Source organism: Vipera ursinii (genome assembly GCF_947247035.1).
Source record: "Vipera ursinii genome assembly, chromosome: Z".
In the NCBI taxonomy this organism is placed as follows: Eukaryota; Metazoa; Chordata; class Lepidosauria; order Squamata; family Viperidae; genus Vipera; species Vipera ursinii.
Genome location: NC_139517.1, coordinates 26,261,914 through 26,382,463, shown reverse-complemented (window position 1 = coordinate 26,382,463; position 120,550 = coordinate 26,261,914). Strand labels below are relative to the sequence as shown.

At 40.1% G+C, this 120,550-nt stretch overlaps 6 protein-coding genes and 1 long non-coding RNA gene across 10 annotated transcripts; 6 read left to right on the top strand and 1 right to left on the bottom strand.

Annotated features, from left to right (window-relative positions):
* The first annotated feature begins 5,361 nt into the window (after positions 1 to 5,361).
* On the top strand, positions 5,362 to 19,879 carry UBE2M (ubiquitin conjugating enzyme E2 M). Of its 2 annotated transcripts, none has more exons than XM_083377905.1 (7): positions 5,362 to 5,570; positions 5,882 to 6,099; positions 7,037 to 7,131; positions 9,552 to 9,590; positions 12,183 to 12,286; positions 14,014 to 14,077; positions 18,021 to 19,879. In XM_083377905.1, exons 2-7 carry the CDS (start codon positions 5,991 to 5,993, stop codon positions 18,159 to 18,161), a joined length of 552 nt encoding a protein of 183 aa, XP_083234031.1. In that variant the 5' UTR covers positions 5,362 to 5,570; positions 5,882 to 5,990; the 3' UTR covers positions 18,162 to 19,879. The 2 variants fall into 2 exon arrangements, 1 of the variants encoding a protein (XP_083234031.1); XR_014494240.1 differs by lacking the exon at positions 5,362 to 5,570 and adding an exon at positions 17,499 to 17,614 and having other exon boundaries at positions 5,608 to 6,099; positions 18,021 to 18,151.
* A 3,276-nt stretch (positions 19,880 to 23,155) lies between these two features.
* On the top strand, positions 23,156 to 34,891 carry CHMP2A (charged multivesicular body protein 2A). Of its 2 annotated transcripts, XM_083379276.1 has the most exons (7): positions 23,156 to 23,402; positions 23,950 to 23,989; positions 26,285 to 26,481; positions 26,572 to 26,751; positions 29,149 to 29,279; positions 29,519 to 29,580; positions 31,351 to 34,891. In XM_083379276.1, the coding sequence occupies exons 3-7, from the start codon at positions 26,314 to 26,316 to the stop codon at positions 31,470 to 31,472; spliced, it is 663 nt and encodes a 220-aa protein (XP_083235402.1). In that variant the 5' UTR covers positions 23,156 to 23,402; positions 23,950 to 23,989; positions 26,285 to 26,313; the 3' UTR covers positions 31,473 to 34,891. The 2 variants fall into 2 exon arrangements, with proteins under 2 accessions (XP_083235402.1, XP_083235401.1); XM_083379275.1 differs by lacking the exon at positions 23,950 to 23,989 and having other exon boundaries at positions 23,157 to 23,402.
* A 3,042-nt stretch (positions 34,892 to 37,933) lies between these two features.
* LOC310650330 (natterin-3-like) lies at positions 37,934 to 80,255 on the top strand. The gene is made up of 8 exons (XM_083379232.1): positions 37,934 to 39,374; positions 40,203 to 40,273; positions 43,424 to 43,497; positions 47,791 to 47,951; positions 56,759 to 56,845; positions 61,315 to 61,471; positions 77,585 to 77,711; positions 78,977 to 80,255. The coding sequence occupies exons 6-8, from the start codon at positions 61,460 to 61,462 to the stop codon at positions 80,002 to 80,004; spliced, it is 1,167 nt and encodes a 388-aa protein (XP_083235358.1). The 5' UTR covers positions 37,934 to 39,374; positions 40,203 to 40,273; positions 43,424 to 43,497; positions 47,791 to 47,951; positions 56,759 to 56,845; positions 61,315 to 61,459; the 3' UTR covers positions 80,005 to 80,255.
* On the bottom strand, positions 52,790 to 58,466 carry LOC310649256 (natterin-3-like; the record flags this gene model as incomplete). Its single annotated transcript, XM_083377560.1, has 3 exons — positions 52,790 to 54,039; positions 56,181 to 56,307; positions 58,461 to 58,466. The coding sequence occupies 3 exons, from the start codon at positions 58,464 to 58,466 to the stop codon at positions 52,988 to 52,990; spliced, it is 1,185 nt and encodes a 394-aa protein (XP_083233686.1). The 3' UTR covers positions 52,790 to 52,987.
* A 6,981-nt stretch (positions 80,256 to 87,236) lies between the features above and the next one.
* Positions 87,237 to 90,693, top strand: LOC310650368. The gene is made up of 3 exons (XR_014494353.1): positions 87,237 to 87,355; positions 89,101 to 89,259; positions 90,584 to 90,693. It is a non-coding gene; the product is annotated as an uncharacterized lncRNA (long non-coding RNA).
* A 14-nt stretch (positions 90,694 to 90,707) lies between these two features.
* LOC310649255 (72 kDa type IV collagenase-like) lies at positions 90,708 to 96,542 on the top strand (the record flags this gene model as incomplete). Its single annotated transcript, XM_083377559.1, has 5 exons — positions 90,708 to 90,745; positions 91,019 to 91,189; positions 93,376 to 93,531; positions 96,175 to 96,339; positions 96,466 to 96,542. Exons 2-5 carry the CDS (start codon positions 91,111 to 91,113, stop codon positions 96,540 to 96,542), a joined length of 477 nt encoding a protein of 158 aa, XP_083233685.1. The 5' UTR covers positions 90,708 to 90,745; positions 91,019 to 91,110.
* LOC310650329 (epididymal sperm-binding protein 1-like) lies at positions 96,313 to 114,949 on the top strand. Of its 2 annotated transcripts, XM_083379231.1 has the most exons (10): positions 96,313 to 96,339; positions 98,869 to 98,998; positions 102,476 to 102,640; positions 103,421 to 103,588; positions 104,206 to 104,370; positions 105,444 to 105,608; positions 105,821 to 105,985; positions 111,680 to 111,817; positions 112,914 to 113,070; positions 114,814 to 114,949. In XM_083379231.1, the coding sequence occupies exons 2-9, from the start codon at positions 98,962 to 98,964 to the stop codon at positions 113,048 to 113,050; spliced, it is 1,140 nt and encodes a 379-aa protein (XP_083235357.1). In that variant the 5' UTR covers positions 96,313 to 96,339; positions 98,869 to 98,961; the 3' UTR covers positions 113,051 to 113,070; positions 114,814 to 114,949. The 2 variants fall into 2 exon arrangements, with proteins under 2 accessions (XP_083235357.1, XP_083235356.1); XM_083379230.1 differs by lacking the exons at positions 96,313 to 96,339; positions 98,869 to 98,998 and adding an exon at positions 99,268 to 99,380.
* Positions 114,950 to 120,550: the final 5,601 nt, after the last annotated feature.

Here is a 120,550-nt window from a genome sequence, read left to right as displayed (position 1 = left end):
CCCAAATGAGAAACAAAAAGAGAAACAAAAGAGAAACCTAAAAACTAATTTTCTGCAGAAGAAAATTGTCTTCAAAAGTTTATTCTCCATTCAAGCTGAGCAATATGTAATCGCAGAAAATAGTCCTTGACTTAACAACAGTTCATCTGGTGACTGTTCAAAGACAATGGCACTGGAAAAAGTGACTTATGACTGTTGCAGCATCCCCATGGTCACATGATGCTTGGCAACTAGTTCTTATTTATGACAGTTGCAGTGTCCTGGGATCAGCTTTTACAATTTTCTGATAAGCAAAGTCAATGGGAAAACCAGATTCACTTAACAACCGTGTTACTGTGTTACTAATTTAACAATTGCTTGATTCACTTAACTATGGTAAGAAAGGTCATAAAATGGGGCAAAATTCTCTTAACAAATGTGTCACTTAGCAACATAAATTTGGGGTCCTAAGTTGAAAATTAGCTGTATATAAAGTGACTCTGGATGATGTGGACAGGATTATGCGTAAACTGAGTGCTACAACCTGTTTACTGGACCCATGTCCCTCCTGGCTGGTTTCGGCCGCCGGGAAGGTGACAGGCTGGCTCCAGGCAGTTGTCAATGCTTCATTGATAGAGGGTGTCTTCCCTTCCACCTTAAAAGGCGGTGGTGAGGCCCCTCCTCAAGAAGCCTGCTCTGAACCCGGCCTCGTTGAATAACTATTGTCCTGTCTCCAACCTCCGCTTTGTAGAGAAGGTTTTTGAGTGTTGTAGCGCGTCAGTTCCCGCAATTCCTGGATGAAGCAGACTATCTGGACCCGTACCAGTCCAGTTTCAGGCCTGGCTACAGCACAGAAACGGCATTGGTCACACTGGTTGATGATCTCTGGCAGGCCCGGGACAGGGGCTGTTCCTCTGTCCTGGTCCTACTTGACCTTTCAGCGGCTTTTGATACCATCGACCATGGTATCTTGCTGCAACGGCTTGAGGGGTTGTGAGTGGGAGGCACTGTTTTTTTTTTTATTGAAAAGTTTTAAAGTACAATTTTCCTTTAAAAATCCCCCCTTCCCCCTCCCTCCTCCCCCCCCACCTCCCCCCCTCCCCCCCCGACTTCCCAGAGCTAAATACAAGGTATATATATAAAAAACAATCATAAACAATCATATACTAACAACTATAAACTCTAAAATCCATCACTCTCTAGCTTATATAGGATAAACAAGCCTTAGTAATATTGAATATGTATAAAAAGAAACTAAAATACGAAAAGAAAAAAAAACGAAAGAAGACTTATTCAAATGCTACATAAAACTTCTATCAATGCAAGATATATCCGTTTGATATGTGCAGGTCCCTGATTTCTAATTTGCTTTATCAAATTTTCATCAGTGATTGTAAATCCATTTTTCTGGTCTTCTTTCCACCTGGCCCGTAACTGAATATATTGAAACCAATTTTGAACAACCTTCTCTTCTCGCAAGAGGCTATATGATTTCAAACACCAGACATTTCTTTCCAAACTTAGGATCTCCTTGTACGTAGTCACATCATGTTTGAAGCCAGCATGTATATTTTCTATTGCGTGTTTTGGAATTGCCCACAATGGTATCTTGCAACTTAACTTATGTCTATACTTCTTCCAAACTCTCAGCAATGCCTGTCTTAAAATATGCACCCTAAACACGTTGTCTACCTTCTTATCATACAACAAATATGCATGCCAGCCAAACAACAAATCATGGCCCTCAAGATTTAATAACCTCCCTTGCGTCAAATTAATCCAATCACTTATTCCTACTAATGCAGCAGCTTCATAATATAATTTAAAATTAGGCAATTTAAGGCCACCTCTCTCACGAGTATCCTGCATAATCTTAAGTTTAACTCGTGGCTTTTTCCCTGCCCACACAAATTTATTGATACCTCGCTGCCATTCCTCCAGATTAGAATCTTTCTTAAGAATCGGTATCATTTGAAATAAAAATAAAAATTTAGGCAGGACATTCATTTTTACTGCTGCAATCCGTCCCAACAAAGACAGTTGCAACTTTTCCCAACTCTCCAGTTCTTTTTGAATTTTCCCCCATAGTTTTTCATAATTATTTTTATATAGCTTTGTATTAGAGGGTGACAAAATCACCCCCAAATATTTAACCCTTTTAACAATCTCAAATCCAGTTAATCCTTCTAAGAGAGCCTTTTGCGAAACTGTCATATTTCTAGCCAAATTTTTGGTTTTCTGTGTATTAACTTTAAATCCAGAAACCTTCCCATATTGTGTTATTATCTCCATCAGGTCCACAACAGAGTTCTCTGGCTGGGTCACTGTAACAACCAGATCATCTGGGAGGCACTGTCTTACGGTGGTTCTACCTCTCGGGCCGTTCACAGTTTGTATCGGCAGGGGGACAGAGATCTACCCCTAGGCCCCTCTTGTGGGGTGCCTCGGGGTCAGTTCTCTCCCCCCTCCTGTTTAACGTCTATATGAAGCTGCTGGGTGAGATCATCCATGGCTTTGGGGTGAGGCATCACCAATATGCGGATGATACCCAGCTGTTCCATCTCCACCCCTAGCCAACCCAGTGATGCCCTTGACGTGATGTCCCGGTGCCTGGAGGCGGTGCGGGTCTGGATGGGAAGGAACAGGCTCAGGCTTAACCCCTCCAAGACCGAGTGGCTGTGGATACTGGCATCTCGAATGGTTCAACAAGTTCTATCTCTTTTGATGGGGGGGGAGGCACTGCCCCTTCAGAAAGGGCCCGCAACTTGGGTGTCCTCCTGGATTCACGGTTTAATTTGGAAGATCATCTAATGGCCGTGACCAAGGGGGGCCTTTGCACAGGTTCGCCTAGTGAGCTAGTTGTGCCCCTTTCTGGACTGAGATGCCCTATGCACGGTTACCCATGCCCTTGTCACTTCTCGCCTGGATTACTGCAATGCTCTCTACATGGGGCTGCCCTTGAAGTGCACCCGGAGGCTTCAGCTGGTGCAAAATGCGGAGTATCTCAGGTGCTTATGGGAGTATCTCGATGCTCCCATGTTACACCACTCCTCTGTGAGCTGCATTGGTTTCTGGTTACCCTCTGGGTGCGATTCAAAGTGCTGGTAATAACCTTTAAAGCCCTACATGACTTAGGTCCGGGGTACAACCTCCTGTATTGATTACTGTAATGCTCTCTACATGGGGCTGCCCTTGAAGACCACCCGGAGGCTTCAGCCGGTGCAGAATGCAGCTGCACAGGTTGTGATGGGAGCTCCCCGATACTCCCATATTACGCCCCTCCTGCGTGAGCTGCATTGGCTACCAGTTGCCCTCCGGGTGAGATTTAAGGTGCTGGTACTTACCTTTAAAGCCCTACATGGCTTAGGTCCGGGATACTTGCAGGACCATCTGCTGCTGGGAACAAATTCCCATCGTCCAGTACGCTCACACAGAGAAGGCCTCCTCAGGGTACCGTCAGCTAGGCAATGTCGGCTGGCGACCCCCAGGGGGAGGGCCTTCTCTGTGGGAGCGCCAACCCTATGGAATCAGCTCCCCCCTGAGCTTCGGATAGCCCAAAACCTCCAATCCTTTCGCCGCGGCCTCAAAACACACCTGTTCCACCAGGCTGACCTAGACTGACAGGCATTTTAATTAATTTATATTTAGTATTTTTAATTCATTTTTTAAATTCTCTAATTTTTTATTGCACTGATGTTCTCAATTTCATTTTATCTTGATTTATGTACTTATTATATGTTTTGTTGTTAGCCGCCCTGAGTCCTTCGGGAGATAGGGCGGGATATAAATCCCATAAATAAATAAATAAAACTTGCGAGACCACCTGCTGCCATTATCAATCTCCCATCGCCCAGTTCGCTCCCAGTCAGCCTCCTCAGGGTTCCGTCGGCCAGGCAATGCCGTCTGGCGACCCCCAGGGGAAGAGCCTTCTCTGTGGGTGCGCCGGCCCTCTGGAATGAACTACCTCTGGAGCTGCGGATGGTCCCTGATCTTCGGTCTTTCCACCGTGACCTGAAGACTTGGTTATTCCAACAAGTGGGTCTGGACTGACTATGTTTTTTAAATTTGGTTTTTTATTGAGTTAAATTGTCATGTATCTATTATATTTATAGTTTAATTCTTTTTAAAATTTTGTATTCCATGTTTCTTAAACTTTTTTGTTGTGAGCCTCCCTGAGTCCTTAGGGAGAAGGATGGCATATATCAACAAAAATAATAATAATAATGGAAGGGACCTTGGAGGTCATCTAGTCCAAACCCCTGCTCAGGCAGGAAACCCTATACCATTTCAGACAAATGGCTGTCCAATCTCTTCTTAAAAACTTGGTGTTGGAGCATTCACAGCTTCTGGAGGCAGGTTGTTCCAACTGGTTAATTGTCCTAACTGTCAGGAAGTTTCTCCTTAGTTCTAGGTTGCTTCTCTCCTTGACTAGTTTCCATCCATTCTCGTCCTGCCTTCAGGCGCTTTGGAGAATGGTTTGACTCCCTCTTCTTTGTGGCAGCCCTTGAGATATTGGAACACTGCTATCATGTCACCCCTCATCCTTCTCTTCAGACATACCTAATTCCAGCAACCGTTCGTCATATGCTTAGCCTCCAGACCTCTAGTTATCTTTGAACTCTTCTCTGTACTCTAGAGTCTCAACATCTTTTTTACATCTTGGTGACCAAAACTGGATGTTAGTATTCCAAGTGTGTCCTTACCAAGACATTGTAAAGTGGTATTTAATACTTCACATGGTCCTCACAGTGGGAGGATTATTAAAACTACAGAATGTGTAAGAAAGCAGAAGAAATCTTGAAAATATCTAAATATATTTGATAAAATGCAAAGACTAGGGTAGGCTCACGGGTGTCCGTATAAGAACGAATCCCCCATTGCTTTGTTAAACATGAAACAACTGGGAAGCTAATTTGCAGGAAAGCGGAATCTATATACGGATTTCTATGGAAACTTTTTGCTGTGCCAGCTAGAAAGAAATGCTTGGCTAATTGAAGCAGAAACATTTCCCGATAACTGCGGCATGAGCACAGTGAAACGTAAAGAGAAAAAACAAAGAGATTTCCTCGAAACTCTCATTTCCGTTATGCACGTGGATGACTTTGTTATGCAGGTTCAATCGCCCTGCGCAAAAGAGGGCTGAGAGAAACATATTTGCTTTTCTTTCAGCATTCATAGGACGTTTACTGAGACGAGATTTTAAACAACTGTACTAACATAAAACTTTGATACTTCCTGCTTTTTTCTTTCTCTCCGGAACGCTTGCCCCGCAAACTGCCATAATCAATTGGGAACCGGACATCTTAGAAAAGCGCTATGACGCTGTGACTCTTGGAGTCCCAGAATTCTAAGTCGAGAGCCGAATGCCGGGCGGAAAACTCTGCCTCAGATTCCTCAGCCGGAAGCCCGAGGAAATAGAAAACAGAAAGCCGAATCGGAAAATCACGAGAGCTCCTTTAAAAATAAATAAATAAATAAAATCAAAGAAGGCTGAGCCCTCAGCTAGAAAGCCCGACAGCTTTGAAAAGCGACACTAGTCTCCAGCGAAGGCAGCTGAGTCCTACCGGAGAGTGGGCAAGTGGGCGGAGCTTGTGAGTATAAGACGGAAGTTACCGACGTTCTTCCGGGAAGGGCCGAAGAGTGCTGTCCGTTGCCGTCCGACTTACACACGGATCCCGCAATAGGAAAAGCAGCACCGGCGGTCGCAGCGGCGGCGTTCTGAGGCGGGCCTGCCCCGGTTGCCTGGCCCTTTCCCTGGCTCGCTCGCCTCCCCGTCTCCCTTCCTTTCCCCCCTCGCCCGGCTTCCCCGCCCTTCCCCGTCCCGTCTCTCTCGGCCGGCCAGGCCAGGCCAGGCCGCGGGAGTCGCCGTCCCCCTACCTTTCCCTCCTTCTCTTTTCTTAAGAGCCGCGCAGTATTGGGCCGGGCCTGGCTGCGGTAGCCAGTGGGACAGGTCGAGGCCAGGGTCAGAAGGGCGAAAGAACAGTTCGCCGAGCCACCAGAAGCCAGCCAAGATGATCAAGCTATTCTCGTTGAAACAGCAGAAGAAGGAGGAGGAATCGGCTGGCGGCACCAAAGGCTCCAGCAAGAAAGCGTCTGCCGCGCAGCTCCGCATCCAGAAAGGTTACTGTTTGTGTGTGTGTGGATAGGATTAAAACTGCCCACCGAGGGCTTGCTTGTCACCGTGGATGATCATCACCGTTTTTTTCATTTTCGTGCCTTAGTGTTTCGGCTCTTGTTAATACATTTATCTAATGATCTCAGCAGCCCTTTAAGGTAGGCCAAGCTTTGGTAAGCGTGGCTGGAAAGCCCTTCTTGCTAATGACTGCTTGATGAGTTCATGGGAAATCATTGAACAGGTCCTGATTCCTTTTGCTGCCAGAACTCTCTTGGAATTTAGGAGTCTGGCTTTTCAGACTCACAAACCCAGGGTGGTCTGATTTTCTTCATAGAATAAGTTATAAACACACTATAATGACCTAAAGTAATTTGTAGATACCTGAATACTTTCTCAAACTGCATATTGCTGATTATTTTGTTTCCTTGTCCTTCCTCTACAACATTTTGGCTATTGAACAACTCAATTTTTTATTAATCTATCTGGGGCACATGCTGTGTTTTATAATTGAGGTAGGTAAAATGAGGACCCAGATTGTTGGGGGCAATAAGCTGACTTTGTAATAATGCCGCTTGGCGGGGGCCGAAAGCCCTAATAAGCAGGCATATACATAGAATGAAGGCTATTGCTAAGCACATTGGTTTGTGCTTAAATTGTAAGCCGCCCTGAGTCTTCGGAGAAGGGCGGGATATAAATGGGATTAAAATAAAATAAAAATTAAAATAATTTCAAATATTTTGTTTATTTTTTTTCAAATCCATGCCTATAACTTCCCCCCTTTTCTAAAAGTTTTCAGAGAAGTATCAGTTTTTAACTAATGACCAACCTAAAGAGCAATTATATATTTTGGTTTGGGAATAGAGGCTTTTCTACTGATTTAGTCAAGTCTCTCTAGTCAGCTGTATTTTCTAAACTGGCAATTTCTTCTGCTTTTTCTGACAGATATAAATGAACTGAATTTGCCGAAAACATGCGAAATAGACTTTTCAGACCAGGATGATCTTCTCAATTTCAAGCTAGTTATCTGCCCTGATGAGGTGAGTGATGTGGGTATAGGAAGAAACTTTACAATGTTCCTGCATATTGTCCTATTTAAACAATGGAGCCCCCTAATTAGTAAGCTAATAGGCAGTACCCTCTGCTGTGTGACTTTCTCCCACCCCCACCCTTGTATGTTTTTCTCTGTATAAGGGATGATTGATAGAATTGGTTTGGAGAAAAACTACTTATTGAAAATTTTAATCATGAGGGCTCTTGTATTTGAAATCATGAAGATGATACTTTCTGGGATATTCCCTTTTAATGTTCATTTCATCCTGCCATATTTTTTTTACTTTTTATACATAACCTTCTTATTGTCACTGCACCATAAATATTAAACCTGTTTGCTTTTTTGTTTTTAGGGTAGTGTCAGGACCCACCCCAAACCACGTCTTAGGAAGACAAAAACTCTTGGAGCCAAATCTTAGTCCAAAAGGAATCTTTACTATGACATGCTTGGTTGTAGGAAAGGAGACAGGGCTTAATATTTCCACGATGTAAACCCTTATAAAGAGTTCCCGGTTTAACCCCCCTTAATCCCCATTTGGTCAGTCCCCCATCCTTCCTCTCCCATCTCGTGGGAAAAAGGAAGTTAGGACCCTTTTGTTTATTGCTGTCTACCGTGACAAAAAACAGATGCTAGCCCCCCCTTTTGTTTCCCCAGTTCAAAAGGCTTCTCCTTTCCTTTGAAATGCCTATTGCCGGTTCAATACACATCTGTCCTCTTCTCTTCGGGAGATGGCAGAATCCATGGGATATGTTTGAAACATTCCATTTATGAATATGATATAAATGGATTCTGACAGGTAGTTATAGTAAAAGATTTTCCAAAATTGCCTATTTTTAAATTTATCTGTGCAAAAGGCAATATATTTATTTATTTGTTTGTTTGTTTGTTTTATATACCGCCCTTCTCCCGGAGGACTCAGGGCGGTGTACAGAGCAATAAAGTAAGAATACAATAAAGCAATAAAGTGAGAAAATTTTAAAACCCAAATCCATCAGGCCAGGCCGGCTTGTTGGAATAGATAAGTTTTTAGATCACGCCGGAAGGAGCGAAGGTCGGGGGCCATCCGGATTTCAGCTGGTAAGCGGTTCCAAAGGATTGGCGCACCCACCGAGAATGCTCTCCCCATAGCTTGAATGTTATTGGTTAATTTTGAACATAGCCACCTCCCTACTTATAAGAGAATGTGCATGCTTAATGTAGCTATGTTATAATACATTTATTATTGTTATTCCCCCAAAAAAGATTGCAGTGTGTTTTTCAGTTGAATTGTATGGCATATATGTTACATTAAAGATGGAAAAAATTCTGAAAGTGATTTATCTTGGTCTGGTTTTTTTACATCTCAAAAGACCTAGCATTTTAACAGGTATGTAGACTTTTTATATGTACTGTAAATGGCTTTAGCCATACCTCAGGAATGTTTTACCTGTTCAGAAGCTGGTCTTAAGTAATGATTGGTTACTGGTTACTTTGGTTGGGAAACTTCATGAGTGGGATGAATCAGCACTCCAATGTATCCTGTTATATTGACATTCATACCAGTACATGTCTGTTATATTTTTACTTTTGTCCTTGTAAGTCCATTATTGCTTAAAATTCTTCACATTTTGAATGCAATGTGTTTCATTTTGTACATAGGCTAATTTTGTAGGTAGGCAAAATGTCTTCACAAATAGGTTTTCTAAAGCAGGGAGAATTGTGGATGATGAGAAAATAAGGAGACAACATTCTATTTTTAGTCAATCTGATGTGATAACCTTAAAGCACATGTATAAAATACACAAGATGAATCTGTGTGACAGCTTTCCTTGCTGTTTGATCCAGAATATTGAAGCATATTTTTTAATTTATTTATTTAATTTATTTTAATTTTAATTTTAATTTATTGTACAGAGGCCTTTATTTTTAATTTTATCTTAACTTCTGTATTTATTGTATGTTATTGTTGTTAGCCGCCCTGAGTCCTTCGGGAGATAGGGCGGCATATAAGTCCCAATAATAAATAAATAAATAAATAATCCCATTCAGAAGTTAGAATGTTAGCAAATAAAGACTGTCCTCTTTCCAGTACAACGTTCTGTCTGCTACCTTTTTTACTTCTTTACTTGCAGAAATACATGTAAAGCTAAATAACTAAGAATTCCCCATTGTCCATGTATTTTTGGCCTATTCTAGTTTGGGTGGCTGATTGTATTTCCAGGATTTGGGAGTGTGAAGTAAAGAGATATGCCCTAAAATGGCAAACATCTAGGGAAGTTGATGGTTTGTGTTGGATTGGAAAGTGAACTGCTTTGTTGTAACTTTAGTGTTGTCCACCTCCCATTTTTCCATATCTGAAATTTATGAGAGTTGTTTCCTTCTATTTGGAGTCATACTTGCTTAAATTGTCCAATGTTTGTCTTACAGGGATTCTATAAAGGTGGGAAATTTGTATTCAGCTTTAAGGTAAGCAATCTGTCTGCTTGCTATTTAAGACATCTAATAGGTCAAATACTATATATCTAACTTTTCTGATGCACAAAATAACAGGGATAATACTGTTCATTAGATTTCAGCCATCATTGTGTGATTTGGGTAGCAACATATGGATGAATGGTGTCAGCATAAAAACAATTTAATTCAGGGCAGAGATTGGGAATTATAGGTTGCCATAAATCAAATGTTTTTGGGTGCTTCATTGTTTTCTACTTAGAGCTGAGCTGGGTTTAGCTTCTGAAGTGGGGAAAATCTCTTACATTTTTGAGACTCATATCAGTAGATTGATTACTTAATGAGCAATTATGTAGAATCCCAAGTATGCTTGGAACTATGATAAAGATGATGAAGGGGAGTTGACAAAGTTTGCCCTAGATATTTTGCCTGTTAAAGAGTGGTAATAAATAAATCAGTTGCTGAGAATGAAACATTTTGAAAAGAGTACTAATAAATAGTCTTGAATTATTGCTGAAGAAAGCAACTGTTAATGGTTACTGTCTAAGGCACATTGGATCAGCTTCTGCGTCTGGATTTTCAGAAAGTTGAAATGATCTGTGTTTCACAATTAATTGTAAGTTAATTACATTTGAAAAAGTGGACATTGTGTTTGAATATATTATATTTATGACTCATGGATTATTTGATAGTCATTTGCTATACTTAAAATATTGTGTCCCCAAAATTGTCTGTTGGGCACATGTGGTAGTCAGTGACAACCTTCTATGTGATTTCTGCATAAATCATGAGTTTAGAAATCAGATTCATTATTATAATTTTTGTTTCTTAAAATAATACCTGAAGAAATTGCTTCCATGATGTATTAAATGTCTGAAATATAGGCTAGCTTACTAGCCAGCTATCCCATAGTCTTCCAATAATTTGGTTGTGTATATGTTCAGCATATACTTCATAGGTGTATATTGACATCCCAATAGCTTCAATTTTCATTTAAAGAAAATACAGTAATGAATATTAATAGATATCTGAATACGTAGATTGCTTAAAGTACAGGACAGCCAAAAATTGCTTGGATTTGAATTGCTTTTATATATTAGAGGAACTTTTGCCAGTCCTTCTCATAAAAATGCTTAGTGTAAACTATGTGTACTTCCCTTTGTGTCAAAAGTAAGTCTATGAAAATCTTACAACAATTGGGTTAAAATAATGCAAATACAGAAAACTTCAAGTGTGTAGGTTTTTAGAAAGCCTGTGTCTTTAGTTGGAAATTAAGGAAGCAGGAAACTTCATGCTGTAGCAATGTCTGCCATTTCTGTCTTTGGCAATTCTTACCTTTACTAAAAAAAATTATTCAGTGAGTCAGAACTATCACTAGAAATTAGGAAATTTTATGGCTGTTTGTCAGAAGAGAAAAGAAAGGGTCTAATGTCCACATTTCTGGTGAGAATTCCAGGGAGAATTAGTCTTTCCTTCCTGGGGTGACAAAAATGAAATTGTAAGGATCTGTTTCCCCAGGAAAGCAAAACTCTTGTCTCCATTAACATTAATCAAAATAACTTTTACTGAGAGAGAGAGATTGGATGCAGAAAAGTCAGGCGAAATGTGAAGGTCCTGCACAAAGTGCAAAGCAATTCTTTTGTTTTTCCCCAAACCCAATCCCTGCTATAGTAGTCCACCAGCAGCCAATATGATGCCACAGAGATGTTATGAGAACACTGAAGTGCTGGGTAGATAACAGATCACTCTTATGGCATGGTGACCTTGGAACCAGGCTTGAACCAGCTGAGAAAGGAGCTTCTCTGAAGACAGTCCCTGTCCCTAATTCCCTAACAGTGCCAGAAGCCTTTCTCCACCGTAACAGAATGGCAGGACACCTGCATAGTGGACCTGACAGAAATTTTAAAACAGTTCTAAATAAAGTGATTAGAGGGAAGGTACTCTTCTGGGAAGTAACTTGGAAAGTTTTCAAAAATACCCACTACTTTCAATTCAGTGAAAGTATTTAAGATTCCTGTCTTTGTCTCTTAAGTGTTCATGAAAAAATGCTACTGTCTTTGAAACAATTGCATTTTTATTGCATCCTTGCAAATTTTCAGAGTAGTAGGTATGGTTCATTATTTTACTCTGGTTGTCATTTGGATCTTTGTCAGTGTTCATACTCATAAAGATTTGGAGCTCATAATTCCAGCAGCTTAATTATAGCAACTGTTTTCATATTGCTTTACAATCAAGTTCTTAAAACAAAACTGCGTAATTAAAACAGTCATATACTGTAAACAAATGCTTCACACTGAAATCTTGATTGAATAGTGGATATCAATTATCTGGACACATTGCATTGTATACGTTGTCAGAGAAGCCAGGATTCCTCTCTGGTTTCTCCATTCTAGTTTGGGGCACTGGATAACTCAAAGTATAATTTACCTTCTGTACCATTCAAATATGGCAAAACCCAAACCTACTGGCAGAAAATTAGTGAAGAATGGGAAAGTCATAGATCGTTGTGTACATGGCCCAAATTTTTGGCAGCAATCTTGAATGGACGGTATCTAACATGAAAAAAAACCTGACAGAATGTTTTTCTCTTTTGTGTTTTGCTTCCAGGTCGGGCAAGGTTACCCGCATGATCCCCCCAAAGTCAAGTGTGAGACTATGGTGTATCACCCAAATATAGATTTAGAAGGCAATGTTTGCCTAAATATTCTCAGGTACAAAACATGTTCTGCTGTTCTTATATATTCTCTTTTCATTCCTATGTATTTTCTTGTTTGGAGGATTAGAGGAAGTTTTAAGAACAAATGTTGGGGAAGTATCAAACAAGTTACAAAATGTTTTTCATTTTGAACTGAGCATAATGCTTTTTGAGGCAACAAGTATTCACTGACTGCTCAACTACATACTGAATAACGGATGATTCACAGATCATAGGAAAAAGGGGCAGTCAAACCTTTGTCTGGGAACTCTGTCGCCCCCAGAGTTGCCTTTGACCATTACTGCTGAACATTGGTGGCACATTTTTTTCACTATCTTAAGGCAAACACACAAAATTTACTGCAAGCTTTACAATTTATCACAATTTAATCAACTAACAGTCCCTCCAAACTAAAAACAAAATTAGCACCTGTCACTTTGAATCACTGCCAATTCATTGTGGCCCTTGGTTTTCACATAAAATGTTAGGTGTGATCTCCAGATTTCAACAGTTATTGACTGCTGATTACATGAAGTGTTAATACCACTTTATGATACTTTGGTAAGACCACACTTGGAATACTGCATCCGGTTTTGGTCACCATGATGTAAAAAAGATGTTGAGACTCTAGAACAGGGCTGTCCAACTCGCAATGTCAGGTGACATGTTGCGACGTATCTCGATTTTTCCCCCAATGCCGGCAGTGGGGTTGGCATGACACATCCGGCCTATGGGCCGGCAGTTTGACACCCCTGCTCTAGAAAGAGTGCACAGAAGAGCAACGAAGATGATTAGGGGACTGGAGGCTAAAACATAAAGAACGGTTGCTGGAATTGGGTATGTCTAGTTTAATGAAAAGAAGGACTAAAGGTGACATGATAGTAATCTTCCAGTATCTCAGGGGTTGCCACAAAGAAGAGGGAGCCAAGCTGACTCCAAAGCACCTGAAGGCAGGACAAGAAACAATGGATGGAAACTAACCAAAGAGAGAAGCAACCCAGACCTAGGGAGAAATTTCCTGACAGAACAATTAATCAATGGAACAACTTGCCTCCAGAAGTTGTGAATGCTCCAACACTGGAAATTTTAAGGAAGAGATTGGACAACCATTTGTTTGAAATGGTATAAGGTTTCCTGCCTGAGCAGGGGGTTGGACTAGAAGACTTCCAACTCTGTTATTCTGACTTCTGTGCTAAGCTATGTTGGTTGTGTTCAGGCAAAACTACACATTCAATTACAACTTTTGTGTTTATGAATCTAGCTACACTAAGGAGTGTGGAAGAGAGCTTGCAACAATCATGCCAAACCCAATGCCCTCAGGATGTATTGAACTGGCACTGTGCTCAGCTGCAGCCAGCATGGATTAGGGAAGGCAATCTTCCTAGTGGGTGTATTTCTGAGCACTGCTGTTACTGTTTTTTTTTTAAGTATTTGTAATGTTGAACATATTTCTGTTTTTAAAAATCCTCTTATGCCATCATAATTAAAAGTGTGAGTAGAAATAAAAACCTGAAAGAGGACTGTCAAAAATTTTACTCTTGGGATATTGTCAGTATTTAATTATATGAAAATGTAATTAAAAGTGTCTTATGTTTTAAAGGATTTGGAATATTAAACATATTTCAATTTGGATCCTCATAAAATTTTATTTTAACAATGTGAATTTAAATAAATATTTTGTTATTTTTGGGTAAACTTTCCTGAGTCAGTGTTAATTTTTTTCATTATTTTTCTGGCCCACAGAGAGGACTGGAAGCCTGTACTAACAATAAACTCTATAATTTATGGCCTGCAGTATCTCTTCTTGGTAAGTATATGTGGAAAGGAGGTCTGAAACAGTGGCATTAAGGCTAGAGCACTATTCTGCTCAGTCTGGGCAGGAAGATTGAAAGATTGGGGGACAAATGATACAGTAAGATTTTTGCAGCTCAGACACAATTGAGATGAGAGCTATAATTGATGTTTTCATTAAAAGTAATAGTGTTTCCTTTGTTATAGTCGAAGTGACAAGTGTCATCTTAATATACATTATATATAAATTTCACTTTCCATAATAAAACCAACTGTAAATAATGTGAGGTGTAGTTTTAATAATTTGTGTATTGGAGCAGCTCTTTTTTCTAATAAGTATATTGTGGGTGGAGAGATAAGAACATGTGATTATGTCTCTTTAAACTACCAAAAAGATAAAAATACACACCTTCCACATATTTTAAATATAACACCGTCAACTTCAATAATTAATTTAATGGTAAGAGTTGGTCAGAATTTTAGTCCAAAGCGTTAGGAATATACAAAATAGCCTCTCCTGATAAAAGTAGGATTGTTACTACCTCTACTGTGGTGGCGAACCTATGACACGGGTGCCACAGGTGGCATGCAGAGCCCTCTCTGGGGCACGTGTGCCGTCGCCCCAGTCCTAGGCCTTCAGCTGGGTTTTATAAAACCTTTTCGCTTTAGGTCTCCGCAGAGTGCAAAAAAAAGAAAAAAGGTTCAATCAATCAATTTCAACTTCTTGCCGGAAAAAAAAGTTCTCGAAAAGTTGGAATTGATTGATTGAACTTTTTAGTCCCACCCAGTCTGCCATTACCACTGCACCCACACCCACCCAATGGGCCACGCCCCCCCCGGTACCCAATGATACGTAAGTGGGTTTTGGGTTGCAGTTTGGCCACTCAGTTTCTAAAAGGTTCGCCATCACTGCTATAGGGTGTGGCTAATATGAGAACATTTGCATTTAAGTAGAATGCTTTAAATCAAATTTTTAGCTTTCTAATATTGTTTTTCCTGACGAAATCTGACTACTCACAATTAAAAGCATTTGTTTCCAACCAGATGGAACTTTTCTATAATATCCAAAAGTGTGATCTCAAAACTCTTTTTGTCTTGTCCCTCCTGTTTTGCAGTATAGTGTCTTAGCATGATCCTGTTAACTCTGTTCGGTGAATATTACATCAGTGCATTTATTTTTATGGAGTAAATTGGAAATTAAAAAAATATTCGGCATGCTGTATTTCTAAGATGGCATCATAAATTTGACAATTGAGAATGTTCCACTTATTGAAATTTTTATTTATTAAACACAACATTAATTCTTTATGAAATGAAGTAAATATCCATGTGATCGTGTGATATCCTTGAAGTTGTGTGGTGAATCTTACTTCGGTGGTATGGTGGGGCCACACTCCAAAAATTTAGTAGGGTAGAGGCAAAATATGAACATTTCTCTTAGGTTCGATTTAAATTGCTAGATCAAATATAATTTATGTTTTTCTAGTTTTGTCATTTCAATTTGAGAAATAAAAATTGGAACGTTTAGAACAGATTTAGATTTAAATCCCTTTGGCCTAAATATTTATGACTTAGATAAAAAGGGCACCCTGTAACATTGTATAAAGAATGTATTAATAACATTGTCCTTTTTTATCTACAAAAATAAGTTTTAATCATTTTAAAGAAGATGGATGAATTGGGTATTGATATTTTTGATATTTATAGAGCATTGAAGTACAATTAAAATCAGGTTATAAAATGGCATGTAGATTTTTTTTAAAAAAATACACATGTATTTTTATATGTATTAAATAGAATTTTTGACAACCTGACTTGCGCAAATTATATTTATTTATTTATTTATTTAATTTATATACCGCCCTTCTCTCAAGAGACTCAGGGCGGTGAACAGGGCAATACATAAAAGTTAGATACAAAAATTAAAATTAAAATTATTAAAACATGATTAAACAATGCCCATAAATAATACAAATTTAAAATTGAAGTTATTAATAAAAATCCCAACCCGTCCCATCAGGCCAGGCCCGCTTGTTTAAAGAGATGGGTTTTAAGGTCGCGCCGGAAGGAGCGGAGATTGGGCGCCATCCGGAGCTCAACCGGAAGATGGTTCCATAAATCCGGTGCACCCACAGAGAACGCTCTCCCCCTGGGGGCCACCAGTCGGCATTCTTTGACCGGCGGCACCCTGAGGAGGCCCTCTCTGTGGGAGCGTACTGGGCGGAGGGAAGTTGACGCCGGCTGCAGGTGCTCCCCAAGGTATTCTGGACCCATGCCATGAATGGCTTTGTAGGTCATTACCAACACCTTGAACCTCACCCGGAAGACAACTGGTAACCAATGCAGCTCGCGGAGCAAAGGTGTGACACGGGAGTATCGGGAAACTCCCAATACAACTCTCGCGGCTGCATTCTGTACCAGTTGGAGCCTCCGAGTGGTCTTCAAGGGTAGCCCCATGTAGAGAGCGTTGCAGTAATCAAGACGAGAGGTCACGAGCGCATGAGTGACCGTGCGCAAGGCATCCCGGTCTAGATAGGGCCGCAACTGGCGCACCAGGCGAACCTGGGCGAACGCCCCCCTAGTCACAGCTACAATATGATCTTCTAAGGAGAGTTGTGAGTCTAGGAGGACTCCCAAGTTGCGAGCCCTATCTATTCCTGAAGCAGTACAAATTATATAAAGCAGTACATTAACAGAGGGATAGAATCAAGATCAAGTGAAGTATTAATACCACTTTACAATGCTTTGGTAAGGCCACACCTGGAATACTCCATCCAGTTTTGGTCACCACAATGTAAAAAGATGTCGAGATTCTAGAAAGGGTACAGAGAAGAGCAACAAAGATGATTAGGGGGCTGGAGGTTAAAACATATAGGGAACGGTTGCTGGAATTGGATATGTCTAGTTCAACGAAGAGAAGGGTGAGGGGTGACATGATAGCAGTGTTCCAATATCTCAGGGGCTGCCACAAAGAAGAGGGAGTCAAGCTATTCTCCAAAGCACCTGAAGGCAGGACAAGAAGCAAAGGATGGAAACTAACCAGAGAAGCAACCTAGAACTAAGGAGAAACTTCCTGACAGTTAGAACAATTAACCAGTGGAACAACCTGCCTCCAGAAGTGGTGAATGCTCCAACACTGGAAGTTTTTAAGAAGAGACTGGACAGCCATTTGCCTGAAATAGTATAGGGTTTCCTGCCTGAGCAGGGGGTTGGACTAGATGACCTCCAAGGTCCCTTCCAACTTGTTGTTGTTGTTGTTGTTGTTGTTGTTGTTGTTGTTGTTGTTGTTATTATTATTATTATTATTATTATTATTATTATTATTATTATTATAAAAATTCCTCTGGGCTTTTAACTTTCTAGCCTATTGGTAAAAAAGATCATTTCCCAAAAAGCAGTTCCATTTCATAACAATAGTAACTTCCATATATTTACAGTTTGGAGTTGATTGGTGTAATGATATAGGAGGATGATCTTGGGAGATCGGGTGAAGTGAAGCTACCTAGGGAATGACCAGAAATGAGAAAGCATAAGACACAGCTGCCTATGGAAGGTGGAGTAAGAGGCTTGGGAAGGATCCTCCCTAAATTATCAGGCTGTAAAAGTGACTTTGAGAAAATTATACTTTTGAAACTTGTATTATTTTAATGTAGTTTTATAATAAAGTAGAATTAGCTTATCTGATACTTCCTGTCTGGTTTATCCAGTAAGGCTGCAATTCTCAATATACAATTCAGTTTTATAGCCCAATAATTTAGGAAGGGTCTGTTCTTTTGGAGTGGTTTATGCTAGTTGGCAAACACAGGGCAAAATTATACTGAGTGAAGAGTGACTTTTTAAGAGATAGTAAGATGCTGTTGCTTACTCTTGCAGCCTGATTAAAATGGATTCCTTGTACGTGAAAATCTTTAAACTGCTACAAAACTCTGGCATTTAATGGTGTTCTCTTCCCTCTCTAGGAGCCAAACCCCGAAGACCCCTTGAACAAAGAGGCTGCTGAAGTACTCCAGAACAACAGACGCCTGTTTGAGCAGAACGTCCAGCGCTCGATGCGGGGTGGCTACATTGGTTCCACCTACTTTGAGCGCTGCCTCAAATAGAACTGACTGGCTCCGGGCACAAACTTGCTCCCCCTCCCCCCATCTCCTTCTAGCTCTTCTAAGGGACTCAGCCAACACCGCTGCCTTCAAGGGGGCACAGGAGTCAGAAATGGCAGGCGACCCCCTCCATCTTCTTTTTCTCCCTTCCTTTTCCCCTCCATCTGCTCACCTACTGCCCCTGCCAGCCTGGAGCTTCAGCAACCACTGTCTCACCAGATCCTTGTACCTCCCTCACTGCTCGCTCTCTCTGCTGCTGTGGGGTGAGGGCTGAGGTTACTGCTGCTTCTTTGTCTCACTCCTTGTGTTGGGGTAGCCACCTATTCCTGACTGTGTGGGACCCCATCCGTCTTTCTGGGAACTGTGGTTTTGCTGCTAAGAACAAGAAGGCTCCCTATGTGCTCTGGCATTCCTGCAGTGCAGTGTTATTCAGCTGCGAGATCAGCAGGCCACTTGCCTCTCTTTTCCTCTCCTGCTGTGCACCACAGCTTCTGACCATAACTATTTATTAAAGGGGGAGGCTCTTGAGGACTGGTGGAAGGCTAGAGCAGGGTGCTCAGCTGCCTTCACTCTGCCCCAGGCATTGTGGCTCAAGGGTAGGGGCTGAGCCAGGCCTGGGATATTTCTTCTAGGATCAACTTACTCGGGTGTCTGGTTTTTAAGGAAAAGCTAATAAAGCCACCACCATCGCCATCAAACCCACCAATGCTAATAGTAGTAGTAATAAAAGTAACAGGGACACTGCTGATCCTATTGTTGTCTACCAGGGCCTGCCCAACAATGAACTCTACTCTGCCTCTCCAGTGACTCCTGCAAGTCCCTGGCCAACATTAAGCCACTGTCATTCTAGTGTGTCAGGTTATTAAAGGGGAATGTTAGCACATTCAATTTGCCCCTTTGCCTTTCATTTTCTGCTTCCTTCTTCCCTGGTTGGTGCAGGGGTGGAGAGGGCAGGGGAAAGTGATGTGTAATGGCTTGGACATTGGTGACGGTGAAGTTCTGTGCCATCCTGAGAAACAGATAGTCTGTGTATATAGCAGGGGTGTCAAATGCTGGCCCACCGGCCGGATGCATCATCCAGAAGCCGCACCCACCCCATTGCTAGCAATGGCAAAACTCTCCCAATATGTTGCGTGACGTTGCAAGTTTGACATGTCTGTATATAGGAAGGAACTGAAGGTGAGTCCTAAAGAGGTGATGTATACAACATTTTGACAATGTTGATTTTGGCATACTAGTTGGACACATTTCTCCCATTAATAGAAGTACAGTTGCCACAACTGATACAGAATACTCTGCATACCTGGATATCTGAGTGTAGTTGTTAGAACAGAATTAATTTTATGACTGTTCTATGATATAGGATCTAACAAAGATGCCAACTTTCCACCATAATAAATTCTGCTTTGCTATAAAATCCCTTTCACAAACTGCCTCAAGAAAATTGCATTTCTCTACCAATTAGTGAAACTTCCTATTTATTGTAACCATATGCATCCAGTGTAGCTGTGCTGTAAACTTAACCTGGTCTGGCTCTATGCTACAATTGATAAGTCATACAAATATATATTCAGTGCCTGTATATACAAAGAAGAAGAAAGGTTATAAGAAAATCTACAGAGTTCTATCTGTCCATCCTTACAGTTCCCGGTCTCCTGCTGCTTACATTTTGAGAATTGTTCTTTAAAATTGTTAATATGGTAATTAAATTTTCTAGTGAAGAGGTAGTCCTTGACTAACTGTTAAATGACTGTTTGGAGTTACAACAGCACTGAAAAAAGTGCCTGACTGCTTTTCACACAACAGTTGCAGCATCCCGTGGTCATACGATCAAAATTCAGACATTTGGCAACTGGTTCATATTTATGATAGTTGCAGTGTCCTGGGATCATATGATCCTGTTTTGTGGCTTCCTGAGAAGCAAAATCAATAAATTCACTAAACAACCTTGTTACTAGCTTAACAACTGCAGGGATTCACTTAACCATGGCAAGAAAGGTTCATAAAATGCGGCAACACTCACTTAACAAATGTTTTATTTAACAACAAAGTTTGGGCTCAATTGTTAAGTCAAGGACTACGTGCTTTGCTTTAGTAAATGAGCCTTTTCCCAACTTTCCATCCTTTTAATATAGGCACTTATGCTAGTTGTTTCTAAAACAACTGTTCAAATGAGCTCGTTACCATTTTTTATGGTGGTACTAGTAGCTGAATGACGTCTACAGACAATCCTGACTGTGTCTATGAGGTTTCTAGGCTTCTGTTCTGAAGATGCAGGCAGTGGATCTGAAAGTTTAAGACTATAACCTGTCCTGCATGAACCACTACAACTAATGTAGAGGTGTGGTAATCTGTGAATAGTTAATGATTCAGGATTGCGGAAAGGGACAGACTTTTCTAACCTAAAGCCTATAAAAATAATTTACAGACCGAAACAAGCTTGTCTGTTTAGCCTTGGAGTGTCTCAGTAGTTAATAGGCCATGACCATAATAAAGTGCGCTCAGGATGGTGCTTAATTGCTGGTGGTAAAACAAAAATTGCTACTTTTCTGTCTCTTCCCCACCTTTTTCCTCTCTGTTGTTTTTATCGCCTTCGTTTGTGATAGTATAAGGCATGTGTATTAATGGCACACGCTAGGAGCTAGGAGCCAAGAGGGCAATAGGAAAGGTCAGCTGTCGTTGCCACCTTGCTTCAAGATTCTCAAGAGGTTCTGTTTAACTCTTACATCATTCTTGGGGCACTTTGTGCTAACAGTCATACAAAACACTGCATTGTCCTCTGTTCATGCTGTCTAATGAGATCACTGCTTATGTGCATCATGAATCTTTGGCTTGAACTAACTTATTTAAACATACTGGGTCTCTACATTTATGAATGGGTATGCTTATGCATAATCCTGGCCTGACTTGAGTGATGCAGTTGAGATTTAATTTCCCACCATGTCCAGCACACCTGCCAATATAGCTGAAATATAGCTGAGGAGGAGTTGTAGTCTAGCATCTTTTTTTTTAAAATGACAGTGACAAGGATGGAACTAGAAATGTTATCTATCCAAACCATATTGCACTGTCACACAGTATATTTTAGTGCAGTGTTTTTAAGACATGTAATCTTAAAACACAGGTGGTTAAATTACTTTCCTTGTCCCAAAATAAAGAACTGTGTGATGCGCTTTTTGGCTATGAACAGACCTGCAATGTAAATGATAAATGTTTCAGTGATCACTTTGTTCTCTGGCCAAGTGAAGGAATGACTGAAAAACAATATTCTTATCTTTTTGCATAGTTAACATAAATTCCGGCCCAAAAGATGAGATGTCATGGACAAATCCATGTAATATTATTGACAGCACCATGAAAGGGGTTTATCACTTTTGAAAAAATTTCAGAGATCTTTTTCAAGTACTAACTATTTTATTTTATTTTATTTTAATCCCATTTATATCCCGCCCTTCTCCGAAGACTCAGGGCGGCTTACAATCTAAAGCACAATGTGCTTAGCAATAGCCTTCATTCTATGTATATGCCTGGTTATTAGGGCTTTCGCCCCCCCCAGCGGCATTATTACAAAGTCAGCTTATTGCCCCCAACAATCTGGGTCCTCATTTTACCTACCTTGGAAGGATGGAACTACATCTAAGCCTGCTTACCTTTTTTGGAACTCAATGTAGGTTAGCTATGGGTTAGGATGCTGAGCTTGTCGATCAGATGGTCGGCAATTTGGCGGGTAGAATCCCGAGTGCCGCGTAACAGAGTGAGCACCTGTTACTCGTCCCAGCTTCTGCCAACCTAGCAGTTCGAAAGCATGTAAAAATGCAAGTAGAAAAATAGGGACACTACGGTGGAAAGGTAACAGTGTTCCATGCCCCTTTGGCATCTAGTCATGCCGGCCACATGACCACAAAGACGTCCTCGGACAAGCGCTGGCTCTTTGGCTTTGAAACAGAGATGAGCACCATTTGGAAATGACTAGCACGCATGTGCGGGGGAACCTTTACCTTTACCTTTATATGGGCAATGGCACATATAAAACAGAACAATTATGGATTTTGATTTTCCTTCAACCATAGAAACTCCAGAAACTTAATTTTAAGCCAATCATTGAACCAATCTATTTCTCAAGGTGGCAATTGTGAAAAAATTAATTTTTAAAGAAAGGTTATAATACTGAAATTACTATTTTATGGCCCAGTCATATTAAGTCATACCAATTAGTCATACTAAGATATCAATGCAATTGCATATTAGCCTGTCAAAAAAGGATGTAGATGATTCAGTTTAAAAAAAAATCAAATTAAGCTTGCTAATTTGGGATTTTATTGTCATTGCTGCTATTAAAGCTGAGTGGCAGCTTCATTTAAATTCCTATATACACATTCACTGCTATGCTTGCATTTTCAAATCCCATTCCTCTCAAAAGTCGGGATCCACATACTATGATCTGTCAGTCTACACATGCTCATCGTAAATAGCAATGGAACAAATACCAAGAATTCTACATTCTCTTTCAGAAAGCGGTTCACTGATAGTAGTATCGATTTATTATTTTTGTGGAAATGCCTTCAAGTCAGTCTTGACTCTTCGCAGCAGCCTGGAGAAGTCCTTGCAGATCTCATGGCAGGATTAGAGAGGCTGGCCAAATGCCATCTAGATGAGTTTGCGATTAATCAGGACTAGAACTCATAGTCTCCCTGTTTCTAGCCTTATGTCTTAACCACTACACCAAAAACTGGCTAATATACAACTTTTCTAGCATGAATGCTGTCCTTGATAACTCATCATCCATTGGGGAGGAGAGACTACTAAGAATGATGATGATTAAAAGAAGCATTTCCTCTCCACCCTATTGTTTTTTATTTTGTTTTGGTTTTGAACACGGCTCACTTTCGCCTCTGATGGACAGTTTGGAATGTCCACCAATGGAAACTAGGGGGAGTGGGTGGGAAGGGAAGAGTCTCTCTGCACTTTTGTTAGATCTCTAACACAGTTGTCACCTAAAATTTCCCGGAAGTACCAAGAGGGGCAGACAAGACTTTCATCTCCTACCGTTTCTTTCCCCTCTCTGTATCTAATTTCCGGTTACGGCCCGCCTCCTATTCTCTGAGCAAATCAGGGAGGCCTTCGGGTTCTCCACCCGCGTGACCATGACGCCAAAATGCCACTCCCGTGACGTCAGTGGGCTGAGGCGGAAGAAGAGCGTAGAGGAAATATCGAGGTGAAGCGACGGAGTTAGGTGGCTGCTCGGTAAATTGTTGGCGGTCGGGGGGTCGGAACGAGGTCTCGGAAGCTTTTATTGTTTGGGGTGGGAGTTCTTTTCTGCCTTTCCCCCTCTTTTCCATCATATTCTTCTTTGTGTGTGGTTAGACCAAAAAAATTATGTCTATTTGGAATTGTGTTTGCGCTTTGCCCCTTGCGAGTATTCCCAGCGTCCACCCGCAACGCCCCACAATTTAGGCACAGACCTGCGTCGGGTAGATCCTCTAGGCGACTTTGCCTTGGACAGAGCAAGCCTCTTCGTTTTATATTGCTTGTCCCTTTTTGCCCTGCTATAAAGTAGGCTCATCTAGTCTCTCCTTCGGATTACCACTCCTATCATCTCCACTGATGGATGGGGGGGGGGGGAGCACATCTGGAGTGGTGGCAAGTTCTGGAAGAGTACTGTAAAGGTTTCCATTTGTCTGTATTTGATTGGAATGATGTATTGAATGTGTATTCTAACATTTGGGTAAGGAAGGATGTTTTTTTTCAATACTCTAATTTGCTATAATTATTATATTTATATTTCATTCAGACCCTACCATCTCTGAAAAATAAATCCACAGTCTGTTAAGGTAAAGTAACATAGCTGAATTTTTGTACTCAAAAGCTTCTTAACCAAAGCGGCTTCATTGTGACTTATGTTTAAACTTGTTTGGTCCAAGGAGAAATTGATTTGATTTTATTTGGTTTGATTCTCTTTTTAATTCTTTGCTTTATCTATGGTGGATTAGCTGATGCTTATCCTACTGATGTGTAAATGATGGCACCATCAGTTAAACCAAACTCTAAATATCAGGCAGACCATTGTTTCAAATAATTTCATTTTAAGTTATTTAACATAGTGCAAATTTAATTTTTTTAATCTGTCCTTATAAATAAAAAGGGTTAAATGGGAAACAGTTTTTTGTTAGACAGTTTCTGAGGATGATTGAAAGATTTGAGGATTTCCAGACTGTATGGTTGGCAAGTCACAATCTTTAGTAACTATCAATACTATGACAAGACTGCTTGTCATTGTATCCACATTATTCCGGTGGATAGTCTGTATGACAAAGATGTAACCAGCTGAAAGTTGCTTAACAACCCTCTCATTAATAGAAGTGTAGGTTCTCTGAATAAGAGTGCATTTCAAAATATTTGATAACTGGATAAGGCTGGTTAAATTAGCCAGAAACTCAAACTGGAACTGTCTTGTTATTCTTCTGCCTATTTTCGCACAATATAAATGATTTCTCTTAATTTGGATCATTTTTATTTGCTCAGTTTATACAGTTCTACTGTGTTCACCAAGCAGCAAACCACAGAGAAGAAGATAATGGCTTATGAATAGTAAATCACATACTGAACAGTGTATAATATTGAGCAGTGGTTCTCATCCTGTGGACTGTGGACCCCTGGGAGAGCACAGAGGGTCCGTGAAGGCTTGAAGATATGTTATGATTTAAATCTTAAGTCTTAGGGACTGATGGCAGGCATATTGGGCGGAGGGAGGTTGGTGCCGGCCGCAGGTGCTCCCCAGGGTATTCCGGACCCATGCCATGTAGGGTGCCACCCTATGCACATAGGGTGACCCTGCCTCTATTAATTTCTCTTCTCCCCCAAAGAATTACATGCCACATTTCACGTCATTGCCTCATGTTTCCAGAGCAATTAGTTTGAGTGCAATGTGCAAAGCATGAAGAAGGTTGGAAATGAAGTCTCCTGTATGAGTGATTTTTTTTTAAAAAAAGTGTAATTGGCTTTTTTGTAGCTTGTTTAAATTAGATCCTGGATAAGGTTCTTCACATTCAATCTGGAATGTATATGTCTCTAGCATCTTTCACACAAGTTCTATTTCCATTAATATTTGTATTTATTGTATTTTATTGTTGTTAGCCGCCCTGAGTCCTTCGGGAGATAGGGCGGCATACAAGTCTCATTATAAATAAATATAAATAAATGTCAAACTGCCAGCTCATGGGCCGGATGCATCACACCAAAACTGTACCTACCCCATTGCCGGCAATGGGGAAAAAGTCATGATACGTCTTGCGATGTCATGTGACGTCGCGAGTTTGACATACCTTACTATGGCCATGGTCCATGGCCACAAAAGGTATTTAAAGGGGATCTGTGGTGAAGAAAAGATTGAGAGCCACTGAGGTAGAGCAATATAATAAAATACAATTTAACATAATTCATACAATATAAAATACAATGCAATACAGTACAACACAAGGTTTTGAAGGGTGAACAGAGGCTTTTTTTTTGTAGTTCTGTTGAGTTTTTGATACATAGTTAGGGCAATAAGAAAAGTTTATATAAAAACTGCAACAAAAACCTCTGGCCTAAGCTTGTTGCGAAATGATAGAACTAACACACACACACAGAATTGTTTGTGTCCCAGAACAGTGAATGTTGGCCAACGGGCTGCAAAATAGGCTGGCCAGTGCACGCACGTGTGAGCATGTGCTCCTACTCGCGCCAGCACCAATGCCGCTGTGCAAATGGGGCGCTGTGTGATGAAAACAGGGTGCTGCGTGGTGAAAATGGGACAGTGCTAGTCTCACGTGAGTGCCCCGTTTGCGTCGCACGTGCTCACGGCCCTGTTTGTGTGTGTGCATGTGTATGCGTAAAATGTTTCTCTCTCCCTTTCCCTCTGGTCCACCAACAGAGAAAGGTCGGAGATCTCTGTTCTAGTTTGTTCTCATTCTGAAATGCAGTGTATTTATCATGAAACTCTAATTGTAATTTTAGTAATCTGATGGGGGGGGGGTTTCTTTGGTTGATGACTATATATTTTAATAAATTAGAGTTTCTTGATGTATTAATACGAAGATACTTTGTTCCTATGTGTTTTATATTTCCGCATAGTCCTTTTTCTCAAGACTTGTAGGCTGACTCGTTTTCTGTCAGGATGGATCTACTGTTTGGGCGCCGGAAGACCCCAGAGGAGATGCTACGGCAAAATCAGCGGGCTCTGAACCGTGCCATGCGAGAATTAGACCGTGAGCGGCAGAAGCTGGAGACCCAGGAGAAAAAGATAATTGCTGATATCAAGAAAATGGCTAAGCAAGGACAGATGGTGAGTTGGGAAGGAAAGGACAAATATGGTTTTTGAAAGTCACCAGAAGAAAATCTATGTCTGCTTTCTAACCTGGTTCTTCCATCTCAGGATGCTGTGAAAATAATGGCTAAAGATCTGGTGCGAACAAGGCGCTATGTCAAGAAATTCATCATGATGCGGGCTAACATCCAGGCAGTGTCCCTTAAGATACAGACACTCAAATCGAACAACTCCATGGCTCAGGCAATGAAAGGTGTCACCAAAGCCATGGCTACCATGAACAGACAGGTGGGTAAGCTGCATACTAGTTCAGCTGCAGAAACTCTTTTAAACTGCTCCTTTTGAACCTATACCGTACTCACTGACCAAGCATCTGATTGCATTCAGAAGGTTCCACTTTAAATCAATCTGCCTAAAATTCTAGAGAACCAATGAGATTAGGCATCTGGAACTAGAAATCCAAATAATTTGACTTAACAAAAGGCAGTTTTCTAAAAGCTATTTTGTTGTTAGAATAGAGTAACAGAGTTGAAAGGGATCTTGGAGGTCATCTAGTCCAACCCCCTGTTCAGGCAGGAAACCCTGTACCATTTCAGACAAAAGGCTGTCCAGTCTCTTCTTAAAAACTTCCAGTGTTGGAGCATTCACAATTTCTGGAGGCAGGTTATTCCACTGATTAATTGTTCTGTCAGGGAATTTCTCCTTAGTTCTTGGTTGCTTTTCTCTTTGATTAGTTTCCATCCATTGCTTCTTGTCCTGCCTTCAGGTGCTTTGGAGAATAGCTTGACTCATTCTTCTTTGTGGCAACCCCTGAGATATTGGAACATTGCTATTTCTTTTAATAATACGTGTGGGTTGTTAGATATTACATGTAGTCTTTGTTTAGCAACCGCTTCATTTTAGTGACCATTTGCAGACTGATGAAGAAATAATTTTGAGTCCTCTCATTTATGATCTTTGCAGGTCTATAAAGCAAAGCAATGTGAAAATGAGGTCATAAGTACAGTGGTGGTTTTATTAGTGTTCACTTCATGTAACCACTGAGTTGTTGATTCCAGTTGTGGTTGCTAAATTACCTGTAGAATCTGTTTCGTTTGTCTTTCAGAAAGGGAATGAAATTGGAATTGCTTAATGCAGGGGTGTCAAACTGCCGGCCCGTGGGTCAGACGTGTCACACGGAAGTCGCACCCACCCCATTGCCAGCAATGGCAAAACAGTCCCAATACGTCACGTAACATCACATGATGTCACGTGACGTTGCAAGTTTGACATGTCTGGCTTAATGGGAAGAACTAGATCAGACATGTCAAACACAAGGCCTGGGGGCCGGATCTGGCCAGTGAAGTGGTTTCATGTGGCCCGCGAAGCCATCCTGGAAACAGTGAGGGAACGGCCCCCACTGCCTTGGCCCTGGCCCAGAGACCCTCCTTCTGCCAGAGACCCTTAGATCTGTCCCACTCCTGCCCAGGCCCCAATAGGCACCCTTGATGCGAACGATGTAGAGCTGGCCACGCCCACCCAGTAGGCCATACACACTCTAGCCACACCCACCCAGTAGGCCACACCCATCCTGGCCATATCCACCCGGCCCCTTGAGGGCAACCGCAATGCTGATGCGGTCCTCAATGAAATTGAGTTTGACAACCCTGAACTAGACAATGGAGACTAGGCAGAAAATGTAGCACAGAAGCATTTTAAATTGACAAATTCAGAAAATGTGCCACTTAAGGTATCATAACAAGTTTACAGATACTTTTTTCACCTTATTGTTGAATTGTTTTTCCAGCAGGATTCTCTGGACTGGATACAATCTGTCCTGAATTATTTTCACTGTCACTTGATCAATTAATACTTTTGTTAAAAAATAAACATTCAACCTCTTAGTAACAGTAATCTGCTCTAGTGATGTTACTCCATTCACTGTTTGCTCATTCCTAATCAACTCTAGGATAGTTTTCTGTAATTCAGTCTACAGGCAGCTGACCTTGAAGAGCATCTGGAAGCTTTATTTGGTGTAGAATGCAGCTGTGTGGACTGTGATGTCGATATCTAGGATGGGTCATGGAACAGAGTGTAATCTGCTGCTGGGTGCAATTCAGGGTGCCGTTTTTGACCTTTAAATGCCTACATGGCACAGGGTCAGGTTATTTAAGGGATTGTCTCAATCTCATCTGTCCATCCCATCAGGTCCAACAGAAATGGCATGCTCTGGGTCTCATCTGCTATTGAGTTCAATCTGACAGGACCCAGGACAAATGCCTTTTTTGCTTCAGCTTTTGCTCTTTGTAACGTCACTTCCCATGAGGTGAGATAAGCCCCATCTCTGTTAATCTTCCAGAAAGCTTTGAAAAGGTGGTTCTTTCATCAATCCTGAGGTTGTATGGTGAGCCTGTACAATGGTGAATGAGGCCAAATGATGGTTGTCCTCCTGCTGTCTTGGAGGTCTTTTATAGTTTTGTTTTATCTTTGTTATTTATGTCTGTTTTTTTTTTAAATTTCAGGTGTGGTTTTAACTTTTTTGCTTGTAAGCCTCCTACATTCACTTTTTGTGAGATTGGCAATGATATAAATTTGCTAAATAAATAAAATATTCCCTTCTATTCCGTTCCAAAAGGTGAAAAGCAAGTGATGGTTTATTTCCTTTTCTGAGATTTTGTAACAGTGTCACTTCTTGCCTTCTTTTAGCTCAAGTTGCCTCAGATTCAGAAGATCATGATGGAGTTTGAAAAACAGTCAGAGATCATGGAAATGAAGGAAGAGATGATGAATGATGCTATTGATGATGCAATGGGAGATGAAGAGGATGAGGAGGAAAGGTAATTAGCCTTGGAAAGCTCATAAAGTTGCATATTGAAGAGAAAGTTTGGCATCTAAGAGGTGGCAAGTGATAGCTTTTTGACCTTCAAATCCCTCCCTGAAATCCAGATCTGTGGACAGTAAAGCCAAGCCTGTTAATTCAACCTGAAGTTGAGAAAAGAATTGAGATTGAGTTAAGGGAAGTGATGGATTAGCCATGCAAAGAAGTGCACTTCATGTTCTTGCTTTCCATTCACAGTGATGCTGTTGTCTCCCAGGTGTTGGATGAGCTAGGTCTGACACTGACCGATGAACTGTCAAGTAAGTATTTGCATGAAATGAAAATTAGGAAAGAAGTACAGCAAGGGAAGAGACACTTGATCCACTTTGTGATTCACAGATACCAACCTATTTCAATTGAATGACTGAATAAATAAGAAAGAGACCAAAGCTTACATAATTCTTGTAAATCCCAGATGGATAAAAATCATTATTTATATCCAACTGACTGTGGCTGGCTCACAATATATTATCATAAAATCCAATAGACCTAAAACAAGATGGGATGTGGTCACTATACAGACAAACAAAAATAACAGAAAAACATTCAACAGTTAATAGTGTTCCAATACATCTTTAAAAACAGGTATTTCAACAAAGATTAAAAATACATTGTGAGTGGTAATGAGGCCAGTAAGACTGGGGCTCTTAAACTTTGTGCACTGTAACTGCCTAATCACCATAATAGTACAACTTCAGAAATTTACCCTAAGTAATGCAATTTTAACGGAAGTTAAATAGAAACCCTTGAGGAATGCAGTGGTCCCTTTTGAAATGAATGTCATTTCTTAATTGTGAAATTAATTGTAAAAAATGTGGTCCTGATTGCTTTACTAAAAAAAACCCTGAACAAAATAGGTTGGTATCTGTATAGAAAGAATACACTGAAAGTATGTAGAGAGAGATTTATTTTAAAAATTGACTGTCTTCCCTCGCCTCTTCCAATTCAAATGGTGGTGCTATGGGGTTCTGCCTTGGTCCATGCATGCAAAGTCCAGTCCTGTCTTATAGGTTCTGGACTTTCCACCATACTACCTTGGATTAATCAGCTTGTCCAGGCAGAGCAGGAAAATGAGATTTTTGGGTAGTTCTAATATGTGCAAAAAGTAATAAGTAAAACTCATTGTCCCCTGATCTGTTCCGAACAACAAGAAGCAATTCTGCTTGAAGGTGCTCAAGCTTTATTTTGGTCTGTTTGGGAGGTGAGCCAAGGCATGACTGTGAGAGAACCTCCTGGTTCAGGAAAGGGTACACTTGGTGTGTTAAATAAATTTTTACAAAGGCTGCCAGCTGCTCCTTGAATTGGAGATATGAATCTAAGAGAATGTCCTGATTTCTGACGTGTTCTGTTTGAGGTACTGCAACCCCATCCAGAACCAAAGCTGGAAAAACATTGGATCCAGGAAGCCCTAAAGTCCAAAGCTCCTAGTCTTGCTAGGAGCTGAAGCCTGTTCTTCCCCCTTCAGATCCCTGCACCCACTTGACACTGATACAGGACCTCCCCCAGGATCACTTGGTTGTCCAGGAATGGAGTTGTAAAGCTGGGTATCATTAGAATAATGATGACACCTTACCCCATGCTGCTGAATTATCTCATCCAGCACTTTGTTTAGTTGTTAAAACAGGAGTAGAGAGAGTGTTAAGCTAGACTTTTCCCCAGTCATGAATTCTTTTTGGAACTGGTCTCTGGAAGGAAAATTAGCACAACACCATGCCCCTGCTTCCAGTCCTTAGCACCAAAATCAATAATCAGCATCAAAGGCTGCAAAGGGGGAAGCAAATATGCACCATCTTCATCTTGCTCTTGCCAGAGGTCATCCATAAGTGTGATTAATGCTGTGGTTAAGGACATAATGTGATATGTGAAACTTTGTCTATTTTGCCATAGTTAGCCTAACCACGATAAGTATGATGCATGAACTCCATATATACAGTAATCCTGATGCCACACTCTTGGGCAGAGAGAACTGGGAGTGGATGGGAAAATTGTGTTATTGGGTTGTCGCAGATTTCACTCTCTCTTCCTTGCAGATTTGCCTTCCACTGGTGGTTCTCTGAGCGTGGCAGGAGGAAAGAAAGCTGAAGCCTCAGCAGCCCTCGCCGACGCAGATGCTGATTTGGAGGAGCGGTTAAAAAATCTACGGCGAGACTAGAAGAGCAGTGCCCAGCTCCCTTGCCCTCCCTTAGCTTGGGTGGCTCTTCAGCCACTCCTGGTGTTAGGACTGCAACTCTGCTGTGGCAGGGAGTCCTAGCGTTGCAAGCTTGTGTGAGGCCTAAGTGGGGGAAAGAAGGGTTCGATCAAGCCATGTGGTGCTTTTACGTTTCCCCTTTGATTTGAAAGGACTTTCAGCATCACTTGGTAAAATTATATGGCTTTTTTTTTCCTTTTTTCCTTATCATGAAAATGCCTCCATTTCCTTGAGGCTGGATAGCTTGGGATCTAAAGGAAGTTTCCTTCGGGGGTGGGGTGGGGGGGAGGGCAGGAGTGGGTGACATTCCCTACTCAATACCCTGCGTTCTTTTAGCGATGATGGTAAGGTGAGGAGGGGAACAACAGGGTGTACCTTGGCTGATATCCCAGCCATTGAGAAGTGGCCAAGGACTTTTATGACTTTCCCCATGAAAGCTTTATATGAAACACTGCCCCTGGAGGCAAGCGGGTAGGCAGGCTGGCCGGCCTCCATATTGCAATTCTTTTGTCTCTTGTAATAAAGGTAGTTTGTACTGAGAGTTCCTCTGGCACCTGCTATTGCACCTGAAATGGAACAAAATGGAACTGGCCCGTGACCACTGTAGTCTAAATGTCCTACACTGCATATTTGTCTCTCTTTGTGCAGTTGGTGACTTTTGGAGCAGGGCATATTTTATGTGAGAAATTTAGGCAGATTGCCTTTGTTCTAGACGTTTTCCTTTGAATCTGGGAGTATATAAAGACCATTGTAAGTGTCTTCTTGCACTACATATGTTTGAAATTATGGGCTCAGTGAATTGTAGGCAGGATAGGTGGGTTAAAGTAAAGGGAAGACTCCTACAAATTTGGTTTGGAGCAGAGAGCACTAAGGTAATACCTACTTGAATAGTGAAAAATTAAGCTGTGGGATTCATTTCAGCAGAATAAAGTGATAGCTTTGACCTTCATTGCAAAGGAATTCACTTGTCCTCTCTATAAATTTGGATGTTAAATCCAGCAATCCTGATTGCCGTATGGAAACATCAAGGGCGGAAAAAGGCTGAAAGAGAGGAAGTTTTCCCTTCAGTCCAGCCTTGTGGGCGTGCCACAGGAAACTTGAGTGCCTCTTGTGGAACCAGGATGCTGGATGAGAGGCTATTTGGCTGATCTAGCAGGAGTGCTTTGCATTACTAGAATCCAAAAGAGGGTGTATACAGTTGTGCCAGGGAATGTGTTCAGATGGAGTTGGGGCTGAGCTGAAGAGCTCCAGAAAATGAGGGGAATTTGTGAGGCCTGCCAAACTTATTATATGTGCCCTGGGTTGTATAGATGATTCCCAAGCTAGCTTCATTCTAGACAGAAAACGGGAAGGAGGAATTTCTGGGACCTCTTCCATTTCTGTTCACCTGATATATATTGACTTTCTTCAAATGATCCAAGGAGGCTGATTTTCTTTTCCCTTGTCTTTATTGTTAAATTATTGTTTTTGGAGGAGGGGTGCTTCTGATTCCCAGGATCCAAGGTGGAATATCATCTGAGATCTGAATTGATTGGAAGCACAGTATCCAGGGTGTCCCAGGGATGGTGGAAGTGGTGGTACTGAAGGATGCCCGATCATGGGATTGGTCCGGTGGGCTGTTGGATGTAAAGCTCTTCCGCAGGTTTATTTTTCCTTACGTGCTACTACACAAAGCAAGTATGGCAAAGGTGAGGGTCCCAGAAATCTGGGGACATTATGCCACTAATGAAAAATCAGAAGACTTCCAACTGAATAAAGAACAATGACTCAGTAATTGAACATGTCCAGTCAGAATAAAATGCAGGGGCTTTATTGAAGTTGGGAACTCCTGTTGCAGCACCTGCTGAGAATAGTGCATCAATGCTGAGCTTTCTGTTGGTTGAGCACTCTGGAGTCCCTATGGGAAAGGAAACATGGCTGGCTGGGGTTTTCCCAGTGATTTGGAGGCTGTAAAAATAATACAGGAGAAAATAAATAGAGAAATGTAGGTGTGTCTTCCCACTCCTGTGGGATGTAATGCTTTTCTTCCCTTGGGCTAAGCCATAACTTTCCTGGCAAAGGGGTTAGGGGGACAGCTGCTAGCAAACGGATTCATACCACAAACTAGGATAAAATGGAGTTTGCTGGCTTGTAATCAGTATATCAGTGTAATCAGTATATGGTGGGAACCCAACCATTGATTTCAGTGTTGTCCAAAATGATACAGTAGATACAGTACAGCAACTGTTTTTGAAAACCAAATTATTTAGGAAAACCATTACCTCCTATAGTTTTTGGGGGCTTCGGTGTCAGTATATGAGCTTGGATTAAGGGTTGCTAATGTTTTCTCTTGCAGGAGACCTATGTCTGTAATATACACTGTCTTGCAAAAATCTACTTGATGAAGCGTTTGCCTGTCTTTTTATTTTCCTGTGTAGAAAGTATGTGTGGCGTCAAGCAAGGCTCCTGTGTTCAGACCTCCCCACTAGTGACAATATTGTTTATCTTCAGAAACTCCTTTCTAACAGAAAAGGGATAAGGTGGGATTGTCATTCATCCCACATTCCTGATATACCTCCCCATTCTATAAATTGTTTTCCCTGTTAAGCACCCTGATATCATTGAAGCTTGCATTTAAAAAATGAAGTCAAGGGATAAAGTTTTGTTGTAGTAACTGCTACACCTCTACATGCCTTTTGCCCTTTAAATAAAATGAAGAGTGAAATCCTTTCCTCCAAGATAACATAATTGCTGCACACTCCCTTCTTCTGAGTGAGGTCCCCATAAACTAGTCAGTCTGTGTTGCAATTTACCATGTTCCCACTGAATGCTGCCATCAATCCTTTTACCCCTGCAGTCTTAGCAATATAGGACACTCACCTAGGGACCGTTTTTTAGATCCGGGTGAGCTATGCCCAGTGCCCGCAAGCAGGAATGATATGTCTCCAGCAGCTCCTTGCATGCCTCTTTTCCCTTTTCTTTAACACTGCAAAGGTAAAGAATTGGTGAAGAAATGATAACAGTATTGCTAGTTTCTCTTACAACTGAACAACAGCTCAGAAACCTGGAGATCTTGAAGCTATCCCTGCAACTCTCGGGTGTGACGTTCCTGCCACACGCACAGTGGGGGTAGTGACTTGATACCTTCCATTACCCCAAGGCAAGCACAAGTGCCCACTTTTAAAATAATGAAATTTTTATTGCATTTTCCCAAGATCTGCTCCTGTTGCAGGTCTTGCTCAGTGACATAAGTATTGTAGTCCTTGATTTATATGTAGAATGTCTTCAGTTTGAAACTTAAACATTTTTTAAAAAATATTTTTCCCCTTTCCTGAGGTACTTATTTTTTCTGCTAAACCTTCTTTTAATAATAATAATAATAATAAATGCACCAGTCCACTGTTTCATCGTTTTTCACATTCGTCAATAACCCATATGGGTGAGTAGTTGTGTCCTGTAGTGGGAAGAATCACATTTGAACTGAAACAACGGGAGAGGATGGGTTATATTTTGGTTTTTAGGTTGGTAATTATGTGCATCGCAGGAGAGAGGAATGTATATAATTTTATTTACAACTTGAAGCTTTTGGACTGGTTCAGAGATCCAGTCCATTTAGGAGAAGTGAAAAGCCTTCAGAACCCTTGGGATTTCTTCTGTGAAATGGGACTGCAACTGATTGCGCAATACCAGAACTCAGATCATATATGGCTCTACATTAGGGAACATAATTTTCATATTTGTTGCAGGTTGTACTTTGGCAGCAAGCTGGAGATACAAAGAGACACTTAAAAAAAGATGGGGCCAAATCAAATGCTAATTTTCATTATTTAAATAACATCCTGGGAATTGATGTCCATCTTAAAAGTTGCCAAGTTTAAAAACACTGATCTAGAAGATGTCTAGGATAGTAAGGCTGTACTGGATGGTCTTATGTTTTCTTATCCATTGCTGTAAAGAGCACAGGTTAAGGGATGCAGTGGCTCAGTGGGTTAGGACGCTGAGCTTGTCGATCAGATGGTCGGCAGTTTGGTGGGTCGAATCCCGAGTGCCGCGTAGCAGAGTGAGCGCCTGTTACTCGTCCCAGCTTCTGCCAACCTAGCAGTTCGAAAGCACGTAAAAATGCAAGTAGAAAAATAGGGACCACTACGGTGGGAAGGTAACAGTGTTCTGTGCGCCTTTGGCGTCTAGTCATGCCGGCCACATGACCACGGAGATGTCCTTGGACAAGCGCTGGGTCTTCGGCTTTGAAACGGAGATGAGCACTGGCCCCTAGAGTCGGAAACGACTAGCACGCATGTGTGGAGGAACCTTTACCTTTTTTAAAGAGCACAGGTGCCTATTGTTTGGATGATCTTACGGATACTTGTCAACATAAAAATTGTAATTGAGCCTGGAATTATGATTCAAAGTTTCTGTGGTCATTATGTGGGTCATCATCTACCTGGACCCTATTATATGATATTGTTCACTTAAATGAATACTGCAGTCATTAAGCAAATTTTATGGTCGTTAAGTGAATCAGTTTTACCCAATGGGTATTTTTTACTGGAAACTGGAAGTGAATGCCAAAAACCAGCAAAAAACTCCCCCAATTCAGTTGTGCGATCATGGGACATTGCAAACAGCCATGAAGGTGACTAAATTATCAAGTGCCCTTGTGTGCACTTGTGGCTATCAGGCCATAAATAGCTTTTGGTGGGTCCATTATAACTTCAAATGGTCATCAAGCAATCAGTCACAAGTCAAGGACTATTTAGTTAATACACATCATGTTAGTCTATCAGCTGTGAGAACTCTGACCAAGTGTGTTTGCTGGCTGCTTCATGGATTAGAAATTTCAGTGAATGGAGTAAGCTATGGTTAAATATGAATGTAGACAATGTCTCCTTGCCAGGAAAAACTTCAACTACTGGTTTTTGTGTGTAAAAGAGCAGAAGCAAGAGACTGCAGAATTCATTCCCTGCCCTTATACAACTTGAATATTTTAGAGGTAGATGATTAACAGGATTAGTTGGAGTGTTTTCACTTTCTTTCATCTACTTCAAATAACCCTGTTTTCTTAAGTTTTACACAGTCTCAATTCATCAGGGCACAATTTTATTTACCTACTTTTGAACTTGATCCCTCCTCTGACCTGGTTTTTTTCGCCCCTAAGCACCACTTGAGCTTACTTTTTACCAGAACTATTTTAATTTTTGAGGATGTGGGAAGGATACAAATGGTAGTTGCAACAAGAAATTGTGGAGGTTGAACGTTCCAGTTCAGGGTTCCATCCAGCTGTGTCCTTATGTAATGTTCTCTTCCACTTTGATTTTCACCCTTTGCTTTCCAATAGTAAGCCAGTGTTATTCAGTGGACACAGAAAATTCAGGCCCACATTTAGGGGCAGGCAGCCTAATTTTTTTTTAAATGAATTTTTAAAACAAATTTTGAAAACAGTATGACTGAAGCTAAAAGTTTTTAAATTATCCATACGTGATGTTATGTATAAACTATATATTATATAAAAAGTATAATTTTGAGGGAAAGACCTATTATAGATGAAATGTTGAAAGATAAATCCTATATTTTCTAGATAGGAGGAAAAATCGGGAAAAGAAAAGGAAAGAAAAATAATAACTTGAAAGAGGATTAGGCATTTTTTTTTGCTTTTTAAATGTTTTGGACTTTTGAGTCTCATGGTATTGCAAACTTCTGTTTTCAAAATGTTTGCCCAGTATCAGCTTCTTAGCCTGGTTTAAATTACTGGAGTAGAGGAGTTTTATATTCTGGGGAAAAAAAGGAAGGTGGGTAGGCCATAACAAATAGCCATCTTTTGTCTGCACGCGAGATTATTTGTGTGATGGAAGCACTGAGCCACGTACTGTGTTGTGCAGCAAAACTCTTGTGTTGCTTTTGGGACTGACTACATTCTTTCGTTCTGGCACTGCAAAAGTGCCTCAGGCTTGATTCCAGTCCATCTGAGCCCTGCTATTTCTCTGCCTTTCTCTGGACTTCCTCATGCCTGCCATTTTCCTAACTTAGCAATGGTTGGATGCATCTCAAATAAAAAGCCTCAGAGTTGCATCTCAAATAAAAAGCCTCAGAGTTGCAGTGGAGACAATTCAGATGTCTTGCTCCCAATGTCCTGCAGGTGTTGGGCTGCCTTTTCCCACATGACCATCATAACAAAGTAGGTAATTTATGGTGCGAATGGGCAAGTGGCTGAAGAGAAGCAGACAGAAACCAATAAAGTTCACGTGGGCTGGGCTGGGCTTGTGTGTTGTCAATCTTATTTTTTTGAATAAATCACTTTTGGCTGGATTCAGGCGTAAACAACACTTAATAAAATAACAGTGGTTGGGCTTGCATGGCATACTGTAATACCAAACCCAAGATCTCATTCTGATTGAGCACCTTACACAAGATGATCTATTCAGCTTGAATATTGTTTTATACTCCAAAACTATTACTCAGAACCTCTAAATTAGTTGGGATAATAAGTACCAGGAAGACATCCAGGTTCTGAGAATGGGATTACTCATCCAACACATGTTTCCAATTTACAACCTGTTTCCCACCATTAGCATTATACATAGTCTAATTCAGGAGTCCCCGAACCCTGGTCCTTGGACCAGTACTGGGCCACAGCATGCCAGCAACTGGTCTGCACAAACAAGCAAAGCCCCATCTGTGGGATGCAGGCAGCACACAAAACCATGTACCCACCAGAAAAACCTCTCCACAGAACCAGTTCCTGGTTGGGGACCTCTGGTCTAATTCACACAACATGGTAAGACTAAAAAATTAGTTTGTGAATCTCTGGAACCCAGGCAGTAGGGTTAATAAAGATGTCTATTTGCCTAGAATTAAATTTATTTTTTATTTATGTAGTGTATAAAGCTGCTTCAATCTTTAAAAAGACTACATGTCGTAGGAAAGGCTATTTCAAGATTGTAATGATGCCATCCTGGGTTACCTTGTGTGAATAGGGCAGGTGTATAAGTGTATGCAGAAATAATAAATATGCAAACAACAGAATGCATAAAAATGAAATTATCTGGAATGACATTGCAATATATTGTGCTACCATTCATTCTACATATCTGAAAGCCAGTTTGGTCTAGTGGTTAACGCTTCAGACTAGAAAGTAGGAGATTGAGTTCTAGTTCCGCTATAGGCATGAAAGTTGGTTGAGTGACTTTGGGCCAATTACTCTCAGCCCATATAACAGGTTCAGGTGGTAATCTGATCAGTCAACTGTTGATCCCAATAGCTTCTGGAATAGCAGGTCTTCACAAACTACTGACAGGCTGTGAAGAAAACATCATCCTTTACTTACAGAGGCTATTCAGAGGAGAAGGAGAACTACAGATAATGCCTGTTTCTGAGCCTTCTCTGGCCATTCTTTCTGGAAACCTTCAACAGGCATTCCCTGTTTTCTCAAGTTGGATAGGCAGAATTTGTCTGAAATAAAAGTTCTCACAGGTCCTGAGCCATATAGAACTTTCTACATAGTGCTTTGACTTGCATTTGAAAACAAAATAGTAGCTAATGCAGTTCTTGTAATGAAGCTGCTACAAGGTCACTCCTGTTACAAGATCATCCAATAATCACGCGGATGCTGTATTTTATGGCTGTTGAATGTTTCTGCGTAGTCTTCAAAGATACTTCAGGAAAAGCAGATTAGAGTAATCCATACTAGAGATGAAAAAGGTACGGGCGAACATCTTTTCACTTTTTAAGTTAAGGCCACCAGTCAAAGTTGAGAAAGTTCTTCCTGGCTATGTCTTCACCTGCTTTTCCTGCAAGAGCCATGAGACCCTCAAACTGCAAGTCTGGTTTCCATGGGGAAACATCACCCTGTGGAGAGTCAAGCATACAGCCCCAGAATTAGAAGAGTTCAGAGTAAGTAGCCATTCTGTCTTGCATGGGTTGACTCTGAGCTGATTTCTCCTTATCCAGGCCCTAACAACTCCTTCTTAGTAATATGTATGTTTTTGCCATCTTTTTGCTCCTTTGTCTTTCTTATTTTATTGTCATATATTTTTACTTCCTGAACACCCCTCCACCCCAGAGTCACTGGAGTTGGGCACTGTAGAAAGATAATAAACATATGAATAAATAACAGAAAGCAGAATAACAGTTGGAAGGGACCTTGGATTTCTTCTAGTCCAACCCGCTGCTCAAGCAGGAAACTGTGTACCATTTCAGATAAGTAAACAAGCAAACATTATTTCCAAATTCCAGATATGTCCACTGAAAAAGCTTTGAATCCTGAGTTAGTGTGTAGCTCATTTCTGATTGGCAGCCTGAAATGTTTTCTGTTAATCAGATGACATGTTATAGATCACCATATGGTAACAAGGAAATATTTAGGATAGTCCTCTTTCATATTTCCCATTTGTTTAAAGTCACACCTATTTTAAAGAACACCCTGCAAACAATGCTCAAGAACTTTGATGTATGGCTAGCCAGACTGAAGTATGTATGGCTCAACTTGACATGTGTTTTATACAGAAGGCTCTGGCAGAGAAACAGTTATTGCTGAGGACTATAATGATAATAATGACAAAGAATTGGAGAAGATAAAGTATTAAGATCTGAAAATCAAATTGAAAGATTATGTTATACACTGGCTGTGATGGTCTCAGTGGTTATTGGTGCCATATCAAAAAACTTGCCACTTCATTTAGAAAATCTAGGCATTGACAACATTTCTATCTTCAATTACAGAAGGCTACTCTCTTGATCCACATTTACATCGCCGATATCTTACAACATCCTAGGTTCTTGGGAAGAACACAGTATGTATGAAATATGACATCAGTTAAAGAAATGGCAGCTGTGATTTCACATGGTTGTGTAAATGATAATAGATTTTTATCTCTTGTTTTTTGATATACATTTAAGGTGGTGAACATGTACCCATACCTCTTATTTTCCCTATAACAACAACGCTGTGAGATAGGTTGAGCTGAGACTGACTCACATTACCCAGCCAATTTTCATGCTTAAGAGAGGCCTAGAACTTACAGTCTTGCACTTCTCAGCCAGTGTTAGCCCAGAGATCCCCAACCTTTTGGATGCCAGGGACCGGTTCTGTGGAGAGAGGTTTTTCTGTGGACCGGAGGGGGTGTGGTTTTGTGTGCTGCCTGCATCTCGTGGATGGGGCTTTGCTTGTTTGTGCAGACCAGTTGCTGGGATATCATGGCCCGGTACTGGTCCATGGACTGGGAGTTGGTGACCCCAGTGTTAACCACTATTCCAAACTGATTCTCTCAATTATTGCAGGATGGCTGTGCAATCTGTTTCCATCCGAATAAAACTGGTACTAAATCAACACCTTCCTTGCTCCTTTTCTGCAAAGTTATCAGTCCAGGAAGTGATTTTCTGCCTCCCACTTTCCCTTTTGCAAGTCTCAGTAAATGAAGAAGATTGCCATGACACATGCCAGCTGGATCCAAAGTCTGGTTTCTCCTAGGGAAACCTTTGTCAACTTGATTCTTTGTTACATGGTGGCCTTCTCCAGATTTCTCCCACTAGCGTGGCTAATGCTGAGCTCCCAAATTTGTAGTTCAAGATTGGGAAAATTGCCTTATGCTCTTTATATACCTAGGGAGAACAGATGGTTTGAAGTTTTTATGGTAGTCCTTCAGGGTCAGTCTTTGCAGCAGAATCACAGGGTCCTGTCTTGAAAGCATTACAGGAAAAGCCTGAGCTGGCAAACGCCAAAATGCATGAAGAAGGAAAAAAGAAGGAAAAGAAAAGATTTGGACTGAAAGATTCAAAGGGATATTCACCTCATACTTCTCCCCTTCATTCTGAAAAACCTAATGAATGGGAATTCCCATTTCTAAAAGCAGATGCTCTGTGCAATGTACAGCAACCATGCTAACATATCAAATTAGTCGGACTGGAAGCTTCATCAATTCAACCGTAAAACAGTCCACAGTGGGTTCTCACAAGCTTTCGGCGCATGCTTGTTGCTTTAAATTGGGCCAGTTACCAGGGCAACACAGCAGGAGAGCCCAAATGTGGGTCAGGAATACGCTGCTGGCAATGGGTTAGACTGGCTGGGCAAGGGCCATGTAGAAGGAGGAGCGTCTGGCTTCCTGTCACTTCCTATCACTTCCTTGGAAGCTTTGTGACAAGCTGACCTATCAGAAATGTGCTGCAAACAAGCTGAAGTCATATTCAAACATCTATGTTAACCGCTGTATTTCCTACAGGAAGATGTTGCAAATTGCACCCTGTTTCTCTTTCCTTTATGCTGCTGCCCAGATTACTTTGCACCCTTGGCTAATCTTTGCAAAACAAGGATCTTGTCCACAGATGCACTGTGGGGTTTCCTACAATTTGAGAGGGAAAACACTTAAACCCTGTTGAGAAGCCATTCAAAAACCATGACGGTTTATTGTATTCCTTGGAATTTAACATGTCCAGTTTTTTCAAACTAAGAGGTAAACCATGATTGTATATTAGGCCTCTTTCATTTAATGTCCATATCAACCTATGAAACAAGAAGTTTCTGATCCTAGCTTCTACTGCCCAGTGATGCTTTTTCTTGCTATATGCAGATGGTGCAAATATTCTTTCATTCTCAGCTATAGAGCTGAAAGAACCCTATAGGTATTATTTCCTTTTTTTCTAAAGAAAAAAGCCAGTTAATACATAATTTGAAGACCAAATATACAGGCTTCTTCAAGCATGTAATGAAATGTGGCCGGCAGATCAATAAGCATATATTAGAATAAGTAAAATGGTTTAGAAACCTGAGCATTGTTTGCCAAGTCTCATTTCTTGTTGGACACAGACTATGCATTTTATGTGTCCAGAGATTTCTAGATTCTATGATTTCCAGATTTTTTTCAAAAATTAATGTTTTTCAGAGTATGGTACTGTATTACCAAGATGATATGTAGTGCAAAAGCCTATGGTCCTGCAGAAATTGCTAAACTGAAACTCCAAAGTTTCAAATGATTGATTGACCTGTCATCAGCGGTGAAGGCTGGCAGTGATAGTTCAACATCTGCAGGGCCAGAAATTACCTATCCTATATCTAAATCATCCTAAGAGATTGTCTTTTGGGAAATCCACAACTTCTGGGGAAGGAGAAGGAGTGATCGATCACTCCAGACCTGACCTGACATAACTTCACTCATAGTATGATTCACCATTTTTTAAAAAAAAAATCTAATAGATTCTTACCTTTTATTCACAATAGTATAGCAAACCATTTAAAATATACCGAACATATCAGTGTGGAATCCTTGGTGCTATTTGAGCTTTGTTGTTTCATTACCCAACTAGGTAACATCATCAGTGTGAATAAGAGTGGGGTTTGCTCCTTGTTTACAAATTGGGAGGGCAATTTACTATATATGTTATAAACAGGGAGCAAACCCTACATTCGTTCCTTTGATGATGTTACCTAGTTGGGTAATGACACATCTGCAAGCATACCAAGCTCAGAGAGCACCAAGGATTCCACAGTTCAGTCCTGAGCTACATGTATTCTTTTCTATTGGAGATATATCAATATTTTGGATTTTCCTATATGTTCTGGTTATCTTGTATTATCACTACTACTACCACCACCACCACCACCACCATCATCATCCAGAAAAAAATATCCAGACATAGGAAGCAATGAGAAGAACGTGTCTGTTGAATTTTTGTGAATCAAATGAATGTTGAGTCTACTCTCCTTCTGAGGATCTTAAAAAGGTCCTAGGAGCAGGTTCAGATATAGCAGAGTCCACCACTTCTTTAAGCAACATATTCCACTACTAGGCTAATTTTGTGCCCTGCAACTCATATTTCTTGTTGTTGTGACCTTTCATTAGCCTAGTGTCCTTAGCTCTCTCAGTTATGTAATTGATTGTCCGCTGCTGATTTAAACTGCCTGTAGCTTCATTAGCAAAAAATAATGTTTCCTTCTCTGTTTCTTTCAGACCTAGCAGATGGTAGGTCTCAGAGTGTTCCTGTTGATCTGCATTATTCCTGTGATGCAAATGAGAACAATCAAGTAACTTGCTGAGAAATGTTGCACAAGCAAGACAATACTTAATTCATTGATTTGATTCATTTACAGGGATTTACATCTCAGTCTTTCTTGTCCAAGAATTGATCTGTTGGAACAGCTATAAATGTAATGTAAATTGTAAATATTAATGAACAAAAATACACAACCATTATAGAACTGAGCCATCATAGACTACAAATATCATCTAATTAAGTGTTTCTTGACTTTGGCAACTTTTAAAATGTGTAGATTTCAACTCCCAGAATTCTCCAGGCAGTATGTTTTTATGTACTTGCCTGCTAATATCAGGTCTCCCCTCGATCTTCTTTTTTCACAACTGAACATCTTAAATTCTTTAAGCTTGTCCATAAACTTGATGTTCTCCAGATGAGTTGAGATGCTGGTTAGAATGTTTCTCTCTGAGCATCTCTGAAGGGTGTGAATTTAGAGAGTTGGAGGTAAGGAAGATGGTAGAGAATTGGAAGGACGAGTTGGAAGGATGAATTTACAGAAACCATTACCTAAGTAAAAAAAGGCTGAAACATTTTTAATACCCAGAATTGATGAGAGCTGGACAGCATACAAGTTTATATAATGATGATGATGAAGTCTAGAGATAATATTTGGAAATGGCTCATGCAGAATCCTCCCTGATTTTAGTGGACTATAATAAGGAGCAATTACTACAGCACAATCAAATTTGCAAGGTTCTTGTATATATAGCCAATCTCAGTAGTTTTCATGTGGAGTTCATTTCCTGATCTGTCCAACCTAGTGGGGCTGATATGTAGAATAAGCTTGCACTACATGCTCACCAACATACATGATGTGAACCATGAATAAGTGACTTATCCAATCATCCAATCTCATAGGGAGTGGATGTTTTGGATAGCTGCTCAGCCTTTTTAATGTTTTTCATATTTATACCTTAAAAATCGAAATCCATGTTCCATAAAAAGAGCAGGGGGAAAAGAACAAAGAAAAAGAGGATGGCTGCCAAAGATCTATTTTGCAGCTGCTATGATCATTAAACTCTGGCTGGAGGCAAGAAAAGTGAGTTGACTTCAAAGTAAACCTTGGGTGAAGTTCAGATAAAATAGTGAATCCAGGATAAAGTTCTTTATGACTCATCTCAAGAAGAAATGAAGATGAAGATGTTGTTAGCTCAATTTTTCCCCAAGGTCTCAATCGGAGTAACACACGAGGTACTGATTAGTGTGTGTCAGGTGTTGGCTGTGGTAACATGATGCCTTAAACAAGAAGGTGGATCAGGAAATGCTGCAACAGCCAGGGAAGTCCTTCTTCATTTCTTCCATTCTCTGGAGCTTCAATAGCAGTGGGGGAGGCCTCCCAAGGAGGTCCTGTGATTGGTGTTATCTTAGGTCTGATATTGTAAGATGAGGAGTGATTGTTAGAGTGAAGGAGACAGAGTAGTGATTCCATTAAAGGTGTTTCAAAATGTGATGGCCCAATTCTTGATGGGATGGTTGCATTGGAGCATAATTGTACCTATCTTGAAATTGCTGAACTGGCTTCTGGCTGGTTTTCGGGTCCAGCTCAGAGTGCTAGTCATCACTTTTTTTTACATAGTATTATTAACAGTTTTTTTTAAAAAAGCAATAAAAAGTAGATGCTAAAAGAAATGAAAAAGGGTACAAGAAAGCAACCCCCTCCCCAAGGCAGCTTCCTACCCTGATTATGACAAGTGTAAACAATTCCATATCTCTTCATGTCATCTTACTTGACATTTCATCCCAAAACCCATCTTAGGTAAATAAATTAAGTAACCTCATTTCCAATCTGCTTAGCAGCAAGACAGAAGTCCTTTGGGAGAAGGGCGGTATAGAAATTTAATAAAATAAACTCTAAAATATTAAGCTTAATTAATATAAAGATAGCATTCCACATCTCAATCCCATTTAAGAAGGATAAAATAGTCCCAATATCTTAATGTAAGCAAAATAAAAAACCCAGTTTAATGTAACATAAAGAGACCATTCCTCTTTACATGTGAAAAACCCCCAGTACTCAAATGCTAGCAGTTCCCTTAAAAATAGCCACTCTAAGTGCAACATATTCTGTTCTACATCTTAACTGTAAACTATAAACAAATCCACAATTCACAAATATAAATGAATCCCATTACCTTAATAGAAACAATAGGCTAAAATATAACAAGGAGAAATAACTTCTCCTTTATAGAAAATGTTCATTTAAACTTCTTTACTTTGAATAAAAAGACATATATTATCAAGTTTAGATCATAAAATAACTAAGGGGAAAAACTAATTTAGTATGCCATATTTTCTAATTACAATATCAACAAATCCCAAAAAAGCCACCCATAATAATAACATCTCTCATTTTATCCCTGGTCAAATAATCCAACAATGTGCAAATCATCACTTCTAAAGCCCTTCATGGCACTGCACAGAATTATATGAGGCAACAGTTTTTGCTGCTTTGCTGATCCAAATCCATAGAGAGCAGTCCAAAGCACTCTTGTCTACCAGCTCCAAGGGGTAACAATCAGATGATAGGCTTTTTCGGGGGTGGCCCCCATTTTTTTGCACTACTTTACCCCCAGAAGTGAGAATATTTCCCCCTTTCCCTGTATTTAGGAGACAAATTAAAACTATTATAATACAACAGTCATTTGAACTGGTATCTCTTAAATATTTTTTTATTTTTATCAGTTTGAACTTTATATTATGGTTTTAGCTATGTGTACTAGCTATGTTGTATATTCACCAGAGTTGATTAGGGTGGCTTGGAAATACACTAAATAAATAATAGTTGCTGAATAACAGTGTTTATTTGTATCATCATCAGAACAATGGCTTGCATTTTTTCTTTGGGGGAGAAAGAAACTCGAATGACACATTGCAGGCTTCAGTTATAAGAGTGGTTTGAGTATATATAAGGATGTACAAGTTGAAATCCAAAATATGATTTTATTTTTCTAAGTCTGCTTATTTATAATTTTTGTTTCAATTGTACTTCTATGAGCCTTTGCATTGTCCCTATTATTTTTCACTGCATTTCTGGCTTTCCCAGATTAGGATCTTTCTATTTTTATGCCTATCATAGGGAAAAATAAAAAGGAAATGATAAAGACCTTACGTCTGGCAGATCCAGCACAAAATCCTCTTCCTAGGAGTGCTGGGATTAGTTTGGTAGATGGAAATAAACAGGAGATTATGAAATCATTGTGATGTCACCAAAAGGAAAAGTGGGGCTCAGTGAAAGTGGGAATTTATGAAGAGGAGAGATTGTTCCTGAAGTTATAAAATAGAGCAGGATGTTGTGCTAAGAATGAAATGTGCCATACAAATTTATCCAGGCCACTTAGCAAACAAGAAGGAAAGAGTCCTTAATGCACCCTGGCTTATCTTGAGCATAAGGGCAAACCTTGCATATTGCATGTGATCAGTGCTTTTTTTGTAAAAGAAAAAGGTGCCGGAACTCACACATGTCGTACAACCCGCCTTGCCTATCCTACAAGGTTCCATCCAAAAAAGGTGCTGGAACTCCGTTCTGAGCGTTCTATGACAAAAAAAGCCCTGCATGTGATGGCATTTGCTTATTTCTTTCATCTGTGGTTTTGTTTGGTTTTTGCCCGAAATGCAGCTAGTTGAATGGAGTCTGAATCAGTCTGTGCAGGTCAGATTTCCTCCTTTTATTTTTATGGCTTCTCTTGTCTTGACTATAAGCTTCCTGATGTGAGATCTTATTGGATCCAGGGGTGTCAAACTGCCAGCCCGCAGGCCAGATGGGTCACGCCAAAACTGCACCCACCCCATTGCTGGCAATGGGAAAAAAGTTGCAATGCATCGCAACACGTCACATGACATCGTGGGTTTGACACCCATGCAATCCTGTTAATAAATTATTATATATAATGATAGTGTTGTAAATAATTGTATATTTATAAAAGAGGACTTGTCACACATTTATTTATTTATTTTTCAAACTTACACCGCCACCATCCATCTAATAAAAAAGTGACCATATATAGTAGATGTGAACATTAAACTGATTCAGAAGAGAATATACTGAGATCAGTTTGGTAATTTATTATTTATATCCTGTGCTCTCCATTACATAACACAAAGCAGTATATTTATTTAACACTTCCATTAACTCAGTGAATTCAGATTAAAGATAGGTTGCTGGCAAAAATACTTATTTTACCAGTTCTACAATTTAAAGAAAGTTTCCACGAAAATGAAAGGTTCAACTACTATTGATAATTATGATTATTTTTTAAAAAAAATTATTGTATTCTGTTCTTAGGTGGAGCCTCCAGTTATCTGCCATTCAGAATGTTTATCAGTCTAACATTTACTCACTTCAGTTGCTGGCATTTCCAGACTGTTTAGTAGCTGTTCTTGCATCAACTTTTCCTTTGAAAGCTAAACAGTGGGTTTATCAGTGGATGTATCTTGCTAGCAAAGGTAAGCGAAGGCCTTGCATTTTCTTCTCCAATAATTCCCAAATTAATTCCCAAGTTAGTGGCTTGATTCTAGTACTTTCTCTAAAGAGATGCAGTTTTGCAATGTGATTGTGTCTGAGCAAAGAACCTAAAAGTGCTTTTTCAGGTTAATTCTTAAAGGAAGATCAGGAGAATGGATATTAAAAGAGGCACGTATTAAGAGAGAGCAATGTTAAAACTGCTTGAAAAAGGGGGGAGCCTTTTGACAAAGTTTAGTGTCACTAATTACAGGGTTCCAGAAGGGGAAAAAAACACAGGAAAAGAGTTGGTGTATATCAGTTCTGACTTGGGGTCAAAGTCCACAGGCTGTCTGGGAGGCAAAGCCTGTTTGTCATGATCAATGAGTGCCAATAGTCAGTGGCCTAGTTTACTTATTTGGTAGTTTGGCTTAAAATAATGGCGACTTTCATAGGACATTTTCTGAAGGTACCAAATATCAATTATCACAAACCAGCCCTGGGACTCCTGCTAGTTTTGTCCGATGTTGCTGTTGGGCACCCAGACTAATCTCTGCCTTATATTCAAAAAATTGCTTGGATTCGTTCATGTTCCCCCCTCCTCACCTCACCTCTGGGCATCCAAGCCGTCTCCCAAGTGCTGCTATATGACTGCCTGTCATGTTTACCCTTGAATAACACTGCGGAACAGCTCAGAAATATGGCGGTCAAAAGTGGCCAAAACAAGGGGTGGGGAGCAGAAATCAGGGCATCCCATAATTGGCTTCAGTTTCCCACCAACCACTTTTCTTGTAGCTCCTGTCTCTTTTTTCAAATCACCTCGTTTTCCTTCACCAGCACCTCCCCAGGTCCAAGAATAATTTTTTTCTAAAAAAAAAAAAATCTACACATATCTCACTGTTGATATCTTCCATGCCCCACTCACCATTTTTCAAAATTGGCTTTCAGTTCAGCACAGGGGGGTTCTTCTGGGGAAGCATCCGGAGTATCTTGTCCTTTTGCAGGGACTTCTGGCTGGCTGGGACTCTGTGACATGCTGCAGCTCCTGATCTGTGTGCTTGAATCTGCCCTGATCAAGGGGAGCGAGGAGCATTCTGGCTGGAGGCAGCCCTGCCCACCAGTCATGCGGGAGGGGTAGACAGATAGGCTGGGTGGGTGGATCTTGGGTATGGGAGATATGCCTCAACAGCCTGCACTGCCTGGTTTAATTTGCAGAGCTTAGTTGGGAGAGGCACCATCTCTCCCACGTGAGGTTGGATCTGCTAAGTGGAAAGAGGGGGGGGGGGCATGGATGGTATTCTCTGGTTTGGAAATGGCCTCAGGTGAGATCCAAGGAGACCAGTCCCTGCAAGCAGGAAAAAGAGCTTGCATGGGAAGAAGGTGATCAGCAGATGCCTGCTTGGAGTTTTTGTTTTTTTCTACAAGTTCAGAATAATCACTAGGGCTGAAGCAGTATGAAGGAATGTCAGGCTCTCCAGCCAACATTCCGAAGAAAACTTATGTTAGCCGATGGGTTGGGTTCAGTTAATGACTAAGCTTCAGTTATGATATGTGGACCAGGAAATATGTGTGGGGTAGTGTGCAAAACAACACAATGCCCATGGCCCATGTTGTTTCTTAATTCATCTGGTGAAGTATAGATAGAGAATTTGAGAAAGGCTGGAATAATACATTTACCTAAAAAGAAAGAGAGGTGCCATCCTACTCTGCTGTGATGCCATCTGTACACAATGATTGGCAGGCTGGAATTACTCCAGAGTGAATAGTGCCACTCTGCACAAAGGTTTGAGAATCTGCCTTTTTAATACATAGTACCGAAAGCAAGGAACTGCCTCGGTGAGTGGGAATTTCCATAAACTTTTAACCTGCTTCAGATTGAATCTTGAAAGTTTGGTTGCTTCTGTGTGAATGTTGCTAAGATGATGAAAAAGAAAGAAGAGAATGTGAAAGAGAATCCCATGTTGATATAAAGTCGGGAGTTTTGGTACATGGCTTTGATGCACTGTTATGTCTGTACCAGACTTTCCTACTGTGGATAAGAAATAGTACTAGGTAGTCCTCGATTTATGACCACAGCCAAACCCAAAATTTATTTTGTTAAATGAGACATTTGTTGAATGAGTTTTGCCCCATTTTACAACCTTTCTTGCCACAGATGTGAAGTGAATCACTGCAGTTGATAAGTTAGTAACCGGGTTAAGTGAATTTGGCTTTTCCATTGACTTTGCTTGTCAGAAGGTTGCAAAAGGGGATCACATGACTTTGGGACACAAAGTCAGTCGCCAAGCATCTGAATTTTGATCACATGATCATAGGGATGCTGCAAAGGTCATAACTATGAAAAATTGTCACAAGTCACATTTTTCAGTGCCGTTGTAACTTGTGAACAGTCACTAAACAAACTGTTGCGAGTCGAGGAGTACCTGTACTTGGTATAGTGCAGGGATAGGCAACCTCGGCTCTTTTATGACTCATGGACTTCAACTCCCAGAATTCCTGAGTCGCCTGCCTTGGTGGAGCAGTGGGCTAATGCCTCCTTAAGTAACACCAGCTGCCTGCAATTAGTGCAGGTTCGCATCCCACCAGGCTCAAGGTTGACTCAGCCTTCCATCCTTCCGAGGTAGGTAAAATGAGGACCCAGATTGTTGGGGGCAATAAGCTGACTTTGTAATAATGCCGCTTGGGGTGTGTGTGAAAGCCCTAATAAGCAGGCATATACATAGAATGAAGGCTACTGCTAAGCTTGTAAGCCGCCCTGAGTCTTTGGAGAAGGGCGGGATATAAATGGAATTAAAATAAAAATAAAATAAATAAAAGAGCCGAGGTTGCCTACCCCTGGTATAGTGGGTGTGACTAGCACAGTCCAGAAGGACTGTTATTATAGTTATTTGGAATTTTATCTGTTCAATGAGGAAAAAAAAGTGCTTAGGTTTGTTCTGTGTTTTATTAGTTGTATAGCCCGTTTTTCTTCAGGAGCTCACGTTGGCAGGCCGAGCACTTTCTTTTCCTCTCCTCTCCTCTCCCTTCTGCAGCAACCTTTGTGAGAGGTGGGGCTGGGAGACGATGAACCCAAGGCCACCCAGTGATCTTCAGCCCTGCCTTCTTTCCCTGGCCTTGAAGCACAGGTGGCCTGTGGCCAGAGCCTTCACTGGGTCTATAGCAGGGAAGGGTGCCTCCCAGCAGAGATAAGCAGCTTTGTGTTCATAGCTTAGCCATGATGTCTTTGGGTAGGTAAGGATTTTTAAAATTGGTTAATGAACCCCTTAACGAACAAATTACATGGGCGATCTGGCAGCTGTGCACAATCTTCTGTGTGCCTACTGAGTATTAAGACTGACTGAATTTAGTAACTCCCAGGTACATGTGCACAAAGCTATGATTCCAGAGGCCCATGTAGAGTTAAAGGGGTGGGTGCCTCAAAGATTGCTAATGTAAATATTCAATATAATGCAAAGTTGTGCACAACTTTGTCTTAAGACTGAAGAGAAAATATAAATATTAAGCAGCGTCCAAATAGCATGAACAACAACAACAAAGAGGAAAAAATAACTTCAGGAAACATATCTTTGGAATGTGTTCAATCTGACATTATCCATTCTTTGGAAGAATGTTAGCTTACTTTTGGACAGTGTTCTATTTCAAGAAATAGAAAAAAGACAAGTAGTGCAGGGCAGTGTGAATCTATGTGATCAACATCACTGCACAGCTGCCATTGTCCAGCAATGCATGTGTTACATAAAAGCACCATGTTTTCATTTCCCTTTTGCTTCCTGGCCAGAGACTGAAATTCAGCTTTCAAAGATTGTGAATTTTTAAATAAGGGTATGTGCTGACCTCTGGTGGTCAGGGAACAAAAATGTAATATTGTAAGTGATCCTAAAAAATATTTAGTCAAGTATTCAGAAAAGCTTTAAGTTTAACTTTTAGTGACATGGAGGTGTGTGGGAATTATAGCCTTCTTAAAAAAATATTAGGAATGGAGTTGTGGGGATACAAATATGTTCAAAGAACAAAGAATACAAGTATGTTAAGTATTAATACTAAGGGGAATTAATTACAGTTGCAGTAGCAATTATATAATTTGTGACGAGAATTCCACAATTGTTTCAAACTCAAGCTAACCAAATGCTGTAATGAAGCCTTTCTCAAGTCTATGTTGAAGGTGAATGTGATTTGAAATTTCCCAGCTGAAGTTTCATTTTTTTAGTATTATTAGCTACTTAGAGTTATATTTATTTATTTGTTAAATTTATTTGCTGCCTATCTCGCTGTGGGGCTATTGCTTTCTTATACCTGAAATGTGTAGCCATATAAATCTACCAAATAAATGTATTTATGTATTAGACTTAAACTTTGCTCATTTATGGCATAGAGAGCATTCCCTTTCTACCCAACCACCACCACCTCAACAAAGACTTCAGGCCAAAGTTATACTCAAACACTATAAACCATAATTGTGGCTTAAGTTGATGTCCTGATTTATACAACATGCTGAGGCATTGAATAGGATCCCCTAAAACCGAGTCACAAACTAAACGACTGCTGTATAGCTCAGTCTACCATTTTTGTGTAAATCACCTGTAGAGTTGAAAGAAGCCATTAAGAAGCCATACTTCACATCTTTAATCCATTTTGTATATTTTCAATGTTACTTTTGTACAATAGCAACATTTCACTAGAAATGAAAGAGAGTTCAACCATTGAAAGAGGAGGAGAAGATAAAGACTAGAAAACGCAAACTGATCACAAAAAGAGGACAGATACATTTTATAGTGGAACTTTGATGGTCATAAGAACTAGGTATTATTAATTCCAGTATTACCTTTCTCCCGTATAGCTTATTTAGGTCAGCCATAGTCATAAAGTCTTAGTGGCTGCATTCATATAAAATGCTACTCCTAATTTTAGTTAAGTTTTTTTAATGGCTAATACGTTGAACAAGCCCAGTCTTTTGATAAATTCAATGTAGTGAGAAAATCCATGAATTAGATTATTTCAGGAACTAGGCTGAGCATTTGTGAGAACACAGTCATTAACCTGGCTAGAAGATCACTTCTGGGATTTGTGTACTACATGGAAGTGCATCTGGGATAGGTTCACACCTCTTGATTACTGTTCGTACTTGAGCCACGACTGCATTGTGACTGGTACCTTGGATGGGAGCAATTCGGGTTGCTCCACTATGATAGTAACGAGTGGCAGTGGCATTGAAGGGAATACTTGCCCTCATTTTCATGCCACCCATTTCCAGTTCACAGTTATGGTTGGGTGGGACTTCAACTTCAACTGTATCAGAGTAAGTGATTGATTCACTCTGCGTGTAACCTTTCGTCCAGTTGAATGTTTTCTCTGATGAAATGCCCCATGATATTCCAAAGACTTCAGGTATGCCTGCTGTCATTGTAAAGCCTATGCCCTGAGAGAAGGAAAGGCCCACATCCCAGGTATGTTCAGAGGACACGGTTCCTGATAAGGTGGTTGACTTCTTCACTGTCCTACAATCATAGTTGCTAACTTTGCTAGAGACTATAGATATGCCTGCTTCAGTGTATGATCCCTGGTCCAGAAAGTACCTGACACTGGAGATGCTCTGCGAGCGATAGTCTTTATTAATGGTCAGGACATCATAGTGTTTATACCAGTACTCTTTACCATTCCAACCAAGGAAGAAAGCTTGATTTTTACTATCTACCTTTCCTAATCCATACTTATTTTTACCAACATATAAATTTATACCTGCACAGGTGTTGATGGAATTGGGTGGGACTTTACCCCATGAACCTCCCTTCCAGCTTAGGGATTCAAAGTCATGTCCATTCACCAAAATCCAGAACTCAGAAGTGGAATATTCCTTGTTTCCATATGGGTAATAGCAATAAGGACCCTGGCTGGGACTGTAGTAGCCAGCAGCACACCACAGTTCAATGCAAGGATATTCCCATCTGCCAGCATAGCTATTCCAGTGAGACACAGCTCCGGTGGGGACATAGCCTGGGAACAAAGTCCAACTCATAGTAGTTTCGTAGAAAACACTAACGTTTCTACTAGAATGTTGGGTGTCATCATTCTGGTCTTGAGCACTGTTGGTTTCATCTGAAAAGAGAAAATATGTCAAAGTTATGAAGAAATATAAGCGTATTTTCTGTAGATCTTTCTCAGCCATGTGAGTATCGTCTATTACTGTATGTATATGGAGATTCTCAGTTGCCAAGGCCATGGTTGTCCCAAAGATTGTCTTTCTTTCACAAGACAAGAAAGTCCAGTTGCTTTTTGAAAGATAGTACCTTTGGGTCTATTACTGTAGGATTCTAACATAGTTCCAATCCATCTACTAAATCACGTATTTATATATAGGTATAAATCCATTCGTAAATTACTATGTCCAAGATTTTCTCAAGGGTTCAAGAATTATTTGCAAAAATATTAAACAATGCTACTCTCCTCATCATTTTTATTTGTTAAAACATGTAGGTTTTTTCATGAAAAACATTTAAAATTGATATTTAAAGTCTTTCTGGGTCCTCCATCATTTTTGTAAGAGGAAAAGATTCTTCGAATCAAAGATTTTGAAAACACTGATCTACTGCAATTTCGAAGATTTTTTAAAAAGGTTTCTGTTAATTTTAATGGAAAAAAGTTATACTCTGGACTAGAATTTATGTATAATCCTTATATATACATACATTTGGGAAACCTATTGCTTGTATTCTATTTTGGGTTGTATTTGTTGTCTGGCTGCCCCATATTTGGACTCCAGTTCATAAAATATATAATCCACACACTAGACGAGGAGATGGCAGTCAGGGTCTTCACTTAATCTTCACGTAACCTTGTACTTTCTCTTTCTCTCTTAATACAGACTTCCATGATACAATGGTTTACCAGTCAGTCTTGAAGATTTCAGCATTTGAGATTCTTTATAGGAAATGCTATGAGACCTGCCTTATTCAAACATTCTATTTATTCCTTGTATTGATGTATGGAAATCCAACATGTTTGGATTTCAACTACCAGAATTCCTCAGCAAGCATGATGCTAACCCAGAATCTGATGATTTGCTGATCTTTTTTTTTATTAAAGAGTTTTAAAAAAACAAGATTTTACAATATATCCCCAAATCCCCCCCACCCCAAACCCGCTCACTTCCCCCCCACTTCCCAGAGCTCAATACAGGATTATAGTTATAATAATCATATTCTAAATAAAAATTATGCATAATATACAATTAACCAAATTCATAATGTGCTTTAACTCCCCTTTAACATAACTACATACAAAGTACCAATAACAATATCCCTCTAAAATCTACTCATAAGCTAAATGGAACTTTTTAGTCCCATATTTATTCTGAATATAATCTATCCATCTCCTCCAAACTGAAATATATCTTTCCTGTGAATGATCTTTCAAGTAAGCAGAAATCTTAGACATTTCTGCAAGATTCGAAACTTTAAACACCCATTCTTCTATAGTAGGCAAACTATCCTTCTTCCAATATTGTCCCACCAGTAACCATGCTGCTGTTATCATATTCAACATCAAATTAGTTTCTTTAACATCACAATCTACAACAATACCCAATAAAAACAATTGCGGAGAAAACTTTATCTTTCTCTTAAAAATCTTTTGAATGTTCCACCAAATTTTAATCCAAAAAGCTTTTATATTTCTACAAGTCCACCACATATGAAAATAGGTGGCTTCTAAACTACCACATCTCCAACATTTAGACTGTAAATTAGGATACATGTTAGACAACTTCTTGGGATCCAGATGCCATCTATAAAACATTTTATAAAAATTTTCTCTTAAGGTTTGAGCCTGAGTAAATTTAACATTTCTGACCCAAATTATCTCCCAAGTGTCCAACGAAATTGGTTCCTGAATATTTTGTGCCCACTTTATCATACAATCTTTAACTAATTCCGTTTCCGAATCCAATTCAATTAAAGGATGATTTGCTGATCTTATATGATATTTTGGACAAGTTAATTTTAAAAAATTCATTGCAATATTTAGAATACATTGGAGTATTGTAAGCTCTGAGCACCATAGTGTGCCTTGCTTCTGTCCACAGTGCAATTTCATTTGGTTGACTGTGTAGAATGGATTTCAGTGAAGTCAAGTCAATACACTTCTTCAAACAAGGAGCCCATTTCTACAACCACTGGCTCAAGATAAAGGAGATTGTAGACAAAAGGAATTTCTCCATGGATGAAGCTTGGTTTATATACCTGGGATCAAGTGAGGGGGACTTATCTTCACTGATCTCTTCTGGAGTTTAAGATTACTGTTGATTTCATTGGCCAGGGGCCCATCTATGATCAGGGAAAGGAAGAGAGTGCAGAACAGTAGATGCATCTGAAACATAAATCAGAAGAGCATATCACATTTTGGAAACATTGCCAATAAACGGGCATTTTGCCAATTCCCTTCCCCTCTGTCCTTGCTAGTTGCTGTTGTATTTCAAACACTTGTCTTATATATTAAAGAACAAAGAATAAACTTTTATACAGGCATTCTTGAAATATTTAGCTATAGGTAAGTATGGATGGAGCTAGAAAAAATGGGTCAATTTGAGTAATAGGAAATAAGAAAAAAAGTGCCAGGCTTTCAAATATCAAATGCACATTGCATAAGCTATTCTTGAAGACAACAATTCCCCATTAAATAAGTCACCAATGCAACTTACTCGTAACTAACTGTATATAAAATCATAGTCGGAATGATTAGATCAAATAACTGATTGAATTGAATTGTACAGTGTGGAGGAGACACATTTATATTTGTTCATTTTTTTTTGCTTCTGCAGTGCTTGGAGGGAAGGGAGTATTTCCATTACAAGCCTTGCAGCCAATTAGAGTGGAGGAGTTGCCTACAATGAGATGAAGCCGAGAAGGTGAAGTAGATGTGGCTGCTAGGACCAACATAACTTTAAAAAAAAAATCATTTTGATCTGTAGCAGAAAAAGATGAGTGGAAGTTTGCCTTCTTGGACATGGGAAGATTGAGCATTTCAGACTGCTCAGATTATCATATACAAAATGTAGTTCAATTTTTACTCCTAAAAGATGGCTTTTAGAGAAATCACTGTGTCGGTCTACTATAAATTTAAAAGTATAAATTACATGCCTACTGACCAAAAATAGAGGTACTGATGTCACAAGGACATCTGCCCTTCTAAAAGACAACATCTATCCACAGGTCATATTAGTTAAGCTGCATGAAATATTGAACTCTTACTGATTATGTTTATAATGGAAGCAACTTACCTCGGGATCTCTTTCAGAAGTCCAAGGCTTTTGATGTGCAATTGCTGCCCTATTTATATCATTAACAGAGAAAAAACAACAGGGTTACAGGGTGGGACTTTTTTTTGCAAAGAGAAAAATCCTAATTGGGTAGTGATGCGAGTTTTGTAAGTCATTGAGTATATCCATTTTTGATTATCACAAAGTGGCACCTTGAGAATGATTTATGGAAAGTATATCTCATGACCCTCCAGTTTCTAAAGTAAATATTTGAGCAGAATTTTCAGGTGTTCTTTTGACACTCTGTCTCATACAGATGAACATACAGATGTTTTTCAGGAGCTTATAACTGGAGCTTAAAGAGTTCAGCCCTCCATCCTACTCCTGTCTGCCCAATGATATTCAGTGCCACACAGGTTCTGAAACTGCTGGTTTTGTAGAACCACCTTAATTAAAGTACCTGTAGAAAAATGAGCATCCATTTAGTTTATTCCCTTGGAAATCTTGTTAATGACCATTATCACACCTTCTGGCAATGAATTCAATAAATACGTGTTGCATGAAGGAATGCTTACTTTTTTCTGGACGAAATCAATTTTATTGCATGCTTCTGCTATTGCTGGAAAGAATTAGGAAAATTCTGGTTAATGTTTTTTTTCATCTTGTACATAATAGATGATTTTATTGTTGTATAACTGATGGTTTTATTATTGCTCTAAAAATGGCAAATGTTTCTTTATAATAGGGAAACTGCCCCAACACTGTGAGTTTTTTGCTCTATTCTGTTTCTTTTTGCCACTATGTAGTAATGAGAGTTTTTATCTTATAAGAAAGGAAATAACACAGAAATAACCCATTCTGAATGGATATTGTAACAGTAGGGACAAAGTCTAACTATTATGGAAATCCTTACAGAAAGAACAATATAGTAGAACTGTGTTGTTTTAGTTTGCCCAAATTCACATTTTTCCCTTTCCTATAAAATTATTTTCTTAGTCTGGGAAAAGTGCTTAACTGCAGGTAAATTTGGCAGCCCATGTTCTTCTAAATGATGTAGAATGATCAGAATGAGATTAACAGAATCTTGTCTTCTTCTTCTAATATTTCATATTACTTAGTCTTCAGAGAAAAAAAAAACTTTTTAGCTGGTTCATACCTAGTAGTTATAAGAAATGCTATGGATAGCTCATGTAGCATTAATTTATATTCAATCATTGATTTCCAACACAGTGAGTAATCATCTGGCTGGTAAATAATTACATACCTCCATGTCAATTTTAGGCACTCTGATCTTTAGTCTGTGTGATACAATATATGCACATCAAAGGATAGCAAGGCTACACTTCAGGAATTGGATTTGTATAATCACCATCATATTCATCTTTGCATAAGTTCCTATTTAGATACTAAGTATAATTCAGAATGAAAGGTTTGACCTCAAGAAGTTTTAAAGCTGATGTTTACGTTATCAATGGCACTTCGACTTACTGTATATACCAACCCTTAGCACTCTCTATTTACAATGTAAGCATATTGCCCTCAACAATCTGGGTCCTCTTTTTACCAGTTTCATAATGATGAAAGGTTGAGTCAACATTGAGCCCCATCAGAGTCGAACTCCAGGCTGTAAGCAGAGTTTGCCTGCAATTCTGCATTCTAACCACTGCACCACAAAGACTTTGTGATTAACCTCCTGAGAGCCTCAAGAAGTTTAATGCTATCTGAAGGACACATTTGGGGCCTTCCGGATCCCCCTAGAATGGGATACTACTCCCAGATATTTAAAGCTATGGATTGTGGACCTGATACGTTCTCTTCCTTTTAATGATCTATCCTTGGAGTTCCCAATTTTTATTCTTAGGGATTGCTGCCCAGTATGTTCTGCCTGTAGTACTGAATTGTAAACCTTACTGCTCTTTGACTCCATACAGTAGATGCATACAAAATGATCTTATCCATAAACAACATTATGGGAAGATTGCACTCTGCATGCAAATGTGAGTTTCTTAGAATTTATTTTTAGTAGCAATTTCATTTAAATTACAATAATTAAAAAGAATAAACTAAAAGAATAAAAAGAAAGACAGAATATGCAGAAAAGAAAAAAGAGAAAGAAAAATAGAAAAGAAAGGAAAGAAAAAAGGATATAATACAGGTAAAGAAATGACTTTGTCCCTCATCACAATAAGTATAAACAATTTTATACACAGATTGGAGTTGTCAAGTCTGAAAAGCATTATTTATACCATTTAAAATGTTAAGATGCAGATAGGAAAGAGCAAAGATAAACAACAATTCAGATAAATATATATGTATACTTAATGTGAAATATAAAATTCCTTATATAAAACCTCAGAATTTCCATCTAGAAAAACTCCAGTACAGTAGTCTTTTAACTAGAGATACTAACTGGATGATTTTGACATTCTTTTAACCCAAACCGTCTTAAGGTTTCACTCTCTAATGATTTTATCCATTATGACTGTATTCTATTCTGTCCCTCTTGCCAATTCTTTTTCTAGATTAAAAAGGCAGATATTATTACATAAGATTTACATAAGATATAATAAAGGTAAAGGTAAAGGTTCCCCCGCATGTGTGTGCTAGACGTTTCCGACTCTAGGGGCCGGTGCTCATCTCCATTTCAAAGCCGAAGAGCCAGAAAATGAATTGGCAAGAGGGACACAATAGAATGCAGTCATAATGGATAAAATCTGGATTTTAGATCTGGATGACTAGTGTTAAAAGCAAGAAACAAAATTGTTCTGAATTCATCTAAGAAGGTAAAATTGTGTTGTCAGCTCACGATAGGAAGTTAAGAGATTCTACCTGGCAATTTGGATATGGGTGGGATTCAGCTCTTCAGCTCGGACTGTCTCCAGGATTATAACTGAGCTTACATATAACTGTGAGAGCCAATACAGTATTGACAATAAGGAGAGAGATCCTGACCCTGAAGTTAATAAAGATCTGGAAGTCCATATGTTATACATTCATATTAAGGTCCAAGGTCTTGTTCAGGTTGTCAAAAACTCAAAATTAACCCATGCTGTGCATCAAAAACCAGTATTTTTTATGTACTTCATAACCAAATGGATGATACTTGTACACTTTTCCTCCTCCTCTCCTCATTTCTCAGCATTGAGGGCAGTGGCGTAGCGTGGGTTGTCAGCACCCGGGGCAAGGCAACCGGAAGCGGAAATAGAGGGGCGGGCGGGTGGTGACGTCACGGCACTGCTGAAAAGACGCGCCCCGCAGCGGCGTAGACTTTCCAAGAAGAGTCGTGCGCATGCGGGATGCTTCCGGGTCCCTCTCGAGGGCGGCTGGGCAGGGCTCTGACCTGCAAGAGCTGCTGCATTCAAGCTCACACGTGAGCCCCGCTAAATAAAGCCACGCATGCGCACGAAGCTAGGCCAGCCGGCCGGCGGGTCCGTCTTCGCTCGGCCAAACCTGCCAGGGCACCTGCGGGGCACTTGCGGTTGGCCTGAGCCTGGGCGGAGAGTTGGCCGCTTCTATTTATTTTATTCAGTTTATGTGGCCGCCCATCTCACCTGCCGGACTCATTTCGCTTTGCAAGAAAGAGCAGCTCGAGAGCGGAGCCAAGCCAACTCTGTGCAGCCCTTGGGGCTCCCTGAGCAGCTCAGTGCGAGCGCGCCCCCCCAGATGTTGTGCCCGGTGCGGCAGGCCCCCCCTGCACCCCCCACGCTACACCACTGATTGAGGGTGGTGGGGGGAAGATTGCACTTTTGCCTAGCTGGATCAAAAGATTGGCTGAATTATCTTACTTCAGCTTTCCAGAATTTGAAACTAGAGGGGTTTTTTTGTTCCTTCCAGGAATGGAATGTTGACAAATCTTGCAGCTATTCCCTTCCACGTGGATCGCTTCCATGCCCATAGGCCTTTGTTCCTAACATTTATTTTACAACCTCCACAGACAACAACCAAAGAAATATTGGTAGCATATTTTTCATTAGCATAGTACTACAGTTGGCACTGAAAGAGTTGCTACAACCTCATTGCTACAGCTTCAAATTTTAACGAACCTGGCAGCTCTGTTTCAGCACAATATTTTTAATGCTTTCATTTATATCTCTGTTTGTTTTTATTGAACAATTTAGTAATCCAAAAGGGGAATGAAGTGAGCATCAAGGATTTATGTTTCTCAAGATTGCTTCAGAAAACTGAATAGAAGAAGAGACTGCTGCAGTGGGTAGAATAGCTTCTGTTCGCAGGCCACAGAAAGAGACTGGCTTTCTTTTGTACATGAGGTTTGTGGTAAGTATTTTATTTATTCAGTAGATCTTTCTCTTGTCTTTCCTTTATGAGCTCACGGAGATAGTCACAATCTCCCTCTTCAACTTCTTTCTAAGACTCCTAGGATTTCCATGGCAAAAAAATATTTTTGTTCAGCATCTCTCTCTCTCTGCTAAAAAGGGTCTGAGAAAAAGCTTAAAGTAGGTGAATTTCTTTTTTCCTGCCTTTCAAGAGAAATAGGAAGTATTTTGGGAAATAGATGGTCCAGTTAAAATTCTTATGATTTCTGGAATCTAAAGACAATGCAACTTTCGAACCCTAGTTTTGACATTATAACTTTCTATTTGTCCTACAGTTAAATTCTATTTTTTTTCTTCAAAATTAAAAACTCCTAGATTCCATTATTGGTTTTAAAATGATTCCATCTTACTTTGAAAACATTGGAATATAATACTTGACATTAGTATTTTTGAACATCTATTATCTCTTGGACATTTGAGAAGATGCTCTGTGACAAGCTCACATAACACTTCTGAAGGCAGTTTAATTTTCCTTCTTTTGTATGTTTCTCTTGCCTCTCTCAAAATGGTTCTGCATCTTCTAATCACATGTGAGCAGGCAGCTGGTGTATAGCCAGGTGGCCAGGTTAATGTGCCCTCCATAAGTGCTTAAATCAGCAGGCACACATATTTTCAATTCAGAATAGAACTGGAAGGACCTTGTAGGTCTTCTAGTCCAACTCCCTGCTCCAACAGGAGACTTAATACCATTTCAGATGAGTGACTGTTTCATTGCTAGCTTTAATTAGAGAGCCTTTTTATCTCCTCATTGTTGAAAAAATATGACCTTTGCTGCCCTGCACTTATCACTGTTGTATAACTTTTATATAAGAGTGATCTTTAGTTAATTTTGTACTATTAAAAAAGTGACTCAGTGGAAAAGTTTTAGATATAAATACACTTGGAAATAAATTATCTTGGGAGCAGGAAAGATCAAAATATTTAAATGGAAATAACAGTATGAATTTTATACCTTTATCCTCTGAAGGCCACACTTGACATGGTGTAGTGCTGATTATATGATCAATGTGTAGAATTTGTTTAAGCAAATAAGAAGTCACATGGAGAGGAGAACTGGAGTAAACTAATGGCTCTTTGGGAGCTAGGTGTAAAGCCTTTCTACCTCAAAGTAATTGGAATAATGATGACACATTTTTTCAAAAGCCTAATCTCCAGCTCTAGGTTTTAAAGGGTACTAGATACGTTTAATAATAATAATAAGTTGGAAGGGACCTTGGGGGTCATCTAGTCCAACCCCTTGCTCAGGCAGGAAACCCTATACCATTTCAGGCAAATGGCTGGCCAGTCTCTTCTTAAAAACTTCCAGTGTTGGAGCATTCACCAATTCTGGAGGCAGGTTGTTCCACTGGTTAATTGTTCTAACCGTCAGGAAGTTTCTCCTTAGTTCTAGGTTGCTTCTCTCCTTGACTAGTTTCCATCCATTGCTTCTTGTCCTGCGTTCAGGTGTTTTGGAGAATAGCTTGACTGCCTCTTCTTTGGGGCAGCCCCTGAGATATTGGAACACTGCTATCATTTCACCCCTCACTCTTCTCTTCATTAAACTACACATAGTTTTTAAGACATTAGAACTCAGCTAGCTCAGAGAAAAAAATCCAAAGTCTAAAAGACATTGTGGAAGTGGAACAAGTCCTATCTAATAAGATTAAGATTGAGTTGAAACTGAATTTACAAATGATATGCTATAAAAATGATATGGAAAAAGAAGATATACCGGCATACAAAAGAAACTGGTCAATGTCTTAACATTTAAAAGTGGCATACAAAAATAATCTAAAAATAACCTGGATGAGTTTTATATATTAGATTTACAAACAAAATGTTAAAACTTTGAAGAATATCATAAGAAAGATTTTAAAAGTAAAAAGAAATTAAATTCTATGGCATTATTTGAATAAACCAGGGATTAAGATTGTTAGAAGTAAAAGGAAAGAATATAAAGTTGGTATATTTGAAGAAGATTAAAATAGTTTGTTATTTTTGGTAAGAGCTAATGGACCTTTGCTAACACTATGACAATACTTCATGGATTTGTTTGTAAATAAAAAATGGGACAGGAAGAGAAGAGATTATTTATTGCATTTTAAGAAAAGGTGATAAGTTACTAAATTGTTTATATTTCTTGGAATGGAGAAGCTACTTGTTTATATTTTTCTTTTGTTTTACTCTATTCATAATTTCTTTTCTATTTCTTTTTTCCTCCTTTTTATTTTCTGTATTTCCCCTCTTTTTATTCCTCTATCTTTTTTTAAAGTTTGCATTAGCTTTTACTTTTGTACTTGCTTTTATACTCTTTAATAAAATTATTATATTTTTAAAAAATGAAAATTCAGTTTAGTTAGAGACTTGATGGAATCAAATTTTAAAGCACAATATTTGCACACCACACATTAATACAGTCACCCACACACATTCTTGTATATTAACACAAATACATATGTTGTGTATGTAAATAGTTAGCAATAAGCCATGGAAGAGATTGCAAACACAGTGCAGCTTTGCAAGGTTTAAAGCGGGAAAATAAGGTGCAATCATTGGACGCCACAACCAAGGAGCGGGAAAACAGACTGCTTGTATTGGTTACAGTTCAAACGCTTTCTCTATAAAAGGGTTGCAACATTTGACAGTTGACAGTTGACTTTGTGTATTCAATAAACTCGTTCAGTGTTAACCACTCTGAGTCCTCGTCAATTCGAACCAAACAACTGGCGACGAGGGTGGGATTGACAGAAGACCAGAGATTAGGAAGAATTGTCGTGAAGGCGGCAAATTCAGAGCGAGTCACAGTCAACCGAGCGGCCGCGGCAGAATAGGAAAAAAATTCTCCGAATGGCGCAAATCGGGTCACTGAAGGAATTCGACCCTAACTTCCCCGAAGATTGGGAAGAATACATCGGTCAGGTCGAAGGATTCCTGTTAGTGAACGGAATCACTGACGACCGAAAAAAAGCGGCGGCACTTTTGACAATTTGCGGCACACTGGTCTACAGAGTTGCTGTCGGGCTGTGCCAGCCACAACCAGTCTCCAGCGTGCCCTATGCCGACCTCCTCGCAAAACTAAAGGTTCACTTTACTCCCCGAAGGTCCGAACTCTTTTGGCGGCGCATCTTCGAGAAGAGAAATCAGAGACCGGGGGAGTCCATACAGAAATTCGTCGCTGCCGTCAGGGAAGCCGCAGTACGTTGCAAATACGATAATTTAGAAATTAGAATTCGGGACAGAGTCGTGCTGGGCTTACGTGATGAACAATTACAAAATAGAATAATCGCCAAACCTACCGGCGATTTACAGGAAGTGCTCGACGAACTCCTAACGTATGAGTCAACCGGGTATCGCGACCCCCCCCGCAGTAGCATGGCGGCAGCACCCGAAATTAACCAAGAGGGCTATGTGGACTGCGGGGAGGTGGATCAGCAGTGGGAGGAAGAGATCGCCGAAGTCTCCAGGCGATTCGGAAAGATGGCACCAAGACAACTCAGAAGCGAGGGGCCTGAACCTGGCCGCCGGCAACAACCCGCAACACCGCAAAGACCACCGACCGGGGCACAACGACCGTGGCGGGACACCGCAACCAGACCGCGCGACAACGACACCCAGAACCGATGTGGCAGCTGCGGCGGCAACCATCCCCGCGCTTCCTGCCGATTCCGCACCGCCAAGTGCAGGGCTTGCGGCAAGACCGGCCACATCCAGGCCATCTGCAGAAACCGCGTTCGGGACTCCCGTCTGAACGAAGTCGATGTGTGGCCAGAGGGTAAGGTAACCCCCAATGCTAGTGGCAAGGAGACCCCTAGAACCCGGGTGAAATTTCCAAACCTAAGGGAGGTGGCCCGAGTCAATCGGAGACGGCGGGGAAGGGGGCACAATTTTCCGGACGGAAAATTAAAAATCACAGTCCTTCTGCAAGGGGTCCCTTGCAGAATGGAAATCGACTCAGGGGCTTCAGTGTCGATAATTTCCACTGAAACCCTTGAGAAAATTGAACAACTAAGCGGAAAAAGAATTCCACTTAGTCCAACAAATATTCAATTAATGGACTTCCAAAAAAGTCCAATAATCGTAAAAGGAAAGACCAGCCTTAGAGTAAACTTTAAGGGGTTTAAGGGGGTCTTAGATTTGATAGTTACGGAGGGGAATAGGACCAGCTTAATAGGGCTTAATTGGTTTCCTGCCCTGGGAATTTGGATAGGGGGAATAAATTCAGTGATTAGAAATAAGACCCTCGAATCCGTCTGCAAAGAATTTGCAGACGTATTCGATGGATCTCTAGGCAAGTACAAAGGGCCCCCCATTAATTTTAACCTAGACCCCTCAGTAAATCCAATCAGGCTAAAGGCCCGGAGGGTACCTTTTGCCTTAAAAGAAAAAATCGAGGCCGAGCTCGACCGGCTTGTAGGCCTCGGAGTTTTAGAACCTGTTGAGGGCGGTTTGTGGGAGACGCCGATTGTCACACCCCTCAAACCCAATGGGGATGTGAGAATCTGCGCCGACTACAAGGCGACCCTCAACATTGGAATGAAAAAGCATGCTTACCCGGTCCCAACGGTGAAGCAGGTCCTCGCCACGATCCAGGACGCCGCCATCTTCGCCAAGCTCGACTTGGCGCATGCGTACTTACAGTTGACTGTTTCCAAAGAGGCTGCAGAGGCACAGACAATTGTCACCCACAAGGGGGCGTTCCGAGTCCACAGACTGCAATTTGGAATTGCAGCAGCTCCAGGCATCTTCCAAGAAGTGATGGAGAGGACCTTAAAGGGCATACCTGGAGTATGCCCTTACTTTGATGATGTCCTAATAGCTGGAAAAGATGAAGGAATGTTAGTAGAGCGGCTGGAACAGGTACTGGGTAGATTTAGAAAGGCTGGATTAAAATTAAAAAAGGAAAAATGTAGCATAGGGGTTAAATCCACTGATTTTTTGGGGTTCAGGATTGACAAAAGCGGAGTCCACCCTACCCCTGAAAAAATTAAAGCAATAAAAGGGGCTCCTGAACCAAGGAACAAGGCTGAGCTACAGGCCTTCCTAGGCTTGGTAAATTTTTATCACACTTTTGTGCCACATAAGGCTGCCATTGCAGAACCACTGCACAGGCTTTTAGATAAGAAGACCCCTTGGCATTGGCAAGACAAGCACAAAGCGAGTTTCCAGACCTTAAAAGACATCCTTTCCAGTAGCTCAACTGTAACCCACTTTATAGAAAACAGACCAATCTACCTGGCGTGCGATGCTTCGCCTTATGGCGTTGGGGCAGTAATCAGCCATTTAGACACCCAGGGAATGCAAAGACCCATTGCTTACTACTCCCGCACACTAACCAAGGCAGAGCGGAACTATGCTCAAATAGACCGGGAAGCTTTAGCCATAGTGGCAGGAGTTAAAAAGTTCCACGACTACCTGTATGGCAGGAACTTTACAATACTGACAGACCACAAACCCCTGCTGGGACTGTTTACCACAGATAAACAGACTCCCCAAATTATGTCTCCCAGGATGCTGAGATGGTCCATTTTCCTCTCAGCATATTCATTTTCCCTCCAATACCGACCAGGTAAGGACATGGGTCACGCAGACGCTCTTAGCAGATTGCCCCTTAGCACAACAGAGGAGGACCCTGCCCCAGTGGGACAAGTAATGTCCCTACAAGATATTCCTGATCTGCCCCTAACTGCTAAAGACATAGCTGAGGCAACCAATAAGGACCTCATCTTAAGGAGAGTAATGGCCTGGGTCATGAGCGGTTGGCCCAACGCCAACCCGGACGTAAAATACAGTCCATTTTTCAGAAGGAAAGATGAACTATCAGTTCATATGGGTTGCTTACTCTGGGGAACTCGTGTAGTAATTCCAGAAATCCACAAATCAGCTATTCTATTTGAATTGCATGAGGGACACCCCGGAATAGTAAGGATGAAGGCCCTGGCTAGGAGTCACTTGTGGTGGCCAGGATTGGACCACGACATTGAGGAATGCGTTGCCAATTGCCATCTGTGCCAACGTTCCAGGCCTGAACAACAACACATCCGCACACATAAATGGGAGCTAGCTAGGAATCCTTGGTCCAGGATTCATATTGACTTCGCTGGACCTTTCCAGGGGTTAACGTTCCTTGTAGTGGTCGACAGCTACTCTAGATGGCTAGAAGTAGTACCGGTCACTTCAGTAACGGCAGGCAGAACAATACAGGCATTAAGGGGCCTCTTTGCCACTCATGGGTTGCCGGATTTAATAGTGTCTGATAACGGGCCACAATTCACATCTATTGAATTTCAGGATTTCCTCAAGGCCAACTCGATTAAGCATAAGACTTCTGCACCCTTCCACCCCTCCACCAACGGATTGGCTGAAAGGAATGTGAGGACCACGAAGGACGCGCTTAAAAGAATCATTCGAGGTGACTGGCATCAGAGACTAGCTGAGTTCTTGTTGGCTCAGCACACAACCCCTTGTTCGGCTACAGGGAAAAGTCCAGCTGAAATGAGGTGGGGCAGGAAAATTTTGACCAAGTTGGACAGACTACACCCTGACAGACTCCAACCAAACATTGAATTAGACATTCCTAACAGAACATTTGAAGTGGGGGACTTGATTTGGGCCAGGAACTACGCCCAAGGGGACAAATGGATTCCAGGGGTGGTAACTGAAATCTTAGGTCCCCTATCATACATCATTGAGGGGGAAGGGAATAGGATCTGTAAAAGACACATAGACCAGCTGAGGAAAAGATCTAGTGGGTGTGTGCCTGCTGAGGGGGACCAAAGCTCAGTAAGGGGAAACAGTACAGACAACATTAGGCCAGAAAGCGGTGTAGAGGTTGGGCAAGATGACACATTCCCTGATGCCCAACAACAACAATTCAGTCCAATTGATTGGGAAATACCCCTGCGAAGTAGGCCAGTGACCACTGAATCCCAAACACAACCTAATACACAAGGCAGTACATCTGAAGCCAGTAACCCAGAGCCCAGGTCTAGTAGTAACCAGCATAGTAACCAGCAGCCAAGCAGTCAACCAGGAAGAAGGGTCCCTAATAGCCAAAGTAACAGATACCCGTCCAGAATACATAGGCCGCCAAAATACCTAATGGATTTTGTAAAGAAATGACACCAACTGGGGGGGTAAGGGGTGTTGTGTATGTAAATAGTTAGCAATAAGCCATGGAAGAGATTGCAAACACAGTGCAGCTTTGCAAGGTTTAAAGCGGGAAAATAAGGTGCAATCATTGGACGCCACAACCAAGGAGCGGGAAAACAGACTGCTTGTATTGGTTACAGTTCAAACGCTTTCTCTATAAAAGGGTTGCAACATTTGACAGTTGACAGTTGACTTTGTGTATTCAATAAACTCGTTCAGTGTTAACCACTCTGAGTCCTCGTCAATTCGAACCAAACAACATACATGATGTGTGAGTGTAAATATGTATAGACAAATGCAAACAACTAATATGTTAGATTTTATTTTTGTGTGCCTTTGAGTCAATTTTTGACTCCTGGAGACTGCCTGGACTAGAACTTGCAGGGTTGTTTTTTTTTTTTTGCCAAGATTTCAGAAATAGTTTGCCAATGCTTCCTTCCTAGGGCTGAAAGTGGAAGACTGGACTAAAGTACTCAGCTAGCTTTGTGTCTAAGGCAGGACTAGAACTCATGGTTGTCTTATTTCTTGCCTGATGCTTTAACCAATACACTAAAATGGCTCATTGTAGAACATGGGTTAATATAATATCACAAGATCCCTTTTCATATAATATCTCTAAGCTATGAACTATGAGTGTGGGTGTGCCCAGCATCTTACGGGCAGCAAAGGGCAATCAATTATAATAACTATATTCTGACAGCCATCCCTGACCAAGGTGAAAATTCCCTGAAAACTAAATGGGGAACAAGGATCCATTTGGATCTTCATTCTGTGAACACTCATCTTATGACTAAACAAAGATTCGAGATATACCAAGATATCTGGGTGCCTTTTTACAAGAAAATGGGCCCTATGAAATCTTGCCTTGAAATATATCATTCGTGAGATAGACGGAGTGTATGTAACAATATTGAAGACTTAGAAATGTTATGGAAAGAGCAATTACAATTATGAGATATAGATCAGCATCTTGTTTAGAATCTTTAGCTACAGCACATCCCATCTTAAGACAGAATTAAGAAGCTGGAGAACCAGAATTTTTCTAACTGTAAAGTATTAGCCTTGTATGTTGTATTCACTTGCTTTATGTCTGACTGTTTGCTTAATGGCTGACCTACTTTTGTATCTTATGTAATGGTTGCTGGGCTGAGCAAGGCTTGCTGTCTCCAGTTGGTTAAGTAGGTTTGGGGTGGGAAACTGCTGCTTTAAATCTATTGGTCGCTGTCTACAGGCCAACCATATAAATATCTGTACAGCAGCTATTATCTTGCTTCTGTTATATTCTCACTTTGAATAAAATTGTTGCTGTTTGAACATCTCATCTTGCTCAATGCCTGCAAGAACCAAGTACTTAACACTGGTGACAAAGGTGGGATGTGCTGTTTCATCGTAAGAGCCTGAAGTCACTAGGGGGTGAGGCCAGTACAGAGTTTCCTCCCTTGGTCTGCCTAGCAAGCCATGCTGGAGACCACCCCACCCTAAGGATCCATCCTAGGGCCTATGCAGAAGCCAGCAGCACAAAGCAATGCGAGACACAAACCACAATGACTATTCACCATGGCCAAGGTCGGAAAGCTCAAAGAATTTGATATGACACACCTGGAGAGATGGGTGTCCTACAATTCCCGCGTAGAAGACTACCTTCATGCCAATCAAGTCAGCAAAGATGAGCTGAAGGCTGCGAGCCTCCTCTGCGTGTACAGCCCAGCCACCTTCGATATCACAGAGAACTTGGATCCCCAGCGTTGCTGGAGTCCATTACTTACATGGACTTGAAGAAAAGACTCCACCACCAGTTTGAACTGAAGCTATCCATGATAGCGTGGAGGCATGCCTTTGAGCAATGTGAACAACACCCAGCGAGTTGGCAACAGAATTCATTGCAGCACTTCAGTAGACATCATGACTATGCAATTTCACTGACTTAGAAGAGAGACTAAGAGACTGGATTTAGGAACAGAGAGCTCCAACAAAAACTTTTTGCTAAAGAAACTTTCTCGCTACAAGAGGCCTTGAAGGAGGTCATGGCAGATGAAGCCGCTGGAGGGGCCATTAAAACATTACACCCCCCAAAAGCACACCAAGCACAGAAGCCATCCACCACAAGGACACTGAGTGGTTGGAAGACACAGACTCAGACCACGAAGTCAACAAGATACAGAGGCACCAAGAGAAGGGAACGAGGCCCTCTGACAATGCAGTCCCGTTCCCTAGATGCATGAGCTGCAGAGGTAGCCATCAACGAATGAAATGTCATTTCTGGACAGCCATGTGCCGGGCATGTGGAAAACCAGGCCACATCACTGCCATCTGTTGAGGTCGCCAGAGAGACCACCAGCCAGATGACTCATTCAGGAGAGGTACTGGGGCCCCGGGGAAACACCAAGTAGGCTTCTGCTCTAGTCATAGGAGTGTGTTCTGCACTTGTGCCCACCGACCTCTTAAGCAGAAGCTTTGACTGCAAGTCGAGCTTCAGGGAGTTCCATGTAAAATGGAACTGGACACTGGCTTAGATGTGTCCATCATTTCCATTGGAACTTTCCAACACATTTGCAGCCACAGCAACAGATGGGTCAAGCTTCGACCATCCAACATATTACAGACTTCCAGAACTCCCGAGTGGCGGTCAAGGGTGAAGCCACACTTGCGGTTAAATTCAAAGAGTTTTCAGGCCCATTAGATGTTATTGTGGTGAAAGGCCTATGGACAAGCCTCGTAGGATTCGATTGATTCGATGCATTGGGCATCCAAGTAACCGGCATTCACCGGACACAGGCAGCAGACTTGTCTTCAGTCTGCAAGGAGTTCGTGGATGTTTCAATCCAAGTTTGGGAGAGTACAAGGGCCCTCTTTTAGCTTTTAGACTTGATCCTATGGTAGTACCAATCCAGGTTAAGCCCTGTCGAGTGTCTTTTGCATTAAAGCACAAAATTGATGCAAGCTGGACAAGCTGGTCAGTCAGGAGGTATTACAGCCCATAGACAGTGAGGTGTGGGAAAACCTCATTGTAACACCACTCAAGGCCAATGGAGAGGTATGCATTTGTGCTAACTATAAGTGCACCATTAACCGGGCACTTCAACACCACACATACTCAGTGCCAGTTGTCAGCCATATTCTGGCGCCTTTGCAGGGAGGTTGCATGTTTGCTAAATTATATTTAGCACAGGCCTATCAAGAGCTGCCAGTGGATGAGGCCACGGCAGCCGTCCAAACCATAGTTACACTGATTATCTGGACCCGTACCAATCGAGTTTCAGGCCCGGGCACAGCACAGAGACGGCATTGGTCGCGCTGGTGAATGAACTCTGGTGGGCTCGGGACAGGGGTTGTTCCTCTGTCCTAGTCCTATTAGATCTCTCAGCGGCTTTTGATACCATCGACCATGGTATCCTACTGCGGTGTCTCAGTGGGTTGGGAGTGGGAGGCACCGTTTTACGGTGGTTCTCCTCCTATCTCCTGGGCTGCTCACAGTCGGTGTTGACAGGAGGGCAGAGATCTGCCCCGAGGCCTCTCATTTGTGGAGTTCCTCAGGGGTCGGTTCTCTCGCCCCTCTTGTTCAACATCTATATGAAGCTGCTGGGTGAGATCATTCATGGTTTCAGGGTGGGGTATCATCAGTATGCTGATGATACCCAACTTTTTTTCTCCACCCCAAACCAACCCAGTGATGCCCTCACCGTGATGTCCCGTTGCCTGGAGGCGGTCCAGGTCTGGATGGGGAGAAACAGGCTTCGTCTCAATCCTGCCAAGACTGAGTGGCTGTGCATACCGGCAACTTGGGTTAACCAGACTATTCCATCTTTAACGATGGGGGGGTGAGGTGTTACCCCCCGTTGATAGGGCTCGCAACTTGGGCATCCTCCTGGATTCACAGCTCAGTTTTAAAGATCACATAGGAGCCGTGAACAGGGGGGCTTTTGCCAGGTTCGCCTGGTGCACCAGTTGCGACCCTACCGGGACTGAGATGCCCTACGCACAGTCACTCATGTGCTCACGACCTCCCGTTTAGACTACTGCAACGCTTTCTACATGGGGCTGCCCTTGAGGACCACTCTGAGGCTTCAGCTGGTGCAGAATTGTGCACGAGTTGTGATGGGGGTTCCCCGATACTCCCATGTAACACCTCTGCTCCGCAAGCTGCATTGGCCTCTGGTTGTCCTCCGGGTGAGGTTCAAGGTGCTGGTGATGACCTATAAAGCCCTAAATGGCTTGGGTCCGGGATATCTGAGGGAACACCTGCTGCCAGCATCAAGTTCCCTTCATCCAGTGTGCTCCCACAGGGAGGGCCTTCTCAGGGTGCCGCCGGTAAAAGATTGCTGGCGGATAACACCCAGGGGGAGGGCCTTCTCTGTGGGTGCACCTGACCTCTGGAACCAGCTGCCCATGGAGCTTAGGACTGCCCCCGACCTTCGTTCATTTTGCTGGGACCTGAAGACCTGGCTCTTCGAGCTTTCCGGCCCAGGCTGAGAGTTTTAACTGGGGTTTTTATATTTCTTCAGGGATTTAATTTAATCTTTTAAAATTGTTTTTAATTTTTGTATGGTTGTTTTAAGTACCCTGTAAACTGCCCTACGGGAAAGGGTGGTATATAAATTCAATAAAATTCAAATTCAAATTCAATTCATGGTCAAGCATTGGGGTGAGTGTAGCCCCAGGGATTTTTCAGGGAGTAATGGAGCATATGCTCAAGGGTATTCCGGGGGTCTGCCCCTACTTTGATGATGTGCTCATCACCAGGGAGTCCACAGAGGTCCTGGCTGAACGGCTTAGAGCCATCCTTCAGTGGAATTCAAATTAAAGAAGGAGAAATGTAAGATTGGGGTCCAGTCTACCGAGTTCCTGGGATTCCGCATCAATGCCAATGGCATCCATCCTGCGGAATCAAAGCTGAAAGCGATTTAGTTGGCACCAAGTCCTAGTTCCAAAGGGGAGCTTCAAGCCTTCTTGGGCCTTCTAAATTTTTAACAGGCATTCCCGCCTGTTAAAAATTTAGAAGGCAGTGTAATGGCAGTGGCACAGCCATTACACCAGCTCTTAGACAAAAACACTCAGTGGAAGTGGACCAACGTCCACGAAAGAAGTTTCCAGGCAGTCAAATCACTGCTGTCCTCAAACTCGGTGCTCATGCATTTTAATGAAAAGTTGCCAGCTTGCATCACGTGTGATGCATCCCCTTATGGGGTTGGGGCTGTGTTGAGCCATTTATCAGCTGATCGGAAACAGTCTCCCATCACTTATTATTCAAGGACCCTGTCTTCTGCTGAGTGCAATTATGCGCAAATAGACAAAGAGGCCATTGTGGACAGGGTTAAAAAGTTCCATGACTATTTGTATGGACACTATTTCATGGTCTTCACTGACCACAAGCCTTTGCTAGGATTGTTCACAATGAACAAACAGACACCTCAAGTTCTGTCCATGCGAATGTTGAAGTGGTCTATATTCCTTTTGGCCTACAGCTACAGGCTGATTCACAAACTGGGCAAAGAAATGGGCTAAGCATATGGCTTTAGCAGATTGCCCTTGTCACACGAGAAGCCAGATCCGGCTCCGGCTGCACACATTTTAGCCATACAGGATTTGGCAGAGTTCCCTCTCCATGCAGGAGATGTAGCTGCAGACACAGCAGCTGACAAAACCCTTAGCCGTGTATTGATGTGGGTTCACACAGGATGGCTGGACAATAACCTGGGACCAGAGTTCCGAAGTTTTTTTATACAACAAAATGAGCTGTCAGCTCATAAAGGGTACATCCTTTGGGACAGTATAGTCCCCAGCTCACTCAGGCCCAGGGTTCTTCAGCCTCTGCATGAAGGCCATCCAGGAATAGTCAGTGGTCCAACAGAGCAGATTGCATGCTCTGAGGAAACTCTTGCACACGGGGAAATGGCCGTAGATGAGTTCCCTTCTGACACACAGATTGTATCCAGGGAGCTGGACATATAACTGGCACTGAGAAGCAGTCCTGCAGATTTTGCTGCACAACTGGACTTTGGTTTGGGCTGACCAGGACAGGCCAGCCAAAGGGACTCAAGTCACTCTGACTCCACGGAACCTCTGAGCCCTTGCCTACCCAGCCTGGCAGGCAAGCAGGTAGACCAGGAGATCCCTGTGACCCCTAGATGTTCTGAGCGAGCACAAAGGCCGCCTAAGTATTTGCAAGATTATGTAAACAAATGTGAGTTTGTGCTATCTAGGGGGAAGGGGTGTAATGTATTGGCCTTGTATGTTGTATTCACTTGCTTTATGTCTGACTGCTTAATGGCTGACCTACTTTTGTATCTTATGTAACGGTTGCTGGGCTGAGCTAGACTTGCTGTCTCCAGGCTGTTAATCAGGTTTGGGGTGGGAAGCTGCTGCTTTAAATCTATTGGTCGCCGCCTAGAGGCCAACCATATAAATAACTGCACAGCAGCTATTAGCTTGCTTCTATTATTTTTTATTTTATTTTATTTTATTCTATATATATTTTTATTATTAAATTCAGCAGTGGCCACAGGATTGGAAAAGATAGGTTTACATTCCAATTCCAAAGAAAGGCAGTGCCAAAGAATGTGCAAACTATTGCACCATTGCACTCATTTCACATACTAGTAGAGTTATGTTTAAAATTCTACAGGTTAGACTCCAGCAGTATGTGGATTGAGAACTACCAGAAGTACAGGCAGGATTTCCAAGAGGCAGAGGAACTAGAGATCAAATTGCCACCATACGCTGGATCATGGAGAAAGCTAGGGAGTTCCAGAAAAACATCTACTTCTGCTTCATTGACTATGCTAAAGCCTTTGATTGTGTGGATCACAACAAACTGTGGCAAGTTCTTAAACAGATGGGAGTACCAGACCATCATATTTGTCTCATGAGAAACCTATATACGGGTCAAGAAGCAACAGTGAGAACTGGACACGGAACCACTGATTGGTTCAAAATTGGGAAAGGAGTCCAGCAAGGCTGTATACTGACACCCTGCCTGTTTAACTTATATGCAGAGCACATCATGAGAAAGGCAGGGCTAGATGAATCAAAAGTTGGAATTAAGATTGCCTGGAGAAATATCAACAACCTAAGATATGCAGATGATACCACTCTAATGGCAGAAAGTGAAGAAGAACTAAAGAGCCTCTTGTTGTGAGTAAAGAAGGAGAGTGCAAAAGTTGGGTTGAAACGAAACATTAAGAAAACCAAGATCATGGCATCCGGCCCTCTCAATTCCTGGCAAATAGATGGGGAAGAAATGGAGGTAGTGACAGATTTTATTTTCCTGGGCTCCAAGATCACCGCAGAAGGGTACTGCAGCCAAGAAATTAAAAGATGCTTACTCCTGGGGAGGAAAGCCATGGCAAATCTAGACAGCACACTTAAAAGGAGAGACATCATCCTGCCAACAAAAGTGTGTATAGTCAAGGCTATGGTCTTCCCAGTTGCAATGTATTGCTGCGAAAATTGGACCAATTAGCACCAAAGAATTGAAGCGTTTGAACTATGGTGCTGGAGAAGACTTCTGCGAGTCCCTTTGACTGCAAGATGATCAAACCGGTCAGTCTGAGAGGAGATAAACCGTGACTGCTCTTTAGAAGGTCAGATCCTGAAGTTGAAACTCAAATACTTTGGCCACCTAATGAGAAGGAAGAATGCACTGGAGAAGAGTCTAATGCTGGGAAAGGTTGAGGGCAAGAGAAGAATGGGACGACAGAGAATGAGGTGGCTGGATGGAGTCACTGAAGCAGTAGGCGTGAGCCTAAATGGACTCCAGAAGATGGTAGCGGACAGGAAGGCCTGGAGGAACGTTGTCCATGGGGTCGTGATGGGTTGGACACAACAACAGCAACAACAAGGATCAGGATTGGGATTAGGACAGAGCTGGGATCAACATTGGGATTGTCCCAAAAAAACATTTTCAATCTTTAGCGAACAGGCTATTGTCCGGGTACATATGTTCAATTAACAATAGTTAATATAGTAATAGATAACTGTAGTAAATGTAATAAATGATAATCAAAAATGTTTGACACATTTTTATATCCTATCCCTGATGCAGATTCCCCCCTCCCCTGTCGCACTCAATGTCCCTTATCTAATCATCCAATACCTACTTTGGACCACTTAGAACCGCTATCCCTTGGTATGTTCCAGGAAGCCCTTTTGTTCATTTGCTATCTTTCACCATCTAATTTTCTGTTAGCATAGCTTGGCTCCTATAGTTATTTTGATATTTCCTATGCTTGCAATTTCAGTTAGCTAGCAACTTCTGCTTTTCACATTTGTACCTGTCAACACTTAGATAAGATATATATTGTTATTTCTGATCTTCAGTTGGCTTCTGCTTCTTCTGACAACCTTTAGACTCATTAGAAATTTCTGAATAATACTCTGTAACAAGCTGCAATGGATTCTAAGGTAAGTTGGTAATCAGAGCAAGGGGGTCGTACAAAATGCATTAACATCTGGTTTTAAAATAGTCTTAACCATGTTTTTTCCTTGATGTTTTCTCAGTCTGGAAACACTTCATGGTTTATGAGTGAATGAAACACACACAATTTCATACACATTGTTGTGGGAATTTGAAGTATTATTTTTAAATCTTATTTTAAAATATTAAAAGATGCAATGAGAAGTGATCCTTTCAGGAGAAAACTCTTGCAAATTTCATGTGGGAAGATAAACTCAAATTCAAATGATTTATAACAGAATTGCGATTCTTCCAGCACAGAGGGATTATAAGAATCTGTTCACTTCCTGGGGAAAATCAATGCATATTTTATATTAAGATCTCACATGCTGGAATTAAATACAAAAATATCTTCCTCTTTTTTATGGAATTATTCAAAGACTAAATGTCTGGATAATACTATAAGGTGGCGTTTCATTTCAATTTCATCTTTTGAAAGTATGAAATACAGTATTTTTCTGATCTTTGTTTCAGATGTGCCTTTTACTCTCTGCTCTCCTCCTTTCCCTGATCATCAATGAGTCACTGGCCAATGATGTGAATATTAACTTTAAAGTCCTAAGGAGAACGATGGAGAAAAGCCTTCCACAACCCAAACTAGGTATGAAGATAAGCACAACTATGGAAAGATCTCCTACTCTCTATTTTAACATCTGAGCTAGTGATGGGTTAAAAACTCGAGCAAGAGAGTCTATCAACTCAAAAGCCAACTGTTCCATCATTGAAAAAGTATTTTTTGTCATATCAAATGAAATCTACTTTCAAATAATATAAAACTTGTTGTATCTCCAACTTTTCTTATCTTCTCCAGTTTAAACATCCGCAGTGCTTTCTCTCTTTACCTGCAGATTTTTCCTTCCCAGGCTACTTAGCATATTGGTTATTGTCCTGTAGGCAGAATCTAACTTTTCAAATATTTTCCTAAACTGTGGTATCCAGACATGGGCAAAATAATTCTACCTACCTATGTTTCAATCTTTAAAATGGAAGCAAAACCAATGTTTTTTGTGGCAACAAAAATGGAATTGGAGCTGTTCACTTGATTTTGTTTGGGAAGAGAAATACGTGTTACAGTTACTGGAGAGGATTAATTTAATTTAATTTTTAGATTTGTAAGACTACTCAATTCAAAATGAATCTAGACAGCATACAGTATTGTTACTCTTCATTTTAAGAATGAAGGATTTGACACTGGCAAATATTATTTATGTATTTATTAGATTTTTATTCCACCTTTATTACTTTATAAGTAATAAGCCAATGAATATAACATAATACTTCTTCTCTTTTCCCCCACAACAATCCTTTGAGGTGGGTTGGGCTGAGACAAAGTGACCAGTCCAAAGTTAGCCAATTGATTTCCATGCCTACAGCAGAACTAGAACTCACAGCCTCCTAATTTCTAGGTCAGCACCTTTAACCACTACACTAGTCTACAGTAGGTATTCACAAGTATGAATAGCCTGAGGAGTCTACTGTTCTCAGAAAACATTAATCTCATTGTAATTTTTTATTTTTTGCTACAGTTCAGCAGCACAGACCAGGGGAAAAATATTCCATGGGACCAGATTCGTTACAGTTTATGTAGGTTATTCATCAGGGTTACAAAGCATTGAAAGCATTATACAATGCAAAAAACAATTGTTTTGCACAGCTCACATGCTTTAATCTACCATCATTCAGATTAATTTCAAGTTCCTCTGTTCAACTGGGATAGTTTTAGAGTGTGCAGAATGTATGGAAATATGTGTTTGCCTGGAATTTTTTAAAGGATTTATATTGAAAAGATAAATTATATCCCCCCCAACATTTCTTGATGAAATATCAGCTAATTTTCTTTGTTTCTATTTCATTTTCTTTTCCCAGGTAATGCAAATAGTAGCAGTGCAGCAATAAAAGAGAGAGAAGATGAACAGCCTTCCAATGTTTTCTATGGAACAACCATGAGCTGGGCTTCGTTTTCAGGCTATGTCCCCAGCGGAGCTGTGTCTTACTGGAACAGCTACGCTAATAGGGATGAATATCCTTGCATGGTTTCAGACTGTTCTGCTGGCTACTACAGTAGCAGTCGTGATCCTTACTGCTATTACCCGTATGGAAACAAGGAATATTCTACTTCTGAGTTCTGGATTTTGGTGAATGGACATGACTTTGAATCCCTAAGCTGGAAGGGAGATTCATGGGGTCAAGTCCCACCCAATTCCATCAACACCTGTGTAGGTATAAATTTATATGTTGGTAAAAATAAGTATGGTTTAGGAAAGGTAGATAGTAAAAATCAAGCTTTCTTCATTGGTATGAATGGCAAGGAATACTGGTATAAATATTATGATGTCCTGACCATTAATAAAGGCTATCGCTCTCAGAGCATCTCCAATGTCAATTATAAGCTAAACCAGGGATCCTTCAGTGAGAAAGGCATGGCATTAGCCTCCAGCAAAGTCACGAACAAAGACTGTAGATCAGTGAAGAAGATTACCACCTTATCAGGAATGGTGACTTCTGAACATTTCTGGGATGTTGGCACGTCTATCTCTCAGAGCATCAACTTTATTATGACAGCAGGGATACCTGAGACCTTTGGAGGATCATGGGGCATTTCATCAGAGAAAACCTTTAACTGGGAAAAGGGTGATACATACAGCGAATCAGTCACATATTCTGAAACAATTGAGATTGAAGTCCCACCCAATCACAGCTGTGAGTTGGTAATGAATGGCATGAAATTGAAGGGACAGATTCCCTTCACTGCTACAGCTACCCGTTATTACTATGATGGAATCCACCGGAGTGTCACTATCCAAGGTGTCAGCTACAATGAAGTTGGGATAAAAGGAGATTCACATGTTGAGCGCTGTGTCCCGATCCCAAATGCTCCCCCCTGCACTGGATAGATCCTAAAACACCTTTGTAATTGTATTAGTTTGCAGCAAGAATGTTTTACTTTGTTTAGGATAGCATGGGGCAGAAGTTATATAACGAAGGAAGCATTTTTATCTTTCACTTCATATATTTGTGTAAATTACTAACAAAGAATTAAAGGGAAACTGGGATGCATTTCTGACTCCAAGATAGGCTGAAAACAGGAAATAAAGATTTGTCCCATGTTTGGGGCCTAGCAAGGTAATCTAAATAGTTAACATTTGAAACATATATATATATATATATATATATATATATATATATATATATATATATATATATGCAAATTATTCAAATTGCTAATAAAGAATTTGCACAAATAATGAGCTGTCATAAGTTGACTAGTTCCTGTGGATAAGCCCTGAGCCGGGCCAAAACAGGAATGAAAGAGTTAATTAGCAAGGTCCATTCAAAAAGCCTTGACAAATACTTAAACATATATATATATATATATATATATATATATATATATATATATATATATATATATATATATATATATATATATATATATATATATATATATATATATATATGTGGATTTACATATTTTTTCATTTTCTTTCAAAATGTTGGGAAACTTTTTAAAATAATTTTCAACAGGTTCAGAAGAATTCTGAAGGATTACTTCACTCTGTACATTACTTAAATAAGATTACTTAAATAAGCAGAAGAGATATTTTGAAGATAATCTTGTTGCTAGAAGTTCCATTACTTTATCTGGTAACAGAGAGAGGGTCTCTGCATGGACTACTGTCTTCAGGGAAATACTTGCACCCTTCTCTTTCAGGATTTAGTAAGGTGGAAAATTATCCAGTTATTACTTGTTAATTGATTTTAAAGATCCTAAATTTAATTTCATGTTATACAGTATAATATATACTTTATATTTATCTGCTTTTAGATAACTATTTTGTGGGAGGCCATTTATCTATTAGATAGATCGATAACGTGATATACTTCAAAAAACCTTACACTTGATTAAACTAAGATTTAATCAATAACTCACATAGTAGAAGTGTGTGTTTGTATGCATGCACACAGATGTACATGTATGTATGTAGATTATTCAACCTACCTTGGAACAAAGTCACTGTTAGTGCTCTGGCCACTGGAGAACCATTTTCATTTCTCTGTTCCCTAAACATACAGTTATCAAGCATGTCAGCTGTCTGCAATACAAAAACAAGGTAATCAGTGTTATATTGTTTACTTCATACAATGCAAAAGTAAAGAAAAGGAAGACCTATATTAAAGCAAAGATGAGTCCTTGACCAATATTTGCTTCAGAAGCATTGCATTAGTTGTCCAATTTGTTGTTTAGATTTAAATCTTATCTATCTTTCTCTAAAAGTCTATCATGGAGAAATAAAGTGGTCTGGGAAGATATTTGACACCACTATCTAATGTGCTGTTGGCCGCCATTAAGTAGAGGGAGGATAGTTCTGAGGATTCCAACTATTCCATGGAGCATTAAGCCCCAGAGCCAGCTGTGAGTCCCAGAAACAATAGCTAGCCCTCCGGAGTGGAAGGAAGAAAGTAGAATTCCAGAAGATCATTTATCACTTTGGCCTATTGAATGGAGATGTGGTTGACTTGGTACTTGAAGTTGAGGTGACCTTTTGTTATTTTGTTCTCTGAACAGCTCCCTTTTTCAATGGATGATCTATTGATTAGTTTCTGGCAATACAGTTATCTTGAGCCTCTCAGGAGCCTGAGATATCTTCACGTGGCTTTTCCAACACTCCATTAATGGATCTTAATATGAACTTGAAATCAGAATCTGTCTACAGCAATTTGGGGATATTTGATATAGCTGGATTAAATATTCCATCATCACCTATATCCCCATCTTTTGAAGCCTTAGTTTGGGAATAGCTGGCTAGAGTAAATGACATATTATTACTACTGGGTAATTCTGGAATCACAATCCATGTCATTATTTCATGTGATCATCAGTGCATGGTGATCTGAAAGGTCCAGGAGATAATGGCAAATAGCCACAGCTGCCTTGCAGGGGATGAAGCAAGAGAAAAATGTTCTGCCTCCAGAAGGGAGAAATGTTTTACTTTGTTTAGGATAGCATGGGGCAGAAGTTATATAACGAAGGAAGCATTTTTATCTTTCACTTCAGCTTATTGGGTAGACAAGAAGCGATGGTTGCCGACCTGCTTTGCCTTCTATTTGCCTGCAATCTTCTGCCAGTCCTCTTGGCTGGGAAAGGTAACACTGACACTGTGGTTTTAGAAGATGAAAGAGCCTGGGCAATCTGCTGTTAGATCCCATATATGCTGTTGAAAACTTTCCTCCTTTCTTATGGGTGCTCTTTCTTTCTTCTCCTCCACATTTCCTCTCTCACTCCTGGTTATCTCTTACTGTTTTCTTCTCCCCAGCTTTACCAGCTAATAGTAGTGGCATGTCACTGAACTCCAGGCAGGACCTCTCTAGTCTTGTCCACTTCATTAAGGACAGGAGATATTTTTCAAATTACATTTTCAGAGAACTGCAGCTAAGGATTGTATGATTAAGGCATGTTACATTTCTGAGATGATTTTAGTTGGCTCTTAATTTGTGTGCTGTAAGAAGAGTCAATGCTGAAATCAAATTAAGAATGGAAGAATGTATTTTCCAAATTGTTAATACTAATCGTTCTGCATTTTCTTTTTTCCATAAGATTTTTCTCCTATACTTTCATCTTACTTTCCTTTCCTTTAAATCAAGATTCAGCTTCTGTCTATATTATGAAAGGCTTTTAACTTTTATATGCAGCAAAACAAATTAAGGGCATTATTTTTTTGGAAATTTGCTTGGTAAATTGGATTTAAAAGATGTTTGAAGTTTTTGTTCTGAGCCTTTTTTATGTCTATGAGATGTTGCCTTCTATCATGCTGACTAAAAGATGGGGAAGATTTAAGAAGTAATCTATTTCCATGCAGCTTAGCATATTTAACGCAGCTGGGATTTCTAATGCACATTTCTAACATAATTTTATCTCCATCAAATATCTTTTGCTTGTTTAATGAATCTGTTTAGTGGGTCAATGCCATTAATTTTTACAGTTATTAACTACATATATTAGCTCCAGGCAAACAGAGTCCTGTTTATCTTAAGGCAGAGAAAGCTCCACATGTGCAGCATGGGTGATGACATTTAGTTCTGCCTCCAGATGTCAAGGGAGCATTTCATTACAGCATTAGGATACAGTGTAAAGGTAAAGGTAAAGGTTCCCCTGCACATGTGTGCTAGTCATTTCCAACTCAAGGGGCCAGTGCTCATCTCCGTTTCAAAGCTGAAGAGCCAGCGTTTGTCCGAGGACGTCTTCGTGGTCATGTGGCCGGCATGACTAGACGCCAAAGGCTCACGGAACGCTGTTACCTTCCCACCGGAGTGGTCCCTATTTTTCTACTTGCATTTTTACATGCTTTCGAACTGCTAGGTTGGCAGCATCTGGGATGAGTAACAGGTGTTCACTCTGCTACGCGGCACTCGGGATTCGACCCGCCAAACTGCCAATCTTCTGATCGACAAACTCAGTGTCCTAATGATGAGAACAACTTAATTAGGTTGCAAGCTTTGAAATAACAGATTTCCAGGGGTAATTTGGTTTTTATATGGACATAAGCAGGTAACTTCTATAATGGAATGAGGCAATTGAACATGGCTGCCTTAACACACCCACTTCTTCTTGGGTACTCCACCATGGCTGACCCATCATGGACAATTTTATTGGGCTGGCTCTCCTTCGGCGCTCCTCTCCCACCCCTGGTGCCACCAGCAGTCTTCCTCCACCACTTCATCCTGGGCATGTGCCGGAGAGATATTTTTCCATGGCCATTTGACTATGTTGGACATTTAAAAATACATCAGGGCAGCCAATCCACAGGCTCACAGAGGTGTGGGACGTTGCTTTGATGTATATGCAAGGAGAGAAGAAGAAAAAAGGGGACTGGGGTGGTGGTGGTGGTCAGGGGCAGGGCCTTTCCCTTCCCAGCATGTAGACCCCTCTGCCCCCAGCATAACGACAAGGTTAATAACAAGCTGATCTGGCTTTGCTGCAAAATATTGCACATTCAATATTTACTTCCAAATATTAATGAGAAATAGCAATGCTGAAACAATTGATGTAGATCAGGGGTGTCAAACTCAATTTCATTGAGGGCCACATCAGCATTGTGGTTGCCCTTGGGGGGCCGGGTGGGTATGGCCAGGGTGGGCGCAGCCTACTGGGTGGGCGCAGCTGGAGTGCGTATGGCCTACTGGGTAGGCATGGCCAGCTCTACATCATTGGCATCAAGGGTGCCTATGGGGGCCTGGGCAGGAGTGGGACAGATCTGGGGATCTCTAGCAGAAGGAGGGTCTCTGGGCCAGGGCCAAGGCAGTGGGGGCCATTCCCTCACTGTTTCCAGGATGGCTTCGGGGGCCACATGAAACCACTTTGCGGGCCGGATCTGGCCCCCGGGCCTTGTGCTTGACATGTCTGATGTAGATCTTTAAAGGGAGAATCTTGCAATCATGGGTAGACAAGAGAGGGGGCAAAAAAGAGAATGGTTAGACCCTAATCCTAAATACCTCCCTAAAATTGGCTCTCTCAACAGCCCTCCAGGTGATTTACACACAGAGAAACACGTGCAAAGACTCTAGGTCTTCACACACCAAAAACCTCAGCAAGGGGGGAGATGCAGTAGGTGAGGAAAAGTGAGTATTTTTGCCACAGGGTCCAGAAGTGAAAAATTTGAATGTGGTCCTGCTACAGGTTGGGTAAAAGGAGGCGGGTGGGATCGTCCCAAAATTGAAAGAACTTTCTTTTTAAAAGACCTCTTCCCACTCCATCCAGGTGCTGCTGGAAGGGGGAGAAAGTGGGAAAGGTTACTCTCTCTCTCTCTCTCTCTCTCTGTGTGTGTGTGTGTGTGTGTGAGAGAGAGAGAGAGAGAGAGAGAGAGAGAGAGGAGCAAAACTGGGGAATGGAGCGCATTGCAGATGCAGTAAGGAGAGTAAGGGGATCTCTCTCTCTCTCTCTCTCTCTCTCTCTCTCTCACACACACACACACACACACACACACACACACACACACACACACACACAGAATACAAAGGAGCTTCCCCTTTCTCCCTCCTCTTTTTAAAAACTTTTCCCACTTGTCCAGGTGCTGGAGGGAAAGAGAAGAGAGAGAAAGCAGGAAGTGGTGTGTGTGTGTGTGTGTGTGTGTGTGTGTGAAAGAGAGAGAGTGAGAATGCTCCCCTTATTCTATCTGCAATGCTGTCTGTTCCCCACACGTTTGCTTCCCTCCTCTCTCTGTCTTTTCTGTCTCTGTCGCTCTCGCTCTCTCTCTCACACACAAATTTCTCACTTCTTGAGTATGATGCAAAAATGCTCACTTTCCCTCACCTACTGTATCTCCCCCCTTGCTGAAGTTTTTGGTGTGTGAAGACCTAGAGTCTTTGCCTGTGTTTCTGTGTATGTAAATCACCTGGAGGGCTGTTGAGAGAGCCAGTTTGGAGGGGGGGCATGTTTAGGGTTATGGTCTGTAAGAGGTAAAATATATATACAAATATATAGATTAGAAATTGCTTAATGACATTTAATCTTAAAAATATTAACCAAAATTTAAGGAGTGAGTTTATCAATTATAAAATGGAGTAACTTAGGCTTTTAACTTTAAGGGCTTTGGCACATACAAGATAAGCTGTTGTGGTTTAGGTTAACAGAAGCTAGACATAACTGCAAGCAGAGGAAACACAAAAATAAAGATAGAGCTTATGCTAAGCTAAAGGTCATGGTTAAATGATGCAGGTACAACAGGTGCAAGGGGCCTTAATTATTTATTGTGATTAAGTGCTTCAGATTAGTTTATTGGGGGGGAAGCAGGTGGGCTTGAGAGTGTTAGGGGTGGGGGGAAACCAGTGTCATGAAAAGGGTATAAATATGTGATTTTAACAATTACTCTCCCGTGAGAGACTAAGACCACCAACTTTTATAAAAGTTTTAAATCTCAATAAAACTCTCTTCCTGGAATCCCAAGTGAATATTTGAATTTATTTATTTTTAAAATTCTGAGCCAAAATGCTCAAAACAGGTCTAACCCTTGTCTCAAAATTAGCCAGCCTATTTAGCATCCTCTCTTTTCAACCAGTGATTTCAGATTGTCCCTTTAAAGAACTGCCTTTTGAAGAAACCAGGAATCCGCAGCAATTGTTTCAGAATTGTTATTTCTCATTAATATTTGGAAGTAAATATTGGCTGTGCTTTATTTACAGCCAGGTGGCAAAGCCAAATCGGCTTGTTATTAACCTTGTCATTATGCAGGGTGGAGGAGAGGCAGCCTGCTGAAAGGCTGGGAAGGGAAATGCCTATCCCTAACCATCACCACCCCAAGGCGGTTTTTTTCCCTTCTGTTCTTGCATAAGACATCAAAGCAATGCCCCCTGTCTCCCAGTGCCTGAGGCTGTCCGCCCCTCAGCATGTGGATTGGCTACCCTGATGCACATTTAAATGTCCCACACAGCCAAATGGCCCTGGGAAAGTATCTCTTTGTGAAATACCCTGGGAAGAAGGGGTGGGGGGTGGGGAGTGCCAGTGGAGAGCCAGATGAATAAGAATTCCCACGTTGGGTCAGCCATGATGGAATATCCAAGCAGAAGTGGACATGTTAAAGCAGCCATGTTCAATTGTCCTAGACCCCTTCTAAAATTTAATTCATGTACTCAGTTCTGAAAACCCCTTCTCTGATAACTACACATCTTGTATCAGATGAATGATCACTTTTCTTGTATTAATTTTTCAACCAGTGAAATTCCAGACATTTTTAATATCACTGATGCAGTGAAAGATGTACTTTAGTTTTCTAGGATTTGCATTTCCAAACTGAGGGCTCAAAACAGGAACTGAATCAATCCCTTAGGATGAGTAAGAAATAAAGATAAAAAACAAATGGTAGGATCTGCTGGGAAACAGTGGATAGTTCATTCCTTGGAATATCAACTCAGAATACACATATAAGGATCATGTTTAGCTGATCACTTAATCAGAAAAACAGATAGAATTGACCTTTTCTTCTCTCAGTTCTTGGCAGAATTTAGAAACTTACTAGTTGGATTCCAGCCATTTATTTATTATTTAGTGATTCTGAGGTTTTAATACATGATTCCCTCATTTCAATTATATTTTTTCTCCTCCAGGTTTTTCTTCCTGTGTCTTCCCTTTTGTCTTTAATGGAAAGTCATATTCATCTTGTACTAGAGATGGAGCCATTGATGAGCAGCTCTGGTGCAGCACAACAGCTAATTATGACATAGGTGGCCAGTGGAAGCATTGCATTCTTCAAGGTAAATAATCCAGAGCCCTATCAGAAATGAATAATCCAGAACTCTGGTAGAGTTATCTTCTTCTCTGGGCAATGGTTTGATAGGTTACATTTGAACAACTGGATCATGGCTTCTAAGCAAGATATGAAATATAGAATTAACATCACAAATAAGATAGGGCTATTCTTAGTCACTGTTATAAGTCTCTCATCCCCTGGCCTAATCACTGCTATGCTGAAGTGTCATCATGATTGGTGGCTGGAGAGAACAGCAGTAACATTGTCATTAGATAGAAATAGTTGCCTCTACAACAGATGCTGGAATCTGGGAGCATCGGCACCCTAAATAACTGGAAAATGCAGTGGTATCTGCCAGGGAGTCTGTCCTATGTTCCCTAAACTAGTCTGTTGTTCTTAGATATGATGGGTGGGGCGAAAGCCCAATTGGCAGCAGTCAGATAAAAAATTATCTGCTTGAGTGTAATACTTCTATAAATAAATGGAGAGGCAGCAACATTCTTTCACCTCAGGTAGTAAAAGGTGCCAGACCAACCCTCAAAAAGTAGTCAGTTTATGTAATTTCTAAACTCAATAGAGATCAGGAGAGACATAGAATAATTTAGTCTTTAAAAGAATGTGATCCTGTCCTAATTCACAGTTTGAGCAGCTGGAATATTCTGACTGAAACAGGGGTGGGCAATTTGCAAGGTAAGCCATTTTTAGTAGCCTCTTGAACTCCAGAGATTTCAGTGACAATATTCAGCAAATTGCCAAATCAAAGAAGCCTAATTTCACATTGTTTTTTTCTACAGGAGAGAAGTAATGTACAAAAATTCCAAAGTGTAGAAACTTCCAGGCTGATTTAACACATTATTATTATGTAAGGGTAATTGACAGATTCACAGACTAAAACTGGTGGGAACTTAATAATTCAAATTCAAATTTTTCTGTAGTTCAGTTTCAAACTGCAAGTCCTGATATGTTTTCCATTGTTTTTCCTCAATCCTAGTATCACCAAAATAGCAGATTCGATGAACCAGATTTTTTTCTTTTAAATAACTGTGCTATCAAACAAATGTCTATTTGTTTGGATTTTAAAGTCTTATAAGATCTTAACTCATTCATTTGTCTAAAAACTTCTCAACCTGTCAGTCACCATACTTTTCACTACAATTGAATCCAAACCTCTGGCAAAGTTTTCAGTGAATAATTTTGGCAACTTGGTCATGATGTTATAGTCAGATTGTGAAATTTTGCTTCAGCAGCTGATTAAATGATCAATTGCTTCATTATTTTCACTACAAAGGCAACATTTGCTATTGTATGTTACATGTTGAATTTTTGCCTTCATGCAATATGTGGGCAAAGCTTGTTCTTGAGCTACTAGAATAAATTCTTCAGTTTCTTTCTTTAACCCTCCTGATCTGACCTTAACTAACTCAATGTGGGTTTTTAAAAGCAGCTTTTTCTCTATATACTGACCAGGCACGAACCTGTACTACAAACACAGCCATTATATTGCATCATTATCCTGACCATTACAGGAAAGATTTAAAGATTAAAAATTCAAAGGCAGAAAAAGAGCATTCTTCACATAAATTTAAAATCATTTGATTGCCTTTAGGTCACTCAGTTGACAATGATGAATGGAAAAGACAAGATATAGAACTGAACGTTACAGGAAGTATAAACAGAAGCAGAGTTCTTAGCTATCTCTTGTTCACCTTTCTAGCTTTCCATCTACATCCATACTTTTCATGTTTTCAGAGCATGGAGGCAATTCTGGAGGCAAATCCTGTGTGTTTCCCTTTGTCTACAAAAACCAGACATTCTACACTTGTACTAAAGAGGAGAAGGGAAGATTCTGGTGTGCCACCACAAGAAACTATGACAAGGATCTTGAGTGGAGCTACTGTGCTGACACCAGTAAGAACAAGATATTGAGTGTTGTAGTTATTTGTCTTACAGAAGGATGTAAGAGATAAAGATCTCCAAGTTGTCAGTTTCAAAAGCTTCTTTTCATTATTCAAGCTTGGGAGACAAAGTTTTTCGTCAAGAGTAAGAGAGTACTAAGAGACACAACTGCATGCTAGAAAACATTTAGCAATGTGTGAAAATTCATCTGTGGTAGAGCTAAAGGAATATGACTAAAATGAGTACAGTATAACCTGGAGAGAGAGAGATTTAGAGAATATTTCAGTTGCAAGTCTTAATTTAGTTGGAGAAGGGATTTGAAGGAAAAAGGTCTTAGATTTAGATTTGAAGAACACGAAGAATAATATATTATTAAGGAAATAGAAGCTCTTCAGGTATTTGAGAGCAGAATGGCTGGATATGTGAAAGTTGCAGAAAAGGGTATACGATATAAGACATAAAGTTACAGAGGGAAGGGGATCTTACTCAGTCATGGAATTTTGAAAGTGAAAATAGATGAAAAATTATGGCCCAATTTTCACGCTCATGATTCTAATCCATATAAGATTTTTCTGATAGCATAGTAAATATCAGTTTGTGAAATGGTACCCTATGACGTCTCTTTTGCATAATCTGCACTGGTTACCAGATTTAACTATAGTGTTAATTCAGATGCTGAGGTAAACTTGCCAAGTGAAGGAGGGCAATACTTTCCATAGGCAGCACTGAGCTTCTTTTCTCCCCTTCTTTATAGACCCTGGAGAAATGGGGGTGGGTGGGAGTATTTTATTTTTTATGATAATAGCTACTGTGTGGAATACCTTGTCCAATGAAATGTATCAAGCCAGATCATTCTGGGAAAGAGTGACTGTTCACAAAAGATTTTGACTGAATGCTCATTTTGGGTTTTAGTTTCTAGTTCTTTTCCCAGCAATGATATGTTGCTGATGTTTTTAATATTAATATTGGGGGTGTTATTTGATCTGTTTTAGAAAAGGTAGATGCAATACTTATTCCTTTTTATAAATAATGTTTTAGCCACCTTGAATTTCTTTTTTATGGTGTGTATTCTTTAAAATATTTTAAAGTATTTTTGTTTTAAAATACATATACTGCTCAAAAACATAAAGGGAACAGAAAATAAGACATCCTACTATTAAATACAGTACATTGTGTTGTTTAAGTGTTCCCTTTATTTTTTTGAGCAGTATATTTTGAAAGTAAAGAACACTGGCTAGATGAAGTTTTTACTCCTCCCCCACCTTAAAAAGGGGACATTTTCTTGTCTTTGTCTAAATACTCCTGTAAGAGGAAACTAATATTCCTTTCTGCACAGGATTAGATGCCAATCCTAAGGGACCCTGCGTCTTTCCTTTCATCTTCAACCACACGTCTTATTCATCATGCACAACAGACGGCATTTCTAATAAGAAGCCATGGTGTTCCCTTACCAAGAACTATGATATTGACTTTCAATGGACCTATTGTGAACCTTCTGGTAGGATGGTGGCGTGCTGAGTGAGGGGAAAAGGTTATGTGTACATGGGTTGGATATTGGGTTTGGAGAAAGAGTAGGAGATTAAGACAAACTCATTTGGGAGGGAACTGCAGAAGAAGATCCTGACTGTTTTCTAATATACTCAGTATCATTGTGGAGATATAAGCAGATAAATATTTTTCCATTCTGTGTTAGTTTCACATGTATTCACCACTGAACATAAATTATATGTGAAAGGTATCCATAGCCTTACTTTCACCTTTGTCTTTTAAGAACCGGAACCTGATCTAATAATAGTGAATCCACTTTGTGTATTCCCATTCATCTACAAAAGCATCTCCTATAATACATGTACAACAGAGGGCATGAGTGATGGGAAGCTGTGGTGTGCCACCACGATCAACTTTGATTTGGATAATACATGGGTGTACTGCAATGTCACAGGTAAGATTAAAATAGACAAACTTTTTGCAACAGAAGTGCACAACTTCAACTGCAGATAAAGGACTACATGTGTTGCCCCTGGTCCTGTACTCAGAATTTTTTATTTTTTTAATTTTAATTCCATTTATATCCCGCCCTTCTCCGAAGACTCAGGGCGCCTTACAAGCTTAGCAGTAGCCTTCATTCTATGTATATGCCTGCTTATTAGGGCTTTCACCCCCCCCCCCAAGCGGCATTATTACAAAGTCAGCTTAATTGCCCCCAACAATCTGGGTTGATACTGAGTTTTTGTTTGCTTGTGTGAATATTTAATGTAGCAGATATGAGTGTATTAAATACACTGACAATAAACATATTAATCAATAGTAGTTTGTGTATTGTTAGGTATTGGATTATTTAGCTCATTGGGTGACTCTCTGGCCAGGAGTTCTACTCACTCTCCCCACCCACCCCATCTTTCCATGAGCTTCAAGAGAAAAGTCAAAACACATATGCAACATTTAACCATTTCCTGGGTTAAATAATGCTTTTCCAACTAGGGTAATAAGGGTAGGACAGAGAAACCAGGGAAGAGTATATAAATTATGAAGGTATATATGTATTATGGCCCCCAAGAGGTATATTTCTGCAGGTCCTTCAAGTCCTGTCAGCAGCAACTCCACTTTATGTTTTACCAGTGGTGAAGGGAAATTATCCTGCTTCTTAGCTGAGGACAGTGAAACAATTTAGGGCAAGGATGGATGTCCTTTTGATGTGTTAGGGCTGACCACAAACCTTTTAGGTAGCCATGAACAACAAACGATATGATAAGAGTGCAAACTAGATGAGGCCAGTTTTTTCTGAGTCTGTTTTCTTTTATGATAGGAAATTTATAAATTTCTTAGCTTTTAAATAGTTGTTTTATAGTAAGTCTATTTTAGGGCTTTCCCTAAAAGTTTTGAATCATATTATCAACAAATGGAAGGAAATGATGTCATCAATTTTTTTAGCATCTAGAGTTGGCTGTGGACAATCACAAACAATGGACTTGAAGCCCACTTTAGGCAATGGGATTTCATCTGTCTAATGCTCCTTAAGAGTTCCAAGGAAGATAATCTGGGATAGATAGCCCTGTTTTCCAAAGTAAAAGTATGGCTAAAGTTTGTTGTTATTGTATCTTACATATTATTGAACATATATCCCTAACACGGCTACTTCATACTGCCTAATAATAGAGCTGATTCTGCCTCCAAACAGATACTTTTGGCTGAAACAGATCTACCAAGATCTGGAGAACCCACAATAATGCTTGGCATTCATATACTTGCTTTAGGATATGACCTAATGTTTTTCCTTTTTGTTCAAGCAAAATTTCTACTAAGTCTCAGTTTGGGCCTTTATTTACTTTGGGCCTTTATCATTCCCTGTAACATTATCACTGGAGAAAAAGAACATGATTTGGTATCTGACAACCAACATTAGATTCAAATGCCATACCTGTAATTGTTTCTATATTCAACACATTTAGCTCAATTAATGTCATGGCAACAAATAGTCATCAATTTATGACTGTTATTGAGTCTGTTGTTAAAATAATAAATCACAATGGCCATTAAGTGGGTAACCACATCATCATGCCTTATTTTATAACTTTTTTTTGCAGTGTTCATTAAGTGAGTGTGACCGTCCTAAGGCTTGTTAAGTGAACCTATTGTTAGATATGGACTGTTGTTTTTTTAACCAGAAACTGGAAGTAAATGCTGATGTCTGACAAAAACATTGTAAACTGCAGCTACATGACTGCAGGTACATGTGGGATGCTGCAAATGGCAATGAATGCAGGCCGGTTGCCAATTGCCCAAAATGTGGTCACGTTGACCATGGTGGTGGTGGTGGAGCTGTTGGTATTTTGAATCAGGGGCATAAATAGCTTTTTTTGGTATCCATCTTAACCTTGAATGATTGCTAACAGACCAGGCCATAAGTTGAAGTCTACCTATATACAAAAAACTGATTCCTCCTAGTATGTGTGAATGGCTGCTTTGCTTTCTTATTTAAAGTTTAGTTTCACAGTGTATCAAAAAAGTTTCTAATGCACCACAGAAGTAACATTTGGATGTACAGCATAAATTATTTTTTTAAAAAAGACATCAGGGGAACTGAATGACCTGAGGTCTTACAAACTTTATCTTATATATCATGTTCAGATGCTGATCCCAAAGAAATGTGCATCTTTCCCTTTTTGTACAACCAAAATTTCTACTTCATGTGCACCACAGATGGGATGTTTGGCAAGACACCTTGGTGCTCCCTCACCCAAAACTATAATTCAGACCTGCAATGGACTTATTGTGAGCCATCAGGTAAGGAAGAATGGTGCAGAAATAGAAGCAAAACTTTTTTTGTGCATGAGGGTCAAATGAAATGCTGATGATAGCATTTCTCTGTGTTGAAGTATTAAGATGCCCCAGTTTTATAGCAAACCATATCTAATTTTAAATGAAAATAGACATTCACAACAATATCAAGTACCCAAGTATATCCCTAAAGGTAAACACTTTTCCCCAATTAAGCACTGTTTGATATTGAACACAAATTACAAAAATAGTCTGTATGCCATTTTTCTATGAAAACCAGATACTTCGTTTACAGTGTCTTTCTGAGGGACTTCCAAAATGTTACGAGACAACTCAAGGATTTGTAGCACAGAATGAAAGTGACTATTTTACTGAATATTTTCTAGGGGAAAGAGTATTTTTAAGAAACTTTTAAGTGTGGGGCTTTGTTTTCTTCACAACTCAAAGCATGTTCCTCAAGAAATGGAGAATGTGAATAATGAACAATGAAATACTCATGGGAAATAATTAGCATGACTTCAATCATTTCTGTGTTACTCAAAAAGAAACTAGATACTTGGATACTTGGGAGGTAATCTGGGTCAGAAATGTTAAATTTACTCAGGCTCAAACTTTAAGAGAAATTTTTTATAAAATGTTTTATAGATGGCATTTGGATCCCAAAAAGTTGTCTAATATGTATCCTAACCTACAGTGTAAATGCTGGAGATGTGGTAGTTTAGATGCTACTTATTTTCATATGTGGTGGACCTGCAGAAATATAAAAGCTTTTTGGATTAAAATTTGGTGGAACATTCAAAAGATTTTTAAGAGAAAGATAAAGTTTTCTCCACAATTGTTTTTATTGAGTATTGTTGTAGATTGTGATACCAAAGAAATCAATTTGATGTTGAACTTGATAACAGCAGCACGATTACTGGTGGGACAATATTGGAAGAAGGATAGTTTGCCTACTATAGAAGAATGGGTACTTATGGTATCGAACTTTGCAGAAATGTCTAAGACAGGGATCTTCAAGCTTGGCCCTTTTATGACTTGTGGACTTCAACTCCCAGAATTCCTCAGCTAGCCGTGCTGGCTCAAGAATTCTGGGAGTTGAAGTCCACAAGTCATAAAAGGGCCAAGTTTGAAGACCCCTGGTCTAAGATTTCTGCTTATTTGAAGGATTATTTGCAAGAAAGATATATTTCAGTTTGGAGGAGATAGATAGATTATATTCAGAATAAATATGGGACTAAAAAGTTCCATTTAACTTATGAGTAGATTTTAGATTTTTATTAACTTTAGTATTAGTATTGATTATATTTTTGTTTAAGTTATTATTATTATGTTTTTATGTATCAATGTTAAGGGGGAGTTAAAGCACATTATGAATTTGGTTAATTTTATAATGGATAATTTTAGTTAGAATATGATTATTATATTTATGACCCTGTATTCAGCTCTGGGAAGTGGGGGGGTGGGGGTGGTTTGGGGCGGGTGGGTTTTGGGGATGTTTTGTAAAAAATGTTTTGTAAAACTCTTTAATAAAAAAAGAAAAGAAAGTAGAACATGAAATATGAACTTGGTGGCACTCCATATTCCTACTTCCTTTATTTCAGGACATCAACAATTTTATGAGGAGGGGAGGGAATGTTTCCTGGTGAAACTGGCCTATCAGAGCAACCTGGTCTACTCAAATATAAGACAGAGCATACTGCTTCCGCTTTTGCCTTTCCGCCCCAATCTAGGAGCCTTCACAGGCAGTCACTTCTGCGACAAACTATTTCTGTGTTAAATTTAAATTTACCAACAAAGAATTAAAAGGACACTAGTATAGCTGTTTATTGAGAAGGAATGAAAACACATGCATGATGTCATTGTTATTTCAGTGTACTGAACTGCATGCTGACATCAGATATTGTGATATAGTACATCAGTGGCACGCTACACATTTCTCATGTGTAGTCATTTTTAAAAAATCGTGGTTTGCTGTGGAAACAGTTGTTTCAGAATATTGTGGCTGATATATCACTGCTTGCTTCATCAAAAGTGAATTATGTTAAATAAAACTGAGGAAATATCAGGCAAAAAGCTGAAAAAAATTATATTAAACAAGGTATTATATGTATTGGAGAGAAAGAAGCACACAGTAGAAGTCACTGCATCCTTATTTATGTATGCATGATATATTTATTGAGCGAGTGGGATAAATTGTCCATCGCTCAGCAAAGATCTAACTTATATGGAGTCCTCTCCAAGGCTAGTTGCTTTCTTGCAGATGTTTAATTACCAAACTAGGTAAAATCATCACTTCTAGAAGCAACCAAACTCAGAGGGCACCAAGGACTCTACAATTCACCCTTCAGGTACAAATATTCTCTTCTATCAGTCCAACTAATTCTTATTCCTATCAATATGTACAGTATAGGACAACTAGCATACAAACATCCATCCAAACTTTTAAAAAAACTAAAAGAAGTCCAAGCAGGATATCTGCGTGTGATCTCTCTTCCAGGCACTTAATAAATCCACTGCATGAATGGAATGACTGTGTGCTTTGGTGTACATTCTTCTATCTTCAGATAATTGAATGCTTGGACCAGGAGTTACTTTACTGCAAGGATAATTCTGATTAATTTCCTTCTTCTTTTGTATTTTAAATATCAGGCCCTGGTGAGATTATGGAAAGTCCACCATGCATTTTCCCATTCATCTATCAGGGAAAGCTTTACCAAAATTGTACTGCAGATGGGCGGAGAGATGGGAAGTTCTGGTGTGCAACAACCCAGAATTATGATGTTGATAGGAAACTGAAGCTCTGCCAAGATTTAGGTAAAGAAATTAAATGTTACAAGAAAAAAATAGAAGGGCATAATAAAATATATAAGGGAATATGTTTGAATTGAAAGACTAAGGGATATTTGAAGCATAGTTTTGCACATTCTATATGTAAACCAGAAAATGGAATCATGCCTTTGATGCTGCTCATTATCTGTCAAGAGGTAACTGAATATGAGCAACTGCTTTGGGGTTAATGCTTACCATCAACAGTGTCATTCTACAGCTTCTACAAGAACTCCTAAGTATCTAGATTTCTGGTCTTGCGTTGTAATGACATGGCCAAGGGATTGTGGGGCTCCGCACCTCATGGCTGGTTTCGCTCTGCCAGGGGACCCTAAATGGTTTGAAGTTGCCCCGGAGGGGCATCGAAGGAACCCCCCCCGAAGAACATGGAATAACGGTGGTCAATCTGTTTGATCTGGGGGAAGCCATCCAAATTGACAGGAGAAAGGCTAGCTACACCTCAGTGACTAGCCCAAATTACTGGTAGCTGAAGTCCAAAAGTACTAACCAGAACAACTGCGAAGTGTGCTTGGAACTGGGTGAGAATATCAATCTTCTCTCTTCTATTTTGTAACTGATTTCCTGGAAAAGATCCCCAAGAAGCAAAAAATTCTCCGAAAGTGAGAAGGGAGGGGACAGCATCCCCACCCTTCCATAGATGGAAGAGGCAATTTAATTTTTATGGGGGACAGAAGTATATTGAAATGAAGTTAATACTACTACAGTCTGGATAATTCTGAAAATTATAAAAACTGTTAAAATTCCACATCTGAAAAAGTATTGATGAAATTACAAGAAAATAATTATTTGTTTTAAAAGTTGGAAAATGAATAGCTACTGACATCTAATGGAGGATTAGAGCATAGAACAACAGCTGCATTGACTCAGAAATTGGCAAGATGCCCAGAAATAAAGAACAACTTGTTCCTTTGAATCTCAGTGACTTCTAGCCAAATAAAAAACAGCTGGGAACAGAGGAAAGAAAATACACTGGGGCACCTACTACAGAGTGAGAACTATATTTGTTTTAAAAACTACTGACCTGGGATTGTAAATACTTACTGAGCTGTGATTTCTAAGCTCAAGAATTATTTGCAGAGAAAGAAAAACCTTGATTTTTGGCTAATCTTCTAGGGGGAATTTACTGGAAAGTTCTTAGGTGGTTAAACATTCTGGACTGCAAATTTGGCTGACTAATTGTGAGACCACTGAACAGAAGAGCCATTATAAAATAGTGCTTTTAGTGGTGCTTTGACAATTGTAAACACACTGGATTATGAAAACCATATATAAAGATAAGAACTATATAAGATTTGGTGTTTGGATTTTAAGATTGACTGGTTTGATAAAGCTAATCAGAGACTATGATACTGGTGAAAGACTATTTGGAGGGGGAGATAAAATGGATGTGACATACCTATCTAAAAGTGGCAGGAAACCACACCTAATGTTTCCATCTGAACGTCCCAGCCTGGAAGATCAGAGATCTGCAGCAGCAATACTCCAAGACAAGGCAAATACTTTCCAGGGGAAAATGTATGCAGTACTGTGACAGATTCAAATGACAATTGTTTCAAATCATGATGAGACTAAAAACAACTTTGATGACATAAATGAGCACATCTTTAACCTAAACTTAATTAAGCTTAAATAAGAATCTTGAAAACAGGACATATAGTGACTTAATAAGATGACTTTTACAAATACAATTGAAACATAAGCTGATCAGAACGGATGATATATGATATGCTGATGTTACTGTTATTTGTACAAACACAAGAAAAATGTTTATTTCCAACCTTGTATGTAATGAAAGTATTAAGTACATTTGTTTAATGTTGACAGAAGGAGAATACTAGTGGAAAAAGAGAAGATCAAGGAAATATATCATTAATTGATTGATTATGAAATTATACAGTAGTAATTAATTATTATTGTTTTTTAAATATACGAATCCAGACAACATGCTGTTCACTAAGCTCTAAAGATTGTTATTGTAAAAAATCAATAAAATATATATTTTTAAAAAACTCTAAGAATCTGAAGCACATTCTAATAAGAATTTGCTCATATTCAAAATCCCTCAGTAGATCTCCATAGGAATGTGGCAGGAGGGAGGGAGGGAGGGGGAGAGAGAGAGAGAGAGAGAGAGAGAGAGAGAGAGGGAGGGAGGGAGGGAGGGAGGGAGGCAAAAATGTAACTTGGAGGGTATGGTAAGCCCAAAAGGTAGGTAGATGTCAAATAGGGCAATAGAAAATGTCCCTGTTGCTCCATCAGAATGTCATCTTGGACTAAGGGTGGGGAGCTAGTTTTAATACAAACAGTAAATTGTACAATAATATCTGGCTACCAATATCTGTTTCTAATAAGGATGAAATGAGCAACATGGTGATTCCTGGTAATTAATGTAACTGAAAACATCCCACGGGATATGTACTGGATAAAAATGACAAAGTCATTTATAACTCCGTACCTGGAGGCATGACATAAAGTAATATATGTGTCTTTCTGCTCTAGGAATTTCAGAAAAGATGGGCTGTATATACCATTCTCCCCTTCATGGATTACTGCCTTGTCGTGGCGAAGGGGCTTGCGTAATTCAATGAAGCTATGAACTATGCCGTGCAGGGCCACCCAAGACGGAAAGGTCATAGCAGAGAGTTCTGACAAAATGTGATCCACTGGAGAAGGAAATGGCAACCCACTCCAGTATCTTTGCCATGAAAACCCTATGGACAGTACCAAAAGGCAAAACGATATGACGCTGGAAGATGAGCCCCTCAGGTCGGAAGGCGTCCAATATGCTACTGGGGAAGAGCAGAGGGCTAGTACTAGTAGCGCCAGAAAGAATGAAGCGACTGGGCCAAAGCCGAAAGGACGCTCAGCTGTGGATGTGTCTGGTGGTGAAAGGAAAGTCCGATGCTGTAAAGATTTTTTCTCCATAGGAACCTGGAATGTAAGATCCATGAATCAAGGCAAGCTGGACGTGGTCAAACAAGAGATGACAAGACTGAACATCGACATCTTAGGTATCAGCGAACTAAAATGGACAGGAATGGGTGAATTTAGTTCAGATGACCATCAGGTATACTACTGCGGGCAAGAATCCCTCAGAAGAAATGGAGTAGCCTTCATAGTCAATAAAAGAGTAGGAAAAGCAATACTGGGATACAATCCTCAAAATGACAGAATGATCTCAGTTCGAATCCAAGGCAAACCATTCAATATCACAGTAGTCCAAGTCTATGCCCCAACCACCACTGCTGAAGAGGATGAAATTGATCGATTCTATGAAGCCCTACAGCACCTTATAGAACTAACACCAAAAAATGATGTCCTTATCATCATGGGGGATTGGAATGCTAAAGTAGGAAGCCAAAAGATAACCGGAATAACAGGCAAGTTTGGCCTTGGAGTACAAAATGAAGCAGGGCACAAGCTGATAGAATTTTGTCAAGAGAATACGATGGTCATAGCAAACACTCTTTTCCAACAACCCAAGAGACGGCTCTACACATGGACACCAGCAGACGGTCAACACAGAAATCAGATAGACTATATGCTCTGCAGCCAAAGATGGAGAAGCTCTATACAGTCAGTAAAAACAAGACCAGGAGCTGACTGTGGCTCAGACCATGAGCTTCTCATTGCAAAGTTTAGGCTTAAACTGAAGAAAGTAGGGAAAAGCACTAGGCCACTCAGGTATGAATTAAATCATATCCCTGTTGAATATACAGTAGAGGTGACAAATAGATTTAAGGAATTAGATCTGATAGACAGAGTGCCTGAAGAACTATGGACAGAGGTTTGCAACATTGTACAAGAGGTAGCAACTAAAACCATCCCAAAGAAAAAGAAATGCAAGAAAGCAAAATGGCTGTCTGAGGAAGCTTTGCAAATAGCTGAGGAAAGGAGGGAAGCAAAAGGCAAGGGAGAAAAAGAAAGATATTCCCAATTGAATGCAGAATTCCAGAGAATAGCTAGAAGAGATAAGAATGCCTTCTTAAATGAACAGTGCAAAGAAATAGAAGAAAACAATAGAATAGGGAGGACCAGAGATCTTTTCAAGAAAATTGGAAAGATGAAGGGAACGTTTCATGCAAAAATGGGGATGATAAAGGACCAAAATGGCAGGGACCTAACAGAGGCAGAAGAGATTAAGAAGAGATGGCAAAATTACACAGAAGAACTATACAAGAATGAGCTTAACGTCCCTGATAATCACAATGAGGTGGTCACTGACCTCGAGCCAGACATCCTAGAATGTGAATGTTGGCCTTAGAAAAACTGAGCAACAACAAAGCTAGTGGAGGTGACAGTATTCCAGCTGAGCTATTCAAATCTTAAAAGATGATGCAGTAAAAGTGCTACACTCAATTTGCCAGCAAATTTGGAAAACTCAACAGTGGCCACAGGATTGGAAAAGATCAGTTTACATTCCAATTCCAAAGAAAGGCAGTGCCAAAGAATGTTCAAACTATCGCACCATTGCACTCATTTCACATGCTAGTAAAGTTATGCTTAAAATCCTACAAGCTAGACTTCAGCAGTATGTGGATCGAGAACTACCAGAAGTGCAGGCAGGATTTCCAAGAGGCAGAGGAACTAGAGATCAAATTCCCAACATACGCTGGATCATGGAGAAAGCTAGAGAGTTCCAGAAAAACATCTACTTTTGCTTCATTGACTATGCTAAAGCCTTTGGTTGTGTGGATCATAACAAACTGTGGAAAGTTCTTAAAGAGATGGGAGTACCAGACCATCTTATTTGTCTCTTGAGAAACCTATATGCGGGCCAAGAAGCAACAGTGAGAACTGGACACAGAACCACTGATTGGTTCAAAATTGGGAAAGGAGTCTGGCAAGGCTGTATACTGTCACCCTGCCTAATTAACTTATATGCAGAGCACATCATGAGAAAGGCAGGGCTATATGAATCAAAAGTTGGAATTAAGATTGCCGGAAGAAATATCAACAACCTAAGATATGCAGATGATACCACTCTAATGGCAGAAAGTGAAGAAGAACTAAAGAGCCTCGTGTTACGTGTGAAGAAGGAGAGTGCAAAGTTGGGTTGAAACTTAACATTAAGAAAACCAAGATCATGACATCCGGCCCTCTCAATTCCTGGCAAATAGATGGGGAAGAAATGGAGGTAGTGACAGATTTTATTTTCCTGGGCTCCAAGATCACTGCAGATGGGGACTGTAGCCAAGAAATTAAAAGACGCTTGCTCCTGGGAAGGAAAGCCATGGCAAATCTAGACAGCACACTAAAAAGCAGAGACATCACCCTGCCAACAAAAGTGCGTATAGTCAAGGTTATGGTCTTCCCAGTTGCAATGTAAGGCTGTGAAAGTTGAAGATCCTGAAGTTGAAGCTCAAATACTTTGGCAACCTAATGAGAAGGAAGGACTTACTGGAGAAGAGCCTAATGCTGGGAAAGATTGAGGGCAAGAGAAGAAGGGGACGACAGAGAATGAGGTGGCTGGATGGAGTCACTGAAGCAGTAGGCGTGAGCCTAAATGGACTCCAGAAGATGGTAGAGGACAGAAAGGCCTGGAGGAATGTTGTCCATAGGGTTGCAATGGGTCGGACATGACTTCGCAGCTAACAACAACAACAACAATATACCATTCTGATAATATCTGTTTAAAAGTGGTATTTTTAAGAATGAATGACAGGATATGTCCCTGGACCAGCCCAGGAACACAGTACCCATTTTTCCCCCCACAAAATTTCTAAATATCAAATACTGAATATCTTTCTTCCTCTTGTCCTATCCCCTCCATTGGATAACTGGGATAGAAAAAACTGAAAAAGAATAGCTAGAGGATGGATGGATGGATGAATGGGGCCCATAAAGGATATCTTGTCTAGGGTCCTTCCAGTCCCAGCAATAATATAATTAATACTTATGCTGTTTTGGGTAAATTCTTACTTGCTTGAGGTAGAAATAAGGGAGAAAAATGAATGTTTGAAAGCATGTGAGCAGAGCATTTCAATAGTGGACGTTGTTGTTTGGTTTTATTTATGACTTTTTGTGGAATCTATGTTGGCATTCACTATTGATAGGAATGGATCACATATCCTTGTATTCACTTACTTTTTTGTTTAAAATCCAGGGCCAGAAACAAAGATACAAAGCCCATCATGCATCTTCCCATTCATCTTCAAGGAAAAAGTCTACAGTACATGCACTAATGAAGGCATGAGTGATGGGAAATTCTGGTGTGCCACCACCACCAGCTATGATGTAGATAAAAAATGGACATACTGTAATGACACAGGTAGGAAAAGAACATCAAATAACTTTACAAGATAAGTTCAAATAAAAATAAAGATTGGTGAATGAGTAAATAAGAATAATCCTTGTAACTGTCAAGTAAAATAAAAAGAAGTGTTTTTACATCAAAATACAGTTAGTACACTTTTTCTTTCAAAAATGCATTTTCAATGAAGATTTTGATTTCTTTTAAATCAAAAATGTTTGCAAAAATCGACACTAATTTTTATGTTAATTTAGTAGTGCTACATGCTAAATTGCTTGGCTTTCCTGTGTGACAGAGATATTAACATCAGAGGTGCACTACTGTAATTTTTTGTAAATCCTTTTCTCTAGGAGAACACATCATTTCGTCATGTGATTAGCTAGATTACTGTCTAAGCAGGAGTGTACAAAATGCAGTCAGCAACATCCATTTCATGATTGTATTTTGCATATGGAAGGTTCTAATGGACAAATTGGGTATCTTAAACTGCAGATACTTATAGTATTACATATATCTGAAGTCCCTTCAGATAATGGGTAGTGGCTTTGTCTTTTGGATGTAGTTCTTAAGAAGCTGTACAAGTTTGGGTCTTGACCTGATAGAATTTGCATGACCGTGATATAAGGATTGTGGGATATAGTCCAATTTCTGTAGAGTAAAATGGGTAAAGCATTGTCAAATAAAGCAACTGTAATTAAAACTCTATAAAAAAAGTACTTCTATTTCTGAAAATAAGCAAATAATATGTTGGAAATTGTTGTTTTGCAATAATTATGATTTCTTCTTTCCTACTATCAGGACCTGATGAGAATGTGGAAAGTCTACCTTGTGTCTTTCCATTTGTCTTCAGGAACCAAGTTTATACTGGCTGCACTACAAATGGCCGAACTGATGGAAGATATTGGTGTGCCACCAGCAGTAACTATGATATTGACAAGATGTGGAGGTTCTGTTCAGAGGAATCAGGTGCTTTCATGAGAAATGAATTAAATGCCATTCCACTGGCAAAAGTCGCTGGTTTTGCCTTGCTAGATAAGATTTTGACAAATTCTACTCTCTGATTTCATGGATTCCTCTTAGAAATATTCTGGTATTTTGGAGGTATAGGAAATGGGGGAAGAAATGTTAGGGCACTATGCAGGAACTACAATCGTATCTCTTTTACATAATAGAGCTTAAGATGGGAGTAGCCAACTTGATGTCCTCCAAATATTTTGAATCTCATCCACCATCAATCTCATACATTTACTAATGACTAATGATAAGAGATTGAGAGAATTGGAACCAAAAATGTCTGGAGTTAACAGCTGGCATACACCTGGTATGGAATGAGCTCTGTATAAATATTGTTTCTATCCACACAGAGTTTATTCCTAACAAACATGATGCAATTTGTCCTTTTAATGGCCATCAAAGCAAGTTGCTTTTGCAAGAGATGGGGTACATTCCAGTTGGGGCTTATATCTTACTACCCTTCAACAAAGACATATGTAGAGTCTGCTGTCATGTTTTTAGTATGATGAGCATAATAAAACAAGGATATTTTTCATATTTTAAATATTTCTATGATTTTTTTTCATTAGGGCCAGATCCAAATGTTGAAGATCCAGTATGTGTCTTCCCATTCATCTACAAAGATAAATTATATACAACATGTACTTCAGATGGCATGAGTAATGGAAAATGCTGGTGTGCAACTACTAGTAACTATGATGTAGATATGAAATGGACATATTGTAATATCACAGGTAGGACAGCAGCAGCAGCAGCAAAATACTACTACTACTATTAATTACAACAACAACGTTTTTTGGATATAACTTATAATACTGATAGGCAACATCAACAGTCATAAATGGAAAAATAATATCAATTTTTAAATAATTAAAAAATAATTTTTAAAATCTAGTCCTCTGGACAGTAGGTGTCAGTGGCTCCACATTTGTTTTTTAAGAGTCAATATAGTGTGGTGCTTAAAATGCTGGGGTAGGAACAGGAATATTATGTTAATTCTCTTGCAGGCCAACCTATCTCATAGAATTGTTGTGGAGGAAAATAGGTGACAGGAATGCCTCCTACTTTGAGTTGCTAAGTGAAAGCAGGATATATCTTTATTAATTGCATAAGAATCAAATTACAGCAGTTTTTTGGGTAGCCTTTATCTCATTTCTCTCACTTCAGAGATCCTTCTCACAGGGTAATTAGTAGATAGAAGTCCTTACAGAGGAGTGGAGGGGAACAAAAAATATTGGGACAAAGAGGCAAAAAACAAACATTCTAATGTCCTTGATTGCATTTCCAATGTCCTTGATTTTAATTCAAAAAATCCCCAGCAAACTCCATTATTTGAGAAGAATCCCATCTTATTTGAAAATACAGGATTGGGCAGTTAATTTAGGATGAAGGGCTGCTTCTCTAATTAGCAAAATGTACACCTCATGATTCTAAGTGAGAAATAACCTTTTGAACCTCTTTGCAAGAAAGGCACCCAGGTTGTCTACTGATGAGACCTTTCTTTATTGTCTTCTTTTTTTCTTTTCCAAAATTAATACATTTACCTTTGAAAAATAAAGAAGAGAGTAGAGGCATCGCCACTCAAAGATTCCGATCCCTTAGGAAGCACCAAATCCAGAGCACTGAAAGTATTGGAAATCAATGTATTTCTGGTCTAACGGGCAGTTGAAATTGCAGCAAACTTTTTCCTTCAGATTTTGTTTTCATTTCTTGATATAGTATTTTATTCTCTCTACACGACACTCACAATTTTATGTTATTCCTTCAAATCCAGTGAGTATTTTTCCATTGTGGTTTTAAAATCCAGATCCAGATCCGAGGATAGATGGTCCAACTTGTGTTTTCCCATTCATCTACAATGGCAATTCCTATAGCACATGCATCAGTAATGGTATGAGGGATGGGAAGAAGTGGTGTGCCACTACTAGCAACTATGATGTGGATAAAAAATGGATGTGCTGCAATGACACAGGTACAAAAAGAGTAATGGAGGTGTTTTAGTTGGCCTAGAAAAAAGAGAGCTATTTTTGAAAATCCTGAATGACAAAGATTCTAGAGTTGAACAATGGAAGGCGCTCTGTCACAACAAACCCACTTTCATTTTCGTTCTTACACTTTGCATGTCGTTCTCTTAAATTTTACTTTTTTTACTTTTCTTCTTCTCCCTTTTTTTCTTTAATGCAGGGCCAGGCACAACTGAGGAAACTCCCAAATGTATCTTTCCGTTCACTTACAATGGTAAGAGCTACAATAGCTGTACAACAGATGGACGAGAAGATGATAAACTCTGGTGTGCCATCACCAAGAACTATGATGTAGATGAAAGGCTGACTTTTTGTACCATCACAAGTAAGAGAATGAAAAGAAACAGTGAAGAGAAACAACTTTTTTGACTGACTGATTGTCACTCATGAGAATTCTAAGTTCATATTCACTCAAAAACATTGGGAATTGGTTTTGGATGGTGTAATTTTGTTTTCATACAGTGATTACATTTCTTGCATATATCAGTTGTGAAGTTATACACACACACACACACACACACACACACACACACACACACATATATATATATAAAGGTTCCCCCGCACATGCGTGCTAGTCCTTTCCAACTCTAGGGGCCGGTGCTCATCTCCATTTCAAAGCCGAAGAGCCAGCGCTTGTCCGAGGACGTCTCCGTGGTCATGTGGCCGGCATGACTAGACGAGTAACAGGTGCTCACTCCAAAATAATCTGGGGATAGCCAGGGCTTGCATAAACTCTGTTATCTATTCAGAATGAAAATACACGAGATAAAGATCATATGTCTTCTTAACAAAATACTCTTAACTATAATTTGAGACCCCTTCATGGATTACTGCCTTGTCGTGGCGAAGGGGCTTGCGTAATTCAATGAAGCTATGAGCTATGCCGTGCAGGGCCACCCAAGACGGACAGGTCATAGCAGAGAGTTCTGACAAAACGTGATCCACTGGAGAAGGAAATGGCAAACCACTCCAGTATCTTTGCCATGAAAACCCTATGGACAGTACCAAAAGGCAAAACGATATGATGCTGGAAGATGAGCCCCTCAGGTCGGAAGGCGTCCAATATGCTACTGGGGAAGAGCAGAGGGCTAGTACTAGTAGCGCCAGAAAGAATGAAGCGACTGGGCCAAAGCCGAAAGGACGCTCAGCTGTGGATGTGTCTGGTGGTGAAAGGAAAGTCCGATGCTGTAAAGATTTTTTCTCCATAGGAACCTGGAATGTAAGATCCATGAATCAAGGAAAGTTGGACGTGGTCAAACAAGAGATGACAAGACTGAACATCGACATCTTAGGTATCAGCGAACTAAAATGGACAGGAATGGGTGAATTTAATTCAGATGACCATCAGGTATACTACTGCGGGCAAGAATCCCTCAGAAGAAATGGAGTAGCCTTCATAGTCAATAAAAGAGTAGGAAAAGCAATACTGGGATACAATCCTCAAAATGACAGAATGATCTCAGTTCGAATCCAAGGCAAACCATTCAATATCACAGTAGTCCAAGTCTATGCCCCAACCACCAGTGCTGAAGAGGAAGAAATTGACCGGTTCTATGAAGCCCTACAGCACCTTATAGAACTAACACCCAAAAATGATGTCCTTATCATCATGGGGGATTGGAATGCTAAAGTAGGAAGCCAAAAGATAACTGGAATAACAGGCAAGTTTGGCCTTGGAGTACAAAATGAAGCAGGGCACAGGCTGATAGAATTTTGTCAAGAGAATACGATGGTCATAGCAAACACTCTTTTCCAACAACCCAAGAGACGGCTCTACACATGGACATCACCAGACGGTCAACACAGAAATCAGATTGACTATATGCTCTGCAGCCAAAGATGGAGAAGCTCTATACAGTCAGTAAAAACAAGACCAGGAGCTGACTGTGGCTCAGACCATGAGCTTCTCCTTGCAAAGTTTAGGCTTAAACTGAAGAAAGTAGGGAAAAGCACTAGGCCACTCAGGTATGAATTGAATCATATCCCTGTTGAATATACAGTAGAGGTGACAAATAGATTTAAGGAATTAGATCTGATAGACAGAGTGCCTGAAGAACTATGGACAGAGGTTCGCGACATTGTACAACAGGTAGCAACCAAAACCATCCCAAAGAAAAAGAAATGCAAGAAAGCAAAATGGCTGTCTGAGGAAGCTTTGCAAATAGCTGAGGAAAGGAGGGAAGCGAAAGGCAAGGGAGAAAAACATAGATATGCCCAATTGAATGCAGAATTCCAGAGAATAGCTAGAAGAGATAAGAATGCCTTCTTAAATGAACAGTGCAAAGAAATAGAAGAAAACAATAGAATAGGGAGGACCAGAGATCTTTTCAAGAAAATTGGAGAGATGAAGGGAACGTTTAATGCAAAAATGGGCATGATAAAGGACCAAAATGGCAGGGACCTAACAGAGGCAGAAGAGATTAAGAAGAGGTGGCAAAATTACACAGAAGAACTATACAAGAATGAGCTTAACGTCCCAGATAATCACAATGAGGTGGTCACTGACCTCGAGCCAGACATCCTAGAATGTGAAGTGAAGTGGGCCTTAGAAAAGCTGAGCAACAACAAAGCTAGTGGAGGTGACTGTATTCCAGCTGAGCTATTCAAAATCTTAAAAGACAATGCAGTAAAAGTGCTACACTCAATTTGCCAGCAAATTTGGAAAACTCAACAGTGGCCACAGGATTGGAAAAGATCAGTTTACATTCCAATTCCAAAGAAAGGCAGTGCCAAAGAATGTTCAAACTATCGCACCATTGCACTCATTTCTCATGCTAGTAAAGTCATGCTTAAAATCCTACAAGCTAGACTTCAGCAGTATGTGGATCGAGAACTACCAGAAGTACAGGCAGGATTTCGAAGAGGCAGAGGAACTAGAGATCAAATTGCCAACATACGCTGGATCATGGAGAAAGCTAGGGAATTCCAGAAAAACATCTACTTCTGCTTCATTGACTATGCTAAAGCCTTTGATTGTGTGGATCATAACAAACTGTGGCAAGTTCTTAAAGAGATGGTAGTACCAGACCATCTTATTTGTCTCTTGAGAAACCTATATGCGGGTCAAGAAGCAACAGTGAGAACTGGACATGGAACCACTGATTGGTTCAAAATTGGGAAAGGAGTCCGGCAAGGCTGTATACTGTCGCCCTGCCTATTTAACTTATATGCAGAGCACATCATGAGAAAGGCAGGGCTATATGAATCAAAAGTTGGAATTAAGATTGCCGGAAGAAATATCAACAACCTAAGATACGCAGATGATACCACTCTAATGGCAGAAAGTGAAGAAGAACTAAAGAGCCTCTTGTTGCGGGTGAAGAAGGAGAGTGCAAAACTTGGGTTGAAACTTAACATTAAGAAAACCAAGATCATGGCATCTGGCCCTCTCAATTCCTGGCAAATAGATGGGGAAGAAATGGAGGTAGTGACAGATTTTATTTTCCTGGGCTCCAAGATCACTGCAGATGGGGACTGTAGCCAAGAAATTAAAAGACGCTTGCTCCTGGGGAGGAAAGCCATGGCAAATCTAGACAGCACACTAAAAAGCAGAGACATCACCCTGTCAACAAAAGTGCGTATAGTCAAGGCTATGGTCTTCCCAGTTGCAATGTATGGCAGTGAAAGTTGGACCATAAGAAAGGCTGAGCGCCAAAGAATTGAGGCCTTTGAACTATGGTGCTGGAGAAGACTCCTGCGAGTCCCTTGGACTGCAAAGCGATCAAACCGGTCAGTCCTAGAGGAGATCAATCCCGACTGCTCTTTTGAAGGCCAGATCCTGAAGCTAAAACTCAAATACTTTGGCCACCTAATGAGAAGGAAAGACTCACTGGAGAAAAGCCTAATGCTGGGAAAGATAGAGGGCAATAGAAGAAGGGGGCGACAGAGAATGAGGTGGCTGGATGGAGTCACTGAAGCAGTAGGCGTGAGCTTAAATGGACTCCAGAAGATGGTAGAGGACAGGAAGGCCTGGAGGAACATTGTCCATAGGGTCGCGATGGGTCGGACACGACTTCGCAGCTAACAACAACAACAAATAATTTGAGAAGCGTGTTTAGTAAAGCAATGCATTTGATGTATTACTCATCATGATTCTTCCCATTAACCTTGAAATTGACTCTCTTGTTTTTTTCTTTTTCTCGTCATTTGTGATGAGTTCTCAAAAGGATCTGTACTGTCTCAGCTGTGCTGTAATTGGCTCCCTCAACATCTCACCACATTTCTGTAACAAACATAATGCAAAACTTCTTTATGAAATTTATGAAATTCTAACCTGCTATGGGGTGTCTCTGACTAAGAAAAGTGAACTCTCATGGACAGTAAAGATGAGGAAAAGCACATTTCACTCCATAATGTATAGTATGGCATGAATGAAGAAACAGAAGAGCAACCTGTAATTTGGCTGCAACACATATTTCATATTGACAAATCTAGTTAGATTGTTAGCTGATTGAATAATGTTTTAATTTATTCAAGAGCATTCCTGACCTTTCTAAGTTTCCTGAAATGAAGTCTACTACCAGCACTATAAAGGGTCTCAGTGGGTTAGGACGTTGAGCTTGTTGATCAGATGGTCGGCAGTTTGGCGGGTCGAATCCCAAGTGCCGCGTAACAGAGTGAGCGCCTGTTACTCGTCCCAGCTTCTGCCAACCTAGCAGTTCAAAAGCATGTAAAAAATGCAAGTAGAAAAATAGGGATCACTACGGTGGGAAGGTAACAGTGTTCCGTGCGCCTTTGGTGTCTAGTCATGCCGGCCACATGACCACGGAGACGTCCTCGGAAAAGCACTGGCTCTTCGGCTTTGAAACGGAGATGAGCACCGCCCCCTAGAATTGGAAACGACTAGCACGCATGTGCGAGGGAACCTTTACCTTTACCTTTACCAGCACTATACAGGAGATGGTGGGCAGGGAGACTGAAGCTGAGAAAAAGCTATAGTTTTAAGGAAACTTTTTGAAGCTAAAAGCATCTAGATATAATGATCTACAGTTGCCAGAACTACTGCCCACTTGGACCATGGTGACTTGGTATTGTAGATATTGTAATCTGGCAGAACTGGAGGGGATCAGATTGAAAAACCTTTTCTCATCTTGCCTTATTCATTGCTGCCATATGATTCAAAGAGAGACATTTCTTGATTATAGACAACTTTTTATCCATAATGTAAATGAGATTCTTTAGGGATGGACTCGTTGCATATAAAGTCTGCAGATACTCCTTTAGCGGGGGATAGTTGCTGATTGCCATAGAATGACTAAAATGAATGGACCATCATTTTTTTATATAGGTATTTCTTTTAGTCTTTGCTAGTTAGTCTTTTAGTCTTTGCTAGTTAGTGTTCTCTGTTGCCACCTTGTGCTAACTGATTTTTAAAAATCTTGTTCTACTTTAATTAAATGGTTTTCACCAAGAAGATGAAATTCTGTGAGAGAAAATAAATTCAGATTAACAGCTGCATTAGACATCCCAGCATTAGGGGACCACAATAAGATTCATCAATGTCAGAAGACTTGCTATGGGAAGCTGAGTGGTTACATTTACCACATATCCTAATCCCTCAGTTGTGCATAATCTTGGAAAATGGAAAACTTTTAACAGTTGCTTTTCTGTTTTTCCCTTGCCACAGATAAGCTCCACAGTTGTGTAAATTAATGTATGAAGTGATGTAATCTACAGACTTTACAGATTAACATTTAGATATAAATTTAAGATATTTGTGGCCTTCACATCAACATTCTTCTTGGATGTTCCATAGAAATTGGTTAAAAACAGAAGCACACTATATACAGTATTTCATCTCAAAATAAAGATTTCAATAAAGAATTCAAATTTCTTCATCTCTGCTGTTACCCTGGACTAAAACAGAACTTTCTTATAAAGAATTCAGAATATTAATCAGAATTTGTTTCCAAAGCTGCATTTCGCAGAACTCACATGATTTATTAAAGTGAAGACTTTCAAATAAATACTGATTGCCCCTTTGTCTTCTTTTATCTTTTTTTTAAAAAAAATTCAGAAACAGGCTGTGTCTTTCCCTTCATCTATAAAGGAAAACCATATGAAAGTTGTACCAACATGGATCAGATTGAAGGAAAAGCTTGGTGTGCCACCACTCCGGACTACAAAAGTGGTTTGAAATGGAGATTATGCAATGGTGAGTCAAATGGTAGTGCTGTGTAATTATTATTATGTTTTTCATGTTATATCCAACTATGACTTTCCTATCATCAAGAGATTTAAAATATGCTTCTATATATATTTAATTTTTTAAAAATAAAAATGTTATTTTTTCCTAACAGATTACACATTATCTGTACTGAATCACCAATTTATGTATTCCTGTTTTCATATGCACTCACTGCCAGTTTGTACATTTTAGCACTTCCAATCATATTTAAATCTACACTTTCACTTTCCTGCATGTATTCTTCATCTCCTTTCCACATAATCAGATCATTTTCATTATGTCCTTCCCTTTTTCTTCAATTTTACATACAATATATGGTTTTTTTTTAAAAAAATACAGAAGTTGTATTGCTTGTATACAATTAAATATAAGACATTTCTCCTTCACTTTTAAGAGTTTGAATGAACATTCTGCATTTAAATACTGATACTCTTCAACTTATAAACTTGAGTCTTCCCATCAGTCATAAATCATGACAATTGTATAGAGGTTCACGCACATGACCAATCCAATTTTATGACCTTTTTTTGGAAGTGGTCACTGCCTTGGTGGAGCTGTGGGCTAATGCCTCCCTAAGTAATACCAGCTGCCTGCAATTAGTGCAGGTTCGCATCCCACCAGGCTCAAGGTTGACTCAGCCTTCCATCCTTCCGAGGTAGGTAAAATGAGGACCCAGATTGTTGGGGGCAATTAAGCTGACTTTGTAATAATGCCGCTTGGGGGGGGGCGAAAGCCCTAATAAGCAGACATATACATAGAATGAAGGCTATTGCTAAGCACATTGATTTGTGCTTTAGATTGTAAGCTGCCCTGAGTCTTCAGAGAAGGGCGGGATATAAATCGGATTAAAAAACAACAAATGGCATGGTTGTTAATCAAACCAATTGTTTGCTATGGGCTAATTTTGAATTATACTAGTTTTTATTTTTGAATTTGTACCCTCTACATTTTGAAGATGGCTTATAAATTGTTGTCTGAATTCTTCATTTTGTACAGGAGGAAGAAATGTAGACCAAGCAAATAAAAAAAACCTTCCATTTTTTAAATTCTTCTTTCCATTTAGAAGCAGATTGTGTCTTTCCTTTTATCTTTCGTGGCCAGTCATATGGCAATTGTACCAGTGATGGGCGTGCTGATAACAAACGATGGTGTTCCCTCACCGGCAATGCTGATGTCAATCCTAGTTGGCTTCTGTGCTGAATTGGACTAAAGAATTTCAGGTGGGGATGGAGAAAGTTTTCATCAGATAGGCATGGACACGGGAAGGGACCAAAGTTATCTTCCTTTATGACATTCATTGCACTTCTGTTGTCAGCTGATTTTCTACCTGTTGGAGATGCGCCTTTTATCTGTGAACATCCTGCTATACTAGTGGATTTGATACCATGGGTCTGTAGTGGAAAATAAATTTCCCATTCATTTGCATAGTGCCTATGTTTTTGAAATCAATTTCACATGCCATTTTTTGGAAGGATTAGAGCAAGATTATAGAGACAATGTTCCTGAGGCTGCCTGTATTTCCCATGGAAAATCTGCAGCAGTTTCTGAGCATGCAGCCTTCTTGCCATTAATTTTTAGCCCTGTTACTAAAGCATGATGAAATTGGCAGTTTCTGAGTTAATGACTTAATTTTTACAGTCATGCAATATTTTTTTCCTTCACTGAAAAGAAAGGGGAAGTGTAGATGACAAAAGAAGAAGAAAATTTGCAGGAGAACAGAGAAAATAGTTGAGCTATATGAAACACAAGAGAGAACAATCATTTTACTTGAACCACACAAGAGCAATTAGGTAACAGTAAAGAGATATGTGAATCCTGAGAAAGCAAGGAAGAATAACACTTCACGGTTTTCCCAACATGCATGTAAGGCCTCATATTATCTTATCTCACAAAGAAATTGGATCATTTACAAATAAGTTTAAAAGAAAATTGCTTCATATTGAGATAAAAGGAACCTAGAGGTTGTATGAAAATAGAACCCTGCTAAGAAGGACATCACACAGATTTCCAGAAATCTAAAAATTTAAATAAAAAGCAATGACATCATTCTAACAGTTGCATGCTTTTAGGGTGGCAACTTGTTAAATAGGCTGTTTTGATTAGAGAGTGCAGAAATATTTCTTGGTATGGTTTCTAAACTGGTTTGAACATGCAACTTCAGCATTTCCCCAGACATGCTAGAATAGCAGAAAGACATTCAGCCTATTTTATGCTTCTTCTGCCCTTGGCCTTCATTGGCTGATTGGCTAATTCCCACATTTGAACAAGCCAGACTCCTTTCATCGTTCTTCCAGTTTGAGGACTGATTAGGCTGGAAGAGCTATACTCTTCTAATATACTGTGCTTATAACACACTGATCGTGATTTTGGTTTTGATCTTCTCCCTTCTCCTTATAGATCTTTCTTATAAAAGACTGGTAAAGAGTGACTTTAGAAATGTAGATGCTACTTAGTGGTTGCATATTATTAATGTAGGTAGGGGAATAGGAGGTAAACAGTTATGAAACACAGTTTTTAACAGGAATTTAATGAGGTGAAGGAATTATACAATAAACTTCATGAGTGTATGCAATTGCTTTCATTGTAGCATTAGTTAATGAGTAGTCTGACCATAAATAACCCAAAGTTATGAGTAGAAATCTCCTAGTCAAAGCATATCCTGGGTGAGATGAGCTGTTTGGGATTCTTTCATTGAAAATGCCAAGGATTACATTTGACAACTTCAACTTTCAACATCTTCTGCCCTGGGGCTTGATAATATGATTTTACAGTGCATTTCACTGAAAAAGCTATATTTTGTCTTGTATATAAAATGTTAATAAATTTTATACTTCCTGGTCTGTCCTGAATTAGCCATCTACTGTCTGCCAGTGAACTCTGTATAGAGTTGACACATTACAATGACACACTGACGACACACTGACTGACTGCATATTCCTTTGTATTTTGGGTTGTCTTTTCAGCTCATGTCCTCAAAGGTAGACCAGCTGATCACCAGGGCTTGCTGAAACTTTTCAACGGCCAGGATCAATATACTAAAGAAGTTGACTTTTCTTTGTTTTTATGAATTCTAGATCTGGAAATAAAAATTTTCTGTAACTCTCTGGGGCAATTATTATTATTATTTGCTTGTAACTGCCATGTGATAGTAGCAGAGAAACATATGCATTCCCTAATATATTTCAGACCTTTTGACCAGACCAGAAAACAGGCACCATAAGGACTACTTGGGAATTCTGTTGTTAAAGATCTTAATAGCAAAAAGCCTGATATTTTTCCACTGCCTCTTCTTATACTAAAGAGAGTCAAGGTGGATGTTTACCTTGCATTTATTTTTCAAAGTTAGCTCTTTCTCTAAGGAGTGTAGTAATACTCATCACAATCCCCATCTGTGAAAAGGTCAGTTGCACAACTTGCAGCTGTAGGACTATGTAAACACTTCCAAAATTTTCATTATGCATCCCCAAGGGACCTTCCCAAATGGAAGTTTTTATATTTATAAATATAAATCAGGTAGGGATAAATCATATTAACGGCATATGGTGAAATTCAATCCAATCATAATTATACTTTGTCTTGGCCTTGTTACCTTTTTTGAAAACAATTCTTTGCATGCCATTTAAGGCCAAACAGGCTTCTCAGCAATAATAATAATAATAATAATAATAATAATAATAATAATAATAATAATAATAATAATAATAATAATAATAATAATAAATAATAATAATAATAATAATAATAATAATAATAATAATAATAATAATAATAAAAAACACATTTGTAGTAGAAGTAACTCTATTCTTATAGCTGGAATGGCTGCCTTAGGCTTAACAATTCATTGGGTATCTTGAGGCTAAGGCATTCTTATCCAAATTTATGGAAAAAATGAGATGAGGAAGGGCTATATATGCCATTTTAATTCTTGAAGGAAGAGCAGGATATACATATTAAATACAATAAGATGGAATGGACTGAACCACTTGACCTAGTTTGCAAAAGAGGACTGCTTCATGTAATTCTTACTTGTATTAAAGAACTAAAAACAAAAAAAAAGCCTGTCACCAAATCGTACAAATATCCCCACTACAGAAAAGAGGATTGTTTCGTAGTTCAGTTTTTATGTCTATGGTGAACCTTTCAAGACCGGGAACTTTGGAAATAGTAATACTATCTGGAGCCTGAAGGGAAAATGTCTGTTGTGCTATTGTTTAGCCAAATGATCCTGAGGGAAACTGCAGGTGCTTTTAGCATTCTTTTGGAATTAAAAAAATAAAGAGTACTTTAGAATAAAAGAGAAAAGTAATCATATTTACTTTTATTTAATTTCTATGGTTGCCCATTTCAACTAAATGACTCTGGGTGGCTTACAATTCTGAAATAAAACAGGCAAAATCAATAAAAATAATCCAAAACAAATATATACAGCAGCTGAGATTTGACCAATTGACAGTAAAGCGAAGAGACAGGGACTGTAATACCTTTGGAACCTCATGCCCAGGTACCAAGCCAAGTTTTTAAAGCCTTCTAAAAGGTCAACAGAGTTGAGGCCATGCTAACCTCTGAAGGCCTCAACAGAGCAGAGCCTGTAGCTCAGTCCCCAAAGAGCAGGGGCTGCAGCAAAGAAGCTTCATCTTTTAGTCCTACAACCTGACACTCTTTGGACAATGAGATCTACAGCATACCCAGTGTGCTGGATTGAATTGAGTGAATTTGAAGGATTATTCCATACTCCAACAGTGGATTCATTCTCTGAATGCTGCTTCTTTGGTAGCTGAAATGGCATAACTCAAGGCCAGCAATTTTATGACTAAAACGTAAGTTTTTCAAATGTCAAGCAAAGAACAATGAACAACTGCCAACAGACCACAAACAAGCACACACAAAAGTCCAGTCTAAGAGAGAGGGCAATTAGGTATGCTGAATGCCTCTAGAATGCTGGTGTTGTGTGATGAAAAAAAAGTAGATTATGTTCCCCAATTCTTCCACTAGAAATACCAAAAACATATTTGATTTTCCTTGGGGATACAGTACTCAAAATATTCAGGGATTTTTGTAATCCTTGTGGCAATTAGAAATAGGCAACCCAAATATGAATGGAATGCAAGAAGCGTTTGTAGATCTATTAAATGTTAATTTAGACTGTCCTTAGAACTGCTTCCTGGCTTTAGCTTGTTCCCGTTTTTCAAAAACATCCTTTCACTTTTCTTGCAAAACTGCGAACCTGCATTTTCTTCTTTATATATCTACTAATTCTTCTCAGCTAGGCAGGGTCACATAATTTAAACCTGAGTGGATTCCTCATTTAAAAACATCATCACATCATAATCATTAGTCCCCAATGTGGAAGCAACATGTAGCTATTATTAACCAGGTACGATTGTGTTGACTGAGCTGCTGCTGATAGCATAGACTTTTAAACTTCATACTTGTGAGAGGAAGATGTAGTCAAATGGGATTTGAAAAATATCCTTTCTCATCCTTTCTCAATTATCTCATGGAGGTGATGATCCCTTTTAATGCATTGGTTCTGTATAGCAGGGATCTTCCATCTTGGTTTCCAGTTTGTCAAGATTAGAAACAATCAGTTCTGATTTCTTCCTTTCTTCTCCCTCTCCCTTTCCACCCTTCCTCCCCCTCCCCCCCTTCCTTCCCTCCCTCCTTCCTTCCCTCCCTCTCTCATTCCTTCTTAATTACTTCACACAAATAAAGTATGAAATCCCCACAATTCCTTTACACAAATAAAGTATCAAACATCTTGCATAAAAGAAAAATATCTGCAAAAACATGCCTTGGCTCATATCAAATTGTCAAACACAGCATGGATTAGCTCAGTTTTAATTTGTCTCCTAAAACTCAGAATGGGTTGTCAAGTTGGATTTGTACCATCTTTGGCTGTTGAAACATAAGTAGTATATCCAACTTCTGCATTTTTAGGGCAAATAATGATTGGAGGGGAAAAAAAAGACAGCTGTATTTATATGAGCTTTTGTTAAGATAACTGCCAGTGTAATTCATTATCCAATAATTTTACCACAAATGCTTAAGAGTACATGGTGTTTTATGGGTGTTTTATGGCTTCTTACCAGTTGCTTTTCCCTGTGTATTCCCATTTGTTTATAAGCAGGAATCCTAATCCCCTTGCATGAAAGATGGGGTTGCTGATTGGCAACTGTGGTGGGTCATGACCTCTAATTATGACAAAAACTGCAAATGAAAACCACATGCTCCCTATGGTGAAATCTGCAGAAAAATAGTTATTTTCTCTATTGTGTACTGCCACTAGTTCTTGCTTGTAGGCAAATGGTATTTCTTGCAAATATTCCAATGCACCATTATTACTATTTTGTCTTGCCAATGTTTGAAGTCAGTCTATGCACCTAGACCACAGGTCTGCAACCCGCAGCTCCGGAGCTGCATGCGGCTCTTTCAGCTGTCTCTTGCGGCTCCCAGTCCTCTGCCATGTGCATTTCAAAAAAAAAGTGGGACTAAAAAAGTTCAACCAATCAATTCAAATACGCAGGGTAAGTGCATACCTTGCGTTGGCTTTTCAGTCAAACCCTGTTCTGCGCATGCACGCATGTACGCGCATGTGCACACATTTTTTTGCGGCTCCCAGTTTTTCCTTTTGTGAGGGAACATGTTCCGAGTGGTTCTTTCACTGTTTCAGGTTGCTGACCCCTGACCTAGACTATACAACAGCTCATTAGGTGATCCATTTTTTCCCAGCTTCTTTGCAGAGGTAGCATTTGCTATCTATAGTTGTCATCTCAGTTCCGGCTTTCCATGCATTTGTTCTTAAGGCAGCCAGAATTAGCCTCTCTGTCTCCTTCTTCACCTTTTCCACTCTTAGCTATTGACAGGTTTTGTTGTGTGTAGAGAACCCAGACCTACAAAAGACCTTTTTTATTCCTATATTAAAAATTACAAGGTTCTCCCTTCCTGTCTCCAGTGATGATATTTCTGCAAGTGTAAAATCTGCTTTCCTCTGCCTGCAAAAGACCTTCTTTGAAAAAGTTCAACAATTAGTAATCGATTAAGTCACATTCCTGCATTCAGTTCTACCTAATCTGCAATTGTAAGGCCACATTCCTACATTCCATTTCTGCCTCTGGTGATAAAACTCTTTTCTTATTTACAACCACATTCCTGTCTCTGATTCACATGTGTATACAACAAAGACTTGTTTCATTTAAATTGCCCATGCCTCAAGATATATAGTTTTCTGTCTCCTGAAATTGTCTATGTTTCAAGATTATGTCTTTCAAGTCATGTCTTCCTGTGATAACCTTTTGTCTTCCCTGTTAGCATTTGTATTTAGCCCTGTCTCCTGCAAATATCTCTGCCTCAAGTTATGTCTTCCTGCAATAATCCCTGTCAACATTTGTATAAGATAGCTATGCATTATTGTTTCCTGTAATGACCTTTGCTTTCTTCATTAGCAATTGTATACCATGAGCTATGTTCCCCTTTGACCTTCCATGAGTATTTTTCCCCCCTCCCAAATGAAACAGCCTAATAAAAGAGGGTCGCCAGAACTGTTCTGGGGCATAACATCCACCCCGGGCACTTCTGTGCTCCTTCACTTTGAGCAAACTTGTGTTGGTGTCTCAGTCTGTCCTAGGACTTTGCTTCTGAACTATCCGCAGTTCCCAAGTATGACCGTTGGAATTTCCGGCATACTGGGTCGGTGGTAAAGGGCAAGATCCTTCCTTATTCAAGGTGTCCACCCTTGCGAGGGTCTCTCCAAATTCTCACCCCTGTTACGGGGCTCTAAGAGTTGAGGCCAGAACCCTGACCGGTCGCTCATCGCAACAACTGGGGGCTCGTCCATTGGATCGCGGCTTCAACTCCACAGCACGACTCCTGTCCAGGCGTGTGCTGCCTGCATTCCCTGTTCTCACGCACCTCGGAGAAGGCTTCACGTCGTGAGTAAACGGGCTCTCCAATTTCCAAAGTTTTGTCAGTTCATAGGGACGAACTTTTTAATATAATGCAGAAGGCTAATTTTGTTCAAAAACACAATGGCACCATGATCCATCTTGTAGGAAAGAGACTTTTAACTAAACTTTTACGATATATTAACAAACATTGTCTGGCTTATCCGGAATCAGGCACTTTGTCTGTTATAACCTGGGAAAAGCTAGGTAAATATTTTCACAATCATCCCAGGGTGCCTGCTGACATTCTGTCTGCATGGCAAGCAATGATGGCAGCATTAAAACTCTTGCCATCTCCTTTAGATCTAACATCTTCTATCTCTAAACCTCTTGATCACTCTTCTGATCTTCTGCCTTCATCCTTGCCACCCCCACCCTATGAAAAATCAGAGAAACTTCCTCCTATTGCTGTGCATGTCCCCCCCTCTGCTCTGCCTCCGGAGAATCTTCCTTCTGCCTTTTATTTTTGCCCTGCTGTGCCTGTCTCTCCCTCTGACAAAGAGGAAAAAGCCTCTGAGCTTCTTGCTATTTCTAAACCCCCCCTCCCCCCTTCCCTCCTCCTCCTTCTCCAAATCTCTCTCCTCACTCGAGAGGCACCTTTTGTTCACTCTATGCTTATGGCTCATGCCTCTGGGACATTTCTTTTCCTCTTAATGATTCTCTTTTTCATTAAGCCTTTTCAGTTTCTCCACCTCCCCCTCCTTATGAGGAAGATTTGTCATCTTGTTATCTTGTTAATTTTTTGCCACCACCAGCAGCC

Bases quoted from the DNA above. Each gene is read 5' to 3' on its own strand.
- LOC310650329 (XM_083379230.1), top strand. From the start codon at position 99,317: ATGAATCAAGGCAAGCTGGACGTGGTCAAACAAGAGATGACAAGACTG. The intron at 103,589-104,205 runs GTGCTTTCATGA...TTTTTTCATTAG, and splicing joins GTTCTGTTCAGAGGAATCAG to GGCCAGATCCAAATGTTGAA. The intron at 105,609-105,820 runs GTACAAAAAGAG...TCTTTAATGCAG, and splicing joins GATGTGCTGCAATGACACAG to GGCCAGGCACAACTGAGGAA.
- UBE2M (XM_083377905.1), top strand. From the start codon at position 5,991: ATGATCAAGCTATTCTCGTTGAAACAGCAGAAGAAGGAGGAGGAATCG. The intron at 6,100-7,036 runs GTTACTGTTTGT...TTTTTCTGACAG, and splicing joins GCAGCTCCGCATCCAGAAAG to ATATAAATGAACTGAATTTG. The intron at 7,132-9,551 runs GTGAGTGATGTG...TTTGTCTTACAG, and splicing joins TAGTTATCTGCCCTGATGAG to GGATTCTATAAAGGTGGGAA.
- LOC310650330 (XM_083379232.1), top strand. The intron at 77,712-78,976 runs GTATGAAGATAA...TTCTTTTCCCAG, and splicing joins CCTTCCACAACCCAAACTAG to GTAATGCAAATAGTAGCAGT.
- CHMP2A (XM_083379276.1), top strand. From the start codon at position 26,314: ATGGATCTACTGTTTGGGCGCCGGAAGACCCCAGAGGAGATGCTACGG. The intron at 26,752-29,148 runs GTGGGTAAGCTG...GCCTTCTTTTAG, and splicing joins TGGCTACCATGAACAGACAG to CTCAAGTTGCCTCAGATTCA. The intron at 29,280-29,518 runs GTAATTAGCCTT...TTCCATTCACAG, and splicing joins GAAGAGGATGAGGAGGAAAG to TGATGCTGTTGTCTCCCAGG.